Source organism: Rhamphochromis longiceps, linkage group LG3 (genome assembly GCF_057381845.1).
Source record: "Rhamphochromis longiceps isolate RC_006_pf linkage group LG3, R_longiceps_female_GT1.1, whole genome shotgun sequence".
Classification (NCBI taxonomy): domain Eukaryota; kingdom Metazoa; phylum Chordata; class Actinopteri; order Cichliformes; family Cichlidae; genus Rhamphochromis; species Rhamphochromis longiceps.
The window spans coordinates 46,904,482-47,041,723 of NC_140559.1; the positions used below are offsets into that span (position 1 = coordinate 46,904,482).

Sequence of the window (137,242 nt, forward strand, 5' to 3'; positions counted from 1 at the left end):
TGTTTCTATTATAGACCACATTAGTTTCAGCTCCATGACTCTCCTAACACCAAACTGAATGTATTAAAAAGCCAGCAAAAAATATATGGTGCTGTGTTAAGTGCTCTCCCTTCATTGTGTCTCTTAGATTTATCATAGCAGACACTGAGTCTTATGTACTCGGGGTGCAGGATTCCCTGTCTAATCATTAAAACTGATATCCCACGCTAGCACTGCGTGAAAGAAGCTAGCCGCTACGAAAACGAGGAGTACAAGCTCGAAAACATGGATGTAAATTAGGACTGTAGTCTTTAGGGTTGAGTGTTGATTGATCAATATGCTCTCTTTTCTCATTGGTCAGAAGATCAATAGCCATTATTCTTGGCAGAGGGAAGAGCAGATCACAATCTGTATATGAATGATGGATGTAGCTTCCAGTTCTTAAAAGTTTAGCGAATGGAGAAGTTTCTTAAACCTGCGACGTGACTGCTGCGACGTGACTGCTGCGACGTGACTGCTGCGACGTGACTGCTGCGACGTGACTGCTGCGACGTGACTGCTGCGACGTGACTGCTGCGACGTGACTGCTGCGACGTGACTGCTGCGACGTGACTGCTGCGACGTGACTGCTGCGACGTGACTACTCTGGTTCTAAAAATACTTAAGGTTGTGCAAAGTCTCTGAGAAAATGCTCCTCAGCTTCCTCATTGTCTCACACTTCCCGATGGCCTTATCGCCCTCAAGTACTGGTATTGCCTGGGTAGGGGCATCCAAACGCCTCACAAGAAGGGATAAAGGAAGTAAATTTAGTAAAGTTATGTTAGAAAATGATGGTGGTGTAAGATTTGGATTAATCCATGTCTGGGAAACTGGGCCTAGTTTTCAGAAGTAATCTGGAAGGTCTAATAAGATCAAGACAAGACATTATTTTAAAAAAGGTTATGAATTAAGAATGTTAAAGGTGATCACAGTAGATAAACCTTAACTCATTAAAGACTTAAATCTATCCATAGGCTCTCAGTGTTTGCTGCTTTCTGTCAGAGCCAAAAAGTGCAGAAAATGTGTCAGCTGATGTTTTCAATCATCTTTTCAATTGTCTCTTTTGCTAGCTAACATCACCAGCAGTAGCTGACTGTATCTGTCTTAATTGTGGCTTATGTGGTAGTGCAGTTATTTAGGTCATGCAGTACAGTGCATTTGAGTCATGATAGAGTAGGTGAGGTAAACTTGGTTGTGGATAAAATAGCAAATTTCTTGCTAATTAAATATTCCACAAAATAGCTGTTTATCATCAAACTTCAATCAAATTTTATCAGGCTCGCAGGGGCGCTGGAACCTATCCAAGCTACCATTGGTCGAGAGGCAGGGTGCGTTCTGAACAGATATTCCATTTGTCATAGGGCGTTAACAAACTGCAGGCAGTTAATTGGGAATCTTTCTAATTTTGTTTTAATTTTTTTTTTTTTTTTTTTTTTTTTTTTTTTTTTTAGCACCCCCAGCATCCTAATGAAAATGCTGGTAATCTGAATTTGATCATGTTTGAAAGTCTGTACTTAGATCAGAGTGAGCCTATAAGTTCTGTTTTGAACAACCAGGATAAAAGTAAGATGGATTAGATGCACATAATCCAGAGAAGGAAAAAACTGGATTACTAAAACCAGATATTTTTGAAGGGTGAGAATGAGAATGTTGTAACATGCAAGGGCCACTAGGTGGCAATATATGGCTGTTTTAATGGATTACTACACACAAACCCCTGAGAGGTACATGTAACATGAATTAAGATAATTAGAATAGTTGTCTAAGCTCAGTGAGGCTTCAAGTGCTGCTTTGCACATCCTGTCAGCTGTCAGGCCTCCAAACACTAAAGTCCAGCTTATGTGCAGAGAGATCAAACAATTATTATTCATTCTTCACTTCATTTGTTTTCTTTTTCTTTTTTTTTTCTTTTTTTTTTTTTCTTTTTTTTTAGGTAATGTATGGATCTACTCTATTTATCAGCCCAACTACACCAAAAACACAACAGATGTGAGCACCTACTGCAACAAGACCCTTTACCTGTTTGCCTTCTGGACCACCACTCTGGTTTACATCCTGATCGGTTTGTTTTTCGTGTGCGGCTTCTTGGTCCTCCTCTGCTTCTGTCTGTGTGGCCGTGCCGATCCCGATGACGACGTGTAACGACGTTCAGAAACGATGACGGTACTGGACGCACACAATGAATATGCTGCTGATGCAGATATGTTTACGAATATGTTGTAAGTGTGTGATTTGACCGCGCATCTTGTGTTGAAAGATGAGCATTTTCTATACCTCTGCAGCAGCTACTGTTTACAGGAATTTTATTCTGAAATCAAGAAGATCATTGGTGTTTAAGAATTTATGCGAGAGCTGATTCCAACAGCAAAATTATTTTTACTTTCCTATTTGTTTCCATGTTTGTCCCAGGAAAACACGTCTATATTATAAATGTGAGGAAGGTTTTTCTCACAAGGATCTCAGCTCGTCATTAAACTCTTTTAGTGACATTACAGATAAATCTCAGCCACTGACATCGTTTACTGCCATCCTATTTGCTGATAAACGCCCAGCATCAGTCAGTGTCAGGATTCAGCTGATACATCTGAATCTGTAGATGTGCTGTTACATGATGAGCCACAAATTTGGGTTATTGCGTGTAAATGATGAAATGGAAAAAGTCACTTTGGTAATGGTATCAATCAGGGAATAAACGAATACCAAACAAAATCCTGTGTAATGTAGTTTTTCATACTTTATAATTCTGTAAAGTGTAGGTTTGTTTTCTGTGGAAACCAACACTTCTCTGTATTTCACTGTTCAAAATGTAATCACATCATTAAAGTCTGTCAGAGGTTTATCGCTGTAAGTTATGGATCATGAATCTTGACATTTGAAATAAAAGACCTGCCGTATTTTGTCATGTCAGAAATAAAAACGAAAGACAAGAGTGGGAAGCTTTGTGTGGCTAATCGATTTTATCTGAAAAGCAGAAATTCTGGACCTACACGCTAAACGGTAGTTATCTGTGCAAAAAAGCATTAGACCCAATTGCACAATGGACAGTAAAGATATTTTTAGTATATCTGATGTTTAAAATTTGCAATCTGGCACTGTCTCAATATCAAAGCTTATTTATTCAAATATCTGTTTCTGTGCAAGACGACTATGGGTAAGAATTGAAGTATACACCTCTATACACCATTCTGTTTTAAATTATTAGTTATTACTTCTCCTGCTTGGCTCGCTTCCACACCCTGTGTTTGTCCAGTCTTTCTCCCCTTAACCCAGCTGGTCACAGCAGATGGCCCCGCCCCTCCCTGAGCCTGGTTTTGTTGGAGGTTTCTTCCTGTTAAAGGGGAGTTTTTCCTTCCCACTGTCGCCAAAGCACTTGCTCATAGTGGGTCACTTGTTTCCTTTTTGTGCTATTGTTGGGTCTTTACCTCGCAATATAAAGCGCTTGTGATTTGGCGCTACCTAAATAAAATTGAATTGAAAAGGGTTAGTGTCTGTGAATAGTCAACTGCCACTGACAACTGACTAATCTGGACCATTGAAACCACTGAATAAGAGCCTATTATATATCATGATTAAAAAAAATCTAATGAATGATGATAAACTAACCATTTATCTGCCTAGCCAGTTTAGGGAAAGTAATAAAATTAAGTGTTTTACAATTACACTCGTTCAAACCCTTTTAAACAGGTTGGTTCATATACAATGTAGTTCTGTTTGGTATGTAGAATACACCTTTCATTATGGGAAAACCTTTAAATTGCCAATGTTATTGGTGTCACAAAAGAGAAACAGTGGAGACTGATGATTTCACTCAGGAAGCATACAGTGGGGCAAAAAAGTATTTAGTCAGCCACCGATTGTGCAAGTTCCCCCACCTAAAATGATGACAGAGGTCAGTAATTTGCACCAGAGGTACACTTCAACTGTGAGAGACAGAATGTGAAAAAAAAAATCCATGAATCCACATGGTAGGATTTGTAAAGAATTTATTCGTAAATCAGGGTGGAAAATAAGTATTTGGTCACCTCAAACAAGGAAAATCTCTGGCTCTCACAGACCTGTAACGTCTTCTGTAAGAAGCTTTTCTGTCCCCCACTCGTTACCTGTATGAATGGCACCTGTTTGAACTCATCATCTGTATAAAAGACACCTGTCCACAGCCTCAAACAGTCAGACTCCAAACTCCGCCATGGCCAAGACCAAAGAGCTTTCGAAGGACACCAGGAAAAGTATTGTAGACCTGCACCAGACTGGGAAGAGTGAATCTACAATAGGCAAGCAGCTTGGTGTGAAAAAATCAACTGTGGGAGCAATCATCAGAAAATGGAAGACATACAAGACCACTGATAATCTCCCACGATCTGGGGCTCCACGCAAGATCTCATCCCGTGGGGTCAAAATGATCATGAGAACGGTGAGCAAAGATCCCAGAACCACACGGGGGGACCTGGTGAATGACCTGCAGAGAGCTGGGACCAAAGTAACAAAGGTCACCATCAGTAACACACTACAACGGCAGGGAATCAAATCCCGCAGTGCCAGACGTGTTCCGCTGCTGAAGCCAGTGCATGTCCAGGCCCGTCTGAAGTTTGCCAGAGAGCACATGGATGATACAGCAGAGGATTGGGAGAATGTCATGTGGTCAGATGAAACCAAAGTAGAACTTTTTGGTATAAACTCAACTCGTCGTGTTTGGAGGAAGAAGAATACTGAGTTGCATCCCAAGAACACCATACCTACTGTGAAGCATGGGGGTGGAAACATCATGCTATGGGGCTGTTTTTCTGCCAAGGGGACAGGACGACTGATCCGTGTTAAGGACAGAATGAATGGGGCCATGTATCGTGAGATTTTGAGCCAAAACCTCCTTCCATCAGTGAGAACTTTGAAGATGAAACGAGGCTGGGTCTTCCAACATGACAATGATCCAAAACACACCGCCCAGGCAACAAAGGAGTGGCTCCGTAAGAAGCATTTGAAAGTCCTGGAGTGGCCTAGCCAGTCTCCAGACCTCAACCCCATAGAAAATCTGTGGCGGGAGTTGAAAGTCCGTGTTGCTCGGCGACAGCCCCAAAACATCACTGCTCTCGAGAAGATCTGCATGGAGGAATGGGCCAAAACACCAGCTACTGTGTGTGCAAACCTGGTAAAGACCTATAGTAAACGTTTGACCTCTGTTATTGCCAACAAAGGTTATGTTACAAAGTATTGAGTTGTATTTTTGTTATTGACCAAATACTTATTTTCCACCCTGATTTACGAATAAATTCTTTACAAATCCTACCATGTGGATTCATGGATTTTTTTTTTTCACATTCTGTCTCTCACAGTTGAAGTGTACCTCTGGTGCAAATTACTGACCTCTGTCATCATTTTAGGTGGGGGAACTTGCCCAATCGGTGGCTGACTAAATACTTTTTTGCCCCACTGTAGAGGCTTGCAAAGTGAAGGCTGGGGTGGCAGTTTTAGCAATTTTATTTATGAGTGGGGGCTCAGTGGAGACGAGGAAACTGTTATTTAGGTTTTTTTCTATAAAATAAATCAGAGAAAACTGTGATAGACTAATGAAATATTAGCAGTAATGCATTGTAAACAGATGCCAACTGCAGTTAAACCCCAGAGGAAGCGCTTGCAAGTACGTGGCTTCCTGAGGACATAACTTTCTGTTTCATCACTAATCCTCCAGCATTGTTGTTTTGGTGGCGCAGGCTTCTTCCTTGGTACATCTTCACATCTTTTTTCAGTGCACCTCCAGGTAAACACGTTTCCTTATAAAGAGAATGAAGGTATAACAATTTTTATGCTACTTTTGTACTTGTGAGTACTTTTAATGCCAGTTAAGAATATCTCTACATGCTTATCAGTACATGACACTCAGTCTTGTGTGTCATATCGTCCCACTGATGGATTTGTTGAGTTCTTCATGACGCATCCTGTATTGTACTCTTTTATACTTGCATTTATGTTTAATAGGCAATAACTTCTGTCCATTAATTCTCTTCACCTTATCCAATCCAGAGGGGCTGGAGCCTGCATTAACTAAATGTTACTTTTAAAAAAAGAAAAGAGCAAAAATGTTCAAACAAATTTGTTGTTTGTTTTGTGGTAGACTTCCTGCCAGTACAAATGAGAGGAGCCACTTTATCATTGTCCTTTATGGGAATTTTATTTATTTTTTATTTTTTATTTTTTTATGTTTTTTGTGGCACATTACTAACATTTACATAAACTGAGTGTCTTACACAGCAGAAAGGTAACACCTGATTTTATTTTCTGTGGGGGGGATTAGGTGGTTGCTCATTATGCAAGACTGTATGGATAGTAAACGCTTCTCTTCTCTGGCAGGCTGATCTTTTCATTTTCCTGACAAATAAAAACAACTGGACTGTCTGGATCTGTGCTGGTGAAAGTTGGCACAATGGCAAAACAAACAGCATCGTTAGGTAAGAGAGTCCTGTGCAGCACATCTGCAGCTGTTGAGCCGTCTCATTTGTGATGTTAAAAATCTATTCTGTCTCCCTTCAGTTTGCATCTTAGTGCTTTTATTCGTCACAGTCTTTGCTCAAGTGATAGATGGTAAGTGAGAGAAGCAGCACATTCAGACTGAATTTATCTGAATATATATTACCAGTGCATGTAGCATGTGTTATTTTTATGATATTATTAACAGATTAGTTGCTTCACATACAGAGATAACAGGACCAGACAATAGAAAATGACATGCATAGTTGTAAGAATACCATAGTTTCCCTTTATGCTCCTGCACTTTAACTAATGATGGTGCTGAAGGTGTTTTTGTCCTCTGCAGCCTGAATTCCAAACAAATTAGATACATAACATCTGAGACTACCTCTCAGCATCAGTAAGACACATATTGACACATATTGATTGTTTGCTCCACACTTTTTGTTAGGATCTGATCGCTCAAGAAAGCAGAAGTTGTAAAAGCTTAACAGTTGAATTAAGAAAACTGTGACTCCATGAGCGAGCCCTTCACTGTGTCCCCAACAATACACCACACCAGTGTAGACTAGATCAAATAAAGAGTTCACGAGAAAAGCCAGAGGTTTATAATAAGATAGTCATCAAACAGGTGACGTGCAAGCAGTTCTGGTGATACTTTGTCTTTGTGCCTAAAAGGTGGGGAGTACTTCAAGGACTGTCCAGGAATTCCCTTCATCCCTATTTATCTTTGTGGACCCATCTTTGCCTTCTTTGCATGGTGTATGTACGGGTCATGTAACAAGTTTTGTTGGTCCGTGACTACCCTCTTCTTCATTTGCTGGTACATTGCTGGTAAGCTTTAAGGGTTTTACTCAATTTCTGACCACAGCAGGCAGCTCTTGCAAAATAACATGACGCCTGCACAGCAGAAAATACCACATTAAGCAAGCAACGAGTATGACAGAGAACGAAATCCAAAAGCAAAACTATACGTATAGTTAATATAGGAATTATTCAAGTAACCAAGTGATAAGTTCAGATCCTAAACCTAAACCTGACCAGTGTACTCTGGGAATGGACATTTTTAACATCAAGGAGACTTTAACTTGGCAAAATAAAGGACTAATTAAGCAAAAATATCATACTAATTCAAGTACTGATGGGATTAAAGGAGGAGCTTAAACCGCTTGTTTCTAGCTGTGGATGAAGTTAGGTGCTGCACCAAAAAAAAACAGATAAGGAAAATAGAAATAATGAAAGCTAAAAACGACTGGATTCATCGCAAAGCTTGTGTTTGTTCTCCTCTCAAGTGCCCGAAGAATAGAAATATATAACACATTCTATTCAACTGTTTCTTTAATTGATATTGCACCAAAATCATTCATTTTCTGAGATCTCTCTCATATTTCTGCAGGTAATGCAGTGATCTACAGCAATTATAAACAACTTCAGATTACAGACTACAGATCCTGCAGTAAGACACTCTACCTTTTTGCATTTTGGAGCACCACTCTGACCAACGTCTTATTATTTATTTGTTGTTGTTGCTATTGTAAAGAAGAGGCAGATGAGGTTGATGTTCAAGTATAAATACACACAGAAGGTCAAAATCAGTGTGTATGCTGTCTAATGAGTGTTTTTATGGGATATGTGTATTTAAAGCATATCATCAAATGGATAAAACAGCAGCACTGACATTATAATTGAAGTGTAAAATGCAGGATTAAACATGATTATGTTTTTGTAAAAATGCTTTTGATATGAACTTGAGCGTTTGATTCATTATTACAAATAATATTTTCAGCACTTGATTACATGTGCACATAAAACAGGTTGGTTGATGCTTTTCTGCCTCACTGAGCCACTGGCAGCTCAGTTATTACGAACTCGAGATTCTCAAAGGTCCAAAACGTATAAAGCTGAAATGCAATGAAATGTGGCAAAAACAAAACACCAGGGAGAATATTTATTTCATAGAATGCTGCAGCTGAAAAAAGTTTATTCTTCAGTGGAATTGTTAGTTAACTCCAGTGCTGTGCAAAAGACCACTTAAAAAAACCCCTAAAACTAACAAAAACTAACAAACAAAAGCAAGAAAAAACAACAACAAGATAATCTGGCTGTTTGGAAGCAAGATATAGATAAATTAGGGGGGTCTCAAGACTTTTTCTTAGTGCTTTATTAACAACAGAAGTATAGGATTATTGCAGAGATAGTACCTGTATTTAGCCTGTTAATAGCAAATATTCAATAAAAGCACCACATATCAATATTAGGCCCAGTTTTCTTCCTTCTATATGTTAATGATTTTATTTACTCCTCTAGTATTTTATATAAAGTAATGTTTGCTAATAATACAAATCTGTTTTGTCTCATGAAAACTAGATAATCTCCAACATATTATACATTTAATAAGTTATTGTTTGCAAAAATTAAAAAAAAATAATAAAAAAAGTAGTTGTATTTAACTCAAACAGAAACTAGAAAAATGTTGACAATGTATGTATGCAGATAAATAGTAGTTTTATCAAGAGGGTAAAATCTGCAATATTTTGGAAGGTTTGATGACTTTGTGACTTCCAAGAGGCAAATTTATGGTTTTATGAAAAAAGTTTCCAAATATGTTGGTTTATTTTTTAAAATTCAGAAATTGTCCTGAATGTGAATCATTGTGATAATTACATGGTGTAATATGTGTCCTGCTCATTTTAGGAGATTGCAGACGTTACAAAAAGAGTTATATTTAGCTGTATCATGGTCCAAGGTAGATCCCCCTAATCCTCTTCTTCATTACAGACTTCTGAAGTTGTTTAAATGTAACATCCTTCATAATGCCCGTGTAATGCATAATGTTGTTTTGGGGGTTTTTTTTTTTTTGGGGGGGGGGGGGGGGGGGGGGGTGTTACGTGTCACTCTTCAGATGTCACTGGATTCGTGTTATCTTTAAGGTATTCTTAAGATGTTTGAGTGATTTAGGGTAGTATGATGATGTCTTTTGTATGTATTTCATATATAGTCCACATTCACAAATTACTCACAAATCATTATTTCACAAAGAACTGCATCATATTCGTGATCATGTTTGAATTTGTATTGTAGTCGATTTGTGAATAAATTGAACTGACAGTGTTACATTTCCTGTTTGTTCTTTATGTGAAATCGTTTCTTCATCGCTCATGTTTGAATCTTAGTTTCACTTCTTCCAAGTGGAGCAAAAACAGACTACAGTTATATTCGAACTCCACTAGATGCTCCCCTAATGCCTTTACATCCCATGACATTAATGCTTTTGCAAGAATCTGTAATTCAGCAATATTTTCTTACCTGAATTTGTTCATAATCTACAAACAGCTTTACAACTGTCTCTGACCACATGCGCACAATATGATGAAATCCAGTCTGTCTTAAATGTAAACACCTGAGAAGGTTTTTATGTTGTCTGTCAGTGTAACAACAATCATAACATAATAAATATTTTTATTCTGTTTTTTTTTTCCCAGTTACTCAGATGTAAAACAAAGTCAGGAAACCCAGAGGGGGTCATCTGATTGTTGGGCTTCTCTCTGTATTATTGTAGCTCTTTGAGGTGACTTTTGTGATTTAGCACTACAGGACAGATGAATAGAAAAATATGCTCTAATACAAAAAATATATATAAACAACAGATATGTGCATTATTTCACAAATGTATACACTTGGACACGCGCTCACACAACAAAAGAAGTCTAGCATTGTCAGGATGTACATAACAAATTTAGACACCTCATCGTTTACTGCATTTAAAACATAAAAACACACATATCCTTGTTTTTGTTCAATCTTATTAAAACTTAAAAACTTTACGTTGAAGTTACATTGTAACTGACTTTCAATCAAGAGAGTGAGTTAGAAAACACTCATAAGAAGTGCAACAAAATTCCCATTATGTCAAAAAGTACAAATGGCACAAACAGCTTGGAAGAAGCATAATTATTAATAATAATTGTCACAGCTGTGTTTACCCTGCACTCCCATAGTGGCTGCTGTCGTAAAAAATCAGCCTGCTAATCAATCAAATCAATCTACTCGCCCCTCGTCCTCTTGGGGGCGCTCTCAGCTCGTGGGCTCACCTGCTCACTGAGTTCACCAGTCAGTTTGTAGGAAGTGTAAAGTCCTTCAGTGGACATTAGAGCCGTCTGTTAGTGTGCAAACTGCACAGGTAATATGTATAAAATGAAAAGGTGAACATGGTGTTGGTTTGCAGCTGTGACTGACTGAAGCTTTCATCTCAGGAACCACAGCGAGGCGTAGCAGGTAAAACAGCTATAAGGATGAAGGTGTTTAACAGGTATGCAAAAAAATCAAAACAAAAAAGAAAATAGTTTAGTTCAGCTAAACACTGATAATCCCACTTTGACTCAGCTAAAATCAAGTCCTTTAAGTCATAAACCACTTCAAGAACCAGTTTGAAGCTCAGATCATCTCTAATTGGTTTGTTGAACATTACACGTACTTCACTCCGGCAGCTCTGAAGGCTGGTAATAGCAGCATACAACTGCTGAAGCAGCCAGAGGGTCTTTGTGCTGTTCTGGTAGATGTGCTTCTCCTACATGATTTGGTCCGTTGGCTTATATGTTATTGTAAATTTCCACATGTAGCTTTTGCAATGAACCAAAGATAACAGACCTGCAAAATGTCAGATGCTGAAGTTTTAATCTTAAGGACAGGTTTTGTTTTTTTCCACAGACATGTAGTGACAAACGCAAGAATCACAATAGAGTATAACAGAATAAAGTCTGCACACATATACTCTTGAGTGATATTTCATTTAATATGATGTCAGCCGACCCTTTTCCTTTTATAACAAACCCCCGGCACCCTGGAGCTGTGACGTCACCTCTGAATGGGTTTTAGATAGTTAAGCTAGTGCGTCACGCTCATAGCGTCTTTATATTTCTGTTACTGTACAGACAGTTGGAAACCTCTCAGCATGATGCCAGCTAAGCCAACGCGATTTTAGTTTTGTTAGCTAATAAGTGAAATGCGACCAATAAACAGGAGCAGCTACACTGTATACGAGTTTGTTTGTTTTTTCTCACATTAATATTAGCGTTTATTCTGAAGAGTAAACCTCTTCCACCCAACTTAAGGCCGTTAATCTGTGGGTCGGACAAACAGTTTATTGGGAAATGAAAGTTACACCACCTGATAAACTATGATACGCAACCAAATTTGCGCTTAGTAACTAATTCTGTTTTACAGTATTAAGGCACATAGATGAGTTTGTCCTGTAAAGAGGCTCGTGCACCTCTCAAATGGTTGAAATCGTGACAGAGAGCATCTTCAGCATAGTTATCAGCAGCTCTAAGATAAGAGCAGGCCTTACTCCAGAGCATGGACACTGCAATCGTCAATTCATGAACTAAACTATATGGAAACTTTGCTAACTTGTCATTTTGACCAGCAAATAAAATATTTTTCATTTAATTTGAAGCTATAATTGAACTCATGGAAATTTTTGGATTCCTATTTGCACATTAATTTCTATTTCCTAATATTCTGATTTACTTCATTTTCATGCAACAAAGTGTGACACAGGTGGGAAAACTTGAGTAGGTGAGGTGCTGGAGAAGCTTCCTGCCCACAGGAAGTGCAGATTAAATAATCGTTGACTAATTGAAGAGAAAAAAAATTAGGCAGATTAGTTGACTATAAAAATAATCGTTAGTTACAGCGCTAGTGTTCTGTTGGGTTGGGGTCAGGACTTTGTGCAGGCCAGTCAGATTCCTCCACACCAAATGTGTCTTTATGGACCTTTCTTTGGTGAACTGGTTTGCAGTCTTGTTGGAACAGGAAAGGGCCATCCCCAAACTGTTTCCAGAAACTCTTGAAAAACAACCCCACACCATAATCCCCCCTCCAAACAAGTTTGCATTCAGTGCAATGCAGTCAAACAAGTACCGTTCCCTTGGCAACTGCCAAACCCAGACTTGCCTATTGGCTTGCCAGACAGAGAAGTGTGATTCATCACTGCAGAGAACACGTCTCCACTGAGTCCAGTGACAGCGTGCTTTACACCACTGCATTGACGCCTTGCATTGCGCCTGGTGGTGTAAGGCTTGGATGCAGCTGCTCAGCCTGTGATTTTATGTGGCCTACCACTTCCTGGCTGAGTTGCTGTTGTTCCCAGTCGCTTCCCCTTTGTTGTAATACCAGCTGACTGTGGAATATTTAGTAGCCAGGAAATTTCACGACTGACTTATTGCACAGGTGGCATCCTGTCACGGTACCATGCTGAAATTCACGAGCTCCTGAAAACAACCAATTCTTTCACCATTCTTTGTAGAAGCAGTGTTCACGACTAGGTGCTCGATTTTATACACCTGTGGTCATGGAAGCGATTGGAACAACTGAATTAATTCATTTGGATGGGTGAGCGAACACCGTGGACAGCACGGCGTAGCTTGATTGCATGAGGTTTAAAGTTCTCCTGAATATTTTATGCATTTCGTTTGATTTAATCGATCCTATGAATTGAAATTCCAGCCATCAATCCTTATCTGAATCAATTTTTTCTAAACTTAAAACATTTGCACTTTATCAATAAGTAGACAGCAAATTAAAAAGTCATCCAGACAGCATGCTGTTCACGCCTCTGTCCAGATAAGAGCTCATTTTATCTGTTGGGAGATCCTTTACCTGTGGAAAGGATGAATCACAGGTTTCCCACTATGTGCATGTAACGCTGTGCAAGCGGGTGGGTGGGTGGCATTCCTTGTGATGAACTGATTAGCTACACAGATGGGCGCGTCCGACTGGGAGAATCCGAGTTTGACTAATTACAGGAAAACTGTTAACTTCTGTGAGTCACAGAGAGGCCGACTGAACTCATATTGTTAAAATGAAGAAGGTTTCATTAAACAACAAGAAAAAAACTACTATTTTTTTATTTTTTCATTTATTTTTTACACCACATTTTCACATTTCTGACACAAGACACAAACTATTATGGATTGAAACCACTTTCAACAGCTGGCTGGTGGATTTGTGAAGCAGCAGTTCTGCCTTCCCTCTGAGTCTTGACTAAATGTAGATTTTGTGGGTTTTTTGAGTCAGAGGGCTGGGCTTAGCTTGCCACAGACTGAGGCAGGAAATATCTTGCCTAACTGTGTGTGTGTTTAAGGTCGTGCTGCTTCTTGCATTGCTGCTCTTCTCTCCACTCCCTGCTCAGACGTGTTTTGTGCCACCGCCAGCTCTCTTCCCAAGGTAAGCCTTATCATGGATTTGTTTTTTTGCTTCCCTCTACAGTTCTTCACTCTGATTTCTTCTTTCTGTTCCCACTCTTCCTTTTCCCTGTACTTTTCCCCTGTCTGCTCAGCACATTCCTGCTCCTGGACAATGAGTCTTCAGTTTCACGTCAGTGGGACTCGCCTCTGTCCATCATTTCATTCAAAGTTTGCCCTTTTTCACTGTAACGCTCTTACAGTTAGCAGCGAGGGAAGCCCCGTTTTTTTCATTTCCTTTCCTTTTACAGCTTTCTAACAATTTCCTTGAGGTTAGGGTGTGGCACTGAAGTAACTTCCAATCTGTGTCATTACTTTAGACAAGGAAGTAAACTACCCTTGGCTTTAAACCATAGGCAGCGTGCTGTCACATTGAATTAAAATGACACTGTTTCCTTTCTAACCCCTATTTGTTTTTCAGTCCACTCAGTATCTCCATCACTCTGTCTTGATTTCACTCTCATAAACGTAGAGCCCACTGAACCGTACACACACACATACACACACATCCTGTTCACCAGTCGCCAACTAACAGATTGCTCTCAGGTCTCTCCACGCCTGATGCTCTGTGCACCTGCATGTCGTACGCTCTCATATTTCATTGTGTGCCCAACAGCGCATGAATGGCTGATTGGCTCAGTGACCCCAGCAGCCTATCTTTGACCTTGTGTATCCATCTAAGCCCTCCCTGTCGGCTCTCCTCTCCATCTAACCAGGCGCCACTTGATGCTTCAGTGGACAAGGCCAAGAGGGCATCTTTGCGTTTTTACCATTTTAACCCCACGAGCGACCTCGTTTTCTGCTCCGCAACTCGTCTTTAGTTCGTTTTGCGTTGTTTCTCCGCAGAAGATTGGACTGGATTTTAGAGATTACAGTGCTCAGTTATTATGCTCCGTATTAAATAGACTAGAGGAGAAACTACTGATTTTAAAATACCCCTCATTGTTTTAAAGGCACGTGAAAGATGATTTTGAATGAAACCAATACCCAAATTTGAAAAATAATAGAAACCTAAAATGAAGTAAGAAAGAAATAAAAAGAGAAATAAAAACAGGCCTGTCAGTATTTATACGTTTCATGGAAACTGCAGTAAACAAAAAAGAAGCAGATTTCGGTTTTTGGAAGTTTGATGCCAGGCTTGTAATTTAAAAATGAGCTTAGCTTCAGAGCTAGTTTTGAAAAGTAAAATTGTAGTTCTGAGGTTACTCTCTCTATATTACTATTTACATTGTCATTAAAAAAAAAATTAAGCCTAATGCTGTAACTAAAAAATGCCCCTTTCAAGACCTCCTCCTGGGACGATGTTCTTTAAGTTTCATCAGGCTGCGAATGCATGACCCACCTCGTGCAGACTGTTTCATGAAGTCGACTTACTTTTGTGCAAATACTTATTTATATTTTTTAACTTCATTACATTTGGCTTCATTGTTACGAAGTATTTTGGGTGGTTGCAGCTGGGCCACTGCAGCATCTTTATCATTTTCCTTTTCAGCTGTTCTGTTGTAGATGTACTGCTGTGCTTGGATCATTCCCCTCGTGCATGAACCAGATTAGCTTTAGCTGTCAGACAGATGGCCTCACGTCTGACTTTTGCATACTTTGGTATACGGAGGACTTGATGGTCCACGTTCCCCTGGCAGCCCGTCCACACAAGCCATACTTGTTCAGTGTTTTTCTACCGGCATGAACTCTAGCATTTACCATCCTAACTGAGACCTGTAGAGTCTGACATGTAGCTTTTGGGCCTTATCTTGGGGTAGAATTTGCTGCGACGTACGCTCCTGAGCAGATTATGGCATTGTGTTAAGACACCTGAATGCTTCAGATCTCCAAACTGCTCACACTTATCAGCAACTGGCTGCTACTTATCCTCTGAACCTCAGAGGCTGGATACAGAAATGCTTTGCTTAGACCAGCCCTTCACTCCTGTTTTAAAGAGGACAAATGGGGACAAGGGGAAGAGATGCGATAGAGGAGGGGGAAACAGTGGAAAGACGAAGAAGCCAGCAGCTCGCTCTCACTGTAATTATCAGCTTGGTGTTTAGCTTTAGCCAGGAAACCAGGAACCCGACTCTCCCCATCTCCACACACACACAGCGTCCTATCTTCGGGCCTCAGGTAGGCTTTCATCACTCCGGCTTCAGTTACCTCCCACATATAAGCTAACAAGGCCAGGTGAGCTCAAGCACTCCTCCTCGTCAGACCCCTCGATATCTTACAACCTCAAACACACAACACACACTCCAGTGGACACGCAGAATGGACCTGGAGTCAGACAGCATGCCGGAGGTACCAGAGGAGATCATACAGTTAAGTGGACCGGTGCTTTTATTTGTGCCTCCTTACTTACTCTTCGAGCGGCTGTCCAAGCACTGTAACCTTAACCCAGTGGCCTCTGCATGTGCCGCCTTTCTCTGTTTCCCTGCACCCCCTCTACACTACTCAGTATATATGTTCAAATGCTCACTTCACTGCGCTGTTTGCTCGATTGACAGTTTACAAAAATAATGCTAAGTTTTAAAAGCATGTTGACATCCTGTTAGTCTGACCACAGTGCCGATAGTCAGCACTGATAGATGCGCTGTTTTCTGCTGCCAAATGAGTTGTTTTAAGACACATAACGCAGTAGCGCTGGGAGCAGCTTCTTACATGTTGGATCATCACTTGACTCTAATCCCTATAATTAAGCTAATTGCTTGTTTCCAGCCTCCCTTTATCTTCCCGTTGCCTCTGTAGCAGCACAGTTAAAACAAAAACTTCTCACTTATATGATGATAGAGCTAAAAGAAAGTGTTAAAGTGTAAGTGCTCCACCCGTGCTTCATTTTATAAACAGATGTTTATCTAAATGCCCGTTGGGGCTCACCCTGAATGTGTTATGACACCCATAAGTTTGCCACCTTTTTTTAATTAGTTTTATCGCAAGAAAAAAACAACCCCAGAGCTTCTTGACGTTGTGAAACATTTTTATGATAAGGTTGATGATGAATATGAGAAACTGCAGATATACATCAGCATGCATCAATATGATAAAGATTATATAAAAGCTGGGAAGCCTTTCTTCTCGCTCGTCATCGACACTGAAGTTAATATTTATCAGTATTTATCTTTGACATCTTGAAAGTTAATTTTTGGCCATTTAAATGGTAAATGGTAAATGGCCTGTATTTATATAGCGCCTTACTAGTCCCTAAGGACCCCAAAGCGCTTTACATATCCAGTCATCCACCCATTCACGCACACATTCACACACTGTGTGAATGTGTCTCATCATCAGCTACTGTTTAGCCACTTCCTGTTTATTTTGAGGTCTCTGTTCTGTTTCCCACCCTTTGGTACCACACCTGTGGTCAGTTAGGAATTCAGTCTGCTTAGTATACACCAGTCAGGCGTAACCTTATGAACACCTACCTAATATTGTGTTGGTCTCCTTTTGGTGCCAAAACAGCCTTGATCATGGACTCCACTCGACCTCTGAAGTGTGCTGTGGTATCTGGCACCAAGATGTTAGCAACAGATGCTTTAAATTCTGTAAGATGCAAGGTGGGGCCGTCATTGATCAGGTTTGTTTGTCCAGCACGTCCAGCAGATGCTCGACTGGATTGAGATCTGAGGAATTTGGAGGACAAGTCGACACCTCAAGCTCGTTGTGCTCCTCAAACCATTCCTGAACCATTTCTGCTTTGTGGCATTATCCTGCTATTTAGAAAGGAGGAAAGGGAGGGGCAGAAGGTCTAGTCATTTGCACATACTTCAGTGACGTATGGGAAAATCCCCTATATGTCCAGGGCGCTTTCTTTCATTGCTCTGTGGTCCCATTCTGATGCTCACATGCTCTTTGTTGTCGCTTTCGGTGGTGGACAGGGGTCAGCATGGGTATCCTAACTAGTCTGCAGCTATGCAGCGCCCTACACAACAAACGGTTATCCTCTGTGCACTCTCACATCTTTCTATTTAAGCCAGAATTATATTTTTAAACTACAGCAGCTCATCTGTTTGAAATCACCCTGTTACTGGTTCACCATTGTTCCTTTCTTGGATCACTTTTAATAGATACTGACTGCAGAATGAGAACATGCTACAAGATCTGCAGTTTGGAGATGCTCTGACCCAGTCGTCAAGCATCACAGTTTGGCCTTAATCAAACTTGTTGAAATCTTTACACTTGCCCGTTTTTCCTGCTTCTAACACATCTTTGTGGATAAAATGTTCACTTGCTTGATACATCACGCCCACTAACAGGTGCTATGCTGAAGAGGTAATCAATGTTGTCCGTTCACCTGTCAGTGGTCATGATGTTAAGCCTGATCAGCTTTGCACTCGTCAGTTGTCAGGCTGATTCTGTTTATCACCGTTATCAAATATTCCTGACACGATCTCGCGTTTTCTAGTTTTCGCTCATGAGCTCGTGCCATGGCATTGTCATCCATTTATTCCCAATTCACAAGAATCTCTGCTTTTCCTGCGCTGTTGGTCTCATTTTAGTGAAACTTACAGTGATCACATAAGTTTATCCAAATTATACTCAAAGTCACTGTCATTTTACAGCGCCTTTTATATATGTTTTCACAGTATTACCTTCATGCATACTATTTACAGTTTCAGCATTTCAGCCATTCAGCAAAGTCAGTGACACAAGAATCTCAAGGTTCACAGAGTTTGTACAAAATTGTAAAGAAAGAATTTTGAAATGTTGATCATGGAGTCGAGTGGTCCTATTGGTTAACTTCCTCGTTATATGGGTGTGGCCTTCATATCACAAGCTAACTGCAGTAATACAATCAATGCAACAGTGCTGCTGCATGCTCATAATTGTATGCTTTTTATATCAATGGTTACTACTACTACTACTTTCACAATACTCTGACCCAAAGTCCTTTCATTTGGTGGTGAATGAGATTAATTTGTCCAGATTATCACTGTTTCCAAGCCACCCTAACTTCTCAATAGATTCTAACTCTCACTAGTTTGTGTTGCACAGCCAATGACAAAACTTTGTGTATTTCACAAATTAACTGTGGTCGATCGTCGACCTGACAAGCTATGACGTCGCCGACCTTCAAGTTCCCGTTATTGTTTTCTCTGTTCCTCATCCATTGTTGGCTTTTTAAGGACATTCCTGTGCGTTCTTGGCATATTTTATCAACCTTACCTTCTGCTTTTGACTCCTGCTTCGATTAAAACCTGGGTTTTGGCTTCTTTGTCCTTTTCCTGTGAGTCATTGCAAAATTAATTCCAAATAATTTTGTTTACAGTTCCTTTATATAGTTTTGTGCTGCTTTTAGCAGCTGGCAAGGGTATTCCTCAAGTCATCACTCCAACAAAGTCAACTTCAGCATGGTCTGTCTTCATCCAGAAGATCTTGCTGAAAACTGTAGAGCAAGGAAGCTGGCCATCACTTAAGTTACAGTTTCTGTTTTTCTGTTTAAACAACATAATTCTTGTTGCGTGAAAGTTCACTAACCTAAAGAAATGGCCACCGTCCCAGAGCTTTCAAGATATCTCTTGGTCTTTTTCAGTAGATAAAGATTGCTGACTTAATCACCCTTACCTTACAAAAGAGCAAACCTTCACTCGCATGATCCAATGAGTCGCCGCCCCGGCCAAGGACAACTCAGATGTGCTTGAAAGCTCCCAAAAAAAAAGACACTTCAAGCCTTTCCAGTGTGATCTATTGCCTTTTTATTTCTTTGTAACAAAATAAAACTTAAATACTTGTCCTATTAACCAATATATACATAATAGTTTGGTTAATAGGGCAAGTATGTAGTAGTATGTTGGGACCTGTCCAGGGTGTTCCCCGCTCGCCACTCTATGGCATTTCAAATAGGCTCCAGCACCCTCACCACTGTGACCTGGACAACACTGAACAAGCATATAAAAACCGACTGATGGTCAGAAATGAACAGTACACATATCATGAAGGGGACAAACGCCATCCTTATCTCCATTTTCCACTTGTCCAATTCTGGGTCGTGTGTTGCTGAAGCCCTAATAAGTACAAGCAATAAAAAATATGATTGCAAGTTTCCACAATTTAGATGCAATGTAAAAATACAGTCAGGCACAGTGAGAGATAATGACATGAAAGGTGGTGACGTTGGTGATCTGATCCCCCTACAAAGCTAACCGTCTGCTCTCGTGCAAAGAGACAAACCAGAAAAACCAACCAAAGACAGGAAGACGTGGGCGTATGGTTGGATGACGCACTTGTTTGTGTACTACAAAAAAACCACAAATTTTTCGTTGCTAATGAAAAACAAGAGGGGCACGATTAAGCGAGTCCACCCTGGCCTCATTCCTACCTGCGACACCAACTGTTTTTGTGCAGTGGCGCTACGGCTGCATTGGTGTCGTGTTGCATAAAAGTCATGTAATGTAGCTTGTGGTCCTTAGGCAGCAACACAACCCACACTTTGTGTCTACTTGAGGTATAATTACATTCATCACAGTGTCTCCAGCCTCTGTTCTGTTGCCTTAGAACGATTGCGGTAAGAGCGAATCAAACAACCTCCAGCTACATTCAGAAGTGTACCTTCTCCTTGAGTGTGGAGAGGAGTGTCAGTTTAGTGAGAATTTAGGCACCTTTCAGGAGTATACAAGAAAGGTCACGTAAATCCGCTCCGTTTAGACACGCTGTGGCTTCAACTTCCTCTTTTACTTCTACTTACTCCAGCCAAATCCGTGCACGCGCTCCCATGTAGAACAAGTTACACAACACTGTTTTGCCACTTCCTGTTTCTTCTTCCTTCTTTAAGGGATGTGACTCAGATGTCCTCCATGGATAAGCTTCTCATGTGCTCCCTACTCTTTATTTGTTTTTTCTTCTAACACCTTTTTACTTTGTTCTTTTCTCCATGTAGTATGCTCCCCTTGAAGCCAGTGCCAGGTCAGTTCAGCCCAGAGGTCCGGCAGCAGGGCCTGTGGGTATGGAGAGTAGAAAAGATGAAGGCGGTGCCACTAGATTCCTCTGAGGTGGGAGCTTTCTTCAATGGAGACTCCTATTTGGTGCTGGATAACCGCGGGGAGGAGGGAGCTGACCTCCACATGTGGATAGGTAAGAGACTGAAGACGCATCTGGCTTATGCAACATGCTACCTGATGCAAATCAAACACAAACTAGTCTTGACTTTACTTGGAGAAAAACAATGGAAGAGTATCTGATTTCATTTTACTCCACCCAGTAAAAGAGCTAAGCATTGTCTGGCGCTCGCTACACACATAACCCTGGCTGAAAGGCTAGTAGCCACCCCGCTGATGGTGATGACACACGAGACACTCTGCTGCCCTGATGCATCATTGTGTGTCGAGAGAAGCTGGATGAAGAGGGATGATGAGGGAATGAGTCCAGAGGGAAGCATTAAAAATACAGGAGCACTGTTATAGTACTCAAATGTGGCTGTTGTTTCCAGCATGTATCCGGTGCTTTGGTAACACTAAGCTGATTGTCACAACTTGGAGAGCCCTCTCTTCGCTCTAACATGCACCTCTGTTAATCCTCCCTCCTCCTCTTCTTGATGGACCAGCGGTGTCTTTGTATGTCCACCGTTTGTTTAGTTCAGCTTTTTTTAATCAGTCGTACCAGCGCCTGATTAGAGAGTATAACCTTTTGGGGGTTTTTATAATAGGTACAATTTACAGATTTCCACTAAATATGTTGGATACAGGTAAATAATAAAGCTGCTATTTGAAAAGAGGATATCGATGCGAAGCAGTGTGTGAAACACTAAGCAAACCTTTAGTGCTTCCACATAAACAAAGAGGGTAAGTAGCAGCCAGGTGCTGATATTCAAATGCACTTGATTAACTGATCAGACCTGGCACTCAGGTCTGTGTTAACATGATGCCAAAGAGAAAAGATGTCAGAAGTGGTCTTGGAGAAGCAACTGTTGTTGCCCATCAAGGAAGAGTTATAAAGGCATTCCAGTCTACAGTGAGAAAGATTATTTAGATTCAACTGGAAACAAGTTCAGAGAAATTACAAGCAAGATCATCACAAACACCTCATACCAACTGTGAAGCTCAGTGGTTGAGGGGTGATGATTTGGGTTTGTTTTGCAGCCACAGGAACTGGGCAACGTGCAGTCATTGAGTCACACATGAACTCCTCTGTGTACTAAAGTATTCTAGAGTCAAACTTAAGGCCGTCTGTCTGACAGCTAAAGCACGACTGAAACTGGGTCATGCAACAGGACAATGATGCCAAGCACAGCAGCAAACCTACAGCAAAATGGTTGGAAAACAAAAGAATTAAGGTGCTGCAAGGCAAACCTCAACCTTATTTTAATGCTTTTGAGCGCCCCCAATGAAATGAAGCAATGCTGCAAATAAGAATGGAAACAATGTGAGGCACTGATAGTCATACAGAAACCATTACTTCAAGTTACTGTTGCTAAAGGTGGGTCGACAAACTACCCAATCTTTGGGTGGATTAAGTTTTTCACACACTGCTTCTACACTTTGGCTCAGTTTTTGTTAAATAAATAATGACACAGTCTAATGAGTAATGTGTTGTTGCACATCTGAAGTTGTATTGACATTAGTTGAAGACCTGGTAAGAAACTCGTGGGGTTTTTTTTCTTCTTCTTTTTTATTATGTCCTGTATGTTAAAGTGTAATTCTGCAGAAGAAGAGGCAGACTGTGGCTTTCTTGAAAACTCCTCGTGCTTATTTGTCACAGGAAACCAGAGACAACAAAATAAATTCACTCTGCTCCAGCTATTTTTGGAAGAACCGTTTTAGATTATAGATTTATTTCCTTTAATTAAAGCTGTTTGGCCAGCCCACAGTTGTTCCTGACCCCTGTTTAAGTATTAATACTTAGTTTTACTGGTGAAGTTAAAATTAGCTTCAGTCTAGAGTAGGAGTAAAGGTTTAGGAGCAATCAGTCTTATGTAAGCAGTACAAGAAATAAGACAATGTGCAGAGAAGCAAGAAAGCAAATATGCAGTGTGTAATATTTAGATATGTTAAGAAGCCTGATTGGCCTGGTGGTACAAACTGTCTGTAAGTCTGGTAGCACATGTAGCAGTACTCATATGTTATTTGCAGAGCTAACAGTGCTTTGTGGCCGTAGGGCTAGATGATGCACTAGAGGTCCACAGATAACCTGAATGTCCAGGAAAATGTGTGGCACCACTCTCTGTAGGCTAATTTCTGCACCGTCTCCTAGCTTTAGTATAATGAGAGGTCAGCTTCAACTCTGACATCACAAAATACAGAAGTAAATACGTTTTGAATTTGTAGGAGTTCAAATTATAATCAGAAAGTGACTCAAGTAGTCGAAGCAGCTCCTACTGGATGCACTGAGGCGGCTTTATCATCACAAACTTCACCTCAGCTGGTCGAACGTACCGTATTAATATCTTACTGAATGCTTTGGGAAATCTGCCATAAAGTTCTCACATCCCCAATCCTTTATAAATAAACTGAGTTTTTGTACAGGAAGAACATGCTTTTCAGTGACCTGTGCTCCACCCCCCTGTTCCAGGTGAAAAATCATCTCGAGATGAGCAGGTAGCTTGTGCCATGCTGGCCACCCAGCTGGATAATTTTCTGGGTGGAGACCCCATTCAGCACAGGCACGTTCAGGGCTTCGAGACTCCGGAGTTCATGGAGCTCTTCCCCCGAGGGGTCAGCTACAAGGTGAGCAGGTGGTGCTGGAAACAGCGACGTGTTTGGATGCCTAAAACTGAAAATACCTGTAACTTTATTACCACAGCATACCTGTGCTGCACTGAACTGTGCACTGCCATTTAAAACCAGCAACAGCAAGCTTTAAAATACAATATTCTGTACCGTATGACTTTTTAATTTTATTATTTTATTTTTAGGAGATTGAGGTGGTCAGGTCTGTGTAGATTTGGCCACCTCAGGTACATCCTTGGTTACATAAATAACAGATTTTATCATTTTAGAGCTTCTTGTGGCTTCTTTACAGGTAGCAATCTGAGCTTGTTAAAATGAATCAAATCGCTCGTCCAAAAAGTCAACTGTCGTAAAACGTTAAAAAAATAAACTACCATGAAAGTTCAGTCCAAGTGATGATTCTGCTTCTCCTCACAGGAGGGTGGTGTGGAGTCAGGTTTCAGGAGAGCTCAGGGCTCTGGCACCGTGCAGAGGTTGTACCAGATCAAAGGAAAGCGCAACATCCGTGCCAAAGAGGTGGAGCTGTCCTGGAAGAGCTTCAACAAGGGAGACTGCTTCATCCTCGATCTCGGAACGGTGAGATAATCTATCAAAAGGAGGACATGCCGGGGAGAGGTGCAGCCAAACGCCACCGAATCATTTGCTCTTCTAAAATGTGTCAGAGCTATACACTAACGCGCTACACAATAACCAGTTTGTTTCGCTTTTTTACTGCAACCTGCAAATAAAATAAAGTGCCACTTTTACCACGTTGTGCTGATCTAATGTTGATAATTGTACCCAGACGATTGTGTCCTGGACCGGCTCGCAAGCCAACATCTTCGAGAAGCAAAAGGTGCGCGAGATCGCCACGCTGATCCGCGACATAGACCGACACGGTAAAGCCCGCATTGTGGATGCAAACGAGGGGGAAGAGCCGGAGGAAATGATCAGAGTAAATAAGTTTTCCTGATTTGTCATCCGATTGTTTTATTCAGGATGGATGTTTTTTTTGTTTTTTTTCCATTTCCAAGTCAATAATTACATAAAAATCTATTTGTTTTGGTTTGGTTTTTGGGTTGTTGTTTTTTTAAAAAGCTTCTCTTTGTAGTCCTTATAAGATGTTTTTGTGCTGCTGTGCAGGTCCTAGGACAGACTCCGACTTTGCCAGAGAGCACGCCAGAAGAGGACAGCAAAGCAGACGCCTCCAACATAGCCTCCCTCTACAAGGTAAGCTCTATATGCAGAACTATATGCACAAGGTTGACGTTTTAAAACCACCTTTTCCATCACTGTTCACTGTATGCTCACTCATCAGGTGTCTGATGCCACCGGTTCCATGACAACAACTAAAGTGTCCGATAAGAGCCCGTTTCTCCAGGAGCTGCTGATTCGTGACGACTGCTTCATCCTGGACAACGGCTCCAACGGAAAGATCTTCGTCTGGAAAGGTGAGGAGCTGCTACTCAAACTCCAAGCGGCAAACTCGCCACCTCCTCAAATTTGATATCTGATGAAATGAAATTGTAATGAACGCAGTCAGAAATAATGATTGGCAGTTTCACGAGGACGTGAGTCTGAGGACCTGCTTACATGTGATCGGAGTAAGGGTTTCTTAAAGAGCTACAGCGGGGTTTCTACAGCTTCACACTGTCATCTCTGAACTGATCAGACAACACACCAAACGCAAATAAACATCATAGAAACATGCACTCACCCAACATCTCATCAGGTGCACCTAATCGGTGAATCGCATGACAGCAACTCAGTGCATTTAGGGGTGTAAAGATGATCAAAGCTACTTGCTAAAGTTCAAAGTGAGCAGAAGAGCATCTCTGAACACACAGCAAACGGCAAAAAAAAAACTCGTTAAAAAACTGAAGCCCCAAATTTCTGCCACAACTATAGTGAGAGCAGCTCCAAGGTTGATTTTAAAAAACTGTCAGAGTGATAAAGTAGCTATTAAGGTCACCAAGTTGGCTGATGCATGTGAAAATCAGACTGTATTAACTGACCTCTTTCACATTAACTATTATAGCTCATAAAATAATAAATGCAATCAAAACCTTATTAAAGTCATTAAACACCTGTGTTTCTGTACGATTTTACTTTAGAAAAGGGCTGCTGTGGTGTAAAAGCACCACGAGCTGTTTGCTGCTTCGTATCTGGGTCAGTATTTTTTGTAAATGTGCTCAGGGACCTTTTGTTCAACAATTTGTTCATCGTGGTAGCTTGTAGCAGGGACACCACGCCTGATATCGAAAGTTACCCTGAAAGTTACTCTGTGTGCGAAAAAGCTCTCAAACAGAGCTGCTAATTAACATTAGCTCATTTAATCATCAGGTAACGGAGCCAACGATGAGGAGAAGGACATGGCCCTGCAGATGGCGGACAAATTCATCGAACAAATGAATTACCCTCACATGAAAACACAGGTACGGCTGCTAAAAGCTGCTCATGTTAAACACCGCAAACCAGTCAAGCGTCTTTCTTTACTGTAGACAGGAAAGCTCGTACAACCTCTTTGTTTCTATTTTTACAGCCACAGATCTGACGTGTGAGTTTATGATGTCAGCTGCAAGGTCTTTTATATAAGCAGTAAGCAGTAAAGTTTTATGTGCGTTGCACTACAGGTGGAAATCCTGCCACAGGGAAAGGAGACCATCATCTTCAAGCAGTTCTTCAAAAACTGGAACTGAGCCTTTCGCTGGGAATCCTGCACATGGAGACGAGGCTGCGCATCTTGAGAGAGCACCTGTTACAAAATGCATCGTTTTGTTTTTTTAAAGATACATATATACTGACTTGTATGTACATACTTGTAAGGCTGACAGTAAGCTGCCTCTTGCCTTGTACTTCGGTAGAATCAGAGATGGGATGCCACTTTTATAAAAAAAAATAAAGTTCCTTGTAGCAACAGAGAAAGGATATAAGGAGAAATATTAGATATAACTCAAGTAAATGAGATGTGCTTTTTTTTTTTTTTTTTTTTACATTGGTTCAATGGTGTCCCAGCTTTGCCTGCATTTCAAAAATAAATGTAAAACTGTGGTTTATACAGGAGGAAGTTGTGCTGATTTTTTTTTTTTTTTTTACCCCCCCCAGTCATCATGTGGAGAAATTATCTGATGCTTATCAGTCACGTCTCCACCCACAACTGTGGACTTTATATAACCTTTATTCTAAACTATGCCCTTACTGCTGCCACGGCTGCACAAATATTACACCCGACTGTATAATAACACACTATTAATAATTAACTATAGACCACAATAATTGGCGATTAAACAATCTGGCATTATTAAGTCGGTCACAGGGGGCATTGCATTTACTGCTGAGTAATATGTGGCATACTTTTACATAAAGGACTTTTTGAAAGGACAGTTATATATACTGTTTTACCTTTTGCCTGTTCGGCTTCAGCTGCAGGGAAATCAAATTAGTATTTTTGCACAAACACGACGTCGAGATTATTTTCACGCAACTATTAAAAAGGGGGTGAAGAGGAAACCCTAAATAATCTGAGAGGACAATATTATCAGGCCTTCATTATTCCATGTCCGTGACTTGGAGTATTCACAATAAACCAGCTGTGGGACTAAAAAATGCCAGTAATTGTTTCCTTCACTCACTTCCAAAAATGCTGTCATCATTCCTCTTTGACCAGTCCCTGTGTGGTTCCATGACCTATTTCCTACTTAGATTAACATGCCCTGGCATTTTCTCTTAATGGCTACCTGGCATAGCACAAAGGTCATTGCTTCTTTAATAATCAGCAGGCGCGTTGAAACAGACCCAAAGAATCTCCCACCTCCAGATGTCTCTCAGAGGGGATCAGCCTCTGATGCTGATGTTTATTCTGCTATAACCAAAAACCTTTGGTTTAGTTATTTAACTACAGCTACTAAATGTTACTCAGACAGCTTTCTCATTTGTCTGCTTAGAAGCTACTCTGAGCTCTGTGTGGCCTCCCAGGCTATCACACGTCTTGTTCTCAGAGTGATTTGTGCTGGTCAGCCACTCTCAGGGAAGGACCAGGTATTTTGAATTCCCCTGATTTGTACCCAGTCTTTCTTACTGCAGACTGCTGATGTTCAAACTCATTATAGGAGATTATGAAAGGTTGCTGTTTTTTGCTGTTGTTGTTTTAATGCAGAGATTCATTTTCAGTCAAGTATGCTTTTAAAGTCGGACTGAATCGCTGAATTTGGTTCTCTTACACCAACTGTGGAAAGATTTGATCATATTTTTGGTTACACTGCTGCTGAAGGTTAGAAAATTCACGAATGTTCTCTTGCAGGATGATTTATTCAGGTTTAATCTCCGCCTGACTCGATTTTAAAAGGCAAACTGAAGTTTGTTCAAAAGGGGAAAAAACTCAGCGGCTAATAGTTTACACTAGATTGGTTTTATTGTATACAAACAGAAACAGCGTAAGGTTCGGCAGCTTGCATAATGACACTCTGACCTTGAGGTCACAGATAACCAGGCGGTGGAAGAAACCCACAACGATTTAGGCAAAAACTCCAGGAATAAGCTGATGATACATACAGGGAAGCATGTGTTTCTCTGACGTTTCTGCATGTAATGCTGAAGACATCCAGATGTGCATGCCTTGAGTCATTTTCAATGGAAGCTCCTATTTTTCGGCCTTTTTTGACACCATGCAATACCCTTCCAAATTGCACCCGCTCGGGACATTATGAGTCCAGTCAATGGATGTTATTGACATAATCAGTAACTTCTTCGACTCATAATCTGCTGTTAAGCAAAAGGAAATAAAGACATAAAAACAAATCCCACATTATGTAAAATGTAGATGTAGAACTGTAGTGTGTGGTTTTTTGTCTTTTCAGTTCTAATAAGTATTTATTTAGCACCTTTCATCACAGAGTTACAAAGTGCTTCACATGAAGATTTACTTAAAAACAACAAAAATAATGAAATAAAAGTAATATAGTCATTCCTGAAAGATGGCTTTATACTAAGTCACTGAAGTCTTTTTAATAAGCGGGGCTGACGGTTATGTGGTGTCTTTTGCATGTTGACGTCTCTCAGAGCGCTGATGCCAAACTTACTGAACTTTTGGGAACTAATCTTAAAAGCAGTGTTCATGCCAGAAAACCAACTAATTTAAACAAACTCTACCAATTCAGTTAAATATGCAGCTAGAATAAAGTCAGAGGCTTGTTGATGACTACAAGAAGCATCTGGTTGAGGTGCAACTTGCTAAGGAACATGTGACCAAATATTAGAGCCTGTGTGGATGAGAGAAAATCCTAAATAGATTGAAATATGTGCATTTGAAAGTCGTTAAAGATCTATGCTGGATGATCAGTCCAGCCCAGAAAAAGAACAGTGATGACCATGAAATTCATCCACATGATGAGTGTTATAGACAAGATGGGACCAGTTACTGTAAACAAAGTGGCGCGTCATATATCACATTTGTGTAATATGTGTCAAGGCAAAGATAAGAGTTGCTAGGATTCAGTTTCACTACAGTCAGACTGAGTCCAGTGATGCAGTAAGAAGTGAAATCACTTTTTTTTTTTTTACTGTTTGGAGAATCTTTATCTTTTATGATTTTTTTGCAACAACTGAAGTTTATAAAGCACAGATACTGTAAATGACTCTTAACACTCCTGCTGCATATACAGTTTACCAACAGCCACACAGAGTATCTGTTTCCCTCCCAGTCATAACCTGAAATTTACTGCAGTCATAAAAAGAAAAAATCACGCCATTATACCCTCACGGCGCCCTCGGTTATGGAGCTGCCAGGAAACGTTTCGTGTCAGGGGATTCTGCATGCAGATTTCCTTGTCATAAAGTTCAAAGATCAAACCGAGAGAGACACAAAAGGATTAGACCAACAGCAGTGGCTGTCCAGTCTTCGCCACCAGCAGAGCTGCACCAGCGACAGGTACGACATAATAAGCTCATAGTTTGTGTATTAGTTTAGTGTGTCTCTTTATACCTGAGGTCTGTGGGAGATGGTTTAATTTCAAATATGAACCATTATTTTATTTTATGAATTCACTGGCAAACATAAGGCAGGTTTGTGTTGTAATTTTGTGGTGTGTTGCTTTTTTTGTTTGTTTGCTTGTTTTTGTTCTTTTCTTTTTTTAATGCTGATTTTCTTTTTACAGCTGTGTTTTATATCTAGCTTTAACTTTTTTCTATATTTATTATTATTATTATTATTATTATTATTATCAATTTAAAGTAATTGTATTATTTTGTATTTGATTACTTGTAATCCTGTATATGCATATACAGGATCACATATTTAACCTCCTAAGACCCGAACTCTTTCATGGCATTTTTAATTTCTCTTTGCTGTTTGGGCTGATTGGGACCTTATGAATGTAAAAACAAATTTGATCCACATATGAGAACATTCGCTTTAAATTTCGATAGAACAGAGGCAGTATAATATCCTGACGTCAGGTCCTAGGAGGATATAGTTTTAAAACTTGCAAATATATCTGTGTGTGTGTGTGTGTGTGTGTGTGTGTGTGTGTGTGTGTGTGTGTGTGTGTGTGTGTGTGTGTGTGTGTGTTTAGTTCTATAATTTCATATTTTATCTTTTTCATGTGGCGTGTTTTTTCTCCACAGTGAGGAAGCCATGATGGAAATGAAAAGTATCCTAAAGCCCAAAAGAAGTACGTCTTTTTCTTCCTTTGTGTTTCATAGTGATACTTAGCACACTTTTCTTGCCCATCTGATAACTATCAACCTTTGCGTGATGCGATACTGTGCGGACTGATACAGTATCTAAAGTGTTTCCATTTATCAGAGCCATAAATCTATCACTATACTTTACACAGCCTCTGCTGGAAAGCTTTTATCTAAAGCTTGTATTTCCTGCTGCTTTTCTTAGTTTGGCAAAGCAGCATGACATTAACTGAGACTTAAAAGAGCTTTTTTTTTTTTTACCCCTGCAGAGGTGAGCATGCTGCTCTCTGGGGAGGACGGCAGCGCCACCCAGAGCAGTTCCATCGGGGCCGTACGCTGGAACCTGCCCACCCATAATGAAAGCAGCCAGCCTCACAGCTCGGTCCCCAGCAGGCCCACCAACAGCCTCAATAAACAGTCACAGGTAAACCACATGCTTCAAACAGCTTTTTCTCTTCAGTTGGTCAGTGTCTGTTTGGCCTATTTGTGACCACCTCTGTCTCCTGCAGCAACAAACTCGCCAAAACGGCCTGAAAGATCTCCGCAGCCTGCAGGAGTGCGTGCAGTTTATCCAGCAGTGGAAGGAACAGGTGGATCAAGTGTGCAAGGTAGAAACTGGCAGACTCTTAGTATAGCCAGATTTAAGAGTGCACAGACCAGATAAAGATCACAATAACAAAATATTTATTGTATGCAGGAACTCCATCACACAACAGCACTGACTGTATGGATGCTGATAGCGCAGCTATTCATTAACTCTTTATAGCTCACACCCTTCACCTTATAGCATATGTAGGATGGGCGTTACCTAAGATATACAATCCGATATAATCTTCCTGTATCTTTCTGTAGTTTCATGGTGTGACATACCACCTGACACAGTGTGATGTCTTTTAGCAGGAAGCTCTGGATCCAGGAGAAGGCACCACGAAGGACGCCCAGCGTTCACAGGGGCGCGCCGAACGCAGTCTCGGGGAGAGCAGGAAGCTAATCCTGCAGTGGGCCGATGAGCTCCGCGATGTTGACAGGGTCAGTATTTACAGACGCTGATGTGAGATCAGACCAGATCAGATTGACCCTTCAAATAAAACTGAATTGAATTAAATTGAAAATCCTATTTTGATATGCAAGGTGAAACGAAAACTGTTAAAATCTAACAATGTCGTGATTAATTCAATGTCCTTAAAGCTCCTGAAGGAGACTCCCTGGCTATCTGACAGTCACGAACACGAAACTAAAGACAAGGATGCCAGTGAGGTGGCACACATGAGGATCATGGAGTGGGCAAAGGAGCTGCAGGAGGCGAGCGAGGTGAGCAGGGGGTCACTAACCAGACAACTAACTTCAAATGTGTTTTACTTTTATGTCGTTTAAGTTTTGGTTGGTGTCACGCTTTTCAAAGTAAATGGAGGCAAATCTCAAGCGTTTGTTTGTGTTGCAGCGTTGTGGCGTTCAGAGCGATGAGCTGGGGAAGGTGCTGCGTGTGCTGACTCTGAAGAAGAACCGGCTGATCAGGCTGATGCCTCTGTTGGAGTTCATCACCTGGTCGCTGCTCAAGGAAGGAAGCACGGTGAGAAACCTCTGCATTTCTACTGAATCAGCCCTTGAAAACATCCTTAAAACAATTCATGCTAATGCAGAAACTCTGGCATAAATTTGAAAATGAGATGAGGATGATGGCAAGATGTAAGTTTGAAGTGAAAGATAAATATCTTAGAGGTTTGATAGCACACAAATAAACCAGTTGTTCATTTCGAATGTCACGAAGGGCAGTCGTGGCCAGGTTGTGTAACAGCTTTATGCCATGTGTGATCCAAGTGAACTCTGCACCTTCATTGCCCGCATCTATCAATGAAAGATCTCAGTGATTCAGTTTAACGACCCTAATCGGGCTCTGCTCTGATAGCACGCGTGTCAATGTCCCCCGTGAACGACGGGGCAGTCTGCAGATTAACTGCAGCACGCCATCACATTTATAGATGATGGCGTGCTGTTTTATCACAGCTCTGATTGACTCTGATTTCACCTGTCACTACTACTTGCAGTTTTTTGTGCAGAGCCGTGACCTTTGAGGCTGTAATTGAGTTTTATCTGGACCTAAATTTATGAGTACCTACTGAATTATGTATGCAGTGACTAAGCATGGCATAGGTTAGTCAGTCTTAAGGAAATAGAAAGCAAAGGAATATAAAGTTAGTATGAGTTTCATTTTTATGTTTTTCCTTATCAGAAAATCGTCCCACAGTTGTGGCTCCTGGCAAAGCAAAAGTCCTGGGAAGCAGGAATTCCTCGATACATCCCCAACTCAGGTGTGTATTTTAAAATTTGCACCAAAAAAAACCTTGGGATTTTTCTTTAGCTTTTATTATGAATAATGATTCCGATGCTCAGAACAATTTGTGGAGGGGACTATTTTAAGAGCCAAACTCATCTCTTCTGCAACTATAATAAAACTCTTCATCTGTGTTTTCAGTTTGGGGGTGGATCTGCAGCGCAGCAGGTAACAACGGCCTCAGCTTTATCTCCATCCCATAAATCAACCAACAAACACCAAAGAACATGTGGTTTAATTAGCAATTTGATTTCCTTTCTCCCAACAGCTGATGTGATTCTTGACCCCATGACCAACCACCCATGGCTGCTTCTCTCAGATGACCAGCGTAAAGTCCAGGAGTCCTCTGTAGTGTCAGAGCAGCCTCAAAACTCCCAGCGCTTCGACAAATGGCCCTGTGTGCTCGGCAGGGAGGGCTTCAGCAGCGGCCGCCATTACTGGGAGGTGAACATAGCCAATAACGGTTACTGGCGCGTGGGCGTGACCACCGCTGACTCTGAGCGGCACGGGAAGTTCACCATGATGCCAAAGAAGGGCTACTGGGTGCTGTGGCGCAGCACGCACAAATTCTACGCCTGCAGCAAGCCAGAAAAGGAGCTCCCCCTCAGCCTCGTGCCCAGGCGCATGGGGGTCTACTTGGACTACGAAGAAGGGCAGATCTCCTTCTACAACGCTGAAACCAAGTCCCACATCTACACCTTCACTGGAACCTTTAGAGAGAAACTGTACCCTCTGTTCGCCCCACTGGATGGACGCACACTCATGACGATCATCCCGCCAAACAACATCTCAGGGAAATGAGAGACAGAAAATCTCACTGGACTTTAATTTGACTCCACCTGTGAGGTCTAAGTCCATAATCGGTGATAATTCTGACCCTCTGTGCCTTTTTTTGGCTTTAAAAAAAGTGTCTTTTCTTGGCAACCAGGGGGACAAAAATCACTCTAACTGAGATGTGTCAAAACAATTGCTTCTTGTATTTTTCCTAAGCGTACATAAGGTTAGGGTTGACTGTTGTCATAGCTACTCAGACCTCACACGGTTGTAAAGAAAAGAAAAACCCAGATTATGCATTAAAAGTATAAAAGTAGGTCATTATTGAAATTAAAAGTGCGTGTTCTCACTTTCAAAACAAAATAGTTAAAACTTAATTTTGCTAAGTTTATCTTAAATATTTACCTAAAAAAAAGAAAAAAAAAGAATTTAAAATATTTAAAACTTTAGCTCAACAACTGAGCTTTAAAAAAAGCTATAAGCTACAATGCTAATGATGTAAACAGCAGGAAGACTTTATTGATATTTTCAGTCATAGCGTGCTAAATATAGCAAATACATTTCAGGACAATTCCGATGTTGCAGCTACAAACAGCAACTGCAGAAATGGGTAAATAGATTTATTTTTAAAACCTGCAATTTAAAGAATAAGCTAACTCTGTCCAAAACTGAAGGCAACAACATGTTGCTTATTTTTTCGACATTTTGCCTCTTCGTACATGAATGCACTTTATAATGCACTTTCAGATGGCAATAAATGTTTTATATGGCTGACTTAACGTCTTGCATTCCTATCCCTTTTGGCTTCTTTTCCTAAGATTCATAGATTTTAGAGTTGTAAACAGCTTTTTGTTTACCTTTTGTATCGTGCCAAATTGACATTGGAAGTAAACTGTGTGTAAAATAAATTGTAATTGTGTGTCAGTACTCCTTCTTGCAAGCCCACGGTCCGTACTCTTCACAGTCAGCGGCGAACAGACTCGCGCCTCCCCTCAGGTCTGCGCAGTCCCTGTGATCAGAATCCCACTCCACCATCACCCTTTGAAACACACAGTGGGAGTGAAAACTCAGTGTTTAAAGCAGTACATGACAATAAACCTCATTAAAAAATATAAACTGTAAATATGTTACATAAATAAACATATGTACAGTCACATATGGTCACGTTACATACAGTCAAGTTGATGTCATTTTGTGTGTGTTTGCCTTTGGATATGTGTGTCATGTATACGTGTATATTGTTTGTTATAATATTGTAATAAAGATCAACTTAACCTTAAATGTTTCTGTTTGTTTTCATTTTTTGATTGTGTTCTGTTTGTATTTGCCTATACATTAGATAAAGAGATCACTTTTCATTTAATAAAAACGTTTTAGTGGCTAAAACAAGCAGCATCCTACTAATATTTATTATACTCTGAGAGACATTTCTGGAGTTATTGACACTGTACTGTACAGTTTTTTGTTTGTTTCTTTTTACAAAGATAAATGTGCACAGTGTACCTCAGGAACAGCCTTCTCATCAGTGCATTTACATTACCACGGTCATCGGGGGGCCGACAGCGCACAGCCCACTGACATTTTCTACTCCCGCCTCTAGAGGACTCTGCAGTCAGACAAAAAGCCTCCAGCAGCTTCTAACCCACAGGCAATCAGCCCCTGCTGCCTGTTACTCCCTCAGTGCAAATAACTACTGTTTTGCATTTGCAGTCGCTGCAGCAGGCAAAAGTGTTCTGCAACTCCAGTTTTTAATAGGAAGACTTATTATTTTATATATTATTCTTTTTTATATATTTTACTCCTTGCACTTTTATTTCTAATTCTTCCAAAATGAGTTCCTTAATTATACCGTATTATTTTATTATTTTTATTTTGTTGTTGTGATATGACTTACTGCATGTAGTGCTGGACTGCCCTCCCATCGCCCCACAGCCACTGACCCTCCTGCTTGGCATCTGTCAGTCCCACCCACAGGAAAGGAACCTGGGAGAAGTTCCTCATCACTCCTTGGATGAAATCCTGTGGTGGAAGCAACATTTAGAGCAGGGATATCATCACCGACCACACACAGCCCACTGAAGTGAGCCAGAGCAGTGACACGCCCCTTTCTGTAAGGTAGAGAAGATTAATCCCTCAGTCAACTTCTTATGAAAAAGTCTTTTTTTCAACAGCATGTCTGAGTTTTTCTACACAATAAAGAAATGTTTCTATGTTAAATGCAAGAAATGTGTCAGCACGACTGTTTAAGACTAAATTGTAAGTAATAAATGTGTAAATTGAAAGAAAAAATAAACTGTCCCAGACTGTCCTGTAATAATAAAAAGTGTATTTGCTTTTTTCTTTTCTTTCTTTCTTTTTTTTTAACTGCGCGGACTTGCTGTAAAACATAGAAATTTCTGTTGTAGATAGCACAACATTTTCAACTTTTTGTCATTTAAATGTTCACTTGTTACTTAATTAACTTTAGTGTAGTATGAATGACTTCTGGGGATTTTATTAGTAGAAAATGCTGTAAAAACTGTAAAAGAAATGTATAAAATGTATAATATCTATGCCTTTCTTGACATTTTCCAAAGCCATCCAATGGGCTTGAGTCTTTGGCGGGCTGATTCTGGCCACCAGGCAGTATGTTTGACGACCCTGATTAATTTTCTGCCAGAAATTTTACCATTTTATTTATGTTTGTTACTATGAATAAAACAAGTGCTGGTACAGAAAGCTGACATCCACCCAGGTTGGGCCATTATGCATTGGTTACTTAAGAAAGCCCACATTTCATCAGTGGTCCATAGCACAAGCTGGGGTGACTGAAAGTCGAGGTGGGCAGAAGCTGCGGGATACATCTGGGAATGTCTTGTGGGAGTCCTTAGCAAAGTTCCAACTTTTAGTTTAGCAATTTGTTTGTTTTGGGGTTTTTTTTTGGGGGGGGGGGGGGGGGGGGGGGGGGGGGGGTTAAACTTCTTTTTATGCTAACTGAGACTCTAAAGGCCTCAGTTAGCGTGTTAAATGTAAATATTTATGACATACAATTAGAAAAAGATGGAACAAGCGTGGCTTGTTTGGAAAGGATTGCATCTGAACAAAGTGCACGTGGAGGAGGGGTAATGATTTGGGCTTGTTTCGCAGCCACGTGACCTGGGGTCCCTGCAGTCACTGGGTCAACCATGAACTCCCACCAAAGTATTCAAAAGTCAAATTTGAGGCCACTTGTGTGACAATAAAACTAAATTGAGTCATGCAACAGGACACAGGCACAGCAGCAAATCTACAACAGAACACTGAAAAAGGAAAGAATCAAGGTGTTGCAATGACCCGGTCATAGCCCAACCTGATTTTTAAGCTGTGTATAAAAAAGGCTTGCAAATCTCAACGAACTGAAGCGACGCTGTGAAGTAGAGTGGGCCGAACGTCCTCAGCAGCTTAAAGTGGTTCTGATACGTACAACTTCAGAACTGTAAGTGTGTGTGATTCACATGACTTGTGCATGATGCGTTTACCATCTCTGCAGAGTCTTCGATTACAACCAGGCTGCTGTTGTGCTGCCGGCAGAACTCGGCGCTCTCATTCCATTGCCGATTTTCCTGCAGTCCGACTGAGAAGAAGTAGCAACGTCCCATCCACCACAGCCACTTTTCAGGGCACAAACTGCACCTTGAGTCTCCACATAGGAGGAAGAAACACTGATTTAAGTGTCAGATAAAACCCTGTAAGAAATGGAGCCCCACAGCTTTCACTACTCTGTGTGTGAAGCATATCACAAATGTAACCAGAAACACGCAGCGAGTGCTGTGGCGGATCACCTGTGTTCACTGTGTTTGAGATCATGTAAATCACCTTGAGTGACAGTGTGAAGCATCAGGTTCACGTCACGCTGCTGTTTCTGGCACTGCTGCAGCTGCTCCAGCAGTTCCTGCCTTGATGTCTGACTTGCTTCTGGTGCTGCTGCCAATATGACTGACAAATATAAATATAAAGATAAGAGCTGAGCACTGAAGGTCCACTACAGGCAGCAACAAAAAAAAAAAAAAAACATCATGTCTTCCAGATGCTTCCAGAAACTAAAGCTAAAAAGCAGATTAGGATTACTTTTGCTTTTTTAAGCTACTTTAAATGCTGAGAAAGACAAATGCAACCATACTATAACCAATTTTCTTATAATAAATTAATATAACTGCATTTTTAATATTTCTTTTTCACATTTGGAGGAAATTTGAAGGGATGAACATGGAGGTGGAAACCACAGGTTTAGAGAGACAAACACAAACAGCAGAAAATAGTAGATTAAGTATGTTATATATTATGTTCTGCCAGGTTATACCCTCTGGGGGGGGGGTCTCAAGTACCCCAAAGTTCCATCGTAGGACCCCTAAAAATAACCATAGTAATCACAGTAATAATAATGTGTTTTAGTCTTATTTTCTGACGTTGTCTTCAAATTTTGTATTTTGCCGTCTTGTGTACTGGAGACTCTTTACCTGAGATATAGGAAAAACTGCAAATGCTTCTTACAATGAGGTGGGGGGGGGGGGGGGGGGGGGGGCACTGCTGTGCCTTATAAAGTGTCTACTTATGTATGTTTGATTATTTAGGCTAAATGTCTGGACATTATCAGCTAATTTTATATTTTAAAGCCATCAGCCTGCTGCCATAGCTGCCAGCCAAGGAGGTGGTTTACTTTATTATCTTAAGTGTTTTTATATATATTTTTTAAATAATGACAATATTAATTATTATTATTATATAAAATTATATTATTCTATTCATTTCTAGTTATATGCAATGTGTTTGCTTGTGGTTGTCAGAACGAAGAAGGAATACTTGCTGAAAAAATAAAAAAGTTAAATTAAATGCTTTTAGATATTTTTTATGGAAGCGATGTGTGCTTTATAGTAACACACTCAAAAAATGTTAGTACACACAGCGGCGTGTACTGATTTCCTCTTTTTTTCTATGTTTGTCACACTTAAAGGTTTCAGATCATCAAACACATTTAAATATTAGGCGAAGTTAACACACGTCAACAGTTTTTCACGCATGGACATGTAGGCCCGGACACTCCCCCTCCCTTAATCATAAACACCTTCATTTCGAAACTTTGTTGCATTTTGAGTTTACTTGTGTTATCTTTTTCTAATATTTGGTGATCTGAAGCATTATAGTGTGGCAAACATTTTAAAAAAAAAAGAGGAAATCAGGGAGGGGGCGAACAGCTTTTCACACCACTTTGTTCGAAACAGAACGTGTTGATATGAATTGATATGAATTTTATACAGTTCTCCGGATCTATTTCTCCACTGGGGTACATGATGATGATTTGTGCTGAGTCTGCACAATAAAGGGAGGATTTGTATGAACTCTGTATGTATGAACTACTTTCAGTTTGCTTGTTGTCCAGGTACACGGAGCAGCAGGGTGATTCTCCAGCATCTTTAATGATCATTTCAAGGCGCTGTATGCACGACCTTATGAGCAAAGGTTTGATCCTGGAATCTCCCCAAGTGTTTACAGATGAAATACTTCATGCATGTATCATTTCTATGCACGCATATTTAGACTCACCAAATAAAATGAAGGACAATAGGAGTCCTGCGATCAGGGTTAATGCTGCTATAACAATAGCCACTCCAACTGTTAGATGACAAAACTGACAGGATCCTGCACCTGTAATGATAAAAGCTCAATGAACTGGTTCTTCTTTAGCCTACCTGAGCACTCAAAGCGCTTTATACAACTCACCTCATTCACCCATTCACACAGACACTTTTATCTATGCTCTTTCTATGTAAGTGCTTTCGATCCAACAGTGGATGAATTACAGACCAAATCGGGGTTAGTATATAAGGCCATTAGGCTGAAAATAAACATGTATTAAAAATACGCCTAAGAGATAATAAAAACCAAATCAGCAATCTGATAAGGAACACACTGACCAGCACAACAACACCAAAAGACCTCAAAAACCACAGAAGATAGCTAAACAGCTTGTGATCTAAAGCATACCATATTATCTCTCAGACATGGTGGAGGTAGTAGTATGGTAGTATGGCTGTAGGACTGGCTCACTGGTGTTTATTGATGATGTGACTGCTGATAGAAGCAGCAGGGCTCTACTCTCTGCTCAGATTCAGCCAAACCTGATCAGACGGTGCCCCACACGGCAAATGGATCAAAGCATGTAGTGCAAAAGCAACCCAAGAACTTCTCAAGGCAAAAAATGTGACATTCTTCAATGAGCTATCTGTCACGATCAACAGAGCGTGCTTTACAGTGCCTTGTTACTAAAGACAAAACTAAATGCAGCTGCAGTAAAGGCCCGGTGGGCACCTCAAGGGAGGAAACACAGTGTTGCGTGGTGTTGATGGGCTTTAAACTTCAGGCAGTCAGTGACTGTAATAGATTTTTTCACCCAAATACTAAAAACAATCCATAATTGTAAAACTATGTTAGTCTGTCCAGTGAATTTGGAGCCACTCTAAATGAGGGACCGCGTATAAAAATGTCGGATCTTCTTAAAAATGAAAACAGTTTTTAAACCCCTTCAATTAAAGGTGAAAGTCTACACTTCAGGTACGTGTTGTTTGATTTAAAATCCCCAGAGGAAAAAACTAAAAAACCAGCTCTTTGTCCAAAATATTGTGGGCCCTTCAGCCGATGAACGCATTGGGAGCGTGGAGGCAAAAATACAGCAAGGAAAAAACTGAAATCCTGTTTCAATCACAAACAGGAGGTCATTTCACTTTCTAGACCACAGTAAGTGGTCCTGTTAGTTTTAAAGAACTTCAATCATGAAAGGATGCAACATAAATGTGCCTCTGATCACACCGAGGCCCATCTCCTTTGCAGAAACAAAGAAACAGATCATTTTTATTTTCAATATTAACTCATCAGACGTGTCCTGTTTTAAAGCCTTTCCTTTAATTGCTTTTTTAAAAACTAACCTGCAAGTGTTTCCCTCTTAGCTTCACCGTCTCCGTGTCCTTGTGAAGACTCCATTGCTGCTGCTCGACTGTGGTTTTGCTTAAGCAGTTTCAAAAGCTTTTTTGGCTCACGTTTTCTTCTCTCTGATGCTTCTTTTTTTCACATTTACATGCTTATTTTTAAAAAAAAAAATGTGATCACTCCACCCCTTCCTCATATTGCAGTTTGCTTTCTTACTCTGGAGTGTTAAAGTTATTACCGACACACTGCAGAGGAAGCTGTGCAGAGAATAACAGCTTATACGAGAGCGTAACTTAAGTGTTTTTTAACAGGGACCAGCTCACACCCTGGAAGTGTTATAGATGTTACATATGCAGGCGCAGAAGCACCGCAGACATTAAGCTTTGTGTTTGGTTTTATGCCATTACCTGACCTCATAAAACTGCAGTATGTTCGAGGGCATCAGGTCCTCACCGTTGACATATTTATTGTTCAAAAACTGAACAACGAGAGTTGTTTTTTGGAAAAAGGGGAAGTGTCTGCATGCATGTAGAATTAAGAGAACAAGTATACACAGACTGAGTTTTTTTTTTTCTTTTTTTACTGTTGATGTTGATAAAATCTTAACAGCTGGACAATCATCAGCAATTATGTGTAATATGATTTATGTTAGTCGACTTGGTATCGTGGAAGATGCTTTAAGGTGTGACGTCAACCTTACACAAATATCTGTGTTACAGTGACATGCAGTGACAGAATCCAGACCACATTTAGATTATAGTGTGTTTATTTAAAACATCCTCGGCGTACAAAGTTCAGGTCAAGAAGAAAAAAAATAGAAGGTGATGTGAAAACAAGAACAAATAAAATGCTGATTTTAATAATGATTGGTCATCTACTTTATTCCTATAGCCTATTAAAAATGAAAAAATAAAAATTAATCAATAAATGAATATATCTGCAGGTATAGTAATCACATATCACAATTCTGATCAGAAAAGTCGCTGTACATTTTACTGAAGCACAACCTTGAAGTTTTTATGACTAAATAGCAGGAAATACCAAGTGGCTTATCCTTGTTTCCTTTATGGCTCAAGATCCCAGTTGATGTGCCCGTCCAACAGCGTTTTGAATTTCTTCTCCAGCTGTAGCAAAACGCACAAACAGAAACAACACAATTAAAACAACGCACAATTGAAAACACAAAGCTGAGACCTTTCACCGAAGCCACAGCTCAGCACACTTGGCTAATCAAAATGCTGCTTATGTCCAAGTGGTGACAGATTCACCTCATTAAATACTTCCTCCCTTGTTGATTCCTCATCACACAGGAGAGCCTCGGACGAGGAGCACAGCATCGACAGGCTGATTTCCTCTAGGTCTGGAACTGGGAAACGAACAGAGACTGTGAGATGTGCAAACAAGAAAGAAAAAGGCATGCTTCCATTCATGGGTAAAAAATTGCATATGGGGGAATAAATACAGCTATGGACAGAAAAATAAAAATCCTGGACTAGCTGGTCCGATATGTTTTCGCAGCCGTCACCTTTTGCTCGTATAGCATCTTGTTTTTTCTTTCTCTCAGTCTGCCAAGCGAGTTTTCTATCAGTCATATAAAAGCTCACACTCACTGTAAACGGTAAACGGACTGGTTGCTATTTAGTGCTTTTCTACACTTTCTAAGCGCTCAAAGTGGTTTACACAACTTGCCTCATTCACCCAGCAGGTGAGCAGAGGCTGTAAGCATTTCTCTGCTCTTTGTGAAATTTTGGGTCGCTGAAGGTGATTAAAATTGTTTTCATGATACGCTATTGGGTTAGATCTAAGACATAAATATCTTAACTGAAACCAGAAACGACTAAAGTGCATGTGGCAGCAGTGGCTCAGGAGGTAGAGCGGGTCATCTCTTGGTCTCTGGTTTGATTCCTGGGGTGTCAAAGCGTAGTTTTTCCAACTTACTAGAGTCCAATCCATCTATCATCGATCATGTTAGGTTAAAAAATTGGGACTGCCTGGTGTTCAAATTGAGTAAAAAAAAAAGAGATCTAAATAAGTACCTTTACATTTATTACCTCCTTTTTTAATCACTTATTTACTATTTACTTTATTTTGCAAAACTTGACCAGAGGGCTTAATTTGCTGATTTTCAAACTGCCAGTCTCCGTGAACTGTTTATCCAGTTTTGATAAGTGGCCTGGTATGAAATGCAATCATCAAATTTCAAATCAGATAATATTAACTCTATCTGTCCTCTACTTCGAGTCTGGATTTCACCTTTTGAAAAAAAAAGTCAAGTAAAAAGCAAAGTTACATAAAACACAATCATGTTTTTTCCTTTCGGTTCCTTTCTGTGGCTCAGAACTTCTTTTTGAGGTTGAAAAATCCAGCCAGGCTAGACAGCTACTCGCTTACAATTCATGGGGAAAGCACAGCTGTCTAAATCTAATGGAGAAAGTGGCCAAGTAACTTTTTCAAAAGCCATAACTGAGTTCAGCTCCTTAAAATTTTAACATCAAATAAGAAATAGCCTATTTTATCTTGGAAGCAGAAAACTTCTGAACCACAAGTCCCTAATACTCAGCGACAGATCTGTGACTGAGACTTAGGGACTATCCACCAGACACTGATTTTTGGCATTTTCTTATTTAAACTTAATGAACGATGTAAATACGTTGTCCTATTCCTTGCTTTTGAATATCTTTTGCTGTCTTCTTACACTTGTTGGCTTTTAAATGGGACCTAAGTGCAGTTTTCACCTCATGTGAATACTGGTGTTGGAACAATAATAAAAGAAGTTCAAACCTGACCCAGCCCATAATCATGTGTGAAGTACAGAAAGAAAGTCAGCAGTTTTCTTCTCACTATTTTCTGTACTGCGCAAGCTAATGAGAATCAAAATCCATGATGAAGTCAAGGAGTATGACTCCTCTTATTTCACTAAAATCTGAGCAAGCACTCGGCGATGGTGGCAAGGAAAAACTCCTTTTTAACAGAACCAGGCTCATCCAGGGGCGGACAATTTCCGTGACTGATTTTAGGCAGAGCTTTTTTTAATCTTGATGTTTTTTTGGAAAAGTTTGCAAATCATTGATTAAAGTCTCTTCTCTTCAGTTTCCCATAATAAGGATTATTTCTACAGTGGCCCTGAAGGGTCAAACACACTGCAACTTGTGAAAACACCAGCATACATGAAAAAAAAACTGCAAAAGCACACAAAACAAAATGAAACTTTCAATGAAAGTTGAATAAAACACACGGGAAACAGAATAAAACACTACAAAAGCTCAAAAAAAGTGCAAGTGACGAGCTAACTCCTGCCAAGTGTCACCTATCATGTTGTTAACAGTTTTTCTTCCAAGCTAAAAATCTTACCTGTGAAATTTGCACAGTATACTGAGGCACTTTCCTGTCTGTCAGCGATTGCGTACACACTGAAAGCATAGTTGGTCCCTGATGTCAGGTTAAGAAATGTAAACGTGGTGTCAGAGGTTGTATAATTCCAACTCTGACCCCAGAAGCTGGAGCTGAGTGTGACACCATACGTGGGTGTTGATGTGTTTTTCGGTGCATTCCAGGCAAAGGTGATGCTTTCATTACTGACACTAGTGGCTCTGGGATCAATAGGAGAATTTGGCACTAAAATCAAAGAAGATGGAGAAAATTAGAAAGCCATTTCTCATTACTATTTTGCAGTCAAGTCAGCCTGACATAAGAGTAATGAAGTAATGTTTTTGTGCTTTTATAAATCAGACTTGTATGAAATAGATCGTTTCTGCCACTGAAGTTTTTTTTTTTACATTGACATCAAAATTTTAACTTAGCTCTGCGTGGAAATCTTTTTTCTCAGTGGCGTAACAATCATTCACAGATTTGCTTTTTAGAATAAGAATTGAGATATTTCTGCTTGTAAACATTGGTGGTGGCAACCAAACAACTCTGACCACAGAAGATGACAAAAGTGACTCACGGGTGAACTTGTAGGCGGACACTGGCGTGCTGGCAAATTGTCCACTCACTGCATAGACGGTCACAGAGTAATTGGCAGCATTCTTCAGATTTTTGAATGTGATGTTTGTTGTTACACTTGTTTCGTTTACACAAAGGTCGAGACAGCGCTCGACTCTGTAATTTAAAGCGCTACCAACAGGAGGCTTCCAGGTAGCGGTGAGGGAATTACTAGTTGTAGTCAAAGTCAAATTTGAAATCGGTCCAGGAGCTACAAAACAGACAAGCAGTCAGATTAGAGGCGATCAGTGTAGCGTGGGACAGTTCCCGTTTATTTGTTTCTGTGCATCAACAATGAAATCAATCTGAACAATGAGAAAGAGTTACTTGTGAAGCTGTCGATCATTTTGGTTTCTCCCACCAGGTCGTTGTTGACCCGCACGGTCACATAGATGAATATATGTGTGGCTGGTGGCAGATCTGTTACTGTCACGTTCTGCTGATTGGACTTTACAGTTGTATTAAACAGGCTCCTGTCACAAAGAGAAACTGTTACTAAAGCTCATACCCAAAACTCCACTCTTCATTTCATCCAGCTGAACATGAAGATCTATTTAGCTGTAATAAGAAGACCTGATGGGACAGTTAACCTCAAAATCAGAAGCTACCTATCACCGCATCATTGTCCAGAAGGAGACATACACCGAACAGTGACCAGTTGGTCTAGTGACCAAATCGTGATTTTTGGAAATTGCCGTTGAAACTCTTTCACGGGTTTTTTATTTCATCGTGAATTTTGGAGGGAGGGCTTTGAGCCCTCAAAGACAGGCGCCGTAAAAACGATTCTCTCAGTTTGCCAAGCGAGTTATATTTTAAAACTTTAAAGGTTTATTTATTTCAATGATTAATTACTGAGGAAAATATAAAAAGTCAATGTATATCAATCAAAAACATGTAATAGAAATACATGGAACATTGACAGGAATTAAAATTTACATTTAAAGTCAACATTTAGGTCATTTTTGCAGCTGATCTCTCAAAAAAACAAAAGCTGGGCAACTCAAACAGCAAAGGAATCTAAATGACCAAACAACACAACAGGCTACATATGTGTATATTATTATTTTATTTTTGGCAAACTTCCTATATGTTAATCAATAAATCAAAGGGGTGCAAAACGTTGTCCTCACATGAACTCTGCTTAGAGAAAAATGTGTGTGCATACAGTGTGGCTGGATTTCTACAAATACATACGCTCCATTCGTGTAGTTAGCTACCACAAGGATATCTGTGAAGTTTCCCACAGGTCGATCCCATTTGACCAATATCGACTCTTTTGTGTTATCAGACACTGTCAGGTTGTAAACTTTATCAGGCTCTGAAATCAGGAACAAACAGATGAGCACAAAACAGACACATCCACCAGGAAAACTTTACAGGCGCCTCTCTTCACGTCAGCAGTGGCTCTCATTTGCCTTTGCTGATTTGAATTTCATGTTATGTTAGCAAGAAAGGACAAACTGTAAACTGCTTCCTCGTTTAGGCGTAAACAAGCTTTTCGGCACCTTTCACTGGTTTCAATTACATATTACACTTCCTGCTACTAAAAGAAGAAAAACAGATACAGTATGAATATTACATGCGTAGCACAGACGTAAACGCGACAAAGAATGAGCAAAAACTCACTGGTATACGCTGAGACGTGAGCTTCATAGCTCCACTTAGATGCGTCATTGACTCCCGAGACGACAGTGAAATTGTAGGGGGTTCCAGGTATCAAACCCTCAACCTTTATTGTCTCTGTTGTCACTTTAACAGGGGTGGTCTCGTAAGTCAGACGATAGAAATCCACGTTTCCCTCTGGTTTTTCCCATCTCAGAAAGACAGAGTTTTTCTCCACAGAACTGACTGTCAGGTTTGTGACTGCCTTAGGTACTGAAAAAAAACACAGATATCATCAGTGTCTCTCTCTTTTATGTTTTTTAAACGTCAGGCTGAACCAGGCTCAGATGGGGAAAGCATAAAGAAAAGAAAAACATAAACTTTGGGTAAACTTAAAATATACCATGTAGTGCAATAACGGCAAATTCGTGGTCTTAAGCGTGAGTGTTGTTCCGGGTGTTTACATGATGCTGTTCGGGGTATATTATCAGAACTATAAGCAGGCGAACAGGTGAGTAAATAAATCTATATTTCTCACGTCCATTGAAACTCACTGGTGTAGAAGGTGGCGTTCTCTGGGTTGAGGTCTCTTTTACACTTGACGGGGAACACCTGGACCGAGTAGGAGGTGCCTGCTGTCAGGTCGGAGAGGCCACAGGTCAAATCAGTGACGTTAAACACCCATGTTTTGTTATCCTTTTGACCTTCGACCTCTACCCGATAATGGCTGATATCGCCCGGTGCAACCAACCATGTCAGGTTGGCGCTCTCAAAAGTTATATTGGTGACGCTGACTTGTCCCATGAAGCGATCTGTTTGAAAACATGATGAAGAATATTACTTAGACAGCAACGTGAAGGCAAGGACAAATGCCCCGAAGAGTTGAGGAGGGAGATACTAAAATAAAATGTGTGGTGTATAAAGCTTACCTCCTCTAAATGATTGTTTACGCTACGTGTAATAAAGTCACCTACAGTTAAATCAAATAAGGAATATTCAAGGGCTTTTTTTGGCAGGAAATATAAAGTGGACATTAGGATACAATGTTCTGAGCCTATAATGAATAAAAACATCATATATCTGAATATGACAGAATAAAACTACTCCTATTCTTTAACCTCCTAGGACTCCCAGTCAGCCCAAATAGCAAAGAGAAATTAAAAATGCATGCCATGAAGGAGTTCAGGTCTTAGGAGGTTAGATATAAGAAATACATGAATTTATGGTCTTAACCTGTGTTTGACTGGCTTAGTAGGCCTACTCCTGTCTTGACCCACCACACTAAACAGGCAACTATGATTGTTATATGTAATTTTGCAAAAAGGTCAATCATATAAACCTAAATCTGATGAAGTGGCTAGATCATCACCAAAGTGAGGTGATTAGTGCTTTATATGCTCTCAATCAGATTCAGTTAAGTTTTAGCTGCCAAACAAATGGTTTCATATTTGACTGTAGCAAACTTTCATATACAGAGGAGCTCAGAGGAGCTTGACGCAGTGACTGCATGACAAGCTGAATCATCACCCCACCACCACCGTGCTTGATTGTTGGTATGAGTTATTTGCACTGATATGGTGTTTGGTTTAATCCAAAAGAAGAAAGTGGAGATGATTGGCCGTGGTGATGTACATTATAGCCAGAGATCGCCACCTAGGTCTCACCTGTCCTCACGTCCACTACTTGCAGCACTGAGTTTAGACACACCTAAAGTGCTCACAGCATCTGGCTGCAACTGAACCTCTAAATTCCTAAATGGAAGCATTAAGCGTGGCCTTAGTTTTAACTGTAGTATTTTATTTGTGTGATAAATTAGCAGGTATCTGCATCTGTGCACCCATACAGTTTGTGACCTACCTTCATAACAAATAAATGGCAGACGCTCCAGGCAGCTCTTTTCAATCCACGGCCCAAAGCTGAGCATGGCCACACACGAGTCTTCAATGTAATTCTCATCATCACTGTCGTCTTCATCTTCAGGTTCTTCTGGCTCCTGCACAGGCGACTTCTCACACTGCGCTGCTAATGGCATCTCAGCGGTCGTCCAGGGTGCACTTGTGGTGAAATATGGAGTTGTTCTTCGGGTCGTCATGTTTTCCGTTCTTGTTGCGTGTGTTGTACTTTCGTCGGTAACAACAGATTGGTCAGTGAAGTCTGGTGTGAATTCAGTTGTTTCAGCCGGGTCATCACTCCAACTTGTCACATTATGTCCTGATTGTGTTGTTGTCGTGTTGGGCGTTGTGAATTCTGCGTTTGTAGTCATGGGTGTTGTTGGCCTTGCTGGGCATGTGCAGGAGCAGCTGCAGCACACGGTTTTGTTGGGAGGTTTTGGGGAAGGTTTAGGCAGCGGCCAGCCAGGGTACCAGTTTTGGAAGGCTAGGGGATCCCCGTTGGCCCACTGAGTCCAGTTCATAATGGGGCTGCTGGAGTCACTGTTGTTGATATAGTGTGTGGTGAAGTAGCTTTCTGTGTAGCTTGCAACAGTGCTGGTTAAGTTGCCGGTGGAGTTGTCGATAGAGTTGTTTTTGAAGTTAAAGTTCTTGCGAAGACCAATCCAGTGGTCAGAGGTGATGTCCCGGGCAAGGGCCTGAATGTTGTCTGGAGTCAGTGTCACCAGCTCTTTGAAGCAGGCCTGGCCACACACAAAAAGCTACTGTCAGTCTTTTACAGACGGGCCAAAGACCGGAGAGCATTTCATGTTATGAGATGGTTTTCTTTAACAATTTAGATTAAACTAAATCTATAAAGTTGAGAAAAATGACAGGAAAAGCGCTACAAATTTATATACTAGTAGATTTTGTCTTAAGTCTTAGACCAGTGTTTAAAATTGCTCACATATACCAACAGATGTGGCTCATGGCTCTAAACTGCAAGATGATGTTTGATACAGACATACAACCTGTGCTAAAGATATATCCGCCGCATTTAGACACACAGGTAAGCACATAGTTGACACAAGCACAACTAAAATAACTTTTTTGCTTCAAATATAACCTGGTACGTCAGTTTTGCATACTGAAACCTGTTGCTAGCATTTAGGCTATTCTAAGTTAACAAACAGCTGCTAGTGTAATCCATAACCAAGGTTTCCAAATGTTAGGCAAGTCATGTTCCTATTATTCCTGTGATACAAGTGTACAAAAAGTAAAATTTCCTTTGCCACTACTTTGTAGGTATTGATATCCTTTCATCAAAGGGAACCCAAATCCATTCAGGCCGTAATTGGAAAATATAAAAAAAGGGTCTGTTTGATCCAGAGGATGATCTCAAACCCAGTAACGACCACCAGGAAAAGACGTTGGAAAACACTGGTGGTCACCTGTCTCTTAGTAGATACACCTATGGTTTTAAAATCCTATGTTGCCTTGTTCTTTAGTTATCACATTCACAAGATTTTCAGAAAACTTGACCTCTGACCTTGAGTTCACGGTCACTGAGATTCAAACTGAGATTCTTAGTAGATACACCCAGGATATCAATTTCAAACTCCTATGTCAGTTGCTTCTCGAGTTATCGCATCCACAAACTTGCATTTCCACACCGCCAACCTTTTTTTAAATTCCATATTGAATCCCCTCTCACATATCTGCCTTAGTGAATAAAACTGACGTGGTATAGCTCAGTTTCATGCTTCAGCCCGTTAGTGCATAAATTTCAGGTTTAGCCTGTACCTGACAGTAGTTTCGGGCGTCAACCCAGGTGAGATTTTTGCGCTGGATGAAATACTCTCGCTGTGCATCGCTGTACATCGACGTCAGAGCTGAGGAAGGAAACGGCAGGCAAAGGTTTGCTTGCTTGTTTGTTTTTACAGGCTTTCCAAGTTATCAGTCAACCAATCAGGAAGCATCACTAGCTTTTTTTTTTTTCCAGAGTTTTCGCAACGCTGGCGTCATCTTGTATTTGCGCTACGCTTACAGAGACTATAATATCATGTAGTGTAGTGAGTGGAATAACAGAGATCTAAGAAACATGAACATTTTCAGATTAAAATACCTTTAAATGGTGACCATAAGAACACTTTCACACAAACATGCTCCCAGTCCTATTACACACACTTCAGTATCATCTTTGAACAAAAAGTAAGTGTTTTAAAGTACAGATGAGGACAGAATTATTATCCACACTATTTAAAACATTTTTAAAGTATATCTCCAAGTGTGGTTAGACAGTGCATAGAATCTTTAACACTAGTATTCCAAACATCGTAATTTTTATATTAACATTATTTTATTGTTTTACTGTCATTTCCCCAAAATTATCAGGGTCAATATTATTAGCCTCCATCTTGCTAATAGTCAATCGTGTACCTTTTTTTTCTCTTTGATTTTCTTGATTATGTTTCTCATTCCAGTCCTTGACACTTGGAAAAAGGTGTCATAACTTTTTATATATCCATCTCCTGCTTTGTGACAATCAACAATTATTTTTCTCATTTCTAATTTTTTTTTTTTTTTGTTGTTGTTGGTGGTGGTGTTTGTAAATCGGAAGACAACCCTCAGGTTTAACTTGATTTTACAAAAACTAAGCGTTATAAAGTTAAAGCACAGCACTGAACAGCAGTGGTCTGCATTATGGCTCAATTAAAACATCAGTTTCCACGCAGAATTGAGTACAGGGTGCAGAAAAGCCTAAACGTAATGTTCCCACATAAGGACACAGAATCTCAGGAGGTTAATAAACTGACAAATAGATTAATTATTGGTCAGTTATCACATATGATGAAAATAAAGAACTATCATATTCCTAAAATTCTGGACTTGATGTCTCCTTGTACACTGGATCACAAAATATTTTCTGACATACAGATCAGATTTTTAAAAATAAACTACAAATACTCACCCCAGCACAGAAAAATACAAATTTTCACCTGCAACTTCCCCATATTGGTGCTCTGTACACTTCCAGACTGATACTGTATTAGAAGAAGGAAAAATTAAAAAAAACATAAAAAACAAAGTGACTAAAAACTCCAGCTAATCAAAAACAACAGCCTAAAAGGTGAATATTTGATGGCTCACCACTCACCCAGTCTACAGACGCATCTCTTGTGACCTCTCGGTTTGTGATGCGGGCAAATAAAACAGGTTATAAACCCCACATTTGACTGGTGTCACAAGGCTCCATTCAACTGTAGGAGCCTTTAGATAGCAACAGTTTTGCATTTATAATTCAGACTTGCAAAGCACAGAAAAATATTTGTTTATGCTGTCCAACAGAACACAAAAACACAGTGATCCTTATCGCATTTATTTTACGTTAAAGCTTAAAGTTACAAGTAATTAGTACAATACAAAAGTGAAAAATAACAGAAAAATATAGAGAAACCCTCTTATACAAAACTATTTTCCCCAAATAATCAAAAACAATAAGAGGAATGCCTTTTAACACATTGTTGGCAGTGTAAAAACTGTTTGGTCAGCGGGGACATCAACATGACGTTTACATGCAAACGTGAGAACTCACATTCACTTCCTTTTATGAAAAAGGTCCAAAAGGGGAAGAAGAAAAAAAAATTTGTTCTCATTACATCTATTTACTGTGTGACTACTCAAGTAACACTAACTTATAACATCAGACACTTGTCTTTTTTTTTCCTGTAATAAAATCTATACTAAAAGACTGTTAGTTCAGGGGATGATCCAGCCAGCCCCTCATCTACCAAATCTAACTGATAACTAAAAGTAAATGTTCCCAACAACAGGCGAAACAAAAAGAGTGACGGTGAAAACTGATACATCTGCATTTATTTAAAAAAATAAAATAAAAAAATAAAAAAAGCCCCACTAAAGAATGATCAGTTAATACCATGGGTTAGTTCTGTTTTACACAAACACGATTACATATTGCATATGAATCAAGGTTGCGCAGAGGTGGTTGCATTTCCCAGACAATCATGCAAAAAATATATATATATATATTTTTTTTTTTTAAAATGACATTGTGCGACAGGACTGTGGCACAGTAATACAGCAACATCAGAGGCAAATTCCATTCAAGTTTTCCAAGCCTAGCTTTGAACTTTATTTAAATAAATGGCAGTGACTCGTTATGACAAGGATCATTCTTAATCTCATGCTGAACGGCTCTAACCCAATTACCAACATAGGGTTGTTTTTTTCAAAAACTTTTTTTTTTAAAAAGAAAAGAAAAACATAACTGAACACAAGAGTATGTCAGTCTACAGTGACTGATCAGGCAGTACAGTTTCAGGAACCGTTTAACTGAGGCAGGATGGCAACCTGAAACCTGAAAGAAACCTGAAGGCTGAGACAAAAACGTGACGTTTGCTTTCGAAATTGAGGTGATGGGCATCTTAGTCGCTGTCACTCCTCTCTCCTCTCTGCAGCAGCCTCTTTCCACTGGAGGGCACAGGAACCTCATGCTTCACTGAGACCTTTGACTTGCTTTTGCTGCAGAGAGAAAGCAGGGTTATAAAATGATGCAACATATTTAGGACCAATGTACATCCCAGTGCACTCATCCAAGCTGCTAAACCGAAAGCATAACTTCCACTTTGAATACCCAAAAGGTTACAGGTAGCACAAACACAAAACCATGGCATGGCCAATTAAATAGCCCATGTTAATTTACTCTATGCTACCTTTGGGTATTCAACACTGGATGCTTCATTTTTGTTTTCATCTCAAAGCACTGAGCTGCATCTGTATAACCCTGAAGTTGCTGCCTGTAAGGAGTTTGTTTTAAATTAGAGCCCTCATGCAGCCATTTCTGATCTCTACATTAACCGTGGACACGGGTTGTCACCCTATACTTACACACCTGATATAATACTGGGATTCACCCTACGTTGTAGCAATGCCACGTTTACAGTAGTTTAAAAGTGCTCACATCAAACAATGTGAAACCAGAGGGTCAACTTTGTTTTCATACAACATGAAAAACAGACACCCGGACCATCAAGACGACACGGCTAATTTATTACAAAAGCTATGTTTCGCTATAGTGTGATCATCATAAACAATACGTAATGTGGAGCTATGCTGGTATGTGCTTCAGTTTACAGGCTGTGCAGCATGGTTAACAACCACACACAGCGACCTCTAGTGTCAGGATTAGGAGACTCCAGGTTTTGATGAAAACAGGATAAATTCTACTACAGTAAAGGCCAAAGGCACACCTGACAACTGGAACCAGCTGAGACCGACTCCCTGTTGTTGTCAGTCTACAGTAGCTGCTGTCATATCCAATAAAAGTTTCCAGGGTGCCTCCTACCTGTCCTTGTCAAGCAGCTCCAAACCGTCATTGATCTTCTTCAACATCTCGTAACGCTCACGCCCACGAACCTGCGGCAGAAATTAGAGGAAAGTCATGAAATTGAAAGGCTGAGAGAGAATTTCAGTGTACTTGTATGCATATTTACTTACAGGGAGGAGAAAAACCTCCTTGTCGTCCTCCTCAGCACTGGAGGTACATTTGGATTTCTTTGTGGATGTGGTGTCAGGAGGTGGTGCGCTCTCTGGTTAGGAGATATAAATAAATAAATCAGTGAGGTCAGGAAGAAAACTAAACAAAAACTGAAACCAGCATAAACGTACTTCGTTTTTTCGTCTCTTTGGTGCCGCTCTCCTTCTTCTGTTTATTGTCCTCCTCAGTTTTACGGTCCCTGCCTGGACAAGCGCAGACGCGCACCTCGAAGCACCTCCGGCCCAAAACCAGCCCCCTAGAGAAGCACATGCAGTGCAGTAAGGGTCAAACGGCTTTTCTGTGCTGCACAAACAAACTACAAGATGAGACTTTTGAGCAGTTCTAAAGATAAAATAGGCCAAAAACCAAGATGACCTGTTAAACAACATCACCATAGAAATGGTTTGTGCTGCGCTTCTGGCCACACGAGAGAGAAAACTGACTTACTCTGGAGTCTCCAGGGTCAGGATGGTGAGGATAGGTCTGCGGTTCATCCCGCCCATGCAGGAGCTGTTGCACATGAAGCTCAGCAGGATAGTGGTCATCTCTGAGCCCAACTGAAACAGGAAAAGCATAAATATTAAAATGTACTGCTGGCTCACGCAACTACAGTTAAAAGGTAATATGATACACATCCAAGAAAAAGAAAAAAAAAAAAAAAAAAAAAAAAAAAAAAAAACCTTTTCTGCGCCGTTCTTTCCAAAGTAAAAAAAGAAAGACTACATTTTTTATATTATAAAAGTACAACTTATTATATATCAAGTTATCGCAAGATCATAAAAATGAAGTCTCTTTTTTGGATGATTGATTATTATATGTTATCTGTATGAAACTCCACTGAAGAAATGCACACCTGTATAAAAGTGAACGCATTCAACCTATGTGTAAATCGTACCCCTTCCCTGAACTGTGTGGGGGTGTGTTCATGTGGAGAAGAAAAATGTCTGGAGCTCTTGCAGCACTTCATCCATCCACTGACAAATTTAATGAGACCGATGGAGGAAACATGAATGGGTACAAATCAAAGTTGTGTAGAAAAAGCGGAGATGTGCACCTCAGAGTGAACACAGTTGGGCAGTCATACCTGTGGAGGCTCATATGGTACAGTCACACTCTGTCTCTTTGTGTGTAGATCTTCAAAATACTGAGCCCTCTGATTGCCCTCCACTCTGATCAGATGGCTGCGATGCTCCACAGCTGAATAGACTACAGATTAAAACAAATTGAAATAGTCAGGGATGCACCAACAGTTAGGCAAGACTACATTTACTGTGTAGTCTGTGTTAGTTTTGCATTAGTTAATTATTTAAATATTGTGTGATGACAATTGCAAAGGCTCGTTTGTAATAAATGAAGGGGTTTTTTTTGGACTCCTAAATAATTTGAAATTTGCCACATTGTTGTCTTGGCATCATCCTTAATGTTCAGATTCAATGCATCCCTTCAATCCACCTCCAACTCTTCTGCTCACAGTCATATTATTTCAACCAATTTGCTTTTTTTCCTCCCCCCCAAAAAATGCTGTAAAGTGTCCCTTACGGTCCTCGTTCTGGTGATGGGGACATCTGCGAACAACATCAGCCACGTGCTCCGTCTTCTTGTACACGGCAGTAGCCCTGAGTACAGCACCCTGAGGAGGCTCCTTGCTCACCAGCACCTCAATGGGACTGGTCTTTGCCAGCTGACAGTACAGTTTGTTGAGCACCTCTGAGTACTTCAGAAAAAAATAAAAATAAAAAGTTTTGTTAATAACATTTTTTGATTCAAATGCTCACCAAAGACCCCAAAAAATTGTTTAAATCTTTAATCTCAAACAGAGCCAAATTGTTCAACTAGTCCAGGGGTCGGCAACCTGCGGCTCTTTAGTCCTTATGGTGCGGCTCCGCGTGGTTTGGGAAAATAAATTAGAAGTATTTAGCTGAAGTGTATTTTATTTATGTTAGTTCTTTTTTGTAGTTCTAAATTGGAAGATTGTGATATTGAAATAAAAAAAATAAAATTATATTCTATTATTTTTTCATTGCTCAAAATAAGAGTCGCACTCGCAGAGGCCGGTGTACCCGCCGAAACGCCGTGCATTTATCGAGACTTTCAACCCCAGGTAGGCCAGTTATGAATCTTCGGATCCACATTGTCAGCAGCTATTCTAAAACAAACACCGCTCACGCCTCACAGATGACAGCTTACAGTCCTGCGTAAAGATGAAAGTGACTTCGCACAGCCCCGATTTGCAGACGCTGTGCGCAGAGGTTCAGGAGCAGAAGTCCCATTGTAAACGTATCACAGCAGACCCGACGATGTTTGCATGAAAACGCTTTTCAGCATCTCTTTATCGACCACTTTTCACACACAGTTGCTGACGTATACAGGCGGCTGTAGCTTTTCAGCTCACAGCCCGACACACACCAACACAACAGCATAGATAGCACAGATGTAAAAGCGGCGAGGCGTGATTGCGGGTGCCGCTCAGGTGCATCCGCCTCCCTGCAGCGGCACTGCAGACCACGCCCCGCCACACACATTAACCAGGTAAAATACATATTTAGGCAGAATTTTGCAAATATCTATTTTTCATTTTTTAGCAACATAGTGCTTCCCCCCCCCCCCCCAATTATTTTTTTAAAAGTCAGGTCAAGGCTCCAAAAGCCCAAAGGCGATATAAGGGTGGCGGCTCACAACAGTTTTTCTTTGCTACATGGATCATTTTAGTTCAGCTTTCCTTTTGTTATATTTCTTTAAAAGTTCAAAATGTGTTAATTACATAAATAAAATGTAACTTTGGTCGTGTCCAAATTCATGGGCTGCATCCTCCTGAGGCCGCATTTGTAGACCGATTACGTCACAGCGACGCGCCGAAGGCTGTCCAGATTCGTAGACTCCTCCGACAAATGAGTCCTCCTTTTCCCCGAATTTGAAGGATGGATCGGGTGTGTCCTTCGTGGCCTACCATATCCCAGAATTCATAGCGCGGCCCAGCCAAACTCCAGTTTCCAATAATGGCAGCCGCTACTAAGTTTTAAAATTACTCATACTAATCTTTCTGGGTCACAAAATAAACTTTTAACATATTTTCAGGCGAGAAAGTAGCTGTGTAAACATCAAATATCTGCTCGGTTTATCAAGATATCGCATATTTGCAAAAGTGCTTCGACGTTTTCGGAGACGTCTGCTACCCACCAGCTCGATAGCTAGCCGGGAGCTCGAGGGCCACTGAAGCCACCGAGAACGGCACAACTCCCGGCACATCATTTTCAGATCGCCGCGGACTTTCGCTACTCGGGTTAAACGTAATACATAAGTCACTTAGACAACCTAAAAATGTGTTTTGTTTGTTTGTGAGTAAATCGGTTTGGCTGAGATTAAAGTTATTAGATTAGATAAAATAAAACTTTATTAATCCCCCGGGTGGGTTCCTCCTTGGTTTTCACACAGCTGACTAAACGTCAAAACAGAAAACTGATTAAACAGAAGTATGAGACGGTCGAGAATTTATGCCAGCATCCTGTTATATTTTAGATAGCAAGGAGCAGACGGCTGAGTTTATTAAACTCCACCGAGACAGCGGTGACGCTAATCAGGAGGCTAGACCGTCCAATTTCCCCAACTGTTTACTTCCGGCCTAACCGACCTTCTGAGGACCCGGCCCACGTAGACCACGAAGGCTGGGTCCTCAGGAGGATCCAGCCCATGATTTTGGACATGACCTTTCTCTGTAGCACTTCATGGATTTCATAAGCAACACACCTTAGTTGTTCACACAAAGCATAAAGGTAAAAAACATTATATACAGTTTTATCTTCATTTTAGATGTCAAAAAGTATTTGCGGCTCGCAGTGTTTTCTTTTGCGTGGAAACAGACTCCAAATGGCTCTTTCGGTGTTAAAGGTTGCTGACCCCTGAACTAGTCTTTCGACTCTAAAACAAAATAATCCAAAATTAAATACATTAACTTTTCTAAGCAGCAAAGCAAAATGAACCAGAATAAAATTTTAACCCTTTCTGTTCTGAGGGTGCAGGAACATGTCCCGTCATGTCAGAGCAGTGCTTTGCAAGCAGAAGGCCCTTCTCCTGCAGACCAGAGCAAGTGGTGGGGGTGGCAGGGGATTACACTGCAGAGCACCCTAACTTTAACTGAGCTAGCCAACCACATTGCACTACATGGTGAGTCACTGAAAACTTCAACACTATTGGCTCTTCAAATGCAGCAACTGACTGTGGAAGTTAAATTTCAGCGAATCGTCACAATGAAAAAGATTCCACATGAATGGCACAATGACCGATACCAAAGAATGGATTTTTAATAAAAAAAGGTAAGATGTTTTTTTCTTCATCTTAAAATCAAGGGATAACTTAAAAGCAGTGACTTTACCAATTTAAGACCTTTTCATTAACAAGCCTCCACATTTTAAACTCTATATGAGAGTTTAACTTGTTTTATTAAATTAAAACAGTTATAAAACAAATAAAATATGCCCTTCTGCATTCAAAAAAAAAAAAAAAAAAAAAAAAAAAAAAAAAAACCCACACAAAACTAAGTTCAGCAACTGCTGCCTAAACTAAAAGCAGCTCTCAAAGTCTTCTTTATCTGTGAGGAAAGCCTCAGAAAGCAGCTTTCTGCTCCATGTCATGTTTGGTTGCAGAATAATCGATTGAGAGCACCTTCAAACTTTACATATATAATGCGTCTTGGTTTAATTACTTGGATTCAGTTAAAATGCCCATCATATTAAAATTCCTGGTGAAATTTCTGGTCGTTTGTTTTATACCAATTAAAACAGATGTAAGACAAATAACATTTATCATCCTGTTTAAGAAAAAACAAAACAAAAAAAAACACAAGTACAGTTATAAGATTTTCCGAGGTCAGATGAACCATAACTTACAGTTGAGGTCACCGATTTTGCCGTTCCAGACTTTTGGAATCTGAGCTGAAACCCACATTCACCAGGGTAATCTGTTGTGACTGGAACAGTGGAGGCTGGAGGTGTAACACCATCTTTTTGCAAAGCATCATTTGGCAGCTCAAAGAGCTTTTCATCGAAGTGTTCAGCTAATTGCTGATCATTGATCAGCTGAAAACAGACAAAGGGAAGTCAGTTTGCTTCCAAGAATAAACATGCATGTTGAAGTCACAGGAATCTCGACAAATCTTTAAAGATGCTATTCTGCATAAGGTCGGGTAATCACACCTGAAACATATCCATGGTGCCATCTGGCCTCCAGGTTTCATCGTGACCTGTTGTACTGCTGTTCACAGCTGAAATAGTGTCCAAACTGACAGACAGAGATTCAGCCACACTGTAGGAGTAATAATTGCATTAAAAAAATAATAATAATAAAATTAATGGAATCTGGAATGAAGACTTTACTCACGGTAGCTGGTCCCACAGCTCTTTAAATGAATCCTGGCTGAAGGGTAGATTCTGGCTCAGCTGTAAATCCTCAAAGCCCTGCTCTGCCATAGTTTCTCCCCCTCCTTTCCCAGTGGTGAAGCAGGCAGGCTGTGGATATCAACAGGAAATGAGCACGGGAGATTAAGTTAATGGAGGTATGCAACAACTCACATCTCCTACAAAGTCTTAATTTAATAGTTTTCCCACAATTTTAATGAAAACAAACTAAATATAGCATTCGTTCGACTTTTTTAGAAAAAAAAACCACAACACTTTCGCTTTATTATTGTTATTATGCATTTATTTATTTGTTGTGGTCGAAAAAAAGAAAAACAAAAGCCGTAGAAAGAGCAGAGAAAAGCAGTCGTAAACAAAGATCGCCGTAAAAACAGTTTCTGCGCACAGGAAATGAGTTCAAAACAAGCAGACCTTTGACTCGAAGAGCTGCTGACTAGCCAAGTCAACTACGGTTAGCTTAAAAATAAATAGATTTTATAAAAGCAAGAATAATAAGAGAATTGTTCCTTAATAGCGCTTTTAAAGATCATTTAAAGACTAGGCCAACTTCTGCCTTTGCGGCCCAAACAGCCACTATGATTAGCTACCTTCCAGTAGTAGGCCGACTTTTTAATTGAATGAAGCTAGCTCGTCGTTTCACGTATGGCCACCGTGTCGACGTCTCAACAGTAATAACACCGCGTACACACTAATTTCGAGTCAAAACGTACCCCGAAGTAAATAAACACTGTGCATCCACAGCCCGACTGACATTTATAGGTTGAGGTTGCCGAACTGCGTTAGCATGACTAGCTAGTTACGCTAGCGTGACGTTCGGTTAAACGTTAGCTAGCGAAACTGTCGTAAAAACTTCCCCGTCGTATAAATGTCACTCTCGGGGATTTGCTTTAGTGTATGAGGCATGTACGACCACTCGGGTACCTTAAGCGTCCCACTGGTGAGTCACAGGTGACTGCAGAGAGTCAAAACCGCCGACAAGTCAAAATATTTTTCTGCGAACCAAACACGTTGTTGAGGGGATTCCCACAGAAAGAGGAGGAGGGGTATGGCTCTTCTTAAGAGTTAGCTTGTCCAATCGCAGAGCTGCTTTTCTGACAAAACGCAAACGAAGCGATGACGATGTGTTCAAAACTATCGTGAACACGGCACCGTTCGTAGGAAAAGCGATAAACTTGGTCAAAACCTTGACCTTATAATGGAAAAGTGTCAACGCTTTCATTGATGTGATTTGGTTTTCAAGAGAGATCTCAATAAATGTATCTTTAATATATATTTATTTGAATAAATCCCACCAAACACATATTGTACACTAAAATTGCGATTGCAGTGTTTAAATACTTTCCAAAGTTATCCAAATGTAAAGGCTGAGGCTACGCTATGGGCCAATACATTTTCAATTGTCTTGGTTTTAAGGATCATTCCCTTCTCAGTCAGATTTCTCATGTTTTAAGGTTTTCTGATGAGTATTTGAATGTGACATCATGACATCATAATAACAAGGAGAGAGAAACGAGTGGATGTCAAAGTACAGTTTAATGCTATCCGTATGTTCAACTTACAAATAAGAAATACTTTCTTTCTAGTCTAACAAATAAGGAGAGCGTGTTTAGAAGATGGAAGGAACACTCTGAGGAACTGATTAATTAAGAAAGCGAGAGGGAGAGAAAGAGCAGGACAGAAAGAAAGCTACTGAATGAGGAGGTGCAGAGGATTGGTAAGGAGACAGTGGGGACAGAGGATGAAGAGTGGAAAGGTGGTTGGTCTAGATGACATACACTGTATTGCCCAAAGTATTTACTAACAAGTGGTAAATACACAGAGCAGGGTCAGCAGATACCGAGGCATTAAGTGGGGTTGCCAACTTCCTGTAAAGTCAATCACTACAGAGCTCCAAACTTCATGTGGCCTTCAGATCAGCTCAAAAGATCTTCATGGAATGGGTTTCCACAGCCAAGCAGCTGCATCCCAGCATTACATTACCAAGAGCAAAGTGTTGGATGTAGTGGTGTAAAGTGTGCCACCACTGGACCCTACAGCAGTGGAGATCTGTTCTCTACAGTGACGAATCAAGCTTCTCCATCGTGTAATTTGATGGACAAGTCTGGGTCTGGCGGTTGCCAGGAGAACTGTACTGAGGCACCTCATACAAATACCTAGGTATTGTGATTGATGACATTTTTTCCTTTAAGCCACACATCAACCATGTATTAAAGAAACTAAGGCTGAAGTTAGGGTTCTTTTTCAGAAACGGATCATGTCTCTTTTTCACCATAAGTTGCTGCCACCTCTCTACCCCTCCTCCTATTGCGGTGACGTAATTTACATGAATGCCTCTGCTCACTCTCTTCATCTGTTGGATTCTGTCTATCATGGAGCATTAAGATTTACAACAGGCTGTAAACCTTTAACACACCACTGTACTCTATATTTTCTGGTTGACTTGTCCTCAATGGCCTTACACAGGATGGTTCATTGGTATCACTTTATCTATAAATCTATTACTGGTTTACTGCCTTATTATTTAACAGAGTACATGTTACGCAAACAGTTTAGTCAATCACTAAACACTGTGCTTTTCAAAAGACGTACAAATGTTTTGGTGAAATCATCACTGTCTCATTGAGTTTCAATGGGACTACCTGTTGCACAAACATGGCATTACATACAGTGTGTTTGCATGTTTCTCATATCCCAGTACATTATTTGTGCTTAAAACACACTGACTACCTGTGTAATTAAAGGTTAAATTTAAAAGAAAACTTATATGACTGTACTGTGCCAAATGTAAAGTTAGTGGAGGAGGGATTATGGTGTGGGGTTGTTTTTCAGGAGTCTTTGGGAACAGTTTGGGGATTGCCCTTTCTTATTCCAACATCACTGCACACCAGTGCATCAAAGAAAGGTCCATAAAGACATGAATGAGATCTTTTGAGGTAACTTGACTGGCCATCACAGAGTTCTGACCTCAGCCTAATTGAACACCTTTGGGGTGAATTGGAGCGGAAACTGTGGGCCAGTGTGTGACCTCACAAATGTACCTCAGGCAGAATGGTCAGAAATTCTCATAAAACAGCCGTAAACCTTGTGGAAAGCCTTTCCAGAAGAACTGAAGCTGTTATAGCTGCAAAAGCTGCAAAAGCTGGGCTGGTCAATTGACTTTTTTACCAGCTTGAAAAACACAGTCTTTTCAAGCAGAGATGTAGTAACTACAGAGGGATAAAGCTGATGAAGGTTAAGAAGTGAGGTGACGATAAGCAGCATGGTTTTATGCTAAGAAGGCTATGATGTTTGCTTTGGTAGTGTTAGTGGTGTTACAGTCACTCCCTCTAGCAGCTCTCCTAATGTTTGAGGGCTTTTTCTCATCCTTTCTGCCTTATTGCCATAGCTGAGATGTGTTGCAGCTCGTTAGCCACTGCATAAAGACTGCCATCTCAAACTGCCTTTTTTTTGTTCCCTGGGATCTGATCTGCAGTGATCTTGTCTGTAAGTGTGTAACCCTGTGTGGCTTGGTGTGACTTATTTGTGGGTAAATCTGTACATTTACAAAGGCAAGTTTATTGGTTCACAGTGGAAGCTCACCTCTGGCCTCACTTCCACGGCTTGAGCCTTTCTCTTGAGTCCACCAATCCGAGTGTTGGTACAAGCTTAAAGATAGTCTTACCTTCACAGGGTTGACTGTGAAGGTAGATTCCCCTCCCTGAGCCCGATTCTTCCAGAGGTTTCTTTCTGTTAAAGGGGAGTTATTACGTCCCACTGTTGCCAAGTGTTTGCTCAAAGCATGTCGTTTGACTGTTGGGGATTTCTCCATATGATTGTAGGGTCTCTAGCTGACAATATAAAGCACCTGAGATGACTGTTGTTGTAATTTGGCACTAAATATATGAACTTGATTTGGGATACTTAGGGTTTTTTTTAACTGACTGGCTCTATATACTGCAAAGTGGTTAACGCATGCTTCAATTATAACCTAAAATGTTAGGGAACTAAATAATTACATATTGGAGAAGTGTGTTTTAAGCATGCGAACACACTGTATGAGATTCCAAATTCATCAGTAACTGCACAGTACTGGATCAAAACAGCTGGCAGTTGTAGTGTTATTAATAAAGCTACTGTATGCTCCTGCGTGCGTCTGATCGTTACATTCATTGAGGTTTAAACTAGAAACACTATGAAATAATCTCCCTCATAATCTCTCCTAACAGACCCGACGATGTTGCCTCTCATCACCCATCATGGACGCACCTTTGCCAGCTGCACCGACGGGCCCCTGGGGCTGCTCTCAACCTCTATAGCTGTGCCGGAGGATTTGTGTTACGCCGCGGGACTCTTGCATGATCTGTCAGAGAACGCGCTGAATGTTGGTCGCCGTCCATCTCTCCGAGCGCTCAGTGATTGCTGGTGCCGCTTTGGGGATAGGTGGCCGTTTGACCTTTGAATGAATGCGCTGATGGGGGCCACTGAGTCCACTCTGGATCAGTTCCAGAGAGCATATAGATACAACAGTGAGGTCTAATGCAACAGCGCAATGCAGATAGGGAGAAGACTTGTGGAGGATTCATTCACAATGCTGCAGCATATTAACTGTTCTGACTGCGGGCTCTTTCATTAAAGAAAGGTATACACATGGATGAGAGTTACTGTTTCGTTTATAAAACCTCACACTTTTTTTTGCTAATATTTTAATTATAATAATATTATAATAATATTTTTTAATTTTGCTTAGTTGGATGTAATAAATCTTTATCCTTAATCCTTTATGTAATACAACATCGGGGTTGTTAAAGTGTACTTAAATCTATTTTTGCTGATTTGGATCACATTCTTTCTACCCCAGGACGGTGACACGTAAAAAGAGACTACTCAACCAAAACTACATGCGTGGTATGTGAACGATAAACTCTATCGCTGACGTTTGTTTCCAGTCTTTTTAAAATCATGACTTCCAGATTTTTTTATCCCAAGAAATAAAACGAATGTTGTAAAACGAATGCAAATGTTGTTGCCTGTCACACACCTGTCATTCAATCAGCAGCTCTATTTGCAGTAGCATGATTTTGAACCAGGTGACCTCACCAACCACTCTCTCTCTCTCTTTCTCTCTCTCACACACACACACACACCCATACATGCCTGTGCATGCATAAATAGGTCACGACAAGGAGGAACAGTATTTACACACTGGGTTAGTTGGCTGTGTCACGTGGTGTTTGAGTGCGTGTTTGTGGTTGTGCGACTTTTTTTCGGTTGGATAACAGTAAAACACACACGCAGGTGACACTGTGACATTAAAAACGTTAACTCCTCGGCGCTTCGCTGAGTCTGTGAGGTGTGTTTGTACCGATTTGCCAGTCTTCAGCCTTCCTCGCTCACTCCAAATGAATTCATGTGATACTTTTTGGCTCTGTAATATCATCATCTTAATCCCCCCCGGTTGCGTACATAAACCCCTTAACTGTGCTGGAAGAGGCTCTACGCCACTATTCCGATGGTGTAAAGTTTCTCTGCATTTAGTCAGAGTCGCACATGACTGTGCTTGGGGCCCTGGCTTTGGATGAGGGGTGTCGGGTTCTCCCACTGTTTGAGGGCAGCAAAAGGCAAAGGAGAGGGCAGCATGCTCTGACCAGAGAGTGGTGTGAGGTGGGAGTGTGTCTGCGAGGGGTGGTCATGACTCATTTCATTGGGAGATCTAGAGTAGGTTTTTTTTTTCCCACTGAGCTTGCTTGCAGGATCTCCATTCCTCCCGCCCAATGCAAAACCCTCCCACAACACACTCCCTAATCTACGCCTCTGGTCCCTCCCCAAACTTTCCCCCTAACCAAACCTACTGTACACTCCTAACTCAGGTGGCAGGGCCCAATTTTAGGGCCCACCTGTTGCCTGCTGGAAGAGGATTTAGCTTTGTTGTGTGCAACAGAGAAGGGAGGAAGGGGGGTTAAATGAGGCTGATGACCTCTTTGGCATGTGATCTGAAATAGAAAGGGATTTGTATCTGTTGGGAAGGCAGACAATGGCGACCACAGCGGCAAAGACGAGCCCCCTTTTCACTTCCCATTAGGGAAGTTGAGTCATAATGGCGGACTCCGACTTTTAGGTCACCTGACATTTAACATCTCCACAACTGTGTGTCCTCCATTTGCAGGTCCAGAAATGAGGTGATTAACCTTGAGCTGTCAGTGATAAGGGAGAAGCATCTTTGCACATGCTTTGCAGATTGAGTTTATCGTTCTTTGTGGGGGGTGGGGATCTATGGCCATTACGTAACAAAGCTCATGAAAACGGTCCAAAATGAGACCAAATTTGGGCCTCTGCGTCGCTCTGGCTTACGGCTCCAGAGAATGATAAATTATTGTTGATTTAAACAGGAATCTGAAAATGTAATCACACCTTTTGTTATTTAATTCTTCATCTCTTAGCACCATAATAAAAACCAGACACCTCTTCTAAATAACCCCACCCCCACCCTCCTTCCACCACCACCTCTGCGGCCCAAGATAGATTAGGTCAGGAGAGCTTCCCGCTTGCGTCATGACCTCTGTTGCAGGGCCTCTCTGCGTCTGCCTCCCCCCCACCCACCCCCCACCCCGCCCCTCTCCTGAGAGGCGTGCACGTGGGTATGCCGGTGTCAACTCTTTAACAGCTGGACAGACAACACAAACTTCAAAGGAGAGAGGACAACCTGCGGGGCACAACGCACCAGAGCTCTTTGTTCTTCTCTTTTGGATTTAGTAGCTCGGTTCGATTTCAGTGCTAAAGTGCTCCAGTTTTAAGACGCCCGGGTTTGTCTCCGTTTGGCACCAGACGCATCTATCACCAGACTCCTACTGGGAGCCAGGAGTTGCCAAAATCATGCCGGCCGGGTTTCAGCAGCTTGGAGCGGAGGTAATTTCTTCTGGAGTTTGTTATAAACAGTTTGTTAATCTAGCTGTGCCTGTTTAGAAAGTTTCTGCAGGGATAGCCGTTATTTGTGAACTTTGCAATGTGTACTTTCAGCTATGGAAAGATTTTACGCACAGCACTTTTTCCTGACCTGAAACCTTTAAATATCTCCTGATTGTAGTGCGCTTCTTTAAAATAATCCCATGAGCCGTTATACACTTTTAACAGAATTTTAAAGGCAAAATCCGAATGTTGAGAAAGTCATGAATCTAGAAGAAGCTTTGAGTAACTCTGTTTCAAAGAGAGGGGGAAGCCTTTCTGTCCTTAGTGGTGACCTTGAGCGGCCAAAACTGAGTTTACAAGTCAGGCCTCGTAACTGCAAGCTTATGACAGGCCACCGCCTTCATAAACAAACTCTGTGTTTACTGCCCAGCTCAAACTCCATTGGAGAAATCGTTTCTAAGTGCTGGTTTTAAGCCTGACTTTCCCCTGATGTAGATTTCCATCATCTTATTAATAGGAAGAATAGGCTGCTATCCACGCTGGAATTAAGGCAACAATTCCCAAAGTTTCCCCTTTGGGAATAAACTGGAAACAGACTAAACTATGCTGGGATGTGGTGTGTGTGTGCGTACGTACGTGTGTGTGTGTGTGTTTGTGTTTAATGCAAAAATATTTCCCCTAAGCATAAAATCTGAAAAGGGGAAGAAGCAGTCATGTGCTTGTCTCTATTGAAATCACTTAAAGACGGAGATAACCTGCACAACCTGAGATAGTTTTGTGTTTAATCTGGGCTTGTGTTGTATCTCACAGTAAATACAAGCAGGTGCAGATTCATGCATAATGCCTGGAAATTTACTGCAAAGTGTGCATGCAGTGAAGTGCGGGATGTGTAATGAAACATTAGTGGCCACTTCTGGCACTTTACCTTTTCCACAAGGACGCACACGCTCACCACTACACACCTCTTTGTTGTGGTTTGTGAATGTTAAGCAGCACTTATCAAAAGCTCAACTCAGCAAGGTCAAGAGTTACAGATTTACACGGACAACATATTTGCAGAAGGTGGCTGAGCAGAACTGCGGGGTCAAATTAGGTCCAGCAAATTTTACCAGCATCACCAGCATCATGTTGCTGTTGTATCAGTCCATAAGCCCACGTCACCAAAATGGGAAAAAAAACTTTTCAGGAAGCTCGTTGTTTCGACAGTACCCGTCTGTGTTTGTGTGTTCATCCAACAGTTCATCACAGACTTAAATCTTACAGGCGGCGTAACTCCAAAAGCACAAAAGACCTATAAATAAATGAAATTTAAAATTTTATAACCATGCTGGAGTGGAAGAAGTTCATTTTCCCCAAGGTCATCCTGTCTGTCACCCTGCAGACAGGTGGCAGAGGGCTGATGGGAAACTGGAGGGAAGCTAAAGTTCAGGCGTCGACATGAAAGTAGTCAGAGAAGTCATGAACAGCACTGCAGAGATTGTCTCTAGTCAGGATCACGGTTATATATATAGTTGACGTTAGCTGAGCAGCAGTGTTGTGTGTGTGTGTGTGTGTGTGTGTGTGTGTGTGTGTGTGTGTGTGTGTGTGTGTGTGTGTGTGTGTGTGTGTGTGTGTGTGTGTGTGTGAGAGAGAGAGAGAGAGAGAGAGAGTGAGTGAGAGTTAAAAAGATAATCGTGGTTGTCCAACAGTTATCTTATTGTTACAGTTATGAAAACACCTTTCAGGATTATTCACTGTTCTGAAAAACAAATTATTTGTAATTCACTTCTTTGTGTGTGTGTGTGTGTGTGTGTCTATGTGTGTGTGTGTGTGCGTGTTTCTGCTGCAGACAGTGACTGGAACCCTCGCTCTGTCAGTCTTCACGGCTGTCCTTGGATCTTTGGAGTTTGGATATAACATCGGTGTCATCAATGCGCCACAGAAGGTAAAAAAAAAGAAAGAAAGACGAATGGACATAATATAAAATGAAAGAATAAAACATGTAACACTGGTGTCATGCACGAGTCTAACACTGTCATTTAACCAGACGTCAACAAAGTCGCTTCGCCTGATTTCACAAGGTGGTGTGCTTTGACACCACAACACGCTGCCTGGTGATGTTTAGACAATAAACCAAAAAGAATAAAACTATGTCATGTGAAGCCTTCCGAAGCAAAGTCAGGTGACACAGACACAGCAGGGCGAGGCTCCTTTCCATCTTTACGTGTCATCACAAAAATGACAACACATCCCTGCTCCAGGTGTCATGGAAACAAGGAAATATTTCTGTTTGCATGATGAGAAAAAGGCGTGAGAAATATGATTCATTTCCCACATCTGAAAGCAAATTTTGTGCGTTTATCCGCATTTATCTCTTTAAACAGAGCGGCCCTTCATTTGTGTGCCACGGTACTTGGACACTGTGTAGAAAAGCCTTTTGCATTTATGGGCATCTCAGCTCTGACATCCATCATTAAAATCCTGGCACGGGTGAGGGCAGCTATCAACTAAACTTGTCTGATACTTGGGAAAATGTGAGCATAATTATCTACAGATCACTTGTTTGATTTAACAAAATACATCTTTCTTACAAATAGTGTGACACAAAGAGCAACACTCCCTTTAAGGTCACTCTATTTTTAAGCCTTTTTAATCCTGCTTTCTTCTGATTGGCTGCCCCACGTAAAGCGATCACTTAAACAGCAGCTGGGTGGGGCTGATTTGTGACCATGTTTGGGTTTTCCACTCTCTATGACATCATGTAGATCCAAGAACAGAGAAAAACCCTCTGAAACCGAGTATTTAGAGCACTCTGAACTCGAAACCTCTGGCTCTCGGTGGTTACTTGTACATACAAAGATCTCATTAACTGAAACCTCCCAATTTTTAATATGAGAATGTGCACAAGTGTGTATATGTGAGATAATATAAGTCTATATTTTAAAAAAAAAGAGGAAAGCATTCTGAAAATATGAACTCATGGGAGTAAGCTGTTACTTACACGGTGTGCTTGTCTATTTAAATAGCCCATGGCCTGATTTACATAGTACTCTTGTGGTCCATGCAGCCATTCAAAGCGCTTCACGCTGCAAGCCTTTATCTAATCCAAGTTCATATTTAAAGTGACATATAGCTTTTTTTTCCTGTCGTAGTTCACTGTATTTAGTATCTCGCCCAAAGCCATGCAGACAAGTGACTTAACCACCAGCCTTCAAGCAGCCCATTTTATATACTCCATGTTTACAAAAGCTGATTTTAAGCTCTACTCGGGCCCTGTCTGCAAGACCTCGCTCCAAACTTACCTTCCCTTTTACCCACACTGAAAAAAAGGGATTGGCCAACTCTTGGATTTACGTAAGCATCTTGCGTGTATTTAACATAAGTGCCTCATGCTTTAAAGTTAAGTGTAACTACATAGTGTAGAAACTACATGATCTACAGAGAGGCTAGATTAAATTGTTCATGTCATGTTCGAGTGAAGTAAGTCAATAACTTTCAGTCTCGTATACTTTGGATCGTGGTTTCAGGAATCCATCTCAGTCAAATCGAGTAGCCTCCACTACTTTTTTTGATATACTGAAAAAAGTAAATTCGGTGTTTTTTACATTAAAAAACTCTAACTTGTAATTTAAACACAATAATTTCATGCTTCTATGAACGTAATTAAATCATGAAGGATCTGTACGAAATTCAACAACTTAATTTGTCCTTGTTAAGATGACATGATACAATCTAGTAAGAGTGGTTAGTTGCTGAACTCGTGAAATTCACAAGATCGCACGAGATGTCAAACTGTAGGAAAATCACTGGCGTTATAAGAGGCAGACAACTACGACACACCACGTGTATGCTATTGCTATTTATTGTGGTTTAACCTGTCAAGGACAAAAACGTACAAAAAAATTCTGCATCAAGCCTTGAAATCATAGCTTTCCTACTTTTGTTAAGTCTGGATTGGTGGCATGGTGGTTAGTGCTGTTGCTTCACAGTAAGAAGATCCTGGGTTCAAATCCACAATCTGGCTAGTTTGCACTGGTTTCTCTCTGGGTATTCTGGTTTCTTCCCACAGTTAAAAGTTGTGCAGTTGTTAGAGTTAGGTTAATTGATGATTCTAAATTACCTGTCAATGTAAGTGCAAATGGTTGTCTAGGGTGTACCCTGCCTAACAATTCAGGGTTATTTCCCAGCCCCCCTGCAACCAGGATAAAGATAGGATGTTAGTTGTTGTAGATCCATTAAATTTTTATGTTAACCAGACTCTAGACTTTGTTGAACATTATGTAATATGAAGACAACATGTAGTATTTAAATGAGCAAGTAGTATTGGGGTAAATGTTATTTAATAGTGTTGAAATAAAATGACAAAATTGTGAAGGATTAAAATATTCCAAAGGCTCAACTTACTTCATCTAAACATGTTTCAATCGCGTTTTATGAACACAAAATGCACATGTTTATTGAATATGAAAAAGTTGTGTTGATTGAACACAATTGTTTAAGTTTCTGCCAAAGCAAAACATTTGTGTGCAACCAATGTCCACTATTGAATCAAGTAAATCCAACATGGCCTTTTTTTCAGTGCAGTTTGTGCTGCTCTTCTCTCACTCCTCTAGTCACTTGCTCCAACTTATCTTGGCACTCCTTGCAGATCATTGAGGGGGACTACAATGCAACATGGATGTACCGGTACGGGGAGCCCATCCCCACAGGGACCCTCACCTCGCTCTGGTCGCTGTCCGTTGCCATCTTCTCCATCGGCGGCATGGTCTCCTCCTTCTGTGTGGGTTTTGTTTCTGAATGGCTGGGCAGGTGAGACAACGCAGGTCAAGCTTAGCCTTTTCTAGTGGTCTCGAGGGGATACGTTGCTTTTATCCTGATGGGTTCATGAAGCTAAGCCTATGAAATACTGTTTTATGAGATGGAGCAGATAGAACAGGCTGCAGCTCATTAATCTTACACTCTGCTTTAACTGTAACATTTAGAGGATGGTTTCCGTCTGTGCCCATGGTTGCACAGATTACTCAAAGCAAACCACAAGATTTTCTGGAAATCTGAAACAAACTGCACAAAGACTGAATACATGAGCAAAGATTTAAGAAGTACACATTTCTTCTTCCTGAATGACACACATACTTCGCAGTCTCCTTACATACAAATGAAAGGTCTGATTTTTCATGTGTAAATGGATAGAAGCTGTAGGTTAATAAAGAGTGAAGTGGGTAGGGAGTTTGTCTGAAGTATCTTCAGTTAAAAAAAGAAAGAAAGCAGCACCCAGTCCACTCAAACACACACAAAAAGACACACTTATGTAAGGAAAGTAGGATTTTGCATGCAGCGGGAGTGGATCCATATAAACGTGGTTTTAAGGGTGAATGAAAAACAAGAAAGCAATTTTAAAAAGCACCACAAACAGAGACTTCAAGTTTTAATGCACTACAACGATAACCAAGACTGTTTTAGGAAACAGCCAGGCAGACACGACAAAATACCACACAGTGTTCAACAGCAAATGATAAATCGTCATTATAAACAGAGCAATTAAAACCTTAATCTAAGCAAACGACAACACTAGTCCAAAGCCTTCTCTAGCTAGCCTTCATTGTGATACATAAATATCTCCTTCTCAGTTCTGTATAAGCCCAAAAATAAAACCAGTCATTCAGTGAAAGCTCTGTCCGGGATGTTATGACCCAGTTTCCCGCTGTAACCTGAGTCTGTGCAAACTGGGCTGCAGTCCACAGCTTCCACTGGCTGAAAGGACATTTTAACAGAGTCCTGAATGTGCAGCTTACATAAGCTTACAACCTCATCAGAAGTAACTTTTCAGTGACTTTTAAAATATATATTAAAAAAACATTTTCAACCCAAGGTATTAACAGAATGTTACAAAATATATACGTGAGGTACCTTGTTGCTTGTGTCAAGTAAATTCCTGACAGTGTAAGCTGAGCTGTAGGAACCGTGCTACTTCTAAATTAGGTGGGAAAGACTCTTTTTTGGTTCCGATCACAGTCTAGTAAAGTAAAATAACACCAGACTGCAAAATCTAGTCACACATGTTACTTTTCTTTAATACTCCTCTGTGCCTTCTACAGGATTTTGTGGATCAACTAAATGTTAAAGTGCTGAATAAACCAGTGTCTCTGTGCGATACTGAATAATTTTGTGTGATACTGCCCTCTAGTGGCTTCTTAGTGTTTTTCACTACTAAACAGTGTGCATATCCAAACTAGATGTGCACAACTCTGCTGGACAAAAAACCTGCTGTTTTATCATTTCAAAATGGTTTCAAAAATGCAGGTCTGTGCTTCTTTCAGGAGGAAAGCCATGCTTATAAACAACTTGTTTGCCTTTATTGGAGGAAGTCTGATGGGAATGTCCAAGCTCTGCCGCTCCTTTGAAATGATGATCCTTGGACGTTTTATCATTGGTGCCTACTGTGGTGAGCTGGCCACTGTCTCTTCCCTCTTTTACTCTCCATTAATGTGTCCATTTAATAAGTGGTTTAACAATCTCTTGCTTCCTTAACTCTTCCTTTGATGCAGGATTGGCATCTGGCTTGACACCAATGTACGTGGGTGAGATAGCACCTACGAGTCTCAGAGGAGCTTTGGGGACGCTGCACCAACTGGCTATTGTCACTGGCATTCTCTTCGCACAGGTATGGCAGGAACGACCGTCTATAAATAGCATCGGCATCTTCTCTCTGTCTCCATGTCCTCGACATTCAGTGGGCCTTTCCAGGCCACGTTTAAAAAGTCTGCTCACAAAAAACACATCTTGAATCCTCAAATCCATTCTCTTTGTCTGTGCACCTCCCCGTCTTTTCCTTTACTTCCACCTATAAAGGATTGTCTTTAGGTGCTTTATCATATTATCTTTTGAAATGTCACACACTCAAACTTGCTTCCTCTCCCTGTGCAGGTCCTCGGCTTGGAGTCGCTACTCGGCAGTGAGCACTTATGGCCTGTTCTGCTGGGATTAACTGTTGTGCCGACTGTACTTCAGATGGCTCTGCTGCCCTTCTGCCCCGAGAGCCCCCGATTCCTCTACATCGTCCGGTGTCAGGAGCACCACGCCAAGAGTGGTAAGTAGGGCTGCGTTATTTTAAGGTCTTGGTTTACTATTATTATTCTTATTATGTAACTAAGTTTTACATTTTAAATTCTACACTATAAACTGGATTTTTAGCATTAGGAGGCAGATAGGGCCTTATAAAATAAGCTGCTGAGTTGCATTTTGGGAAATGTAGGATCTTTTTTTTTTTTTTTGCAATTTCATTTCAATTCAATTCAATTTAATTTATATATCGCAAAATCACAACAGCAGTCATCTGAAGGCACTTGATGTTGTAAGATAAAGACCCTACAATAATAAAGAGAAAACTGCACTTAGTGACAGTGGGAAGGAAAAACTCCCTTTTAACAGGAAGAAACCTTCAGTTCAACCAAGCTCAGCGAGGGGCAGTCAGCTACTGTGTTTGGGTTTGTCCCACTTTGACCCATATCACTTTATACGTTCTTATATATAACTGATGGATACTAATGTTCGTACCTGAGAAGCGAAACTAACTCGAAGTGCCTGAAATCTGCATTCTTTCTTTTGGCCAGCAGGGGGAGACTCCTCTGGTTGCAAAAAGAAGTCTGATTCTACCAAAGTCTTATCTCTGACCACAGTAAACTGTTTTTTTCTGCTGAGTTTATGGCCTCAGTAATTACTTTAAAATATTTTTTAACTAATTCTGTAAATCATAGTCTCACGGTGAGTTAAATAGTAGATAAATCAGGTTATAGTTTAAACCACGGCTATTTGGCCTTGCCTTTACATACTGTGTGGTGTCTCCAGTTCCTCGGTCAGATCAACTCCGCACTCATGATGTCTGGGTTTATCAGACATTTACAGGACTCAATGTACAGAGTATCAGTTGGACTTACGGAATTAGCTGCTAAAATGTCAGATGAGTTTTTGTACATGAAAAAAAAACTTCCTACATTTCTACTTTCTGCAGGCCTGAGGAGGCTAACAGGCAGACAGGAGGTGGGCGACATGCTGGCAGAGATGAAGGAGGAGAAGCGGAGGATGGACATGGAGAGGAAGGTGTCCATACCCGAACTCTTTCGCTCTTCGCTTTACCGCCAGCCCATCATCATCGCCATCCTCCTGCAGCTCTCCCAGCAACTGTCGGGGGTTAATGCAGTGAGTTCTTCAAATTACACTGACTCACCTAAAGTTCCAGAAACAAGCAGTCCTTTAAAATCAGGAGCCAGTGCTGTTCAACATTGACCTAAATTTGTTTACTCCTCTGGCAGATCTTCTACTATTCCACCAGTATCTTCATGAAAGCAGGAGTCCAGAGTCCAGTTTATGCCACCATAGGAGCCGGGGTGGTGAACTGTGCCTTCACGGTAGTCTCGGTGAGAAATCACACCGACATGCCTTTATCGCACTTTTGAAATTCAATTTGGGAGCGTTTAAATAACTTTTTGAATTTGGAACAATAAACATTCACGCCCTGTCACAGAGTCCCTCTATTACTGTTTAACACTGTTATCAAAGGGTAAACAAGATAAGAGGAGTCAAAATGTTTCAGTGTCATCAAGCGGATAAAGATGTACGACTTTAGCCGTAAGAGTGCCACGGCTTCAGGGTTAGAGACTGACTATTGTAATTTGATACAATAGATTGTTTTATGAGCGCACGCTTGTAAAATCACTGCTAAACTATGGTTAACACTGTTTTAGAAGTCCTGAACTGCAGTTAGGTATATGGTAAATGTGGTTTTAGCATTATAGTGACCTGACGTTATACATATTTGAGAAAGAATCTGACCAAATCAAATGCTTTAGCTCCAAATGTCAGCTGAGGTTAACCCCCCATCCCCCCTTTACCTTCATATTAACAGCTTTTCCTGGTAGAGAGGACGGGTCGACGGACGCTCCACATGCTAGGACTTGGTGGAATGTGCATCTGTGCCGTCATCATGACCGTGGCTCTTGCTTTACTTGTAAGTAAGCCCCGATCCAAAAAAAAGGAAAATAAATAAAATCCAGACTATGGTATTCCAGACTTCGGTATTTTATATATGATTTCTAGTCTCCACAAACATCTGAACCCACTTTTCTTCTGCTCTATAGGACAGTGTTCCATGGATGAGCTACATCAGCATGCTTTCTATCTTTGGTTTTGTGGCCTTCTTTGAGGTTGGCCCAGGTCCCATCCCCTGGTTCTTTGTAGCTGAGCTGTTCTCTCAAGGTCCAAGGCCAGCTGCCATGGCTGTTGCAGGCTTTTCCAACTGGACTGCCAACTTTATTATTGGCATGTGCTTCCAGTATGTCGCTGTGAGTATCCACAATGGATGTTGTGTATGTCCACAAATGCTTTTCCATTTTTCACCCACTTCAGTTTTGTTATTCTTTTTTGGCTCGACAATCTTTTATCCTCTTAGATAAACTGATTAGATTTTGGTCTTTAAAGGTTACCAACCTTACAAAATCAAATTTTTTATTCACATTTGAAAAGTTAAGTCTGGACAGACAGATGAAAACATGAAAACCGCTACTTGACCGGTTAATAGAGGCACGTGGCATCAAGTTCAACTCTTTATAATCCGACCTTCTTCCCGTCCTTCTGCAGGACCTCTGTGGGCCATATGTCTTCCTGATCTTCGCAGCTCTTCTTCTGTTCTTCCTCATCTTCACATTTTTCCGGGTACCAGAGACACGGGGCAAGACCTTTGACCAGATTGCAGCCAATTTTCACCAGCATTCAGCTGGAGGGATGATGGATATGGATATGAGCATAGGCATGGGTATGGACATAGACAAACCCAGCACTGAGATGGACTACTTGGGGGAGGATACCATGAACTGAAGATGCCCCATGGAACTGAGAAAAATGGAACTGAGCTCAGCTTGAGAAAAGTTGGGTAAAGGGGCATGACACCAAACTTTTATTTGCTAATATGTATATTGAGATCTTTATTTTTTTTCCACATAGATTGTGGTGAAAAAGCAGTGTTAAAAGTGTGTGACAATTTGGGTGTTATGGAATTGTCCTTTGGTGGTAGCACTGCAGTACAGGGTTAATAGTTATGAATTCTGGCTTCACTTGAAAGGCTACGAACCAGTGGAGTAAAGGTCGACTGCTGTAGTTTCAAGGGAAGAAGATGCTAATAAGAACAGCCTGTCTGGCATTGACTGCCAGTGCAATAAGACTTTATTCCATGGTGATGGCAATCAGTTGCAGTATTGACAGATGGGTGTGGAGAGACTTGGGGATTCCTGCACTTTATAAACAGATATCTACAGTTTTCAAAGTTTTTAGGCATAGAAACAATAGGATCAGCAGCCAGGAGTGTGATGGAGCATGCCTGTTTTTACCAAAGATGGGAACACACATTTAAGAGATTAACATATGAATTGATTTTTTGATCTCCAATGACAGGAATCACATCGACATACTGTGGGTTTTGAATCTTTTTTGGCGCCAAATGAAGTGTGTCTGTAACACCCGGTATTTATAGCCGTTATTTACTCAAAGCAGATGTAGAAAAGGTAGTATGATGGGTAGGTAGTGTTTTTGTTCTTTAAGAACAGGTAACAGATGCATTTAATCATGTTATACTTTTAGAAACTGATTTTATGTGCTATGTTCATGTATCCAAAGTGTAACCTGGCATCAATGTAAAAATACCAGTCTGAAACTTCTCAAGGGGCATTATCAAGCGGACCAAAATGCCTCTGGAGTTGATTTCACAGACATTGCTCTGAACTCCTCCAGATATTAGCCGATGGAGGGGTCATCCCAGGACACGAGTGTCACATTCATATAGTCTGGACAGTTAATGGTCTGCCCCTGCCAGCTTCTGTCCACATGATTTCATTTGCACAAATTACAGCAAAGGTAATTCTAAGTTCATGTTGACAGGACTGGACTGCAACCAATCTGATTATAGTGTGACGCAGTACGGTGTGACCTTAAAGTGTAAACTGTCGTAACAAACTATCGTTGTTGGATGCATGGTTGTGATTGGCTCAGTATAGGTAGTGCTCTGGGGAAATGAGTTTCAGTAAAGAAACAAAATTTTGCCTCAAATTTGAACATGAGCCTTCATACTCCTCTGGTTGTTAGGTTACCAAAAGCATTTTCTGCATCAGTACCAAAACGCTGATATTTTGGAGTTTTCACATGTGTTCTCAACTTAAGTGTGAAAGTACTCCTCTAATAGGAAACTCACTGCACCACAGAAATGCTACTTCTGATCAAGCCTTTTGTATTTCATGTGTACATAGTGTGTTTGAGGGTCTAGGTTTTAAATTCTTTACGCACTCCAGCTGGTGTTCGGCTTTGTAGGCAGACTCGAGAAATTTCCAAGTACAAGCACCGACTTTCAAGGTTTGTGCCACACAATCGCCAAGTTTTTGTTGTGTTTTCTTTGCATCCGTCACGTGTGCCGTTTGCAGTCTATTCTTTAATGTGTCAGACTTGTCAGAGATCTGTAATCTGTATAGTGTGAATGTTGATGCAGTGGTTATGTAACCAGAGTGAAAGTACTGCAAATATTGTTAATGAAACCACCTGAAGAACCCTCATTTCTACACCTTCAATTTCTTCACTACAAAAGTAATCCAATTTCTTTGGCAAAATAAAAAAAAAAAAAAAAAAAAACATGGTACAAAGGCATCAGTGAATCTGCACTCCAGTCAGAAGGGAATGAATCTTGATTTGCAAACATGATTTATTAATTAGCATTTTAAGTATTAACATTGCACATAATCCCCTCCAAAGAAAAGCACACACACACACAAGTAAAATAAAAAGGAAATTAAGCTTCTTTCTAATCCAACCTCAACCAAGAAGATTAAGGGAGTAGTACGTTTCAAGAATTGATTTGAGGTGTTAACAGAACTAAACAGACTCCCATTATGCATCACCAATCGCAGACCTGCTTAGCTTTCCCCTCTTTAACCAAATTAATCAGAAGCCAAATTAAACTACATGATGGGCCCCATCTGCTCTATTAAAGGAAATATTTCTAAGGGGGTGGAATAACATTCCCATTTTTTCCTCTCTCCCCCTTTTTAAAAGCTGTACTTTCAATTTCTAAATGTGCACCCACCAACTACCTGTATCCCCTTAACCTGCGCTCCCTTCCCACCCTCTCCAGATGTCAGTGTGGACAGGACAAGACAAGATGAGGGGGTGGGGAAGGGGCCTGAAGGATGACTGTGAGAAGTGGTAGGATGGAGGATTGGGGGAGTGCAGGGAGGGGAGAGCAGTGCATGTGGTCTGAAATAGGTCCAGTCCTCCAACCCTAGGACCTATGAGAAACAAAAGAAAGCGCAGGAGAGATGGATTGAAAGAAAGACCCCAAAAAAAAAAAAAAAAAAAAAAAAAAGAAGACCTTTAATTTAAAAATAAAAAAATAAAAAGGGCACTTTTAATCCCGAGCCAAGGATTATATTGAAAGAAAATCCAATTTCCCAGAATTTGAGCCAAAAATCTTCCCTGTGTTAAACAAAAGTCTGACTCCAAACACAGGCAGCGTTCTCAAAGACTCCTTTCAATGCCATCATTCCGCCTTAAATCCATTTACTTGACTAAAGAGTTAATGTCCATCATCAGGCCCTCTGTGACAGACTGCTAATGTTGCACATGCAGCACAAGAAGTGCAACCCTACACCCTCACGTCTCCCACCCTGTCTAATCCAAGGTTGCGCCACTTTAGTGTGGGGTCCCACCTCTTGCCAAGGGTCGTGTGACCATCCTCGTGGTCATCACTCTGCTGGTGCTGGGACAGTTGTTGGAGCTGCCTGCTGAAGTGAAGAACACAGCTGAGATTTGTCAACAAAACACCTACCAATGAAAAATGAACCAGCTGGGAAAGCAAAGAGCAACTTTAATGTCTTACCTCAGGCGATTTTACCGTTTTGGGGGAGATTTTAGGAGAGGTCTTTGGCGACTTTGATGTGGGTTTTGTATCAGATGGCTTTGAGGTCTGTGGTGGGGTACTAGGCTCTGATGCAGACTTCTCTGTATCATTCTTCAATACATGGAAAAGATGTGAAAATATTAGTAAAATACCAAAGCTTTAGAACTTCAGAAGATCCAGCTAAACCATCATACAGGCACAAAACCATAGAAATTCATCTAATAGTTAGACTCCTGTCTACCATCTAGACAGTATAAATATTACAGGGACTTAAGGGTTTTCATTGTCAATCAGGCATATTTTCAGATGAGGCGAACTGTAGTTTTTCCACTCAAATCCTGATTAAAGCCAATGAGAACACCACATTGACTGTAAAATATACAAAAACATTTACAGTACAAGTATATTTAAAAATGATGGCAGCTCTCAGTGCTCCCCCCAGCACCCTATCAGATGCAACCAAGTTATAAATTTGAAAATCCTAGGTGATTTAGAGAAAGTGTGACCTCTGACCTTGAGGTCAAGGTCCCTGAGATTTGAACTTGTACAAGACTTTTGTAGACACACCCATGGTATCCTCTGTCAGTCTACCCCAGGGCAGCTATGGCTACAACTGTAGTTTGCCTGCACCAGTGTTTTGTAAAGCGCTTCGAGGGCCCCAAAAAGCACTATATAAATGAAATCCATTATTATTATTACTATTATTACATCACCTCGTTCTTGTATTCAAACTTAGGTGCGTTTCGCCCGCCAGCCCATCCGCCGGGCATGGTGACGATAAGTGTTCAGCATTTTACTGCTTGCATTAGAGCCTTAATATCTTCTGATAATCGTTTTCTGTGACCAGGACAGCTTGGCAGTGAAAAATAAGCTCATGTGGGTAGTGATCTTTTCCTCCCCAAACATCACTAACAGCTCATCTGTGCATAGTTTCCTCACTGAGTGATCTTGATATAGCTGAAGATCAAAAATATCTTACTTTGGAGACAGAGGACTCTGAATTCCTTTGCCTGCGTCGTCTGAACTGGCGGCGTTGTTTCTGGCCTTGGCCCTCCCCTGCTTCTCCATTGGTCTGAGGGCTGTCAGGTGCCGCCGCCGCCGTCGCCACCTCGTGCTGTGGCTGCTGCTGCTTTAGCTCACTCTTCTCCAGGCTCTCTGCTGGTGCAGCCGCCTGCTGGTCTTCTACAGCCTGATTGGGAGGTGGGCGAGGACGGAATGGCCTGAATCCGAGGAAAGCACATTAAATTGCCTCAAGAATCAAGAAGTCCTTCAAACAGGATGTCTAAGCAGGACCGTTAAGTTACCTGCGGTATGGGCGCCAGAATCTGCGTCGTGGCGGCCGCTGGGTCTGATCACTCTGGGTCTGATCACTCTGTGTCTGACCACCCTCTTCGTCTCCATCCTTCTGCTCACCAACTTCACCCTAAATTGGAAAAAAACAGACAAAAGACCATTAACAACATAAGCGTTCAACTACTTCAATCCATCTCAATGTCCAGCATCATCCTAAAGGTTGTAGTCTCCCTCACACCCGTCTTTCCGCTTTAGCTTACATCTTGTGTCTCCGGCCGTGGCCTGCGCGGCCTACGGCGGCGTTGCTGAGGCCTCGCTCCCTCACTCTCTCCCGATCGGTCAGTATCAGGACCTTGCCCATCGGCTGGCTTGTTCTGGTCGCCGGGCCGAGGGCTTCGGGGAAAGAACCGTCGACGGAATCGCCGTTTGTTGGGCGCATAGCGGCTTCCTTTTACCGGAACACCACCTGGACCGGTAACATTAGCTGCTTCGGAGCCCTTTGGAACAGAGACATGCCTGAAATGCTTTCTCCAAGAGCAGTTTTTTTTTTATACCTTTTTAAACAGCCGAGAATGTCACATTTTGTCCTTGCCATACCTTAGCTGCTTCAATCACGTCAAACTCTACAATTTCCCCATCTCCAACGCTGCGGAGAAATTTCCTGGGATTGTTCTTCGTGATTGCTGTCTGAGGAGACATGGCTAGCATTAAAAATGTGGGTACAATTAACTCCCATGAAGAAAAAAAGAAAGACCTTACCTGATGAACGAATACATCTTCTTTGGTGTCATTCCTGCAAGAAATAAAACTTCATTAGCAAACAATAGACTGAAAAAAGTGAGGAATACTAAAAAGAAATAAGGGAGAATTCGAAACACCTTACCTGTTAATGAATCCATACCCATTACGCACATTGAACCATTTCACTGTGCCTTGGACCAAAGTGGCTACAACAAGAGCACATCAAAAGAATAAGGAAGTGTAATAGAGCAAGTAGTCATTCAGAGCTCACACCGTTATCTTGATTACATCAGCGGTGACCTGCTCGCAAGTGAGAGCTCTATGGATCAATCATTAACCGCAAGACTTTGAAACCAGGCCTGCACTAGGTCACGAGGCGACATGGGAACACTTCCGACAATTAAGGAGTTCAAGACGAGTCACACGGACACCTGAACGATGTATTCTTCCTCACAGAGACAAGCTCAAAGCCGGCTCGTTTGTGTGTTTTACGGCAGTCTAAACTAGTTCAATTTGGCCAAATTTCCTTCTGCAATGATTTGCAGCTGGGAGGGCGCGTGCGCGTGTTTCGCTTACCAAGCGCGTGAACGACAGCTGATAAAGAAGAAAAATTGGGTCATGCGTTCAGAGTGTTCGGTTAACATGGACTTCTATACAGTCTGAATCAGCTCCATACCTACACAAACACCTGCGATTAAACCAGAGGCAGCCACTGGACTGACATGTGGGGAAAACTTTTTTTTTTGAAAAAGCACCTGTGTCCTCGAGGCCTTTTATTAATAGGCGTGAGCTTTACAAGCCAATATGTGTGACAGTCAAATAACTTCGTTTTCAACAGCGCGAGTTTAAGCATTTTTTTTTTTTTGGGGAATATAGTCCCCAGAAAAACCTGAAAAACTCAGCCTCAAACACGTGTTGCCTAAAAAGTAGCACACCGGAGACAGCAGTGGCACCCCAGGCTGCTGTAATTAACACAAATTCAACCAGCTTGGATCACACACTTCAAGAAATATCACAGAAGGAAGGGTAAAATATATATATATAAACACACACATTCTGTTTTTCACACCCAGGCTCGGTCAGAAGGCGCTAACTTTAAACGTTTTCTGGATATTTACCAAGAAATCTTGGCGGATAGAGTACTTCTACACCCACCTATAACTTTCCTCTCCGGCTGTGGTTTGTCTTCCACCGGTGCCGATGGTGGAGCGCTCTGCGCCTCGGCGTCGGTCATGCTCGCTGTCGGGTTACTACACTTCCACTCCCGAGTCCCCTCCCTCCTACTCTTCCCGAAACTTTCCCAAGCGCCACTGCTAAGTTTTTATCCCGGCATCCCCTCGGACTGCCGGACGGAAGCCGCGCCCTCATTGGTTTCCACGAAAGCGCGAGCTCGAATCTGATTGGTCAAGCGAGGGCGGCAATTGGGACGGAAAATCGTCAGGTGGAGGACAGACATGAGTGAAATGAAGCTGATTTGTTTTCATTTCATTCATATATATATATATATATATATATATATATATATATATATATATATATATATGAATGAAATGATGATATATATATATATATATATATATATATATATATATATATATATATATATATATATGTATATATATATATATATATATATATATTACTAGAAAAATAGAATCGACAATCGCCAGGTTCTATTTATATAAAAATAGAATGACTGGTCTGTTTTTGAGAGGCCATTCATCTCTATCGATCTATATGTTATAGCTTAAAAACACAGCCTTGTAGTGTCTTTTTCACAGAACATAAATAACTGCAGAACTTAGCTGCTAGTGGGTAAACGTCTCTTTGTGATACAATGCTGTTTATATCGGTGAGTGAAAATCCCAATATGCATATACAACATGTAGACAGCCAATAGCTGCCAGCAATATAACAGCAACAGTGAAACTGTAGAAGTTAGACACATACAGTCTGATACACATTAGCATTTTTACCTGCTGTTAAACTGTTTCAGGTCTTCAAAAGAACTCTGAGTGATCTGGGAGCATTTTTCCCCATATGTAAATACAGCAATGAGAAGTTTCTGATATTTTTTTCTGCTCCTGAACAACAAATTTCTCAAAATATATATTTTTTAAATGTCATTAATTAATTGATTAAAAATAAAAAAAAATAAAAGCTCAGACTGGGGGGGGGGGGGGGGGGGCACGACACTAAGTTTTCTGCCACATGGCACGGATGCTATGTAGACCAGTCAAATGTGGCATGCTTGGATCAGACACCAAATGACCACGGTAGCAGAGTCACAGTATCTGGGGTACAAGAAGCTTAAGGCAAAAGTCAGTAGCAGAATCAGCTTGTTGGTACGTTATAGATGGATGCTATTTGGATGGATGAAGAGTGCAATTTTAATTGATCAAAATGTCCTTTATTTCACTATACCCCTGATTATTTATATCCATCAGCACTTCTAGATACTTTTTTATTTGCATGTGTTATGTTCGCCACGAAATAAGTTCTTATTTTTTTGCCCACTCAATGGTCAAAAATAGTTACACGTAAAAGGTCATCCAGAGAACTCAAATTTATTCTTCTTTTGTCCAAGAACTGAATCCCAAACTCTTGGAAATATTATTTAGCCGTCTGAAAAGATAGAGAAACTTGTTAGCACACTGGACCAATGGGCAGCACAAAATTTATGTTTTACAATACGTTAAAAATCAAAGGTTAGAAAATAAGTAATATGCTTATAAGTGTAAAGACTGGTATACAGGATTAACCAGAGCAGTGGTGAAGTAGCAGGTACCTTGAGTTTACCTAGAGTGGTAGTTGTTGCAGGAATTTAACGCTCTGCAGAAAAACTGGGCAGTCAGTTTAACATTTTCTCTGGGGGTTGTCCATGGGTCTCTATTATGTATCTCAGCGGTTTGAAATTTCTTTCTGTCATAAAGTCGAAAAGACTTTTTTTCAAGATATTCAAATCAAGACATAGACATCCACTGTCTGTAGAAGCCTGGTACCATTCAACTATGTTGTGTTTGTTGGAGTTACAGGCGTTAAGTTTTCTAGTAGTGAGCTAGAAAAATAGGTTACAGATGGTTTTTACATTAGTTTAACAGAAATAAACATTTTACATGAAGGTGAGCCAACCTAAACAGTTTAAATGTTTAATCCTGACCTGCGATGAATCCTTATCTTCGGCAAGCCAGGGACTGTTGTAAATTATCACAGCATTTTTTTAAAAAGTACATCATAACTCCAGTCATCTGTTTAAAAACAAATTGCATGACTATAGGTAATGTTCCACTCAGCGCTGTCTCTCTGTGTTTTAACGAAGCCTTGTCTTCATTTTTGTCAATGAAGGCGACAGTAAACCAGGCTGAAAGTATTCATTCAGGTTTCACTTTTTATTATGAAAAAGGAGCAGATCTTGATAAATGCATATATATGTATGCACTCCTTATATATACACTTCTTTTGTACCATTTTTGGTTAGTATATTTATCTGTTATTTAAATTTGTGCGCTATGTGAGGCAGTATACGTGTAATATTGTTATGCTTGCACAATGACAATAAAGAGTCTTAAGTGTTTTTCATTCATTTAAATGCCTGTGTATTACATGACCTGGTATAAATGTTTGTCCAGTTATGTATCCATGTTTAAAAAAAATAAGCCAACATAGATAGTCTGTGCACCAGACAATATAATATTCCTGGACCTGGAGACCTGGAATGTAAATGTGCGCCTTGGGTCAGCTTCTGTTGTTTAAGTGTGCTATAAATAAAATAGATGTGACAGTGAACATAAAAAGGTTCAGGGATTTTTCACAGAGCAATGTTCTGTGGGCTACATACTGAACTTAGATTAGAGAAACAAACTATTGATCATATCGTGCCAGTATTGCTCAAGCACCAACATCAGCATTGGTATCGATGCTCTCAATATTTGGATCAATCCACCCACCTCTACCAAATAAAACCTGGCCAAGGATCAACTTTAAAATTGTAATTGATTGGTGGATGAGCTCTCTTCAGGGGTTCAATAGTCATTTTTTTACCCATACATGTATTTTCCCCGTTTGAGGACTGTTGCCTTGATGTGTAGGTTGCTGTGACTTTCCATGAAGTTAAAAAGGGGCAACAATAAGAGCCTTTTAATTTGGGGGTTAAGCTGCAGTATACCTTTAACTGCAGCCCTCATAGGTCATAGGACTCTAATTTCACAGCACTAAATTTAACCCAGCAGCTCCAAGAACTGCCAAGTTCAACGAGATAGTTCGCTGGATACGCAGATGCCATGGGTCTCTGGACAGAGAAAAGACGCTAATGAGAAGAGTAATAATTAGTAACAGAGGGAATTGCAGGATGCAGAGAGGCACACTGGCAGGATGGCCAGCACTTTCTGGACAGTATATCTGGTGGGCTCTACTGAACGCACTGTAGCTCTGGAACAGGAATTTAACAGATGGTAGTTTTAAGGAATAATTTCTGCTATTGGAAAAAAAAATTGCACTCTGAAAACTGCTGTAAAATTCTTGGTACACACATTGGTCGTAGCGTTTACGAACTACACCCCACCGGGCAAGGTAAATAAGAGCAGGACTGAATGCACGCTGCGCTAGAAAAGCTACGCATGCGCAGAATACATCCAATTGTCGAGGTTTCGTGGACATTGGTATAAAAGTAGCATCAAGCCGCTATAAATTAGCCAGAGAAAGACCGGAAAAGTCAAAACTTCCCCTTTAGTATAAAAGCATGTTATTGTAATAATGAAAGGAGACGTGGTTTTGCGTTTTAACGAGCAGTTATGTTATTTGTAGTATTGAATTGTAGTATTGTAGTACTGGGGCACAGACAGCTTTCGTGTTTTATTGAGAAGCAGAAAATTTAAAAAAAAAAAAAAGGTTCAAAATCTGGTCAATTCACACTCTATAAAAATCAGTGTCATGTTATTCTGTGTGATTGTGTATCTGTAGCAGTATACACAGTGCTGCTTAGACGTCTTGTGCAACCCCTCATTTCTTTGTATTTTGGCTAGACAAATGGGGAATAGTTGGAGTGATTTATTGAAACGCATACAAATATACAGGGTAATACAGCACATATAAGTACTGTCACTTGTGGGAGACGGTTTTTTTCCAGCCCATTTCTTCTTTTGTCCTCCACTTGTTCATTTTCCTCCATTTTTTAAGAACACATCGATTTTGTGGAGCTAAAAATAAATTCTGTTTTTGCTACAGGCTGCTTGTAACAAAGTCCCTAAAGATACAATCTTTGCTAAGTTGTCTGTTGGGTGACTTTTTATGCCTGAATGATTAGGTCAGTGTGAAGTGGGTTAACAACAAGAACAAAAGCACTCCTCTGAAAATGAATGAAAAAGCATCCAATGTCCAAAGAGAAAAGACCTTCAGAGAGTCGGGAGAACTTTTGCTCAAGACCACTTTTAAGGTGTGTTCAAAGAGTGTGGCTCACTGGAAGCAAAATATAAAGAAATGAGGGGTGGCTTTAGACTTCTGCACATCAGACAGTACATTTACAGTGAGCCCACAGTAGATCTCTAACAGATCTAGTTTTAAAGTGTACCCTGTCTTATTTATTATTATTATTATTATTATTATTATTATTATTATTATTATTATTATATATTTTTCCTATCAAGAAGGCTTGCTCATGCAGTGATGTGAAATGTCATTGTATTGCCATAAATACTGTAGACATTGCATTGAATGTGCTACACTGTAGCTACACTGCAGTATACACTCTATTCTAACTGCATGTAACTAATTAACCAGTGCTAGCTAACGTTACTGGATAACGAGCCCTCCCTTTGCCCTCTCTCCATCTGCAAACATTAGAATCACATAAAAAAAAACTTCAGGCTGTATTTTATTTTTAAAACCCTGGAAAAGCGGTTACAACTGCGCAATAAAGACGCAATAACATGGATGGGGATTTTATTTTGATAGTTCCAAAGGGAAGCGGGCAGTTTAGACTTCTTTTTTCCCCATGCCCTGACAGTGGTGGGGAGCTGGATGAGGGAAGAGACGGAGAAGGTGGAGTGCAGGGTACAGCCAGCACATACATAGCGGGGTTTAGGGCTCTGATTCTTTTGGGCCAGGCGGCTGAGTTTAGCGGCGGTGTACCTCTTTACGAGGTAAACTGCTCTCTGGGACAGGACAGGTGTGCTAAAAGACCCGGAATGAAAGCGGAATAAAGGAGGTAGCGAATAGCTTTTTGTTTGTTTGTTTGTTTGTTTGGAGGAAAAAAAGAGAGACATTTGGGGACATCGCAAACGAGCCACCAAGGAGGAAACAGGCTCCGGGCCAGACGACCGGTTAGCACGGACACTGAGAGGCAAAAGAGGAGGAGGAGGAGGAATAAGGGGAGAAAGGCTGACAAGTGACACAGGAGAGGAGACCCATTATCACTAGGGTGAGTTCCTAATCAAAACATCCTATAGACGGGGCGTGTTTGCGCCTGAGCAGTTCAGTTATCCTGTGCACATGTCCGTCCGAAGCCCTGTTATAGTCCCTTTAACCCCAACCTCAGGCTGCCAGCAGCAGCCTAATTACCCAGAGCTCCAGCACACCCTCCGCTAACCCATCACATCCTGCTACAGTCTGGTTACACTGACGCTTTCCTCCCTGTTTCTTGTTTGGAGGGGGGGAGAGCGAAACATAGCCGTTTCGCCATTATCATTATAATTTATTTTGCTCTTCAAATCCTAAAAAAAGGCACTGCTGAAATTGTCAATGAGAGCAGACTCTGCCACCGCCTCTGTGAACTCTCACAGTCAGCGCACAAACTTTGCGAAAAACTCGCAGGCATCATCTCCTCGGACTGCTGCTGTAGCCATGGTATTAGCTTAGTCATTACTGTGAGGTACAGGCACAACATTCAGTCAAATTTCCACGTCTGTGGGCGTGTGGGCTCCCGGCGCCACTGTGATGCAGAAGCTTTCCTTAATGGTGCGGAGGGTTTAAGGGTCATAAAATGCGGGCTGTCCGCCTTCATCTGGAGGGCCTCGGCCAGAGTGCAGCCGCCAGTGCGCATGAATACGGGGGGTACAGCGACGTTGCAGCCGACGGGCCGTGGCACGTCCTGTGAGCTCTAGGCCGCAGTACACTGCGGAGTGAGCACACAGACTTTTACCACCCGGGGTGTGACTTACCGAAACATTTTTTATTTTGCTTCACAACAAGCGGGTTTAATAAGTCACCCTACGGAGACGCCTCTTTGATTTACTTATGGATTTCAAATGCGAGAGGAGTAGTTTTAGACATTTGTACGCACAAAAAGATTTCCCAAAGTTAAAATGTTCGGATTCGTGAGTTAAACGTAAGAAATTGTGCGTAAATGATCAGTATTTCTTTATTCGGGTACGCATTTTGCACTTTGGGTCAACTTCCGTTGTTTAAATGCGCTATAGGCTCAAATAAAATAGACATGACAGTCAGCACAAAAAGATTCAGGCATTATTCATAATCATGTTTGAAGTATACCCCACCACACACACTCCAAAAAACAAACACACAAACAAAAAAAACCACAATTCACACAAACACTACAGACAGAAACAAACTATTGATCCTGTCATCCTTGTATCGATCTGACACCGATACCAGCACCGATACTTGGACCAGTCCGCCCGCTTCTAGCTGTTAGTGTTGGTAGGACCGGTTAAGCTGGTAAAGATTAAAACTAGATTCAGTTTTAGCTGAAATGCTAAGTACACACACCTCCTTACTCTCCTTTCTTTGGCCTCTGCAGCAGGCATGGCAGATGCAGAGCTGGATTTCCAGACTGGTGATGCTGGGGCATCCTCCACCTACCCCATGCAGTGTTCTGCCCTGCGCAAAAACGGCTTTGTTGTCCTGAAAGGCCGACCCTGCAAGATTGTTGAGATGTCCACCTCCAAGACTGGCAAGCACGGCCACGCCAAGGTCGGTAAATTCCTGATGTACAGAATTACACAGGGGATCTTCATGCCGGGACACATCTATCCGCAAAATAAGAATAATGACTGTAATAAAAAAAAGGTCTTCTCCAATCTGGACACAGTATAAACGCAGTTCTGAAAGAAGTTTCATTGGAGCTTCAGCTGAGGGAGAATTAGCGACGAGAGTCGGTGAATTAGCACTGCGAGGTCACGGTCACTAATATTAATGCATATGAACTGACGCTTTCAGCCTGTTCAAAAACATTGTGCCTCATCAGGGTTGTAGCTTTCAACTCTTCAAGTACTTGGAAAATTACATGTACTAAACTTGGAAATATTATTTCTAGCAAATCATGCCTTTTAGAGGATAGCAGGTAGCTGAAGTGCTCTCTTTGCACGCCCATTAGAAAGGAGATTGTTCATCCTGTGTGTGTTTTTGTGCGCAGGTGCACTTGGTTGGCATCGACATATTCTCTGGTAAGAAGTATGAAGATATTTGTCCCTCCACTCACAACATGGACGTCCCCAACATCAAGAGAATGGATTACCAGGTGAGACACAGATGCTGCGGCTCCCATGCTGGTAGGAGTAATTCTGCAGCTCCCACAATGAAGTCGCTCAAAGCGACGTCTTTGATAAGACGTCTCTGTCACGCTGAGTTAACGTTCGTGTGACATTAGAAATCGAGCCTTTCCTTCTCCTCGCCTCTGTGAAAGCTTTGATTTGATCATTACGAATGCGTTATTTGTCATCACCAGAAAATCAACGTCCCCGCCTTTGACAGCACAGCAATAACCACAAATATGCGTGTCGCTGTTTAATAAGCACAAGATTTTCTGATAGAATTTTTCCGGCTGCTCGAGGACAGTCGGCAGTTAGGTAGCAATTGCTTCCCGAGAAAAGGAGGAGGGAAGATTTGCAAGACGTGGACGCGGAGAAGGAAAGAGGAGATGCTGCCGTTAATGACGTCTTTTAATATCCTGTTAATCTTTCATGAGCGCACGGAAGGAAAACAGAACCCTGCGGCTTTGTTACGCAGCCGCGCATTTGAAAGCAAGAAGGCGCCGCATGGATGTATCGAAGAGAGAAGAGGCAGAATTTGCTGTAGTTGTTTCAGTTTCAGGGTTTCACTGATACAGTCGTGACCTCCCGGTGTCTAAAAATAGAACCAGGCCATCAATAATGTTAACAGTAACACTTTTGCTTTACCTGCTGTGACAAGCCAAAGTGTGGACTGGGGGAAAGACCCAGTTTAGAATAGGTGACTTTGAAATCCTCCAAAAATTAAAACCCGTTAAGCTCATTTCCACAAAAACATTTTAATTCTTGGATTCTGCTGTAGTAGCTTTGCATTCCTGAGAGTTTACATTAATCCCTTTTCATCTTATACCCTCCTACGGTGTCGTTTTAGTGCCTCTCTCATTTAAAAAATCTTCTTTTCTGATTGGCTGTGACTCGCAAACAGAAGGTTTGAAAAGCATGTGATCCAGTGGCTCACATGGATTACTTGTCCTTATATTGACCTCCTTACTTAAACTTTGGCCGTGTTTAATCTGGGTATCCACCTGCAACACAGGAAGTTTTCCCAGTACTCCCTGAAGTGCACCCTGTGATTCAATAGCTTGTAGAAACAGCTCGTCTGTACGATTTTATTAGTCTTTCACATCACTGCAGAGGAATTTTCTCTTCTATAAAACATTCCTTCAGTTCTTTCAGATTTGTGAGCCTCCAGTATTTCAGTCAAGTTTTGATGTGAACTTTGACCTAAGTTATTTTCTTTTTCACTCATTCTGTTGTAGATTTAAATGCTGAGGATCGTTGTTGTGCTGTATGACCCAGGTTAGCTGTAGCTGTCAGACGGATGTCCTCACGTTTGACTTTAGTGCTGACTATTGGCTAAATTTCCCAGGATGTGCACTCCTGAGACGGCTGTGGTTTTGTGTTACCACACACCTAAATGCTCTAAATCTGCAAATTGTGAAAACGTCTGCTTTTATAGAAGCTCTCAAACTTGCTGACGATCAGTTAATCAAGTGCATTTCATTATCAGCATCTGATGCTTGTTACCCTCTTAATTCCTTATGGAAGTAGTAAGAGTGCAGTGACGATTGCGCCGCTGGGCTACATAGTCCTGTGAAAACTTTCTTGCACAATGCACTGACTAATGTCTTGTATGCACTATGGAGCTATTTAGCATCTTTCAGGATGTTGTTGTGGTTCTGCAGCAGCAGCTTTACAGTTTCGGCTCAGTCTATCCCAGTGCTCAGGATGGGCAGTCAATCAGCTTTTACTTGCACCCTGACTAGCTGTGGTTTGTTTAGTTCATTTATTTGTTCTGTGTTATTTTATCGGTGGTCAAAAAGACATTTGAGTTGTAATTTTAGATATTCAGTATCCAGCAGCCATGCTCAGCACCAGGTGAAGATGAATACAGGAGAGCATATATCAGAGTCAGGTGTTTCTCTATAGAGTCAAGGAAGAGGAAAATTATAGATAATGTAAAAGAAAAATAAACATTTGTCATGTTCTAATGATTCCTCAAATGTAGACTTAAACCTTCTTTTTTTTTTACCTCAAACCCATCGCGTACCGATGGAAACTAGGTTACATCATATTTGTGCAGAGAGCAGAGAGAGTATCGAGTGCTGCCGCTGTTGATCAGATATGCTGGATTAAACCATGTTGTGTGCAGCAGTACACTCAAGCTTACAAACTAACAACAAAACTACAGTTAATTAATTAAGGAACAGAAAGATGAAGATGATAAAGTCTCGCTGTGATTAAAGATCCTAATTCATTTAGAGTCTTCTGTCTCTTTTTTTCACTGTTTTTTTTGTTGTTGTCCTCTATCAGCTGATCGGGATCCAGGATGGCTACCTGTCCCTGCTCCAGGACAGTGGAGAGGTGAGAGAGGACCTGAAGATCCCAGAGGGAGACCTGGGAAAGGAGATAGAGAGCAAGCATGAAGCCGGAGAGGAGATCCTGGTGAGCACTGTTGCCTTTTTCTCCCGCGCCTGATACCGAACAGCTTCCACGGCTGCCTCGTTGCAAATTTAAATGATCGCACTTTACATAAGAACTTCTGCTCTTTCAGATCACCGTTCTAAATGCAATGGATGAAGAAGCTGCGATTGGCATCAAAGCCTTGGGGAAATAAGCCCATGCAGGTAAATGCAGAGCTGCGGCTGTGGCAGCACGCAGCTGTTCTCTTAACTCCTCCCGCAACCGCCGCCCTGACCCCAGCCTGCCTGAAGACAAGTGTGTGTGTGTGTGTCTGTGCTTGTGAGTGTGTCTCATGTAAAATTATGTATGTGCGTGAGTTCGGTCATTACACCACGCACCACCAGCATGTGCCATGCTAGTGCAATGTGTGTGTGAAGTCACGCACAGATGTTGTACATGAGTGGAGCAAGGGGAAGGCAACTCTGGACATCAAGACCCGAGGCTGAGGTTTGCTGTACAGATTTGGCCTTTGCTATTATTGAAAATAAATAAATATGACCTTATTTACAATTATTTACAATTACGAATATGCACTATACTGGAAATATCCATGTTTTTAAATATGAATGCGTGTTTTTGTGTATATACTTGTTTGGACTGGATATATTAGTGATGTCAGATGACAAAATGTTACAAATTCTGCAAATTTTTTTCAAATTTAATACTGTATAAGGTGGTGGTTGCACAGCAGGGTGACCTGGTGGATTTGCCTAACCCTTTAAAGAAACAGTTCACCCCCAAATCAAATATGTGTTTCCATCGGTAGTGCTGTTTATGAATCTAGACTGTTTAAGCATGAGTTGGCCGGTTTTGGAAATATCGTACAGTGGAACTAAATGCCCCATCCATGACACTGTGTTACGTCCCCTAACACACACCATTGATGGAAAGAAAAAAAAAAAGAACAGAAAAATCGTATTACCTTGCTGTGAGCAGTTTCGTGTAGGAACTATTTTGTTTCTCTCGAACTACAACCGTGCTGTGCAGAAGGACATGTGGCTGTACCTGAGGCGAGAGGCTCGAACTAATGGCCCCTTGTAAACACAGATCCTCCTGGCTTAGCTGTCAGAAGTTGCCCACTGCTAGCTTGTCATAGCAAGCTGTTGAGCTACAGGATACTGTTGGTTGACATATATCCTGGTAATAAATACCTTATGTTACCTAGGCAACTACAGCTTGTAAAATCTATAAAGCAATGCATGACTGGCAGGTTTCTTCTTGTGTTGATGCAGTTATTAATAATTGGCTAATAAGCTATCTCCATTCTTTCTTTCCTTGTCAACATTTTGACACACTGAGGACAAATTGAACTCCTGATTTCTCACTCAGTGGTTGATTTATTTTCCTGCTGAGCTAACAGATAAAACAATGAGGCAATTACATCACAGGGTTTTTAATGCTAACACTGGGACAGCACAAAAGCGGTGCTCGCAACTACAGGCTGACTGATTTATTGATATTATGGTGATATGCTGGTATTTTATCAGCCATTATTAGTTATATTGCTATCAGTAAAAGTAAAACAGAGATGGGAGAAACACTCTACAACCATGTTGCGAATGTTGATGCTGCAAAGTTTGTCCAGCAGAGGGCACTGTGGAACTCGCAAACACTCAATGTTTGGGATGCAGCATAGTACAAGCAGCTGATTCGAGCAGAGTTGGGCAAAGCGTAAACAAGTCAATAAACTTTAAAAAAAAAAACATTGATAAACTAAAAGCTACAAACACCACAACATGTTTCGTGTGTGTGAAATAAAAAAATAAAAAAAATTGGTCGATATATTGAAATATCGGATTTTTAAAACACCAAGTATCGGTATCAGTTTTAACAGTCCAGCCAAGCGAAGTTCACCAATAAACAAGACAGAATGTACTTGTAGAGAAATGTAACTGATATAAAAGTGTTGATATTAAAATAAAATGAATAATAATTATCTGTGTGCGTGGGTAGACTTTGTGTAGCGGTGTCTACACGGCCACCTTGTAGCAAAAAACAAAGCAGACACTAAGCTTCACCGCAGTAATATGATCTGCATTCTTGCTTTGAAATAAGGGAACTCCATTCTTCGTGGAAACATCAGCATGTTGTCGTCACACCGTGATCAGGTTTGACTGCAAACACAGCATGCTTCGTGGGTCGCAGGATTCAAATGGAAACCTCAGAAAGAAAATAGTCCCTACATTAAACTGCTCACGTCGAGGCTTGCGGACTTTTTTTTTACTCACAGCCAGGTCATAATTTCTGTTCAGATACTTTACTTCTTGGTTATATAAATACATTATTTTGGCACTATGATCATCACATTCAGGTTATCTCTACAGCCAGGACTGGGCAACTCATGCCAGAACCATCTAGATGGCTAGAAAACACCACAAACCCGAGGAAAACATATACAAGTTTGTCAAACTTGTGTTTCACAGTAACACTATTAAGAGCATGTGTATCATTCTTATGTATAAATATAAATGAAAAGCTGAAAGTTAATATTGTAATATTTGATCAGTGTTTATCTTTTTTCCTGTGGGTTACACTTTATTTTACAGCCTGTTACTTCCTGTGTTTCTTTAAGAAGCAGCTCGCAGCCCTGTTGTAATTGTAACCTGTTTATGCACTTTCTTTCCTGTAATTCGCCTCCACACTGTGGGCTGTAGAATAAAGTCACTGTTATCTGTGCAATGTTTCCTCTGCAGAGGCCAGTTAAACCATCTCATTAAAGTACATCTCTAAGGACAGATATATATATATTTATTTTTCTTAAGCATCTTCCTTCCTGACTTCTCCTTTCCTTTCTTCTCATTCCTCCCTCCCTTCTTCCAATTCTGTTTCAGGGGTAATCGAGATGCACTGGACCTGGGGAAAGGAGGGGATATTGCCTCGTCAGTTATTCTCCCTCTTTGTTTTTCATACTCTCTCCCTCTCAGTTGTCTGTCCCTGCTTCAGGTTCAATTAGTTAATAAATCATTGGAAATGTCAAACAGTTAAAAAAAACAAAACATACTCCATGTACATACACGTGTCCAGGCGTAGTGGTAGGTCTCACAAAAGATGGAGGTGGTGTATGATTGAGTAGCTACTTACAAGCTGTTAAAGTCACGACTATTATTATTTGTCCCCAATTTATAAAGGGCTTCAACTCCACACCTGCATTGTTCTGTTGAGGCTTGCTGAGCGTGTACCATACAGGAGTAAATACATGCCTCGATTTTGTATTTCTGTATGTCACCATTTCAGCACTGGGCCCCTACAAGCCCCGCCCCCTCCTGCCGTCATATCATCATTAGTTTGGGTTTTTACCGACATGGCACACCAAGGTTCAGCGTGTTTTTGTCTAAAAGTTTAAAGAGACGTGTCAAAGAGAGACAAGAAACCAATCCTCTTCAAGGAGAAATTCTTTTTTCTTTTTTAAAGTCCGCTGGCCAAAACGTTTCGCTTCACTGTTTGGAGTATTATTTGTCGTACTCTCAAACTGTGAGCAGTGATTCGGAGGCGGACGAGTCGTGGCGGTTTGGTGTCCTTACTTTGTGTTCATGCAGCCAGTCCAAACTGTGCAGAATGTCTTCTTGGCCAAAACAAATAAAGACGACACAAACTGCTGGCTGTTGCTTATTGTTTATTTAACAACATTTAAGCAAAAGCTTAAAAAATTTAAACCAGACCTAAACCTGATTGAAGCTGTGAGGGATGATGGGAAAAACTTGAGGCAGAAAATGGCTCTCTTACTTTCTGGTAACACATTGAAACAATCTTTCAGTTAATCTGTAGTAGTGTTCATCAATGTGTGTGTTTGTGTGTGTGAGAGAGAGACAAATCAGAAACATCAATTAAATCCAAATACTGTACACGTTCTCTTCCACTTCCTGCTACTCGATAGTGAGCAAAGGAACTCCAGACACACTGGACACGCCCCTGGTGTCACTGTGGATATGAAGGACCGGCTCTGGACCGCGTAGTCTGGCTTTTATCAGTGTTACTAACAGTTAAACGCACATAAGCACCTCGATGATGGCTTCACAGTGCAAGTAAAATAACAACATTAATTGAAGTAAAATATGAGTCTGAAACTCAGAGCACATATGTTGAAGAGCTGCTTAGTAGCTTATTAACAACATTAAAACAAAGCTAAAAAAAAAAAAAAAACAACTATACAAGGAATAAAACAGATCATAAGGCATAATCCAACCTACTTACAAAAAAAGAAAAAAAAGAAAGCTATTTAAGCGCCAACAGGATCGGCAGAATCTTGAGTGGACTTCTGAAATCTGAGCACCGGTGAGTTTGATCATCTACTTGCCGTGGTGGTAAAACCTCTGCCCGCTTTGGCTGTGGGGCAGGAAGCTATGACGGGGAGCGCTCTGGGGAGAGCTCTGAAACGGAGCCTGGGGAAGGAAAGAGGAACCATGATCACAAGACAGACAAGAAGCAGAACATTAATGAACATAAACACACTGTAGCAGCTCAGACTTTACTTATACTGAATATATTTACAAGAATTACAAGCAATATACAAGTTACTTGACCACATAACACAGAATTAAAAACAAATGGTGTGTGTGTTTTGAGGGTTCACCTTTGCAGTAGGGATCTGGACCGCCATCGATGATGTGGGCAGCAGACCTGGGGTGGAAGGATGCATGGCTGGGGGGTGCATGGGCCTCAAACCACTCTGACATGACGGAAGGAAAACTGTGGTCAGCTAATGGATAACGTCTATTATTTAGATGATCACATATCACAGAGTTTATTTTTGTGTTTGTCTAATATTCCAGCAACATCTGCTGTTTCTGCTTCGCAGCATCTAAAGCTGAAACGGTCTTACTGCGTCAGTAAAGCCCGACTGTTGGTTAGCATGTTCCAGCTGCTTCTGCAGGGGTATTCCTGCTCCAGGGATGTATCCTGCAGAAGATGGTCAGGTTACTTTACAACTCCTCTGAATTTTATGTAGATCGTGGAATTAGACATAGGTATAATTTACAGCAGTGAAACCCACCTTGCTGGGAGGTGAAGTGAACAGGGTAACCAGCCTGCTGGTGAGGGAGGTACTGCATTGCTTGAAATGCAGATGCGCCTGTGGGGAAAAAGGCAAAGTCATTACAATCAATACATCTCACTGTGATCTGATTGTTTTAATGATCAATCAGCGGGTTTCTGAAATTACTGACGCCACGGCAGCATCTAAATAGCATGCCGCCAACTCCACGGTGCATCCACACTTGAAAAATACAAGCTTAAAGAAAAATGACTTCGCACTCAGTGGGGGATTTTATTTTTCGGCTGAAATCAGGGCGCTTTGATCAAACGAAAGCTGTCGGCTGGACTGTCAGTTTTGCGCTTAGACTGTTTGAGAGGAGATTTTCAAACTGTGCGAGAAATGATTTCATAGTTGATTTGTATAAACACGATGTACACGTCTATGTCAATGAAAATCAGCAAAGACTGGCGGCACCTGTGGGCTGAGATGGGCTCAGCCTACTAAAACATGCATCTTGCTCATCAAAAGCATTTCTCTTTACGCCAATGAACACATATTAAAATACCAGCACTGTTTCTAACTTCTGATTGGTTGGACAGTCGTCCCTTTCTTTTCAAATTCAAACATCCACAGGGCTCTGACGCAGGCCCAGAATGAAGCTTGATCACTCAGACCACACACAGACACACACACACATGATCCACTGCTTACCTGAGGTCACACACTCACACACATAATGTTCTCTGAACCATATATGGACTCAAACAATTACATATATTAGTTTAACTTGAGCTATATTTATGTGTATCACGCTTATTACTGTCAAGACTCTGATAAGGATATCGCCTTAAAACTACTAGAATGCCTTCCTTAGCCTTTGAATAGAGGCTATGCCCTCCGTCTCGACTGCCCAACTATATTTCAAGAAGCCCAGCCTGACACAGCAGCCTACAACCGGCTCAGATTGATTTCTATGTCAACTCCTGAAATCCAAGTAAAGACGGAGGAATCGCACACATGATGCTGATAGTTCATTTCTTTGTGTGTTCACTGTGCCACTAGAGAACATTGTTTGAACATTAAAGGACAAAATGACCTCTTACACAATTACAACTAGTGTATAACGCATGTTTGTGTTTGTGTACTGTGATGCACATCACCATCCATCAATCCATCTGTGTTTATTATTATTTTTTTGTAATCATTTTTGACCTGGTGCCCTATGGCACTGCATGTTATTTAACTCCCTCGTTTCCTGTTTCTTCCTGTCTTATACAGTTTTTTTTATCGTGTATATGATAAAATATGTAAGTCATGTCACTGTGACACATTACCCAAATGTTTACTGTACCACTGTACACACTGACAGCAAAGAAATCTTATCTCATCTTACCTCTGATCTGAGAGCTGCTTGCGAAACTGACTGGCACTGAGGGTCCAGGGGCGTAGCTGGAAGGATGCTGAGCCTGAGCCACTCCGTAGGGCTCATGGACCCCCTGACCTCCGCTGAACTGGCCGTGCTCTGCGGAGCCTGAGCTGAAGCCAGGCGTCTGATAATGACGTGCCTAAAAGAGGACGACGTGCACATGTAAACACTGTAAGAAGCATATTATATAGATTGTATTATATTTTATAAATTCTTTAACTGGAACACTCCTTTTACTCACAGGGAGGACAGCAGCTGGGAACAGCTGTTTGCTCCTTTCTCCGAGCAGTGGGCCAGGTCTGCTGTGGCTGACTGGATTGCCTGAAGGAGAGAAAAGGAGAATGTCACTATATGAAAAACAATGACGACTCTGGCAACGCGCAGAACCTGGAACTTTTCTCACCTTGAATGCCGAGGAGGTGCTGTCCTGGGTGCATGGGCAGACTCTGCTGGTAGCTCGCTGATGTCAAAGTTGTAATATCACTAAAGAGGGAGACCAAAAAGCTTAACCGACAATTAACAATCCTTTGACAAAACAACAAACTAAGTATATATATATATATATATACCTCTGCTCTTTTCTTCGTCTTTTCTCCTCTTCGTGGAGAACTTTCTTGAGCTGTAAAAAGAGCTGATGTTTCTCTTCTTGTAGTCCCTGAAGTTTTTCCCCCATCTTCATCACCTGATGTTTATTTGAGGAAATCATGGTGTAAGAACACACAGACTTTGTTTTGTATAAAGCTGGGAGCACAGACTAGCTGAAATGTCACATTTCAAACCTGTTCTTTCGTTTCCTCCAAGGACATCCTCTCCTCTATCTCTTTTGTCCTCTTCCTCTCTTCCTCTTCCTTCATCTTCTGCTCCATCATTTTGTCCACCTCTTCCTCCTCTGAAAAAAGTTTATTTATTAAGGTGAGTATAGTGTAGCTACTTTTTTTTTGATTGCCTTTTAGATCTATGACCAAAGAATAGGTTGCAGGCAGACAGCTATAACATATACACTCAGCAGGCAATTTTTTGGGTACATTTTGCTATTATAGGGTTGAACCCCTTTATTCTTTTAAAACTGTCTTAATTCTTCACTGGACATATTCAACGATGTGCTGTAAACGTTCCTCAGAAATGGTCCATGTTAACATGGCACATCACACACCTGCTGCACATTCATGATGTGAATCTCTTGTTCCACCGCATCCCAAGGTGCTCTATTAAATTAAGATCTGGTGACTGTGGATGTAGTTTAACTACAGTGAACTCACTGTCATGTTCAAGAAATCAGTTTCAATTTGATTTGAGGTTTGAGACATGCAAACACACATGTTCATGAACAATACTCAGGCTGACGACTCTGAATTTGTACTAAGAGGTCCACCGTGTGCAAAGAGAAAAATCACCATATTATTGCACCATTGATACAAAGCAGGATGGAATCATACTCTTATGCCGTTTACACCTAAAGGTGAGCCTACCATCTGAATATTGCAGTAGAAACTGACACTCGTCAGATCAGCAAATGTCTGGGGGGGTTTTGTCAGTCTTCTGTTGCAAAATGTTGGTGAGCCTGTGCAAACTGTAGCTTCAGTTTCCTGTTCTTAGCTGATAGGAGCAGTGCCCTGTGCTGCTTTAACCCATCTGCTTCATGGTTTGACGTGTTGTCCATTCAGTGGCACCTTGGTTGTAAAATTGTTTTAGCAAAGTCATTTAAATCACATTTTTTCCTCATTCTGATGCTCAATTTGAACTTCAGTGGGTCGTCTTGACCATGTCGATATGGTAAATGCACTGGATGATTATAAATTTGTGCCTAACAAACCAGCAGGTGAGTGTATTATTACACAAAAAAATCACAATCATGGATGGATAGATTATTCGAAGAATATATGCATAAACATAGGACTTGAATCTAAATGAGGCAGGCAGATCTTAGTCAAATTTTACAGAATTACAAAGCATGAACATGAAAAGTTAATTTGTTTTATTGACTAAATGCTAAAAACAATTCATACTCTGGTTGGCTGATATTTAATTGTGACCAGGAGTATTACCTATCCAAACACAGCTCAGCGTCTTAACAGTGCTTGCTTATTTCTACAAGGATCCTTAAAGGTGTCAGATGTGACACACTAGGGCTAAAATACTTTTTAAAGCGCATACACACATACACACACACAAAATGAGAAAGCACCTTGTCTCTTGCGCTCTCTTTCCCTCATTATGTGTTTGTGGAGAGCTCTGGCCATCGCGTTGGACAGCTTGGGTCTCTCAAGCAGGGCGGGCATTGTGACAGGCAGTGGAGGGGCCAGCTGGTGTGGGTCAAAATGTCAGTAATGAATCGACAAGGTCAGAGGAAATATTTAGAGTTCATTAAACTACATCAAAGTGTGCATCTACGCTCACTCAAACAAGTGTAACAACCACAGGCCTCGCTAGCTAGCCGATATCGGCCTAAGTTAGCACAGATAGCTGTACCTCCCAATACATGACGATATTTAGAGTAAAATGCACCAACAGAAAACATAGTAATTTAATATAACAAGTGATGTAGCTTACATGTGTAAACCCCTAACAAAAATAACATATTTAAACTTAACCGGGGGAAAACGCTAGCTAGCGAGGCTAGCTGCAGAGCACTTTACTGAGTTACGTATTTTATCCTACATGGTCTACTTTGAATTCAGTGCTGATAAAACTGTAAAAAGCTTACTTTTATTTCGTTGTGAGTCTTTTAATAAGAATCTAACCGTCTGGCGGTTTTTTAGCTTGATAGCACTCGAGCGGTTAAAACAGATAAAAATCAAAACGTCTCCCACAAAACATAAACAGACGGAGCGATTTCCACACCGGTGATGCTGTTGCATTTCCGGTTCAAAGAAGGCGGTCACGCTTCGAAGTGCACTTTGGGAGTTGTAGTTTGGAAGTGCAATGCGGCGACTCTCACGTCGACGTCAGCAAAATGAAACTTCCAAGCAGTTTTGTGTATGTCGTGTTTTTATTTCTTGATGCTTATACAGTTTTATAGTTCAAATATTTGATTTCCTATCAAGGGAAAGATTTAGGAAACACCAAAGCCTCCTTGTGCCGAATGTGGGCTAACCAATTTGATTTCATTGGCAAAACATGAGTAATTTCCTCATTACTTACAACAGTAAATTACATGTTCCGCTTTATTTTTCCCCAGTCTGAAATATGTTTTAATACTTTCATTACATACTACCTATTTTGTTATTTGCTACTTACACAGAACTATTTAACTATTAGATCAGTCAAAGTACTTTCTAACTGTAAGTCTCATTCATCCAAACACTTTTCTTTTCATAAATGCACTGAGGTCAAGTTGGGATTTAGTATCTTGGCTAAACATACTTTGACTTGTAGGCTAGAGAAGCCAGGGATCAAACTACCAACTCTCTGATTAGTAGAAAACCTATCCTACCAACTAAGCCACATCAGAGCTTCCTTCCCAACGTTTATTTTTTGTATGCCAGTCTACTTTTGTAACACTTAAAGAAAGCAGGTGGAGGAAAAAAATAGATGTTGGAGTCAAATGTCTTTCTTGCATATATCAAAAATTATAAACATACACGTGGACATGCATGACTTTGCAAGTCAGATTATCAGTGCAGTAACAGAAGCTGATATGATAAAGCAACCCACGCAACCAGAAGAAAAATGAACTAAATCACAGGTTCATGTTTTTGTATGTTGTGCAAACTGTAACTCCCTTGAAGCGCACAGCATCAAATTAACCAGTGTAATGTTTCATTACATTGAAAGCCACAACTCACATGGCTAAAAAAATTAAAAAAAAATAAAAGTGTAATTACTTGTTACCCTGTAGCAAAGGGACAAAAAAGACAAACAGCAGGTAGTTTTTCCATCACATTTTATTATGTATGGTCATGAATAGAGAGAAAGAGCCAGTTACGCAGCTGTATACAGAGTTCAATTGTAATTTTTCTTCTTACAAAAAAAAAAAAACAACTTAAAAAATAGAAGAAAAAAATTGCACTCAGCTTTACACAATCCTTAGAAAGTAAGCCATCTAAAAATTAACAACAATAACAACAATAATCATTAGCAGTCAACATAATAGTCTTACCACTGAAAGCAGAGGATGATTATTTAGTCTGAATTCTATTATACTCCTTGCAAAGGTCCAATGCAGAGTAGCAAGCTAAATTCTCCTTGACATGCTTTTAAATAAATTTTGTCACTTTAGTTTGTTTTTTCCTAGTGAAAGAGTTCTTTCCCTTTCATTTCTCAGCCTAAGCTCAAGCTAACAAAACTGAACAAAAAAAACCCCCCAAAAAACATTTGCGTTCATTCTAAATAACACCCAATTTAAATCCTTTCTCCCTTAAACCCGGAGTAGCTATAGTAAAGGCCTATTTCTAGTATTATTTCATTAATCTCTCTCATTGTTTTTAAGTAAAGTACGATCGGTTTTGACACTAGAAATTGAACTGGCCATGAGACCACTTAGTTACTGTTGAAAAGAAAAGCGGGAGACAAATACAATTCAGACTGCAGAGTAATAAAGACAGAACTGGATGCGAGAGGGGTAATGCATGGGTGGTGAAAGTGCATTTGACATATTCACTCTGGGAACTGTAGGCTGCTGAGCTGGATTTAATATTTAAATGAATGAATGGATGTGGAGGTCTCAGAAAGGTGGGTAGTGGTTGAAGTGGGATCAGATTTCCCTTTGGCTGTCCCCATACACACTCTCATCACTGTAGGCAATGTAGAGGAAAAAGTCCTCTTCATGATGCTCCTGATGGGAGGGGAAAAAAGAAAAAAACATGTTAGCGCAATATCAATAATGTAGGGAGAGGCTAAGGAGGAACAACCAAAGGCAACATGCTGGTTAAGCCATAATGTGAGAGCATGTGAGTGAGCAGGAAGCTTAACAGGACTCTTGCCTGGTACAACAATCCCATGGTAGCTGAGGTGGGTGGAATGACGTTGTTTACAAAGAAGAAGAGCGCATCCTCAGCTCGCAAGTGGATTCTTTTCCGGATGAGGAAGTAAAACTGACCCACTGATGAAAGAGAGAATATGTAATAGTAGAAATTTAACATGTGACATTACAACTCTAAAATAGAAGTCAACAACTTTTTATACTCCAAGGCAATGTTTACCCGTCAGGTCAGAGGGGACAAGGTACTTCTTCTTGTCCAGATCTCCTATTCTGGCTTTGGGTGCTTTCTCCACAATTACCTAAAGGTTAGAAAAAAAAAAGAAAGAAAAAAGAAAAAAAAAAAAAAAAAAACAGGTGTACAACATGTTTTTATTACAAAGGCTGCAATATGGTGTTCGCTTCATTGTCTCAGAAAAGGGATCTGAGAGTGTACCAAACTGTCAGTCAAGCGAGGCCAGGCACATCAAACCCAGACGAAGTGTTTAATATAACACAGATTATATTTCACAAAAGTATTTCAGTGTTAGAAAGAACCTGGTATATTTACACCCCGGCTATCAGACGTGCGGTTTAATTTTTGAACGCCTTCCCTACTAAACCTCTTTAAGTCTCTCTCCAGTCTAAAAATAGGACCGGTAAAATATCACTTGCCCACACGGTAAACACTGACTGCACAATTAATCAGCGTCCCCCCCCCCCCTTTTTTTTTAATGAATTAGCACCTGATGTGCATTTTTTGTCAGTACCATTTTATGATGGTGAATGATAGTTTTAATTCAAATGATCATACAAAACACGACATCTGTGAATGTTCTCTGGGTCTTTGGGAAGTTATAATGGACTGTTTTCACCATTTAGTGACCAAATAAGTATTCAATTAATAGAGAAAATAAGCAGTGGTTAATTGACTACGATAGTTAATTGTTTGTTGTAGCAACAGAACAAGTTTACGGTAAACTAGGATTGAAGGACTGTAAAACGAAAGCTTAAAAGTGATCATGATTGAAAGGAAAGTGTATTTCGTCATACTTTACAGGAAAAACCCGAAATCCCCACATTAAATCAGCTGATAGTTGTGACACAGACGGCCTCGATAGGCCAGACTAACTGGGGAAAGCCTTTATGATTTATCTGCAAGGAGCTGGGCGACGTAAACAACCCCGTTTTGTTGACAGCATCTATTTTAAGGCGCTCTACTGCGTTTCAACATCCAGCTACAGACCACTAAAAGAGTCTGTGCACACCTGCATGTCTTCACCGTAACCACCGTCACAGTCATAACCACCATTATTTGGCCACCAATGATGATTCACGGAAGAATAACACGGAGATCACCTGCTGGCCTGCTCACAGCGGCCGAAATTCCTACTTAACCTCTGCCGTTGTTAGCTACCATGTGTGGCGGTTACAACGTGGCAGTAAACAAACTAAGCAATATATTGTGTGGGTAAAATCTCTCTACAATATCACATTTAGATTTTAAGATTAAATTAGTAATAAAAATAAAACAGTGAGCATAACGAAATTAGCCTGACAGCAGTATAACAGCAAGGCAACCTAGCTAGCTGTCAAGGTGCTAACGTTAGCTACTTACTGGCACCCTGTCCGGATACTTCTTTCTTATTTTCTCGCCTTCGGACCGCCTCTTCTCAAAGGGATGCTCTTCTTTGTACTGAAACTTCATCTTTAAAAGAGATGACAGACAACAAGTCGGTCACTCCGCGGTGGTACGGGTTGCTTAAGAACTGACTCGAATCGCGGACACACAAACACAAACGATGCTAGCTAGCCTTAGCCTCGCCACAGCTGTTTTCCTAGTGCGACTGCAGCGGAGGGATACAATAACAACATGACGTAGAGGAAATGGGTAGTTCGCAGGGGCGTACCTCACCTTGTTTTAAACCCCATTAACGTCGACTGTGTGATGATAATCGACGCGTATTCAAGAAGAAAATAATAATAATCTTGAAATAAACAGTATACGAAGAGCTTACGAATCAATGTTGCCTTTCTGTCTTTTTCTTTTCTTTTACGTGGAACTATTTTATTTTTTATCAGCCGCTGCGCATAAAGACGCGGGGCAGGGCACTGAGGAGGGATCTGTCCTTGTCATATGACCGAGGCCCAGCAGTTTGTGGTTAGGGAGGAGAAACCGAAAAACATGCGACATTTCATTGTGCTGGAGCTTTCGCTCCCGGTGATAAACCCTGAACCAAACACGTTTATTCACATTTCTGCAGCATGTTGGATTATTGTATGTAAGCACAAGTTACTGCGTATTTAATGGTGAACACAGTGCCCACTAAGTTTCCTCTAATTACTCGGGGTTTACGACTCATTACACCATAACAGACGAAAGAAGCAAATAACCAGGAGTTTTATCATTTACGCAAATTGTTGCTAAATGCTGGTTTTAGGATAACTTTGTGTAACTCTGGGAATTTACTGGGTTATTTTATTCACAATTTATATTAAAAAAAAGTTTAATATTTTGTCATGAACACATTTGGTAAACAAACTGTGCCTCCAAAGCTGCCACTCATACATCCTGAAACACTCACCTGCCTATTGCGCATATGACCCACAGGTCTGTGAGTCACATCCATGTGACATCACTGTGGTTGAAAACCTCATGATCTCCTCTTGTGCACAGTGATGACACAGATTGTATAGATCTAAAAAGTACTGCACATATTTTTGTTAGAGAAACAACCCTCTCCTGCTTCAGACCAGAAAGTTGCCTGATCATTTTAGATAATATTGTCTCTTGTTTTCTTTGTTATACATTTTTTGGGGTTGTATTTTTACCCCTTAGTGTTCTAGATTTCAGTCTCATGGCTCTTTCACAGCAGGAACTTTAAAAATTAAAGTGTATACTCAGCTGATGTCAAATGCTGACTGATCTACATTATATATTATTATTATTTTACATGATATTCTCTTTTTTTTTTTGCTGTACACACACTCACACCCTCCAGGTCCAGGTACTATCACCCCCAGAGGGGCAATCTGCCCCAAGACCCAGGAGATGTTGCCCTTTGCTCTGGGGTGGAGACAAGCACAACACCCCCGGTCTTGCAGCAGCAGGGAGGCCCTGCATCCCAGACCCCAACCAGACAGCCAACTCCTCCTCCCCTCCCCCCACCGAAACGGTGAACAGAGAACAGGGATGTGAGATTGATCAATGATAACATGATAGACTCTTCTTGGAGTGAGCTCGCAAAGAAATCCGCTCGATTTGCAAGGTGGATGAAAGCAAGGCAGGTTTAAAGGGGCATCTATTTCGGTTTTCCTAATTTTCTATCACTCGTCACTTTATTAGGTGTCTCAATTCTCTGTGGCACAGATTCAACAAGTTGTTGGAAAAAATTCCTCAAAGATTTTGGTCCACGTTGACGTGATCACACAGCATTACAGTTGCTGCAGATTTGCTCATCCATGATGTGAGTCTCCTACTTCACCACATCCCAAGCGTGCTTATTGGACTGCGACACGGTGACTGTGGAGGTCATTAAACTAAAGCAAACTTATCTTCGAGAAACCACTTTGATATCATTTGTGACATGGTGTGTTATCCTGCTGGAAGCAGCCATCAGAAGATACGTGCACTACTCAAAAGAGATGGACATGCTCAGCAACAATCATCAGGTAGGCTGTGGTGTTTAAATGATGCTCACATGATACTAAGGGGCCCAAAGTGAACCAAGATAATATTTTCCACAGCATCACACCACCACTAGCAGTCTCAACTGTGAATATAAGGAAGAATGGAACCATGTTTTCATGCGGATGGCAGGGTCAAATTCTGGGTCTACCATCTGAATGCTGCAGCAGAAATTTATCAGACCAGGCAACATTTATTTTTGTGAGCCTCTGCAAACTGTAGTCTGTTTCCTGACCTTAGCTGACAGGAATGGAATCCACTGCTGTAACCCATCTGTTTAAAGGGTCAAAATAACTTCTATTGCCTTTCTCCCACCTGCCTGTTTGCCCCCGTTTAGCAGGGGCAGCTAATCAGAAGACTTTTGGCTTAGAGGGAAGGTGGAAGGAAGCTTAAACTACTTGTTTGAGGGGATAAACTGAGGAGTCTAAGAGCGTAATAGGTTCCCTTTAATAAGGTGGCTGGAAGGAAGCTGTGGTCAAAAAGGCAAAATCATATTTACCTCTTTCTGCGTTTCAACCTTTAAATCATCAGTGAGAGGCAGGTGTTAGCAAACCAAAGCATATACTGTATCAGCCTTATACCGTGATTAGAAATCACATTCTGAAGTCTTCAGCTTGGGACAAAAAAAAACATTCACACATCATCACACGCACAGCTATGGCTGGCTAGCAGATGTGCAACCAAATCAGGGCTTATAGTAGAGGACTATTGCACTGCATGCTTGATACACTAACAGTAAGAAAAACGTCGATACTTTTCACTGACAGTCATTCATTTGCAAAACAGTCACAAAACAGTACAAAACACTACCTGCTGATTAAGATTATGCAACATGATTGAGATGGTCAGCAGTTCTCCCAAACGGACTTCATGTGAGGATGTTTTATCATCAAGTAGAGATGCGTATAAAAATAGAAACGAGAAAACTAATTTGCATACTTTGTCTTAAAATTACACTTTTCTTCACAATTAAAACAAATAAACGTACACATAAAAACTTAGAAGCGATTATGGCCTGCAGCAGTGCTTAAACGCACAGCTTACATGAACAAGAACAGCTTCTGTTTTTTGTCTCAAGTTCAAGCTGTAGATAAAATAAACAACAAAGATGGGACAGAAAGCCATTGTCTAGAGCTTTGGGGACAAAGGTTATTCCAGTTTGAAAAAGCCTTTATCAAAACAAAGTTAGTCTGAGATCAGTGCAGTTCCCCGTTACACCACATGGTGGCAGCAGATGATTAACCAAAGTGTTCCTCTCACAGAAACTGAACTCCAGTGAAGTTAGAGCTGCAAAATGTTAGGGCTCAAACATGAAGGGTGTTACTCGCAGTAAAAGAAAACAAGCTGAATTGTAACTGGTCGATACTGACAAGTGTTTTATTAGTAACACAGACCTGGAGACAGAGCCAATAAGAAGCCGCTGTGAGCCTTGACAAGACTGACATTGTTCAGAAGGCATTTAAAGATGGAGCGTCTAATAGTTGAACCGATACAATAAAAAGGGGAATGGGTAAAAAAATAAAATAATAATAATAAAATAAAAAAAATGCAAAGGGGTGGGAAGGCTGCAAGTTTGAATCAACTAACAAACAAACTGCAAAAAAAAAAAACAAAAAAACAAAAAAAACAGGAGATTAAGTGCAATTCTTATTAAATGAAACCAGGATGGCATCAAATAGTTTTTTAAAAATGAGGCGAAGAAATTGTTGTGGTATTCAGAAGTCATATTAGCAGATATCATGGTAACAGAGAAACAATCAGATATGGAAAGGCGGAACGGCAGTCCGTGTATCATTACAAGCCATTCTTTTCTTTTTTTTTCCTCACAACTTTAAAGTGTTTATCAGAGTCCCATGAAGAAGTTTGGGAGAAACAGTTGTTGGTTATGGCTGAGGGAAAAAGAAAAAGAGAAAAAAAAAAAAAAAACAAAGAAAAGAAACTTCGACTTCTTGGCTATTTGTCCAGAAAAAAAAATGCCTGTGGGTGGTATGTTGCAAGCAAGGGTCCATCAGTTACATCATTTAAATTGATCCAATCTTGCTGGGGGAGAAAAAAATAGAAAGTACCCTGGGAATTGATGACTCGCCGCTTGGGGTATGATGGTGATCTTAAAAAAATAAATAAATAAAAAAAAAAAAAAAAAAGGGGGGGGGGGGGGGGTAGTTTTCTATTTTCCCCTACTCAGTTGCTCCAAGAGGTTAAGACAGTAAACTGATGAGTTTGCTGAAGTGCAGTATGTTGTGATGACGAAGAAGAGAGAGAGAAAAAAAAAAAAGTCTTTGTTGCATCGCCGATCCTCCTCGATCTCCCAACTTTATCTTCAAATTTTTTTAAAAAGGACTAATGAAGTCAGCAAGCGTACTCCGACTCCATACACACACAGTCAGTATCAGGAGCGATAAGGCAGAGAGGCTCCTCTTTGTTTTGGAGAAGAAAAAAAAAAAAAAGTACAAATAAAGAACCAAGAGAAAAAAAACAACAACGAAAAAAAAAAGAAAAAAAAAAGCTGGCTCCCCCTCCCTCCCCAGTAGTTCGTGGGTTCTGTTGATCCCATACTGTTCATCCTGTGTGAGGCGGTCACCTCAGGAGGGGCTCGGAGAGGGCTGGTGGGTCGTCTACGTGGGAATGGAGGGCAGGGTGGAAGCCAGCAGAGAGAAGAGGCTGGTCAACAAGCCCGATCCCTCTCAATTCAGCCAATCACCAGAGCCGGTGCTGGTGGAGGTTTCGACTGAGGACGGAGCGGACATCAGCAGTGAACCTATGACAAACAGGAGGACATTTCAGTGTACTTGCTGCCATCGTAGCAGGGAAACCAATGCATGTTTAACACTTAGGACAAAAAAGCTCATTTATTTGTTTGAGTAAGATCAAAAGATCAGCCATGTTCACGCTGGCAAGTATTCAGAGTATTCCCATTGCTTCAATGCAACACATTAGCTCTCCTATTCAAGAATTCAGTTATTTATTTACATTTCAGTTACCGTATTTACTGTGTAAATCTTAAATTCTGCTGTTCCTTTGATGTGACCAGAGAGAAGGATGCCACACAAATTCTCAATTTTTCTGTCTCCTTTTAACTTTTTGGCATGAAGCTGCCAAAAAGTTAAAAGTACATCCAGTCCTATACTTCTGTCAGCGTGTATGCTAAGTCAGGGAACGTGACGGCAAAGGTGATTGCTTTTATTCTGTGGAAGTATTCTTTGTGCAGCGGTAAAACAGGAGCAAAACCTCTGAAACTACAGCCAGTGACTTTTTGGTTCAGTCAATGATGCCAGCCAAAAGGAAACTGATGAGCCTGCTGCTGGTGTGTTTTGAGGAAAAGATGCTACCAATATCACACGCTGTGCAGAGGTAATGCCAGTGCACTAGAGAGGTAAACATGCAGAAGCTTACACACCCCATGGTCATATACCCAACATATACAAGCTAACTGCAAACCTGTGTTTCCTTTTCTCAGTAGATTACTTTTTCATATCAGTAATTATGTAATGTAACAAGTTACTTTTAACAGTAGCTTAATCCAACAATGGATAAATCAACCTGGTGTTAAAAATAACGCCTGACATACACATCCGAAAATCAATGATAAACACTCAGCATCTCCTTTGTTTACCTCATACATTACACACTGTGCAGGTTTGCCGTTAATTCAATTCTATTTTATTTATATAGCGCCAAATCACAACAACAGTCGCCTCAAGGCGCTTTATATGTTAGCCTTAGCTTTTCGTAGGAAACTTCATCCAGATGCTTGTCACTCTTCTGAATGAATTCACATGAGATTTCTTGTCTCACACTGAATAAAAACAGCCTTTTAAAGCAACTGAACTACTTCTAAGAGGAACTGCAGACAAAATGCATGAAACATTTTTTTTGTTGCTGAAACATGACGGGCGACTTATAAAGAGAAAGCAAGTAAAGCCACCAAAATAAAGAGATGATACTTTGAGTCCTTGTGGTCATATGAGGATTTAGTCTGGTGTTAACACACTGACAGCTTGTGAGCTTTTTGCTTTACATGTCTTAAACAACTCATTTAGAATGAGGAAGTATGCAAATAACCTTACAACAAAGTAAGCCATGCAAGCCAGTGTCTGCGTTATCCCTTTGCTTTCATGCAAGCTTTATTATGCATTTTACCTTAGTGCATCCAGCATAGGCAGCAAGTTAAGAAGTGCTGTGTCACTAGGGTCGCTGAACCAGGACTTGATGGGTATTGCATTGTCTGGAGGGCAGAAAACAGCCAGTCAGTTGTGTCAGAAAAATGGACATGGTAGTGATTTTGTGCTGCTTTTCTGAAGAAGCCACAGAGTGTTCAAGGAGCTTCGCACTTAATGTACTGCAACAGCATTTTACAACACAGGCCCTGAAGTGAAAACACCTTCGCTTATGTCCTTGTCACAAAGTTCAATTCTACCAAGACAAAGATTTGATTTAATTGATCTGTTAAACATGACCGAAAACAAGCAGCCCAATATATAACTCAACTCGTTAGCAGGTATCGTACCATTTCTCATTTATGTGTGTGTACTTACAGTGAGGGGAAAATTCAAATAATCCAGTGACCTTATGTATAATTAATACGTGTGAACCAAAAGCTTCAAACTACTCAAATGCTCCACTTCTGACAGTCAGTGAGAGGAACTATAACTAATATGGTCGTGTCATGCCCACAGCTCTAGCTGTGAGCACAACAGCCACAATCTTCTGCTGCTCACATGCAAAGGTGCTCTATGTGACCAAAATAACGTAGCTTCAAAGCATCCAAATAGAAAAACTTGCATCTATACTCTAAACCATTTCTTTCTTTGAGCTTGACAGGTCTAAGACATACAAAACAAAGGCAGAAATTGTATTTATTGCACTGTAAATACATTAAACAACTTCTAATTAAACTTCATATAGACGTAACTAATGTGATGTCACTCGTGGTTTCTGAGATCTTGTTTTTGAAGCCCATTTACACTTTGAAATCTTACCTGGATGGCTTCGATAAGCACCAGGCGAGTTGTCCAGGATAACAATACTAGACAGGTCATCGTGTACTACAGACAAGTCTTTAATATAACTACCTAGATCCAATGTACAGTGCTGGGAAAAGAAAGAAAAAGAATTAAATATAATCATCTACACCAACAAAAGTCAGAGTGAAAGCAGAAACTCGATCAATATTAGGTTTAACACAGGCTGTCAGAAGACAGCGTAGAGCAGTACCTGTCTGTAGTATCTTCGTTTCAGAATGTTCCTGTTGTTATCCAGTTTGTCTGCCACTGCCGAGCCGTAGATCTCCATACTGGCTGTGAAAACCACTAGCTCATACCACTGGCTCACCTATATACACAAGAACATAACAGTCTATGTTCACAAATTACCATCAGTGTTCAGCAAGTCACAAAGGGTCAATACAAAAAATAAATACACTTTTATGAGTGTGAGAGTGCAGTACAATGGAGATTAATGACAAGGATGACAGGCAGGATTTAAAGGAGTGACGATGTTTGTGATTTACTGCTTGTTACCGTAGCCACACACACACACATACACACTCACACACGGTTGTTTGAATAACACTCACCACTTCTAAAAAGAAGTCAACATGTGGCCTTTTATGTACGAAGAACCTGACTGGGTGCTTATCAATGACGACCTGTAAGGAAAGGGGAAACGGGTGGAACCAGCTCATTTAGGCAGAAATGGTAATTAAACTGGGAGTAACTCATGCTCATATATGGTTGGCCGCCCGTACTTTGAGGATGAAGTCCGGCGGTGTGCCAGGTCTCACTGTGGGCCTCAGGACGCCGTCATGATGAGAGTGGATCAGGGTCTCATCTAGGTCCAGAACCAGAATCTTCCTCTTTACTGCATCTGCATTCATTTAATAACATCAAGCTTCATTTAGCACATCTACACAAACAAAATTATTAAGAGAAATTAGGCTATGTGAAAAATCATGCACTTCAGTACAACATGTCGGTGTCAACAAGCAGGTTTCTCTTTTACTTCTAACATGTCAAATAGGGCTGCCACGATTAGTCGACTAGTCACGATTACGTCGACTATCAAAATCGTCGACGACTGATTTAATAGTCGACGCGTCGTTTGAAGCTTTGTAAGATCCCAAAAGACGCAGGAATAAGTAGTAGGATTTAAGAGTGTAATAACGGACTGAAACAGAAGATGGCAGCACTGCATGTACAAGGATGCCAGCTGCCGTTAAACCCCGAAGAAGAAGAAGCTGTGTCCCAGAATTCATAGCTCAGTTTCCAACAATGGCGGCAGCTAGTTAGTTTTAATATTACACTTATTATACTTTCTGGGTCACAAAATAAACGTTTAACATATTTGCAGGCGAGAATGCAGCTGTGTAAACCTCAAATATCTGCTCAGTTTATCAGGACACCGCATATTTTCAAAAGCGCTCCGACGTTTTCGGAGACGTCTGTTACCCACTAGCTCGATAGCTAGCCAGGGGCAAGGCTCACTAGAGCCCGTGAGAACACCGGACTCCCAGCTAATTGTTTTCAAACCCACCGCCGTCTTTCGCTACTCAGGTTAAACATATATAAGTCACTTAGATAACTTAAAAATGTTATTGTTTGGTTTTTTTCAGTATTTTATTTGTTCCTGAGTAAATCGGTTTGGCTGAGATTAAAGTTATAGTTTTTACACAGCTGAATAAACATCAAGCAGACAACTGATTATCAGAAGTGTGAGATGCTCCAGAATATACTCCGGTGTCCTGTTATATTTTAGATAGCAAGGAGTTTATTAAACTTCACCGAAACAATCTGCAAATTTCATTAAACTTCAATAAACTATCATCTTGTCTTTATTTTTAGTTAGCACATACCTTAAACACTTAAAGCTGTAAGCTAATGATAGTTATATAAGAGCAGATGCTGCTGGTACAATAAGCTGTGTTTTACGTCCAATGGATGATGATCTGATTAGTTGACTAATCGCAAAAATAATCGGTGACTAGTCGACTATCAAAATAATAATTTGTGGCAGCCCTATTGTAAACAAGGAACTGCTTATTTTAAGTCTTGACCCAAAAAAGGCAAGCCATTTTATTTTTTCCAGAGTATTTAGACAGCACAGCGAAAGGACAAACCTTTACAAAGTCATCATCAGTTTTGGTGTTGTTAACTTCCTCAGTCTTTTTTCAGTTTTAATTTTTAGAACAGAGTGTACCACCATGTGTAAAGATCTTTTTATTATTATTTACTGACTCTGATTGATGCACTTAAATGGTATGCAAATAAACAAAAGGAAACCCATTATGTGAGTTTCCTCTATGCCTGGTGAGGATATAATGTACTCCACTTTAATTCAAAGTCAACAAGAAATGATGGGCTGAGTAAGACTTGTTTATGAAAAGTATCTTATAACAATATTATAACACATCCTCTTTTATAATTAATAGTGGAAATTAAAGCCCTGACACCCAGGTGCCTTCATTTTTTCCCCTCATCTCTTTGCAATCCCTGACTTGATGAGTTTCCTAATGTGTTTCCAGCCAATTCCAGTTACTTTTTCAGTAGACTCATTTATTCCCCCAAAGACACTCCAGCTGATTCCAGTTAAGCGCTTCGAGGACTGGGTAACCGTTTTAACCTTTGAAGCTGACCTTATTCGAATGCACAGATTTGGCAACCACACTGCTGCTTTACTTCTAGCAGAAATACCCACCATCTGCAGCTAAGTTAATGTACACTTATTCACTAGAGACTGGACCTGGATGTGCTGGTGACGTCAGCGGAATGAGTGAGAGGCAAGTAAAGTAGACTGAAATACAATCCTTCCTCTAAGTCAAGAGTGTGCTGTTGAATGAGCTCTCAGCTGACAGAAGGGAAGTTCATTCAGAGCACACAAACCAAACCAGTCAGTGCCTGAGCAAGTGGTGTGGCCCAGCCTGTAACATTTACATATCCTATCCTTTAATTCAAAGCAGAAAGTCTGTCTTTTTGTTTTGTTTTGTTTTAATCAAAGATAACATTGCATTATGTGGATGCTCACACGTTGATACTGTTATAATTGTTAAGTTTGTCGGTTGGTGTTGGTATATACAGCTAGTGTGCATCTACACATTAGGCATTCACAACTTTAGCACTGCTGTCACACATCTTGAGGATATCTATGGTCTATATACTAATCCTTCATCACTAAAGACTCTGCGTGCAATGCAGTTTATAATGTCAAAGACTATTTACATTATGCAGTGTTGACATTGCTGTTAACACCAGTTATCTCACTCATGACTGTATCAGTTCGCTTCACTGGAAAATATTCAGTCGACATTTACAGCTCTGCAAAAAAAACAACATTTGTTTTATGTTTACAATTGTTCTTTTTTTTACTTTAAAAACCAAATAAAGTCATCTAATTGAAATGCTGCAGTGCCAATATACAGCCAAATACCTTTTGTGCAAAACCACACTCTGTTGTTAAGCTGTTAGTTGGTTAAACAGCGCAAAACAACAGACCTATGCAGCAAAACAGGTTTATGAAAACAATTGACAAAAAGAATACAGCTGTGCATGAACCCATTTAATGCAACTTAATATTTGTATCTATAAAAGAAGGTCATGGGGAAAAAAAAGTATCTAAAAGCTAGTGTGATTTTCCTTATGGGGAGAAGCCAGTCAGTTTGACATAGTGGCCATTTAGTCTTTACTTAAAGGTGAACATGAGGGGGATAGTTTCCAAACTGTGCATCTGTTCCAGAAAAAGTCCCAGTCAGCACAATCACTTCTTACTTGACAATAGGGCTGCCACGATTAGTCGACTAGTCACGATTACGTCGACTATCAAAATCGTCGACGACTGATTTAATAGTCGACGCGTCGTTTGAAACTTTGTACAATCACAAAAGACGCAGGAATAAGTGGCAGGATTTAAGAGTGTAATAACGGACTGAAACAGAAGATGGCAGCATTGCATGTACAAGGATGTCAGCTACCGTTAAACCCCGAAGAAGAAGAAGAAGCAGCTGTGTCCCAGAATTCATAGCGCGGCCCAGCGCAGTTTCCAACAATGGCGGCAGCTAGTTAGTTTTAATGTTACTCTTATTATTCTTTCTGGGTCACAAAATAAACGTTTAACATATTTTCAGGCGAGAATGTAGCTGTGTAAACCTCAAATATCTGCTCAGTTTATCAGGACACCGCATATTTTCAAAAGCGCTCCGACGTTTTCGGAGACGTCTGTTACCCACTAGCTCGTTAGCGAGCCGGGGGCTAGGCTCACTAGCGCCGTGAGAACACCGGACTCCCCGCAAATCGTTTTCAAACCCACCGCCGTCTTTCGCTACTCAGGTTAAATATATATGAGTCACTTAGATAACTTAAAATGTTATTGTTTGGCTTTTTTTTTTTAGTATTTTATTTGTTCCTGAGTAAATCGGTTTGTCTGAGATTAAAGTTATAGTTTTTACACAGCTGAATAAACGTCAAGCAGACAGCTGATTATCAGAAGTGTGAGATGCTCCAGAATATACTCCAGTGTCCTGTTATATTTTAGATAGCAAGGAGTTTATTAATCTTCACCGAAACAATCTGCAAATTTCATTAAAATTCAATAAACTATCATCTTGTCTTTATTTTTAGTTAGCACAGACCTTAAACACTTAAAGCTGTAAGCTAATGATAGTTATATAAGAGCAGATGCTGCTGGTGCAATAAGCTGTAGTTTTACGTCTAATGGATGATGATCTGATTAGTCGACTAATCGCAAAAATAATCGGTGACTAGTCGACTATCAAAATAATCGTTTGTGGCAGCCCTACTTGACAAACTTGTTTATCACCTTCTTCTGTCCACATTACAAAGATGCTTTTATGGTTCCTTCATTTTGTGGCCAACACACCGATGTGCCTTAGCGAAAGCATCTTTAAGACTTAGCAAGATAAGCTTTTATACAGAGAAATACCATGAAAACAACAGTGTACTCACTGAGCCTGTTTCTGGAGATGGGGGACAGGGGCAAAGTGTCGTATCGCACCGTCTGATACTGGATTATCTGCAAACGAACACAGGGAATCAAAAAGCGAATTCTCAATAGAAAGAGCACATACTGTAGCATGCACTAAACACTTAAACGATGACTTAAATATACCACGACCAGAGCTTAAACTGTGATATATTTGACAATACCATACATACCAAGTACACAGAAGCCTCAAACCCCTATTTACAATCGCTCTGACCTCAAAGAACTTTTCATGTGATTTTACAGAAGAGGAAATGTTTCATCTTTTAGGAATCTTTCAGGGTATAACAGTAAAAACGGAAAACTAATTGTGCTTTGGGGTGATAAGAGATTTTACCAGGATCTGAAATTTTTATTTTTCAGCTGCTTAAGATAAAGCATTCTTAGGAAACCAGATAAAGTAAGGGGACAGAGGAGGGCACCACACTGAAATAACGAAGTGGCTTGCGTCCAACCCATAGCGCTTCCTCTGCTGTGATCCAAATGACTACAGCGAGGATCCTTCCCAGTGCCGCTCTTGCCCAGGGGCTCTGCACTTTTCTTCACAGGGCTATTTTTATCCCCCCCAGCTGTCGGTGGGTGTCAGCGTTGCATGGGGCACACACAGAAAGGGAGACTCACAGGGTGACTTTGACTGAGCTGCTTGGTACCTGCCTTAGACAGGACCTCCCTCTATGCCCCCCCCCCCCGCGCTTGCCTGGCAGGGCAAGCCTGGGAGAAGCCAACTGTTGGAAGCAGCTGCTGGGTACCACGGGGGAAATCTCACCCCCGACTCAGCTCTCTGTATCTTTAAAAACATCCATCTGAAAACCTGGCACGCACACGTCCTGTGCCTCCAAACTAAGGCAACAATAAACAATAAAATGTGGACTATTTTTATTTGTTTTTCCTGCCCATCATCTAAAAAAAAAAAAAAAAAGATTAAATTTTACATCAACATGTGCAGGGCTTTTTCCTGGTTTAAAACTGGTCTATGGGGGGGTGTGACTGTACACCCAGACAAAAGTGCCCTGCATAGATATATCTTAAATGACAGATGCCTGCCTATTGTCTCATTATTTCTAACCATTAGACAAACAAAATTCTTTTAGTTACTAAATTAAACTCTTATTCAACAAAGATTACTTCACAGTCCTGATGTTTCCCCTTAGGGATGAATCAAAACCTCGTGGTGGGTGCCCAAATCTTTCAAACGCAGGAAAAACCCTCATGTAGCAGCGGGCCTCTGTTTCCTTTAACCAGAACACTCAGGACATACTTAATGACTAGAAATGGACGATGGCAGCAACTAACATTTTTTCCCCTTAATTAATTTGTAAAACAATTTAATTAATTGGTTCGTGTTCGTTTCAGAGCTGAAGACAACATATTCAGGCTGCTTGTTTTGGATTAATAAAGACATTAATTTAACCATTAGATCTGCAGAAAGAAGATACAGCGGATGATTTGGAGCAACGCTGCTTTAAAAAAAGTATATTATTCATTAATTAGTTATGAAAACCATTGCAGATTTATTCTTAATCAGCTAATCAGTGAAGTACAAATATCAGCTATGTAAGCTGGTAGTTATTTTTTGCTTAGCCAATTGTTGCATGCAGAATGATAAACACAACGATTATGTAACACTGATGTGGGTAAGATTAATAACCAACCACCTCGTCATTTGTTGACATGAGATAGCGTGCCTGGGATTATGACCGGTTCCTAAAATACATAATCCAATTAATCTTATCTTCATTTAGATCTACGTATTGTGGATAAACAAGAGGTTATTATTAAGTGTAGAAAACTGGTTATCCCAGTTGTGAGAACATATATACACACACACTTCCCTCTAAACAGCCCCAACCCTAACCCCGCCATATCAGCATAATAGATGCCCTGCACTTGGATCATCATGACAAATTTCCAGTGCATCACAGACCATGCACAAGAGAGCTAAACTGCGAGAGAGAACGAGAGAAACAGAGGCAGAGAGAGGGAGAACAGTGCACTCTCTGTGCTGACTTAATCCCTCTCACTTCAGCCACAACATGGACTGAACTATTCACACTCAGGGCCTGAGGTGTTACTGCCACACAATCAACTACAGACAAACCTCTAAACAGCAAGATGATTACAACACACGAGGCAGTCCTCCAAGCTTTGTTGGTTTGATATGGCGCTTGAGCCGAAGTCCACTCATGTTACACCACATATGCACATCTATTAACGACACCACGACACCTGCGCATATGTCTAAGTTACAAACCGGTGGCTTATGTCACCTTAAATGCCATGTTTATTGTGGAGGCATTTCTGAGCGATTGAAGGTGACCTGCACGCTTAATGCACTTTAAATTTAGGGTTTGGCTGTAGCAGTTTTCACTGAGCACTGCAGCCGGATAAAGCAGTCCTGCAATTAAAAAAGACAAACAAAAAAACGACACAGTTTTGAGGTTTGACCAATCATTCATAAATGAATCTGCAACAGTTTTGATAACTTATCATGCAATACATGTGGGGGGGAGGGGGGGGGGGGCTAATTATCGAAAGGTTTTAGATTTAGAAACATTTTGACATTTCTTTTTAAAAATTTAACTAGCCTTTTAGGTTTTAGACCATTTAAAGACTTGTGACCATAACCTAAAGAGATTTGACAAGTACCAATTTAAAATGAGATAATTAGTGGAACTTCTAAATAATTAATTAAAGCAGTCATGAGGATATTTTGGCGCACTTGACTCACTGACTCATTATATACTTCATTTGCGGGAATCTGTCTGATGCTTTACAATAAAGGTTCAATTTACTGTTTTAACTAAAAGAAAACTTAATTGTGGAAAAAATAGTTGTTATAAATAATTAAGCAATACTTTTTGATAACTAACTGGGAGGCTGAGGCTTCTGACATGTAAAAAAACTGTCATAATATTATGACATCTCAGGTGGAGAGCGCCAGTAATTTGGCTCTCTGAAAACCAACCAAGCTTTTCATCAGGTGGGTTTCATTTAAAACTAAAACATTCAGGCACACTGGGGTCATGGCAGAGTAAAGACTTGCACGGAAAAGTGTCACACATTATTCAAAGCCCCTCTCACCGTTCGTAGGTGCTTCCTGAGGATGTACATGATGAAGCCCCATATTCTGGACGTAACGCCGAGAAAAGTGCGGATGCCAAGTAAACACTGCCGGGTCTTCAGCATGTTAATAACTAGGCAACGCGGTTTTCACCCAAGTTGCTGGGAAGGGGTAATTACTGAAAGGACTTGCTTACCACAGAGTCAAAATTCTGGTGTTTAGCCACAGCCGCCAAACTAGCAACTCTTAATTATTGAAGAGGCCAAGCAAACGTGTGAGTACCTCGCTCTGCACAATTGCGGCACAATTAGCATCAAACAGGGTAACTTCGCATTGTAACGGTGACAAGCAAACGATGAGGTGGTCGAAGAAAAAGCCGGAGAACGACGACTGCTGCTGTGTGGACCTTAGCACGCAGCTCGTTGACAAGCTAGCTCAGGAGCTAGCTGTATGTATACCAACTACCGTTAGCTCGTAGCCACCGAGCTACCGCTAGCTCGACAGGGTGACCACCTTGAACCTTGGAGAAAAATAGACCACAAAAAAGCTGTGGGGTCCTTTCTTGACAGGCACCACTTCAACGCGACTTGAGTCTGTGCGGCTTCCGAATGGAGACAGTGTTGCAAAAGTTCCCCAAAGACTAACCGGGCCGGTTAAAATCAGTTTGTAGTCCAGTGGAAATCCGGAATGAAACTGCGAGCCGCCATCGCCGCCTTGCCGTCACTTCCGCGACCAGCTTGGTTGCGCGCAGCACGTCCACGTGGAAAGAAAACAAACCTACGAGGACGAGCATGTCAGCTAAAACCTTCAAATTAACACCTTTTAGTTTGCTCTTTAGCTCTTCAGCTGTACTCTTACATAAATACTTATGGGGAGTTTTACGTAAACATAACTCTTGCTGAGAAAGCCGTGTGACTTGGTGGTAATGGACGGGCCTGTATATTTTTAAGAGGAAATGTAATGATTTATTGGAGCATTGTGTATCTTGTATAACGACAATATCAAACCAAACTGAAATGAATGTGTGACTGTATTTGACAGCTGTCAGTAAATCACGGACTTGGTAATTGTAATTCAATGCTAAAAAGTTGCTTGAATCAAATTTCTGTAAACTATCAGACTATTAAATCTGACACTGCAATTGGCATCGGTGTTCATGTCGAACTGTCGCTCAAAACTAATTATTTAGTGCCATCAGACCTACCTGCTGACATCATCTATAAATCAGTATACATTTTCAACTTCTTTGGACTGCTCCACCACAGTGGATCAACTCACCCCCTCCCTAGCTTCTCCTCTGTTGCAGCAGCCCTCTGCACATCCTCCTTTGTGACATCCATGAACTTCCTCTGTGGCCTTCCTCTTTCCCTCCTGCCAGGCAGCTCCAACTTCAAAATCCTTTATCCAATGTATCAACTATCCTTCCTCTGTACATGTCCAAACCATATCAGCCTTCGTTTCCAAACTGCTCAGCCTGAGCTGTTCCTCTGATGTACTAATTTCTAGTCCTGTCCATTGTGGCCACTCCTAATAAGAATCTTAATATCTTCAGCTCAGCCACCACCTGTCTTTTTGTCAGTGCCACTGTCTCCAAACCATACACTGTGGCAGGTCTGAGTACCACCTTGTAAACCTTCCCTTTCACAAATCATATTTTAAACATATATTGATTATAACTCAACCTCAAAAGCTCATAAATTTAAAAAAGTATTTAAGTATTGTACCCAAAAGAGCAACTGGTTTGAGATCATTTTTGCCAATGAGACAATATATATCCGGGACATTTTCTGGTTGTGAGCAGCATTTGATTTAATTCCCACTATAGTATGTGGCAGATGAACAGATATCCAGGATTTTTAAGATGCACACAAGTAATAAATACTGTTTTGTGTAAGAGAAACCTGTTTGTTTGTTTTTTTGGTCTTTAAGCACTTGTGAACTGTCATTTATTTTTGTCCCAGTCACTGCAATAAATCATAGTGCAGAAAAAAAAACAGTCATTTCAGTGCAAAAGTCACAAAATCAAAAATCAATTATTTTGTAAATAACCAACCAGAAAAAAATAAATAATTTATCCACAAACAACAACATTAAGTTTATATTTTTAGAAAAAGTGAAATGATAACGTCTCGTACATATCCAACAGATAACACACATGAAATAAGTTTAAAGCATTGAAAGCTTTTCAGTCCTTCAATGGCAAAAAAAGCAGATGAAACGTGGATCTTCAGCAGATTTTCCTGCCTTAAATCTAAACATCAAGATCATCATCAGGGTCCTCCTGGTCGTAGTCATCGTTGGCATCGGGTTCATACAGAATTCGACCGGAACCTGGGCCCGATTGCAGCAGAGCGGTTTTCCTGCAAGATTAAAAGAGAACTGTATCTTTAGGTTGTTTGTTAAAAAAAGTTTTAAAAAGAAAGAAAGAAAATCAACATATATTAGATGTGGTCACTGAAAAAAAGTCTGACTTCTCTTTGCTGAAGACAAAGGGAAGAGCAAGTTTCTCCTTGGCCTCGCGCTCTGTGTCAGACAGGCGAATGTTGAAGGTCAAGTTAGCTGTTGGGTCCATCTACAAGACACAAAAAGGACACTTACGTCATAACAGGTTTGCTTATTTATCCATATAATGTGTGAAGCTGTTGTACACATGTTACGCTGTACCTGCTGTTCCTCTGGTTCAGTCTGTCTGCGTCCAGCATGGCTGGTTTTACTCACTACAGTAACTGAGAAATCCCCTTTGATGCTGAATATCTCCTCCTAATGACAAAAATCAGAACAATAAATATTTCATAAAAGTTGTAGGAATTTAAAATAGTAATTAAAGTTCAAGCTCTTCTTACATCTTGCGTAACTTTCCCCAACTTTGATCGCTTTGTTATTTTTGCCACCGCTTCATCTCCCTTCGTTCCAGGTGCCACTGTGATAACTGAAGTAGCTAAGTGGCAGACGCTTCCCACAGTACCCCTCTGGTGCATATCTGCGTGGAGCAGACCAATAACAGCTCTCACGGCTCCCCCTAATGAAAACAGAACGTAATCGTTAAACAGGGGAAGTGCTGCACAGCCTACTAAAAATAAGCCACCCGTGAAGGACTGTGAACACAGAGAGCCTTTTATCCATAATATGCTTTTTAAAGAAAGATAACCACTTAATAGATTTTTGGGGGTGAAGCCAAGACGAGCATCTTTTCTGCGTTACGTTTTGTTTTGTATCGCTGCAGATCGCACAACAGAAATGCTGATGCGATCCGATTTGTGGTCAATTAGGCTCAGGGAAAGATGGGTAAAAGGTCAAAGCATTAAAAGCATGCTCAGATGCTGGGAGTCAGACCTCCTCCCATTCTGTAAAATTACTGAATACATGGGCCTTAAATCACACACACAGAGACACAGAAGATACATTATCACCTTTCTTAAGCTGCTGAAGAGTCTTGCAGACAGCAGGTGGGCTCATGTGTCTCAATATCCATGACAGCGAGTCGATTACTAAAGTCACTGGTTTGGGGTGTGATGTTTGTTTGAGCAGATGAGTGAGTTCCTCCACACAAAACTGGTGAACTGTAAAAGCCGACCGATTAGTCCACCCAAGGGGGTCCGTATAAGCACTGTGAAAGTGCAACCTGAAGTAAAAGAAGCACAAGATGAACGTTTGATTCCATGTTAAAGATCCAGAAATGGTGTCAGCGGAAGGAAGGCTGTCAAGAAGCTATTGTTAAGGAAACAGTGAGAAAGGGCTGAGGTATGCCAGATTACACAAGAACTTGGCTGAAAATCAGTGAAAACAGGTCTGATAGAGTTATGAATCCACATTTGGACTTCCACATTACTGAAGCAGTGTGGGACCATCTCAACAGCAAACACAACAAAATCTAAAGAAGACCTTTGAATGTCCTTCCTAAATACTTAAAGAAATTGCAAGAAAGCTGCATGAGAAAGTTCAGGCTGTGTTGAAAAATTAAAATTGACTGAAATTTTAAAACATCAACTTTAAAGAATTTTGAAAACTCAGTTTTTGCCCTGAGAAGGCAGGGACCGAGGCCTTCTGAGGAAGAAAATAGTCTGCTGTAATAGAATCTGCCATGTGCACCAAATACATCAAGTATTTCCTTGTGTATCATGTTTCCATTTAGCTGTCCAATGTGTGGGTCTTTGGTTAGTCTATATATGGTATATGGCCATTAGAAAAAACACATTACGCACTCCTTTAATGGAGTAACAATGGTTCACACTGGAAAAAATTGAAAGCAGGTACTGTTATGCATTTCGCTTGGTAGATGAAGTAAACTTTTAAGCAAAATCACATCATTTGTTGTTGATCAAATAACTGTTTCAGCATTAAAGTTCAATACCTCTGAGTAGATGCTGTTAATCCATCTTTCAGTTCTTCCTCACTGACATCAAAACCAAGCACGTGGACAGGTTCTTCTCTAAAATCATAGCACAGGCCAGTTACTGTTTAAGCCAATACACAACTTAGACATATTTTAGGCAACAATAGGTATACAAGGAAACACGGTTACATACTTGTTCAATGCGGCACTGATGAAGCTCTTAAGTAGGTGCTGCCCAGAATAACTACAAGAATCTATGAAAGTATAAATTACATCAATTAATGTCATCATTATTGATAACAATGTATACTTATGGTCGACAACGTTCACATATTTACCTTGTATTATAAGAACCGCCCCAGTATCAGTGCCTTGCAATAGTTCAGACAACATGGTAGCATCAGCTAGTAAGCTTGCCTCTGCTTCACCGCCATTTAAAACATGAATACTTAAGAAAACATGAGTAATTTGCCTTCACGAGAACGACATAGCTTAAAGCTAACAATTATAAGTACCTAAAGTCGCTACAAGTAATGTTTCGCAGGAAAATAAAGCTTTCCCTGTCCAGTGAAAGTACAGCAGATTTCGCTAGCTACTATGTTTGGGGTGGTTAGAGTAAATAAAAAAAACTTCGTATCCCATAGTTCCCTGTGACTTCAATCGTCTTCATGAAGGAAAATGTAGTTTATTAAACGTTTACGCCCGTAAACGCGTTTGGTGAAAGGCTGAAAACTAAACTACGTTACCCAGCATACACTGCAGCACACCCTTCGCTGGCAGCCTCAAGAGGCTTCTGCCGCGCACGAAGAGGACCGTGCGGAATAAAAAGCCCCAACTTCGGTCGTTTTGTATGTCTACGACGAAGAAACGAAAAACTTCATCGAGGGAAGTTTCCGTCATGGATCTGCAGTGATTCGCAGCGTTAATTAAATGAAAGTTTACACTTCTGTTGTGGTTAGATTAGTGCACTGACGAAGAGTGGGAGATTTGTGAACAAGCGACGGTGGTATTAGTATTTTGTCGGGCTAATAGTGTGGCGACAGGTCGGTGGTGGTTTGCCCCCCGTTTGGGATTCCCCCTAGAGGGAATACAAGGACGACTTCGACAAAGTGTGGAGTTTCTTTGAACGACAGCATCTTCGATCCTCCACACACTTGGCTTTCTGCTGCCAAAGTTTCCCGGTGCTAAGGTGCAGCCACGCCGGGAGAAGGCGCAGAGCGACGGCCGCCACTCTCCGGCTAGCTCGCCTGCTGTTTCTGCTTCTCGGATCGAGGCCGTGTCGGCGAGGCGACAATGCTTGACATAATGTCTGAACACCAAGGTATGCTTATGGACTATCAACAAAACCCAACGAAAAATAGTCCTCACTTGATGTTAATCTGTTCATCGCGTAAAGCTGTCGTTTTGAGGACAGTAAGCTAAAGTGAGTTACGGCTAACGTCGTTGTTGCGTGTGTTGTAATAATGTCACAGCTCGATATTGACCGACAGTCGGACGTGTTGTCGTTAAACTACCATGAAAGTTCTTTAAAAGTGAAGACTGTGTGATTCCAACTTTTTGTACAGTGATTGTAGTTCATAGATTTGATGTTAACATTTATTACACAGTTCCCGTTAGCTTGCTAGTTAATTAACGCGCCGAACCACATAGCTTAATAGCTGCATAGCCACGGTTGCAAACCAACTCACCGAAGCCTCTCTAACGTGTCAGTTGAGATAACATGGCTTAAAAATATAATTCAGAAAAATGCCCCCCTTTTTTGGACATTAGCTCAAACTTCAAAGGTAGCCAGCACGACACGCCCGATTAACATTAGCCGATAGCACAAAGCTATCTCTGCTATGGAGCCTCCCACTACTGTATCAAGAAAGCTACCTTGGTTTGCTAGCTGATCAAGAGGCTGTTAGCCACAAGACAACCCTTAAAAATATCAAATTAAGCCCTCGACCACGCAAAACTATCGTTGTAAAAGCTCAGTAAAATGAAGTTACTCTCTCTTACCCGTTTACCGTTAACGCTACAAACTGCATAACATTCAGTTAGCTTCCCCTCTAAACGTCACCTAGCATTAGCATACACACAAAATGTACCAAAAGCATGGTGTCCAGCAAACAGACGCGTTTTTAGCAATCCAGTCAACTTTTCCTTATAAACTTGGCGTGAAAACAACGAACTCTTCTTCTAGAGTGATTTTTACACACCCACTAATTTTGTGAAGTTCAAGCAGTCACAAAGTGACACCGGTTGCGTTGTTTAAGGACGCAGAAGTTGTCTTGAAGATGTTAGTTGGTCTTTTTTTTTCTTTTTTCTTTTTTTTCGCTCAATTGACCTTCAGTCAAATATGGACGTTAATTTAACGTAGCTTTTACAAACACACTGTTTTCAAATAAGACCAGCATGCGCTTCATCGTTTATAATCCCGATTAAGGTATTGAGCCGTGTTAGCAAGCTAATGCTAGCATTAGTCCACTCTCTCGGCAACGGAATGCTTTGTAATGTAGTGGCTGTTAAGCAGTTGAAAAGTGGTCACTTGTGACTTACAGACTTTTTTTTTTTTTCTTCAACAGATTCACTGTTAACGTGTAAAACGGAACCTCTGGTGAGTATTTTTATCATTTGAGCACTTTATTTGACTCAGCTGCCCTTTGTTGTGGAGGGCTGTGTAGGTTAGCTTCACTCTCTTAAACAAAGACATGTTTCCTGTAGCCCCCAGAGAAGAAGAAGAGGACTGTTGAAGACTTCAACAAGTTCTGCAGCTTTGTCCTGGCTTATGCCGGTTACATCCCCAGTCCAAAAGAGGTGAGCTGTTGCTTTTTTTTCTCTCCCCCCCCCCATTTTCTTTTTAACATATCATATTAGATGTAGTGACTACTTTGCAGTTTTGACAGAAGATGTTTTTGTCTGCTTTTATAGGAAAGCTCGTGGTCCCCAACATCATCCAGCTCTGCACACAGTTCGGGGTTGTCAGCAGATGGTGGAGGTGGAGGGAGCAGCTCCAATGGCAATGCCTGGGCAGATGGGGGCTCCGACATCCACACCATCCATACATTTGTCCGCAAAGCTCGAGCAAATAAGGGCAAAAGTATTCGGCGCATGCACTCTGACAGCACCCTGCTGGATAAGATGCAGCTTAAAGACTCTCTTTATGAGACCCAGGCCAGCACTAAGGGAGAGCGCAAGAAGGACAAAAAACTGAAAAAGCTATCACTGGATTCTGCCATGGGAGCAGCAGATAGTGGCAGCAGCGAGGGTGAGAAAAGAGCCCGCATCAAACGCAGCAAGAACTCAAAACAGCCCAAAGCTAAGAAGCTCAAGAGTTCAGCTCCTCAAAGCGAGACTGACTCCGAGGCACGGAATACGCACTCCGAGGTACGAGCTGGCAGGGAGGAGCTGCCGGGGCACGGGGGCTCCTCTTCGAGCATGCAGAGCATGGGGAAGGTGCAGCCAGACGAATCCATCAGGGAAGCAGAAATGAGCTCCAGTGAGGGTGAGACATGGATCGCTGATGAAGACATTATGGTGGAATCGGGTAAGACACTGTAATTTTGACCTTTTGTCTGTTATTTACTTGGTGGTTGCTTACTTTGAACCAACTCACAACCATAATCCCCCTGTAACTCTGGTCTGTTTATCCACACAGGGGATGATTCATGGGACTTGATCACCTGTTACTGCGGGAAGCCATTCGCGGGACGGCCGATGATCGAGTGCAACCAGTGCGGCATATGGGTGCACTTGTCATGCGCAAAGATCAAGAAGTCAAACGTTCCCGACATCTTTTACTGCCACAAGTGCAGGGACTTGAGGCGGTCGGGACACAAAAAAGACACTTAAAGCTGAGCAGGACTGGAGAGGAAAAGGAGCGTTTGATCTGTTTTTGCTGTCGTCTGACACTTAACTTTCTTTGATGCCTACAGCCAAAACAGCCTAAACTATCACCTGGAGGGCAACTGTAAAGTCGGTTTGTTGGATTTCTTTCGACAATCACAACCATTCTTATTTATCCCTCACGTCTAGTTTTCGTTCCCCCTTTTGCTACTGTGAAGAACTGGGAAAAAAAGGCAATATTGACAGTTCTTAATTGACGTCAGCATTGATTGGCTTTAGTATTACAGTTCTGGTGATGTGCATATACTTTTTTTTTTTTTCTCTCAATAGTTCTCATATTGACTGAAGGTCCACTTTTGACTTGTAAATTATTTCTTGCGCATATTGACAAATTAGTGAAAACCTTCTCCTTTGGTCTCCGGAGTACCACCCTGAGCTTGGTCCAATCATTCCCAACCTTAAATCAATACAACACATGCAGAGTTGGGGAGAGGGAAGCCCAGCTTACATTGTCAGTTAAGAGGTGGATAATGTCACTCCTGTTATTACTTTATACGCACGTCATAATGCTAGACGGGCAGTTCGTTTTGGTTTTGATCGTACTCTGGTAGTTTGTGTTCAGCTTTTTCTTGGGTTGTCTTTAAGCCTCCTGAAATAAGAAGTTTCAATTCATTGACTCGGATAAGATTTATCACTTTGCATCTTCATATGCATCTAGTTGTACTCAAACTATCCTTTCAGCAGTGCACTTTTAAAACCTAAATACACCCCCGCTTTTTTTTTTTTTTTTTTTTTTTTTTTTGAAAACCGGACTTGGTCATGTGCATTCATGACAGCGTGCTTAGTATTTCTCACAGTCCGGCTTATTAATCAGTTAGCCATTAACCGTGAGTCAGTTTTTACTTATGTGTTTGTTTGTTTTTTGTATTTAAATCATCTGATATCGGGGCGGGGGGAACGTTGCTGTAAGACGACTGGTTTGTTGCCGTGCTTTACGATGTCAAAGTAGCTCTGAGGCGCGTTTATGAATGGTTGTTTAAAAAAATATATATATATATATGTATTTTTTATTTCTAGGCTTTCTGAGGAAGGGGGTGATTAGAGATGCACCCCGCATCAGAAAAAGGACATATGATTGTCTCACATCGAGAACAAAGTTGTAGTGTACAGAAAACAAGTTGAGGCTGTCTAGGTTGTCATTTTGTTTATGTTGTTTGGTTTTACCATGTGCGTTTTTTCTTTTGTTCGTGGGAGAGTCATCGTAAGTCTCCAGTAGCAGTTGCATTCTCCGTACAACTTAAAATTCTGTGTACATATCCTGTTCTTTGACAACTGTACATATGTGAAAGTGAAGAGAGAATACTCAAGCAAATTCTATATTTTCTGCAGTCTGATATTGTTTTGGTTTTTTTTCCTTTAATTGTAGCTTGAAAAATAAAAGTCTTTGGGAACATGCTGGTTGAGTTTTTTTTAATTTTCTTTAATAAAATGACACACAAAAAACAAACAGTTACATATCACATTTTGTTAGGTGTTGGCACACAACAGTGTTTGTCAGGTTTTGTCTTCTACCAGCAGAGGGCGACAGCTGGCAGGAATCTCACTCGTTAGTATGGCACAGATACTGAATAAATGCCAAGTTATACAAAAATTCATGCGTGATATTTAGTAGGCTTTCTAGTTCTGATAATCTTCCCTGGGGAGGTCTGGTTCATCCTGCAAAACAAATATATAAATGCTCAGTTCTTCATATTAGACAAGTGCAAGGTTTTTAAATTATTAATGCTGAAGCATTGTTGTAGGGGCTAGAAATGGCTACCAGTGTCACAGAAAACTTACACAAGCCATGAAAGATGATAACTGCATATGCAAATAGGCCATTCAAGCAATAATGACTTCAGTGACTCAAGCACATGCACACATACATATATGTATTTATGTATATTTTAAACTATTAGATATTTGTTCATAGAATACAAGTTTAGGAATAGATTGCTTTCTTTGCACTGAATGGGACAGCATATAGTTCTGTTTGCATATTTTTTACTTTGCAGTCTGCTAAAAATAATCTGAATAATAACTTCTGTTTAAAGCTAAAGCCATCGATGTTTCAGGCCCACATGTATACTTTATGTATCAACAGTGCGAGTGTGTTGAGCTTGTGGCATTTAAATGTCGCTGCGATGCAGGTTATTTGGTGGGAAAATGGGGATAAGTGTCATTTGCCGCTCACCATTCGGGTTCTGAAGCTGGATATTTGAAAGCCGCCGATGGGGTCCAGAGGAGCGACCTTCCTCCTGTAGAGAGGAAGGCAGTCAGAATTCAACACAACATCAGGGAATCAAATACGTGCAAGCATCAAATCAAAAGACATCATTTGGTTCTGGACTGATCATTTGATCTTCTCATTTTTACATCAGAATTACATGTATTTTGGCCAAGAGCTAAAAATCTTCAAAAGTGTTAAGATATTCATCTTCATCTACTTGACTCCAAATTTACAAGTGTCCTTTGTTGTAAATTACATCATAGGATTAATACATCTAATATAAGTAACAATCATCCCCATAAATCATAACATGTCAGTTTATATAAGCTGCATAAGCACATAGTTGCTGTATTTACAGCTAATTTGCACTATTTACACCTTTTCTCTATCACGTGTGGCTGTATAACCAACTGTTCGACAATATCTAGAGCCATTTGTCCTAACCTCTTCTCATTGGCTTTCCGGTTATGCTGGTGCTGGTTCGGGTGCTGCCGCTGGGCGGGAAGGTGTTCTGTCGGGGCGATGAAAGTCTCTGACTGAAAGGAGCCATTGTCTACATCTCCCACCATCCCCCCTGCGTCACCCACAGAGAGGTCGCTCATGTCCAAGTGATCGAACAGGTGGGAAAAGACTTCTTGGTCCATTAAGGTGTCCTCCTGAGGACGTAATCAGATCATTCAATAAGATGGAAAAGGATTAAATGCCAGTAGCTGTTTAAATTGCTTGTCTGAAAGTGGTAATAAATTTAATGTCTGTTAATAAAAAAAACAAAAAGGGCTTACCCTCTTGTTTCTGGATCTGCTTGGTATGACAGCAGCAGATATCTCCTCCAGCAGCAGGTAAAGAGCCAGGAAGGGCAGCATCCATCTAGAGCCAAGCATCTGCACAGCGCAAAAGAGAGATTGTGAGTCTTGATTCCCTGTAAGGGTGCAGTCACACAACAAAATGAATCTGAAAACAAACCCTTTGCTCACCTTAAAATCTCTGGTTTTCTCTTTGGATTTTGACTCTAAGCTGTCTCGGGTCCCTCTCTGCTGACCAGTGTGGAGAGGAGGGTATTTGTAGCCATGCTTCCAGGGTGGGTTTATATTTTGGGACTATTATGGGGCTGTTTAGGCTAAGTGTGTGTATGTGTGTGTGTGAGAGAGACTATGTGACTTCAGACATGCCAATTAAACCTGCCGCCTCGCTTCCTTAACATCATTATTGTCAATCATTATTGTCAAAACCTTAAGAGATTTTAGGTTCAGACAACATGCCCTGACACACTTACATACAGCTACACACACACATGGCTTCGGCCCCACCACGCCCTCCTCCGCTTTCATTATTGCTGCTGCGGACAGATGAGAGTATGATAAGACCACTTAGTTTACAAGCTCGCCCGGAGTAATGCATACCCTCAGGCTTTACATCCTCCCATGTCATTTTTGCAGGCATGAAGCTGAGAAGCATGAGTGAAAACAACATCTTTATACTCTTTACACTGTATCACATCGAATGCTCGTCAGCCCGGTTTTTACAAAAGCAGAGATTTAGGTGGAGTTATGAACCGTGAAGTGATCTGCAAATGCAAGCATGTCGATTTCTTTAGGATAAGATAGCTTAACATAAGATAACACATACTTTATTTACTACTATGTCACGGCTGTCACAGAAGAAAATAGCTCAAAAAACAAAATTACACTAAACAAGGAGCTCAGTTAAGACAAAAAAGCGAAAAGCTCAGAATCTCAGTGTGATACAATGAAGAGCTTAAATGTAAAATCAATGCAGGTATCGTGGTATCAGGTAGTAATCTGTCCTTGTGGCAGTGGAGCTCAAACAGGTGTTAGACAAAGTCTTCAGCTGCATGTGCGTTAAGTGGAGCAGAGGCTGGTCATGATCCAAAACCACTGACCACAGCTGGAGTCATTTGAATGTCCTCCATGTCATCTCTCACTGAATTAAGCAAGGGCTTCCTTGAAAAGGAAAAAGTCATTTGGGTGGCATCATATGTTCCTCCTAAACCTGCACATATTGTTCAGCATTAGTGGTGCCTTCACAGATGTGCCATGTGCACTGATGTACCGCCATACCATTGCAGATGCTGTATTTTGAGCATACAGCATCTGTGAATGTTTGAAAAACAACAACACAATTTTTTACTCACCATTTTAAAAGACAACTTTTCCACCTCGCCTTAAAGGAACTCAGGCCCAGAGAAGACACTGCTGTTTGTGGAGACTGTTTTAACATTTGTGTGTAAAGCAACTATATTCTTTGAACATGGTATTCAGAGGTGCTCCTAAGCTCGTGCAGTGAATTCAGCTACAGACATCGAAAACTCAGCTTATGTTATTTCAGCTGCATTATTCTGTCAGGTTTCTATAGACTTCATTTTCTTCAAACAAGTTCCTTTATGCAGCCTATAGTAATCAGACTTCAGCATACAGGGAACTTATTTTGAAAGAGTTGAAAGATTAAAAGACTTTTGCTGCACCGTGCAAACATCAGATGACAAATAGCATCTCAAATGAAGGTTCATTCTCTCTCTGATAAGAACAAAATATGCTGTGCTCCTTTTGCTCTCTGCTGGAAACCGCTATCTGTTTAGCATCCACCCAGTGAACACATAACTTGCTCAGTTATTACAGAAACCCATTTAAATGCATTTTGCAGTAAATAAGTGTATCTAGATTACCTAATCGATCATTAATAATTACTGACAAATGAAAACTGTAGTAAGTTTACTAATTAATTAAAGTATTTGTGTAAGTCAGCTTGTTTTTGTGTCGTAAATCCCCAAAGAAAAGGACCCATCCACAGCAATCAGAGATAGCATCAGTGTGTGTGGTTATCTAAAGCACTCTGCTTCGCCCGACTTCAAATCACCACCCCACTGAGACCACACAGACAGCCCTCTCCACCCGTCTTCCTCCCGCCGGCCTGCTGCAGAAAACAAAACACAGGAGAGACAGTGTAGCTGGGATGGATAGAGATTGGCAGAGGATCGGGTGGGGCCGGTGGGGGTCTACTCGAAGGGTATGCGCTTTGAGACACGTTTTCACTTTTCCTCTTTTTCCGCCCTGTCCTAATTATTTCTATTTTGGGACACTGAGGCTCACCAAACATAGAGCCAGTGTTGATAGATCAGTCATGTATAAATAAGCCACGACAAGGCTGGCAGCATGTCAGCACGGGCAGAGGCCAGATAGGCTGCACTGATTACCCCCATTATCGGGGACAGGCCTCATTAGGAGCCTCGAGCTGGGTGTGCGACTGTACGTGTCCTTTTGTTACAAAACAGGACCAAATGTCCTCCCGAAGATGTAAGCGTGAGGATCATCTTTCAGATGTTAGGACATTTTGTTGGCTCTCGTGTTTAAGAGGTTACAGGTTTCAGTAGAGAGGATTGGTTAGAGGCTAAAGGCTAGGATTAAGCCAAACAAATGCTCCTGCGTCTTCGGTTTTTAAAGATGTGCTACGATACGACTACTTGCACTTGATCTGAGCCTGTTTTTTCATTTTGAGACTGAGAGGAGAGTAGTGATGCCTAGGCAAATTTAATCATGTTTAATAGCATAATGTTTATTGAGTGTTACTGATTTTCTATTCTCAAAAAATAAAAAAAATCAATCAATCAATAAAGCAAATAAACCAGATCACATAAACCACAATGCACACAGTAAAATTTGCACACACAAAATTGTCATTGTGTGTTTTTCTATCCAGTGCATTGGCAGTGTGTTTGGGATCATTATCATGCTGAATAATGAACTTGTCGCCAATCAAACTCCTTGGAAATGGTACTGCATGGTCAACCAAAATCTGATGGCACTCTTCTACCTCCATAATTCTATTAATTTATACAAGATCTCCAACACCACTGGCTGAAACGCAGCCCTAAAGCATGACAGGTACAAGAACTGGGTTGGAAATGAGTGAAAAAGCAACCAATGAGCAAAGAAAAATCTCCAGAAAGCCTGGAAACTATTGCTCATGACCACTTTTAAAAAGAAAAATTAGTGGTCTTCTATGTCTGGCTCATTGGTAGCAAAATAATAGAAATAAGTGGAGGCTTCACAATTTTGCACAGTACAGTGATTGGTAGTATGTGTCCTGTGTATGGCCCTCTCTCTCTCTCTAACTGTGTGTATGAGCTGACACACTCCGCCCCGTCTTTTTGCCCTATAAGTATCAGGCATTGCAGCAGGTCCCAAATATAGACTCACAGAGACGATCCTCACTCACAAAAAATATTAATGAGAAAAAAAAATAAATAAATAAAATAAAATATATATATATATATATATATATATATATATATATATATATATATATATATATATATATATATATATATTTATATTTTTTTTTTTTTTTTTTTTTTTTTTTTTTTTTTTTTTCTCCGATTGAATCTGCATTGAAATGCAATGTAAGTTCAGCTATTTGTGTTTGTGAGAGATGAGCAGAAATATCAAAATGAGCAACGTATGTCAAAGACATATGAGTTTACCGTGAGCTAGCACAAAGTGAGGCAGCCAAAACAAACCACACTGAGCTGCTGATGGGAGCCATTTCTCTTTCTACTTTTATACAAACTACTCATATGTTTATTTTTGGCCTGTTCATTTTTTTTTAGGACACTTTAGTTGCCCCATAAAGTCCAACGTTTTGCATCAGCTTATATATAGCAGCAGCAGTACAAGATCTTACCAATGTAAAATTGGTGTTTACCCATTACTGAATCTTAGAATTAATCTTAATTTAATAATTTAACTGAAAGTTTCCATTCTGCTTATATAAGTATGACTATTTTGAGTTTTGGTTCAAGTAGCCTACATTTTACTACTAATCCTTCCTTGCTTCTATGAATACTCGAATTTCCCCTTACGTAATGTTTTAAATTAAGTTATTGCTATTTTTTAACTTCTTGCTATGTTTGAAAAGCAAAAATATAGCATTGGAAAATGCTCAATAAGAAGAACAAGTTAGTTTTAAACATTATATTTTGAGTTTAAGTTTATTTTTACATTGTTCTTAAAGCTGGATTAATTGTACAGGGTGGGCCATTTATATGGATACACCGTAATAAAATAGGAATGGTTGGTGATATTTAAGTCCTGTTTGTGGCACATTAGTATACGTGAGGAGCAGTGTTGGGTAAGTTACTTTAAAATAGTAACTTAGTTACATTACTAGTTACTTCTCTCAAAAGTAACTCAGTTACTTCAAGTTACTCGTTACTTTCAAAGTAACTAGTTACTAGGGAAAGTAACTTTGGTTTTACTCATAATTCTCTTGTTAATGTGTTTCTTCCATAACTTTGCCAGTCTTCTAGCTTGTTTACTTGCCACAAGTGCACTGTGCCACCTACCAATAGAAAGGAAAAGATAATGTGCATATTTCCACGAGAGAAATCCCACGCCTGGACTGTCATTGACTGCTGCCATGATTCTAGCCTACGTCACAGTGTCATGTGCGCCTTTTACATCAACACAAAAACTGCAGTCGTGGTGCTTTGATTGTACTCAGAACTCGGAAATTCTGCCTTCTGAATAGGAAGATGTAGGTAACACCAGACTGCAGATGAGCTGCATACAGGGCTGGACTGGGACAAAAAAATCGTCCCGGGCATTTTGACTAGAGACCAGCCCACCATTATAGGAAAAATCATAAAGCCTTTGAATGAAAATAAACACTGTTGTGACAGTGATGTACACTGTTTTGATGGTATATATGCATCAATCTATCAATCGTTTGTTGTAAGATTCTGATTATTATTTTTTAAAAGATAGACATTTTAAATGAGAATAAGAAAGAAAAGTATTTCTTTGTGCCCCCCTCTCCCTGTTAATGCCCTACCTGGCCCCCTGGCAACACTTTGCTAGATCCGCACCTGCACAGTTACCAGCTGTCAGCTACTTAGAAAAGGATCCTGGTGTTATTTGTCTCTCAGAAACAGTTCATAACTTCAACTCATTCATGTCACCTAAAAGGTAAACCTGTTTCTCCATCACCTGTTCAGCTCTGATGATCCAGTAAGGACATCTCCTGGTTTCATCTTCATGTTTCCCTCTCACCACATATCCAAACCGACATCCTGACCAGCAGCTTTTTTACAGCTGTGGCTCCAGCAAACATCAGCTGATACTGGAAATTAATATTAAATAAATTCTACCAACAGCTGATCAAGTTTAAACGTGCTGCTGTTGTTTAGCGCGATATCCCCTGGTTTCCTCTTTCGGCGCAAAGTGGGCGATAAACAAACAAGAGAGCCGATCAGCTGATCACTGATCAGTTTTCATGATTGAAGTAGAAACGGGAGAGGGAGGGTGAGAGGATGAGAGAAGAGGCAGCTGTGCAGCAAAGACACAGAATAACTCCAGCTTTGTGTCTTTTCCATTGTAGCTGAATTACGGGACAAACTGTTCCTTTTCACCTCAATAAGAAACGCGTAATATTTTCTCTGAATACCAGACGGGACGGTTGGCAACTCTAATAACTTATGAACAAAATAAAGTGCAACATCATTAACTTCATAGCACCCACCCAGCTGTATAGAAACTCCGTCATGCTAGCTAGCACGCAGTACGGAAAAAGTCAGCACAACGAAAATAAACTCCACCTAAACTCGGTTTATATCTGACCCAGAGAGACTGCAGGTCATAACTTCTTACCTGAAGTTCAGTTCACACTTGGACCGGCGGCCGCCTCGGGTCTCTTTTCCTTCTGCGTCCCTTTTCCTTCATCTACCTGCTGGCCTCCACCACTTGCTAATGTTACTGAATCTGTGGAAGCTCCGCGATAGCCACCACACGAAGTAACGAGTAACGAGCCTATCTAAATCCCAGTAACGAGTAACGCGTTCCTGATTTTGGCATAATAACTAGTTACCGTGCTCGTTACCACAATAATAACGTAGTTACTGTAACGCGTTACTTAATAACGCGTTAGTCCCAACACTGGTGAGGAGGTAAACTCTTGAAGATGGGTGGTGACCATGGTGGCCATTCAGAAGTCGGCCATCTTGGATACAACTTTTGTTTTTTCAATAGGAAGAGGGCCATGTGACACATCAAACTTATTGGTAATGTCACAGCATGGGAGATGGGTGGTCTCGTAGGGTGTCTTGCATTGAAATCTGCTGCAATGACCTGGTTATCTGCAATGACCCGGTTACTGCGTTCACCAGATATCAACACAATTTCGATCCGCTCCTCACGTGTTAACCTCTTCGACATGTCAATGGCTGTGAACAAAGAGAAACTTGTAAATAACTCATGAAAGAATAAAGTTACGTTGAAACCAAGCACACCATTGTTTTTCTTGTGACATTATGTACATATATGTACTGTGTATTTACTGTAGTGTCTGGGTTTCCTGAGGAGGAGGAGCCGGAGAAGGTGGCTGTGATTTCTGGCATTTTGGCGCCCCCTGGTGGTCGGAGCTGCCCCAGTGTTTCACAGATCGCTCCGCTCCTTCTCGTCTTCCTCCCGCATCTGCAGCGAGCGATAACAAGTTTAGACGTCCCTGGTGACGCCGGTCTC

At 40.8% G+C, this 137,242-nt stretch overlaps 15 protein-coding genes and 2 long non-coding RNA genes across 26 annotated transcripts in view; 8 read left to right on the top strand and 9 right to left on the bottom strand.

The window, feature by feature from the left end:
- Window positions 1–2,954, top strand: part of LOC146675049 (transmembrane protein 272-like) — a 5,910-nt gene extending 2,956 nt beyond the window's left edge. The window contains exon 5 of the mRNA XM_085399945.1: window positions 1,952–2,954. Within this exon, the coding sequence (XP_085256071.1) occupies window positions 1,952–2,160 (209 nt within the window). The 3' untranslated portion in view covers window positions 2,161–2,954. The remainder of the gene's footprint in view (window positions 1–1,951) is intronic.
- A 2,262-nt stretch (window positions 2,955–5,216) lies between these two features.
- Window positions 5,217–9,311, top strand: LOC146675050 (uncharacterized). The gene is made up of 4 exons (XR_014910644.1): window positions 5,217–6,458; window positions 6,541–6,591; window positions 7,156–7,311; window positions 7,874–9,311. It is a non-coding gene; the product is annotated as an uncharacterized LOC146675050 (long non-coding RNA).
- A 1,386-nt stretch (window positions 9,312–10,697) lies between these two features.
- Window positions 10,698–26,408, top strand: LOC146675051 (macrophage-capping protein-like). Of its 2 annotated transcripts, XM_085399961.1 has the most exons (10): window positions 10,698–10,752; window positions 13,622–13,704; window positions 20,584–20,777; window positions 23,211–23,365; window positions 23,786–23,944; window positions 24,153–24,302; window positions 24,491–24,577; window positions 24,666–24,798; window positions 25,691–25,782; window positions 25,981–26,408. In XM_085399961.1, exons 3-10 carry the CDS (start codon window positions 20,585–20,587, stop codon window positions 26,044–26,046), a joined length of 1,035 nt encoding a protein of 344 aa, XP_085256087.1. In that variant the 5' UTR covers window positions 10,698–10,752; window positions 13,622–13,704; window position 20,584; the 3' UTR covers window positions 26,047–26,408. The 2 variants fall into 2 exon arrangements, with proteins under 2 accessions (XP_085256087.1, XP_085256078.1); XM_085399952.1 differs by lacking the exon at window positions 10,698–10,752 and having other exon boundaries at window positions 13,553–13,704.
- A 3,553-nt stretch (window positions 26,409–29,961) lies between these two features.
- Window positions 29,962–33,735, top strand: LOC146675052 (butyrophilin subfamily 3 member A1-like). Its single transcript, XM_085399975.1, has 9 exons — window positions 29,962–30,015; window positions 30,298–30,452; window positions 30,538–30,636; window positions 30,926–31,057; window positions 31,217–31,339; window positions 31,470–31,598; window positions 32,259–32,337; window positions 32,502–32,528; window positions 32,629–33,735. The coding sequence occupies exons 1-9, from the start codon at window positions 29,979–29,981 to the stop codon at window positions 33,159–33,161; spliced, it is 1,314 nt and encodes a 437-aa protein (XP_085256101.1). The 5' UTR covers window positions 29,962–29,978; the 3' UTR covers window positions 33,162–33,735.
- On the bottom strand, window positions 33,727–40,145 carry LOC146675053 (natural killer cells antigen CD94-like). Its single transcript, XM_085399989.1, has 6 exons — window positions 40,073–40,145; window positions 38,694–38,795; window positions 36,969–37,088; window positions 36,632–36,792; window positions 35,029–35,153; window positions 33,727–34,173 (listed from the first exon to the last, which is right to left on the bottom strand). The coding sequence occupies exons 1-6, from the start codon at window positions 40,125–40,127 to the stop codon at window positions 34,056–34,058; spliced, it is 681 nt and encodes a 226-aa protein (XP_085256115.1). The 5' UTR covers window positions 40,128–40,145; the 3' UTR covers window positions 33,727–34,055.
- A 736-nt stretch (window positions 40,146–40,881) lies between these two features.
- Window positions 40,882–50,627, bottom strand: LOC146675054 (receptor-type tyrosine-protein phosphatase eta). The gene is made up of 11 exons (XM_085402454.1): window positions 50,499–50,627; window positions 49,331–49,419; window positions 47,517–48,291; window positions 46,214–46,471; window positions 45,684–45,932; window positions 45,252–45,375; window positions 44,385–44,530; window positions 44,020–44,268; window positions 43,425–43,688; window positions 41,342–41,439; window positions 40,882–41,197 (listed from the first exon to the last, which is right to left on the bottom strand). Exons 1-11 carry the CDS (start codon window positions 50,539–50,541, stop codon window positions 41,138–41,140), a joined length of 2,355 nt encoding a protein of 784 aa, XP_085258580.1. The 5' UTR covers window positions 50,542–50,627; the 3' UTR covers window positions 40,882–41,137.
- Window positions 50,628–50,890: 263 nt separating this feature from the next.
- On the bottom strand, window positions 50,891–59,556 carry tp53 (tumor protein p53). Of its 3 annotated transcripts, none has more exons than XM_085400025.1 (11): window positions 59,417–59,556; window positions 58,458–58,585; window positions 58,274–58,358; window positions 57,968–58,156; window positions 54,624–54,798; window positions 54,169–54,290; window positions 53,532–53,641; window positions 53,216–53,340; window positions 53,045–53,136; window positions 52,893–52,963; window positions 50,891–52,069 (listed from the first exon to the last, which is right to left on the bottom strand). In XM_085400025.1, exons 2-11 carry the CDS (start codon window positions 58,544–58,546, stop codon window positions 51,973–51,975), a joined length of 1,155 nt encoding a protein of 384 aa, XP_085256151.1. In that variant the 5' UTR covers window positions 58,547–58,585; window positions 59,417–59,556; the 3' UTR covers window positions 50,891–51,972. The 3 variants fall into 3 exon arrangements, with proteins under 3 accessions (XP_085256151.1, XP_085256137.1, XP_085256144.1); XM_085400011.1 differs by having other exon boundaries at window positions 58,274–58,382; XM_085400018.1 differs by lacking the exon at window positions 59,417–59,556 and adding an exon at window positions 59,206–59,333 and having other exon boundaries at window positions 58,274–58,382.
- Window positions 58,504–63,618, top strand: LOC146675056 (uncharacterized). Its single transcript, XR_014910004.1, has 3 exons — window positions 58,504–58,632; window positions 62,701–63,113; window positions 63,333–63,618. It is a non-coding gene; the product is annotated as an uncharacterized LOC146675056 (long non-coding RNA).
- Window positions 63,619–63,669: 51 nt separating this feature from the next.
- On the top strand, window positions 63,670–77,023 carry LOC146675057 (solute carrier family 2, facilitated glucose transporter member 4-like). Its single transcript, XM_085400001.1, has 11 exons — window positions 63,670–65,377; window positions 67,206–67,301; window positions 70,005–70,165; window positions 71,674–71,798; window positions 71,902–72,017; window positions 72,281–72,443; window positions 73,365–73,552; window positions 73,666–73,770; window positions 74,259–74,360; window positions 74,491–74,694; window positions 74,990–77,023. The coding sequence occupies exons 1-11, from the start codon at window positions 65,345–65,347 to the stop codon at window positions 75,224–75,226; spliced, it is 1,530 nt and encodes a 509-aa protein (XP_085256127.1). The 5' UTR covers window positions 63,670–65,344; the 3' UTR covers window positions 75,227–77,023.
- A 71-nt stretch (window positions 77,024–77,094) lies between these two features.
- LOC146675058 (Y-box-binding protein 2-A-like) lies at window positions 77,095–81,667 on the bottom strand. 4 transcript variants are annotated; one of them, XM_085400054.1, is made up of 10 exons: window positions 81,477–81,667; window positions 80,464–80,527; window positions 80,340–80,373; window positions 80,178–80,267; window positions 79,841–80,077; window positions 79,592–79,710; window positions 79,267–79,507; window positions 78,267–78,398; window positions 78,097–78,168; window positions 77,095–77,676 (listed from the first exon to the last, which is right to left on the bottom strand). In XM_085400054.1, the coding sequence occupies exons 1-9, from the start codon at window positions 81,553–81,555 to the stop codon at window positions 78,133–78,135; spliced, it is 1,032 nt and encodes a 343-aa protein (XP_085256180.1). In that variant the 5' UTR covers window positions 81,556–81,667; the 3' UTR covers window positions 77,095–77,676; window positions 78,097–78,132. The 4 variants fall into 4 exon arrangements, with proteins under 4 accessions (XP_085256180.1, XP_085256165.1, XP_085256173.1 ...); XM_085400039.1 differs by having other exon boundaries at window positions 78,097–78,171; window positions 81,477–81,666; XM_085400047.1 differs by having other exon boundaries at window positions 77,095–78,168.
- A 4,601-nt stretch (window positions 81,668–86,268) lies between these two features.
- Window positions 86,269–95,064, top strand: LOC146675059 (eukaryotic translation initiation factor 5A-1). 2 transcript variants are annotated; one of them, XM_085400063.1, is made up of 6 exons: window positions 86,280–86,736; window positions 88,075–88,247; window positions 88,690–88,794; window positions 91,097–91,228; window positions 91,338–91,410; window positions 94,078–95,064. In XM_085400063.1, the coding sequence occupies exons 2-5, from the start codon at window positions 88,080–88,082 to the stop codon at window positions 91,398–91,400; spliced, it is 468 nt and encodes a 155-aa protein (XP_085256189.1). In that variant the 5' UTR covers window positions 86,280–86,736; window positions 88,075–88,079; the 3' UTR covers window positions 91,401–91,410; window positions 94,078–95,064. The 2 variants fall into 2 exon arrangements, with proteins under 2 accessions (XP_085256197.1, XP_085256189.1); XM_085400071.1 differs by lacking the exon at window positions 94,078–95,064 and having other exon boundaries at window positions 86,269–86,736; window positions 88,078–88,247; window positions 91,338–93,999.
- Window positions 95,065–95,345: 281 nt separating this feature from the next.
- gps2 (G protein pathway suppressor 2) lies at window positions 95,346–100,501 on the bottom strand. Its single transcript, XM_085400055.1, has 11 exons — window positions 100,349–100,501; window positions 99,830–99,947; window positions 98,424–98,533; window positions 98,214–98,326; window positions 98,048–98,127; window positions 97,886–97,965; window positions 97,612–97,783; window positions 96,237–96,314; window positions 96,066–96,142; window positions 95,817–95,912; window positions 95,346–95,625 (listed from the first exon to the last, which is right to left on the bottom strand). Exons 2-11 carry the CDS (start codon window positions 99,921–99,923, stop codon window positions 95,533–95,535), a joined length of 993 nt encoding a protein of 330 aa, XP_085256181.1. The 5' UTR covers window positions 99,924–99,947; window positions 100,349–100,501; the 3' UTR covers window positions 95,346–95,532.
- A 1,009-nt stretch (window positions 100,502–101,510) lies between these two features.
- On the bottom strand, window positions 101,511–104,397 carry LOC146675061 (gamma-aminobutyric acid receptor-associated protein). Its single transcript, XM_085400110.1, has 4 exons — window positions 104,160–104,397; window positions 102,786–102,864; window positions 102,567–102,685; window positions 101,511–102,418 (listed from the first exon to the last, which is right to left on the bottom strand). Exons 1-4 carry the CDS (start codon window positions 104,247–104,249, stop codon window positions 102,338–102,340), a joined length of 369 nt encoding a protein of 122 aa, XP_085256236.1. The 5' UTR covers window positions 104,250–104,397; the 3' UTR covers window positions 101,511–102,337.
- A 4,262-nt stretch (window positions 104,398–108,659) lies between these two features.
- Window positions 108,660–121,204, bottom strand: ctdnep1a (CTD nuclear envelope phosphatase 1a). Of its 2 annotated transcripts, none has more exons than XM_085400101.1 (8): window positions 119,301–121,204; window positions 116,183–116,249; window positions 111,976–112,094; window positions 111,805–111,876; window positions 111,444–111,560; window positions 111,302–111,320; window positions 110,370–110,454; window positions 108,660–108,987 (listed from the first exon to the last, which is right to left on the bottom strand). In XM_085400101.1, exons 1-8 carry the CDS (start codon window positions 119,403–119,405, stop codon window positions 108,927–108,929), a joined length of 645 nt encoding a protein of 214 aa, XP_085256227.1. In that variant the 5' UTR covers window positions 119,406–121,204; the 3' UTR covers window positions 108,660–108,926. The 2 variants fall into 2 exon arrangements, with proteins under 2 accessions (XP_085256227.1, XP_085256219.1); XM_085400093.1 differs by having other exon boundaries at window positions 111,209–111,320.
- A 146-nt stretch (window positions 121,205–121,350) lies between these two features.
- Window positions 121,351–124,226, bottom strand: elp5 (elongator acetyltransferase complex subunit 5). Its single transcript, XM_085400088.1, has 8 exons — window positions 123,952–124,226; window positions 123,807–123,867; window positions 123,632–123,709; window positions 122,691–122,902; window positions 122,124–122,299; window positions 121,945–122,040; window positions 121,752–121,852; window positions 121,351–121,640 (listed from the first exon to the last, which is right to left on the bottom strand). The coding sequence occupies exons 1-8, from the start codon at window positions 124,004–124,006 to the stop codon at window positions 121,532–121,534; spliced, it is 888 nt and encodes a 295-aa protein (XP_085256214.1). The 5' UTR covers window positions 124,007–124,226; the 3' UTR covers window positions 121,351–121,531.
- Window positions 124,227–124,398: 172 nt separating this feature from the next.
- phf23b (PHD finger protein 23b) lies at window positions 124,399–128,248 on the top strand. Its single transcript, XM_085400078.1, has 5 exons — window positions 124,399–124,934; window positions 126,181–126,212; window positions 126,320–126,412; window positions 126,527–127,142; window positions 127,254–128,248. The coding sequence occupies exons 1-5, from the start codon at window positions 124,907–124,909 to the stop codon at window positions 127,445–127,447; spliced, it is 963 nt and encodes a 320-aa protein (XP_085256204.1). The 5' UTR covers window positions 124,399–124,906; the 3' UTR covers window positions 127,448–128,248.
- A 733-nt stretch (window positions 128,249–128,981) lies between these two features.
- LOC146675065 (uncharacterized) lies at window positions 128,982–137,178 on the bottom strand. Of its 2 annotated transcripts, XM_085400115.1 has the most exons (7): window positions 137,059–137,178; window positions 136,373–136,944; window positions 130,685–130,741; window positions 130,493–130,591; window positions 130,155–130,366; window positions 129,675–129,738; window positions 128,982–129,157 (listed from the first exon to the last, which is right to left on the bottom strand). In XM_085400115.1, the coding sequence occupies exons 4-7, from the start codon at window positions 130,589–130,591 to the stop codon at window positions 129,119–129,121; spliced, it is 414 nt and encodes a 137-aa protein (XP_085256241.1). In that variant the 5' UTR covers window positions 130,685–130,741; window positions 136,373–136,944; window positions 137,059–137,178; the 3' UTR covers window positions 128,982–129,118. The 2 variants fall into 2 exon arrangements, with proteins under 2 accessions (XP_085256241.1, XP_085256242.1); XM_085400116.1 differs by lacking the exons at window positions 136,373–136,944; window positions 137,059–137,178 and having other exon boundaries at window positions 130,685–133,851.
- Between the last annotated feature and the right edge of the window lie 64 nt (window positions 137,179–137,242).

Coding starts and splice junctions, on each gene's coding strand:
- tp53 (XM_085400011.1), bottom strand. CDS start 58,546: ATGGCAGAGCAGGGCTTTGAGGATTTACAGCTGAGCCAGAATCTACCC. Junction 54,799..57,967: donor CAAAATCGGTGACCTCAACT/GTAAGTTATGGT, acceptor TTTTTTCTGAAG/TACTCAGAGGTGCTCAACAA. Junction 54,291..54,623: donor CCATCACCAGAACGAGGACC/GTAAGGGACACT, acceptor TTTAATCTGTAG/TCTATTCAGCTGTGGAGCAT.
- LOC146675054 (XM_085402454.1), bottom strand. CDS start 50,541: ATGGGGAAGTTGCAGGTGAAAATTTGTATTTTTCTGTGCTGGG. Junction 48,292..49,330: donor ACGCCCGAAACTACTGTCAG/GTACAGGCTAAA, acceptor GTGTGTGGCCAG/GCCTGCTTCAAAGAGCTGGT. Junction 44,269..44,384: donor AATGATCGACAGCTTCACAA/GTAACTCTTTCT, acceptor TCTGTTTTGTAG/CTCCTGGACCGATTTCAAAT.
- LOC146675052 (XM_085399975.1), top strand. CDS start 29,979: ATGATGGAAATGAAAAGTATCCTAAAGCCCAAAAGAA. Junction 30,453..30,537: donor GCCTCAATAAACAGTCACAG/GTAAACCACATG, acceptor TGTCTCCTGCAG/CAACAAACTCGCCAAAACGG. Junction 31,599..32,258: donor TGCTCAAGGAAGGAAGCACG/GTGAGAAACCTC, acceptor TTTCCTTATCAG/AAAATCGTCCCACAGTTGTG.
- gps2 (XM_085400055.1), bottom strand. CDS start 99,923: ATGCCCGCCCTGCTTGAGAGACCCAAGCTGTCCAACGCGATGGCCAGA. Junction 96,143..96,236: donor TCACTTCACCTCCCAGCAAG/GTGGGTTTCACT, acceptor CATCTTCTGCAG/GATACATCCCTGGAGCAGGA. Junction 95,913..96,065: donor AGTCGGGCTTTACTGACGCA/GTAAGACCGTTT, acceptor CCGTCATGTCAG/AGTGGTTTGAGGCCCATGCA.
- elp5 (XM_085400088.1), bottom strand. CDS start 124,006: ATGTTGTCTGAACTATTGCAAGGCACTGATACTGGGGCGGTTCTTATA. Junction 122,903..123,631: donor TTAACAGCATCTACTCAGAG/GTATTGAACTTT, acceptor CTTTTACTTCAG/GTTGCACTTTCACAGTGCTT. Junction 121,853..121,944: donor CTGAACCAGAGGAACAGCAG/GTACAGCGTAAC, acceptor TGTGTCTTGTAG/ATGGACCCAACAGCTAACTT.
- LOC146675059 (XM_085400071.1), top strand. CDS start 88,080: ATGGCAGATGCAGAGCTGGATTTCCAGACTGGTGATGCTGGGGCATCC. Junction 88,795..91,096: donor TCAAGAGAATGGATTACCAG/GTGAGACACAGA, acceptor GTCCTCTATCAG/CTGATCGGGATCCAGGATGG. Junction 91,229..91,337: donor AAGCCGGAGAGGAGATCCTG/GTGAGCACTGTT, acceptor CTGCTCTTTCAG/ATCACCGTTCTAAATGCAAT.
- phf23b (XM_085400078.1), top strand. CDS start 124,907: ATGCTTGACATAATGTCTGAACACCAAG. Junction 126,213..126,319: donor CGTGTAAAACGGAACCTCTG/GTGAGTATTTTT, acceptor TGTTTCCTGTAG/CCCCCAGAGAAGAAGAAGAG. Junction 126,413..126,526: donor ACATCCCCAGTCCAAAAGAG/GTGAGCTGTTGC, acceptor CTGCTTTTATAG/GAAAGCTCGTGGTCCCCAAC.
- LOC146675051 (XM_085399961.1), top strand. CDS start 20,585: ATGCTCCCCTTGAAGCCAGTGCCAGGTCAGTTCAGCCCAGAGGTCCGG. Junction 20,778..23,210: donor TGACCTCCACATGTGGATAG/GTAAGAGACTGA, acceptor CCCCTGTTCCAG/GTGAAAAATCATCTCGAGAT. Junction 24,578..24,665: donor ACATAGCCTCCCTCTACAAG/GTAAGCTCTATA, acceptor CTCACTCATCAG/GTGTCTGATGCCACCGGTTC.
- ctdnep1a (XM_085400093.1), bottom strand. CDS start 119,405: ATGCTGAAGACCCGGCAGTGTTTACTTGGCATCCGCACTTTTCTCGGC. Junction 116,250..119,300: donor TCAGGAAGCACCTACGAACG/GTGAGAGGGGCT, acceptor GTTCGTTTGCAG/ATAATCCAGTATCAGACGGT. Junction 111,321..111,443: donor AACGAAGATACTACAGACAG/GTACTGCTCTAC, acceptor TTCTTTTCCCAG/CACTGTACATTGGATCTAGG.
- LOC146675065 (XM_085400115.1), bottom strand. CDS start 130,591: ATGCTTGGCTCTAGATGGATGCTGCCCTTCCTGGCTCTTTACCTGCTG. Junction 129,739..130,154: donor CGGAAAGCCAATGAGAAGAG/GTTAGGACAAAT, acceptor TCCTCTCTACAG/GAGGAAGGTCGCTCCTCTGG. Junction 129,158..129,674: donor CCAGCTTCAGAACCCGAATG/GTGAGCGGCAAA, acceptor TTTGTTTTGCAG/GATGAACCAGACCTCCCCAG.
- LOC146675061 (XM_085400110.1), bottom strand. CDS start 104,249: ATGAAGTTTCAGTACAAAGAAGAGCATCCCTTTGAGAAGAGGCGGTCC. Junction 102,865..104,159: donor AGTATCCGGACAGGGTGCCA/GTAAGTAGCTAA, acceptor TCTAACCTTTAG/GTAATTGTGGAGAAAGCACC. Junction 102,419..102,566: donor CCATGGGATTGTTGTACCAG/GCAAGAGTCCTG, acceptor CCCTCCCATCAG/GAGCATCATGAAGAGGACTT.
- LOC146675057 (XM_085400001.1), top strand. CDS start 65,345: ATGCCGGCCGGGTTTCAGCAGCTTGGAGCGGAG. Junction 67,302..70,004: donor TCATCAATGCGCCACAGAAG/GTAAAAAAAAAG, acceptor CACTCCTTGCAG/ATCATTGAGGGGGACTACAA. Junction 73,771..74,258: donor GTGCCTTCACGGTAGTCTCG/GTGAGAAATCAC, acceptor TCATATTAACAG/CTTTTCCTGGTAGAGAGGAC.
- LOC146675053 (XM_085399989.1), bottom strand. CDS start 40,127: ATGGAGTCTTCACAAGGACACGGAGACGGTGAAGCTAAGAGGGAAACA. Junction 36,793..36,968: donor GCTTCACACTGTCACTCAAG/GTGATTTACATG, acceptor TCCTATGTGGAG/ACTCAAGGTGCAGTTTGTGC. Junction 35,154..36,631: donor TCGAAGACTCTGCAGAGATG/GTAAACGCATCA, acceptor CTTCCACCACAG/GATTTCATCCAAGGAGTGAT.
- LOC146675058 (XM_085400039.1), bottom strand. CDS start 81,555: ATGACCGACGCCGAGGCGCAGAGCGCTCCACCATCGGCACCGGTGGAA. Junction 80,078..80,177: donor ACGTGATTGAAGCAGCTAAG/GTATGGCAAGGA, acceptor TCTGTTCCAAAG/GGCTCCGAAGCAGCTAATGT. Junction 78,172..78,266: donor AAACGGTAAAATCGCCTGAG/GTAAGACATTAA, acceptor TCTTCACTTCAG/CAGGCAGCTCCAACAACTGT.